Raw genomic sequence first — 121896 nt, 5'->3', positions numbered from 1 at the left:
GAGTGTGTTTGGGAATAGCATTAAGTGAAGAGAGCTTGATATGGCCACCTGTTTATAGCTGTACATTATTCATGAGACATTTCCTGTGTGCTTCAAGAGCTGCTGCAGCAGAGATGCCCAGAAGACCACGGCTCACTGTGCTGGGTTTGACGATAGTGGAATCTGTGTGCATTGGAAGGATCCTGTGTGTGTGTTTCCTACAGAACGCCATGTGAGAACACAGCAATGTATTTAATAATTTAAAGTTCAGGAGAAAAGCATACATCTTAGAGATTAATCTTCATCATTTTTTATGATGTAAAAGAAAAATAAACAACACATTTCCTTAATCAAGCTGATGTTATTATTGTCCTTTATAAATATATCAGTGCTGCACCTTGATCTAAAGAAGTTTCACTCAGTTGAGAAAACAAATACTTTTCTTGACAAGAAATATCAAGCATGATTGACAGGAAAATTAAAGAGAAACATTTATTCAGCAAACCAAGGCAGCTCTTTCACATACTGAAAGAAGGTAATGTATCCAATTATCAAAAAGTCAGTCCTGCTCTACATTGCACTGTGTTATAGGTTCATGACAATTTCCTTCCAGTTAAGCTGTTATTTAAGAGTCTTGGGGGGATTTATTCAAACCAAAAAGTAAAACTCAATGTAGGATTAAAAAAGACTGTCTATAGTACCCACATGGCTAATAAACAGTCAAGTATAATGGGATATTATATAGACATCTATGGTATCTATTAATGCCATAAAAAAAAAACATCAGATTTAGGCTCTAGAGAATACAGTACTACAATAATGATGTGGATTTTTTTTTTTTTTTAAGGATTTGGTCTTTTACCTGGAAACTCTGAAAAGAGATTCGGTAAATCACTTCAGTGTCACTCAGAAGTTCTTATTCATCTTGGCAGTTAAAGACAAAATGTGATCTGATTATTTTCTGCTACTTTATGATTGTCTAAACCAGGCTCTCTGGCTTACTGCTTATCATTAACTTACTATTGGCCTAACTTGTTCATAATAGATGGCTCTCCACCTCATCCATGTTCCAATCAGTGAAAAGAAGTTCAAACAGATAGAATTTAGTTCAGTGATTAGATTTAACTGAAAAAAAAAAAAAGTTGTAAAAGGTAGTATTTATTTCAGAAGTCTATGTGGCTGGGTAAGAATCAGGAATGCTATTACCAAAGAATTGGGAGAATAAATTTTTGAAAACCATTAGACAATTGTACCATACTTGGAGTCTTCTTAATGAAGATACCTAATTACAAATAAAGTCTTATCCTATCTAAAGCTTGCATTAATTAAAACCAATTGATTGAATAGTTTTAACTTCTGTCTTGAATTGTTTTGCAGTTTTGCTCCTCAAAGTGACAGGGTGTGGCACCCATTTGGAAAGGAGGCTGTCTCTGTTTCTGCTTGATAGATTAGAAGCTTAGAGAGCCTTAAGACTCAATATCCTTGATAATGGATTTTCAAATGTTCAGGCCGAGCTATGGCAGCAGAGAGATGATTTTCTGAACAGAGAATTCAGATAATTGGAAGTTGAAGCAAATAAGAACAAAGAATTGGGCTGAAACTTGTAAAAATATTGTTTCACCTTAATCGTGTGCGTATTGTCAGTGTGTAGTCAAAGACAAAATCAAGTCTGTGGTGATATGAATTTAGCCCATGTATCTCTATTTCCATTAATAATTTGCACTGATATATTTTTACGTCATTTTGTTCATACACCATGAAATACCACCTAGCCAAGAAGAAGGATGACTTAATGCATTTTGCAACAGTTTGGATGGAACTGGAGACCATTATCCTAAGTGAAGTACCTAAAGAATGGAAAAACAAACACCACATGTACTCACTGTTAAATTGGAACTAACCAATGAGCAAACATGTGCATCAAGGGAAATAAAACTCAACAGAAATCAAGCAGCGGGGAGAGGGGAGGAGGGGATGGGTTAAAACTTACTTAACCGGTATAATGAACACTATATGGGTGACAGGCACAATTATAACCATGACTCAAGTATTATAAAAGCGATCCATGTAACCAAAAATATTTGTACCCCTGAAATACTTTCAAATAAAAAAATACATAGAACTGAATAAAAACAAAAATACAATATATCAAAATATGTAGGATGCAATTAAAATAATGTCCAGGAGAAAATTTAAAATCTTGAAGGATATTTTAGATTTGAAGAAAGTAAATTCCCTAATTTCCTAATTAAAGAAACCAGAAAACAACAATATAAATGCAAAGCATGCAGAAAGAAGGAAATAATAAATATTATAACAGAAATCAATAAAATTAAAAAAGGAAACAATAAGAAAAATCAATGAAACAAAAAGCTGTTCTTTTAAAGAGTCAATAAAAGTGATAAACCTCTAGATAAAAGTAAAATACATCCCATGTTAATGAATCAAAAGACTTAATATTGTTGATATGGCAATAATCTCCAAATGATCTTCAGATTCAATATCAAAATCCCAGTTTACATTTTTGCAGAAATTGATACAGCAGTTCCTCAAAAGATTAAACATAATGTCACCAGTTTCACTTCTAGGTAAATAGTAACAAGAATTGAAAGCATATGTCTAGACAAAACTTGTACACTAATGTTTATAGCAGCATTATTCATAATAGCCCAGATGCAGGAACAACTCAAATGACCATCACATGATGAATGGATACACTATATATGATATATCCACATAGTAGAATGTTATTCAGCAATGAAAAGGAATGAAGTACTAATACCTGCTGCGACATGGATTAATTTTGAAACATTATGCTAAATGAAAGAAGCCAGTCACAAAAGGTTACATATTGTATGATTTCAGTAATATGAACTGTCTGAAACAGGCAAATCTATAGAGACAGGAAGTAAATTGGGGGTTTTCTAGGTGTGGGGTGGTGGAACTTAAAGTGGTTATCAACAGAGATATTAGGTTGGTGCGAAAGTAATTGTGGATTTAGCACTGTTGAAATTTGCCATTTGATATTGAAATATATTCTTAAATGTGGTCATGTTATACATCATTTTAATGTGCATTTCCCATTTTATGTTTTTTTGCTAATGACTTATTACTTGCTGTTTTATATTTATTTTAGACTATGGAAATGATGTTAGACAAAAGGTAAATTCGAGCGATTTTCTTTTTCAAGTTCCAAATGGGTCGTAAAGCAGTGGAGATAACTCACAACATGAACAACGCATTTGGCCCCAGAACTACTAACGAATGTACAGTGCACTGGTGGTTCAAGAAGTTTTGCAAAGGAGACAAGAGCCTTGAAGATGAAGAGCACAGTGGCCAGCCGTCAGAAGTCTACAACGACCAATTGAGAGCAATCATCGAAGCTGATCCTCTTACAACTACACGAGAAGTTGCCGAAGAAGTCAACATTGACCATTCTATGGTCATTCGGCATTTGAAGCAAATTGGAAAGGTGAACAAGCTCGATAAGTGGGTACCTCATGAGCTGACCGAAAATCAAAAAAATCATTTTGAAGTGTCATCTTCTCTTCTTGTATGCAACAACAAACCATTTCTTGATCAGATTGTGATGTGTGACCAAAAGTGGATTTTTATACAACAATCAGCAAGCTCCAAAGCACTTCCCAAAGCCAACCTTGCACCAAAAAAAGGTCATGGCCACTGTTTGGTGGTCTGATCCACTACAGCTTTCTGAATCCCAGAGAAACCATTATCTCTGAGAAGTATGGTCAGCAAATCAATGAGATGCACCAAAAGCTGCAACACCAGTAGCCAGCACTGGTCAACAGAAAGGGCCCAATTCTTCTCCGTGACAACTCCCCACCACGTGCCCCACAAGCAAAGCTTCAAAAGTTGAATGAAGTGGGCTATGAGGTTTTGCCTCACTGACCATATTCACCTGACCTCTTGCCAACCAATTACCACTTCTTCAAGCATCTCAACAACTTTTTGCAGGGAAAAGACTTCCACAACCAGCAGGATGCAGAAAATGCTTTCCAAGAGTTCGTCAAATCCCGAAGCATAGATTTTTATGCTATAAGAATAAACAAACTTATTTCTTGTTGGCAAAAATGTGTTGATTGTAATGGTTCCTATTTTGATTAATAAAGATGTGTTTGAGCCTAGTTATAAAGATTTAAAATTCAGGGTCCAAAACCACAATTACTTTTGCACCAACCTAATAAAAGTGTTCTATTTTTAGGAGTGATGCTTGCACAACTCTGTTAATATACTAAAAATACTCAGTTGTACATGTAACAAGGAGAATTTCATGGTATGTGAATTATATTGCAATAATGATATAAAAAAATGAATGGTTAATACTGAATGTGAGCAATCCAACATGTATGATGGGTTTTTGTTGGTAGGTGAGAGAACCAACTATAAGTTTTCTTTTGGGGTCATCTCAACCTTTAACCCTCTTGAGTTGTCATCTCTCTTTTCCTCATACGAAATCTACTCTACCAATGATTTCCCTTTTCTGAATGCTTTTTGCATGAACACATAAGAACAGAGACTCAGAGTTTATGGACTCTATTTTTCATACTTCCATATTTGCTGTTACTTCAACTTGGGATGTCATTCCTTGTCTTCATCATGCCCCCCAACAAAATCCCATTTACTAGAAAACTTAATTCAAGATCCAGCTTTTCTGTGAAGTTCAGTAAGACTTTCCACTAGCCCCTAGTGAGGGTCTCCATTATAAGAATGGAGTAAATAAACATAGTTCTGTGATGTTTTTTTACCCATCACACAGGGCCTTTTAAGGATAAGGGTAATCTTGCTAAATTGCTTTGCCTAATACATACGAGGTGTTCAATGGATTTTTATGAAATGTTAGAAGAGAGGGAGAAAATAAGACAAGATGGTGATGAAATTTTATATGAATAGGGACTCAGAAGTTATGGATTATTTGAAGGTGTAGACTTTTATATAAGTAGCCTACACCAGAATCCAGGGTTATAAGCGTGTTGTTCCACCTGGATGGTAATAGAACCTAGGAGTGGAATTGAGAAAATATATCCTTGGAGTCAGTATGTGATTTTTAAATCAATGAAGATAGAGGTTTACATACAGATGAAGAGCTGAGTGAGTGACTCTGAAAGTTTTAATTCACTCAACATAAAGATGAAAATCCCCACCTGTGGAGTGAAGACTCCGTCATTCACCAGAGTTCTTTGTTGACTGTTACAGCTGAGAGTGCAGACCCTAGAGTTCATGGAAAGGAATATAAGGGAAAAGAAAGTTCAAAAATCAAAGGGAAAAATAAAGCATGTCTGGGAAGGGATTCAGGGTATCCAGAGTAATTCTGCTCAAATTTTCTAGCTAATCTCTGCCGTGGAAGTTCTCCTTAATTCATCTCTTTATCCTGCAGCCTGAAGAACTATAAGCTGGAATCCTAGGCCTAGGATTCTCCATGATGGACTCTTCTTAAAAGTGCCTCTGTGTTGAATAAAGCTAACTTCTCTAATTGATAAAAACCTCCTTTTCCTACAAGGTCCCACTTTATTCTCTTCACCTCTAATATGTAACAGAGAACCCATTATTCCTTCCTCTAGATGTATTATAATTTACACCAATGGTATAAAAGTTACCATATATTATAATCAGATGCATGGTTATATTTACCCCCACCAGTAAGCTCTTCGGCCTCAGATTTATCTTTATACGTGAATAGGCTCTGAGTTTACCTCTAGTACCTAGCATTCAATAAATGTTGAAAAAAATACTTCTATAGTTTTATCTCTTATGCCTTCTCTTTTTTCCAGGACTTATGTTCACTTTTTAGATTTCTTCCACCAAGCGGGAGGGGGCAAAGGGGAAAAAGAGAGAGAGAGATAAAGAGAGAGGAAGAGGGAGAGAGAGAAAGAAAGACAATCAAGGCATTAAAGCTCTGGAACCAGTACTGGTTTAGAGTCCTGGCCTTGTCTCTTATAAGTTCTGTGCCATATAAAAGCCTTTAAAACCTTTTTAAGCCTAATATTTTTCACCTATGAACTGAAAGTGATTATTGCTTCATGCATGATAAATACTTAGCACAATGCTGGACATAATAGTCTGCTCAATAAATGATAGCTATTACCATTACCTTTAAAATAATTTCAAATGTATTATATTTATTAGTGAAACAGAAAAAAATTTTGAAGCAGAAATTGATAAATAGTAGTGTACCAATAAATTTAATTTCAGTATTATATTTCATAAAGCAAATTCTAACAATAATGAAATATATCTAGTAAAATTAAAATTTTGATAAGAAGAGTGCTTTGTACAGTCTGTCAATGTATAGGGGTCTCTGGTAAACTTACTAACATTCATCTTACAAAATTAAATGATATAATGTAAGCACAAGTATTTCTAGTTTTGATTTTTCAGCATAAATGAATAAGCTTTAATGTAAAGCTTATTTTTAAAAATTCTACTATACAAAGTTATCAGCCTGATTTACCAAATTGAAAAAAGAAAACAAACAAAGCTTTTTGTGGTTAACAGATTGTATTTATTATTTTCTATAGTACCTAAAAAGTAAGATATACTGTAAGACTTTGTTAAAAATAAGTCTTTGTACAGCTTTTGGAAGGTAATTGGCAAACACGATTTGTAAATAAAAGCTATAATTTTCAAACTAAAATCAGTTTGTTGTCTTTATGGAATTTACATAAGCAAGTTATGATTCAGTTTAAGTATCTGAAGCAGTTTCTACATTAAAGCATTCCCAACAAATGGAAAACTGAGAAGCTTAGATAAAGCACCAGCTGCCACATTGTCACCAAATTAACACTGATTCCTCACTGGTCCCCATCACGTGATGGAGAACAGGATGAGAAAGGGAAGGAACACTTATAGAAAAAACAGAACCCTGAAATTACATTTAATTAGGGGATCCCCCAAAGGCATCTCGGTAAGATTATTACATTTCTGAGGAGCAGAAAAAGATTATAATATTTAAGGCTCAAGATCATGCATTCATAATAAAATACAATTACTGATATGTAAATGAATTGAATGTCACAACATATTTAAAGGATGTCATTTAAGTCAATAATATACAGATTTTCTTTTTGAATCTTTTAGGACTTTGGAGGCACATTGAAATCAATCTTCATACAGATGGAATAAAGATTAGGATCTCAAACTACATGGATGCAAATGCACTTTTACAAATAAGTCAAAAAACAATTATTTGTGCCTATCCTTTAAATATAATTTCAATAGTGAAAACTAATGTTCAAGATTTTAAAGTTCTTTGAACATAAAGAATTTTTCAGAGTAATGATGTATGTGATGAGGTAAAAACTTAAAAAAACTTGGAATAATAAATGTGTAAGTGAAAACTAACTTGTATACATTAATGTAAAACAACAACAAACTTAACACTTTTATCTCCTAATTAATAGTCCTTATAGTTTGGGTGATCATTTTCTGTCTCTGAATTAGAAAGCAGCATAAAGAACAGTGAAAAGTACTTTAAAGTGGCCACAGTTTCCCAAATAAAAGACACTGTGAAAATTAAATTCCTAGATATACGGTAGCTCTTGACAACTCTGGTTCATATTATGCCATGCATTGCCAGATCTTACCCACTCAGCATTACATTAGAGATAAATGGTAAAAAAATACATCACTTTTATGATAAGGCAAAGATTGAGTCTATTAACATATTATCTAGTACATCATTTTAGTAATGCATACTTTTAAAAAAGTGTAAATGAGATGAAAATGTAGACCATAACTGTCAGTTTCCCTTATGTTTCTTATTTTATGAATTTATCCTGTTGAAGAGCCAGAGCTTAGGTGGAACTAGCCAAAGAGATGAGAAACCAGGAACCTGAGAACAATGAAACAACATTAATTCCTAGAACCAAAAAGAAAAGAAAACAAGAACAAATAAAAATGAAAATAGAGCTTCAACCAATCTTTTTCAATGTGGTTTTAACCAGCTGAACAATCTTTGTGATTGATCTCAAAGGCACTTTCTAAGGAACGGCCCTCTCCCTTCCCCTAATTGGTATTTGTCTAGGCAAGTTTATGATTTAATGGCCTGTAGCACTTCACCATCCCATATTAAGAAAGTATTTGTTTGTTTTTAACTAAGTCCTAATAGGGGTGAGACTTGAAGCCCATAAAATTAGATGTAAAATATACAAGGAAGCCTCCTTTGTTGCTAATCTCTATCACCACCATCCCCTATCCTCTAGAAGAGGTACACACCATATAAGTCATATAGAGAAAACAGACATTGGATTGTCCAATGGCAACTTTAACCCACTTTAAATCACTGCAGCAATATTAAGGAGTTGTCTTTCCTGATTGGTTAGACTGAACATACAGTGCTAAAAAAGTGAATTTGGCATGGAGTCTTGTGAATACATCTTCACTTCCACGGCTTGTAAACAGTTGATTATTATCTCTGCTTTCTCTGATCTTTGCTTTTATTTCTGATTTACACTTTTAACATTTTTGTTCTATATGAAGAAGGTAAAGAGGTCGTAAGTGGGATTAGATCTGGCTTTGAATAGTCGACTTTTCCTTAGCTTTGTCAAAGTAGACATCTTCTTTAGCAGCTTGAACATCTTTATCACCATCTATCACATGAATATCTGATGTATTTTGGTCATTTCGTCTTAAGCGGTAATTTTTATAAGCACGCTGAATGATGGTTGCCGAAACTGCCTCTTGTTTTCGTTTCAGAGTAGTTGTGATTGGCTCATATGTGATCTTAAAAGGATTGGCTAACAAAAACCCTGATTCTATCTCTGAAAGGACTTTCTCCATCCTTACATCATTGCCCATAACTCTCTTTGTAAAAGCAAGTAAAATGTCAAGGCAATGAATTCTGTCTCCAACAGCCATGGGAAGATCCAAAGCAATGAGCTGGCCCTTGTTTGGTTTTGCCATGGAAAGAGGAGGATCAAGAGAAGCTGCAAAGTCTGAAAGCTTGCTAGAGTCTATGTACTGGGTCCTATCAGGATCAAACTGTTTCCATACCTGAAAGAATTTCCTAAAATCATCTTCACTCAAGGTCTTGACTTTTTTCTTAGAAGCAATATTTAAAAACTCCATGACAACAACAATATACATATTGACAATGATCAGCCATGCAATGAGGATGTAACTGACAAAGTAAAAAATCCCAACAGAGGGGCTACCACAGTCTCCTCTAACCTGAGTCCCAGGGTTAATTTTATCAGGATCACAGTCAGACCATTCACTGTTGAAAATTGCATTGAGCATGCCATCCCAACCAGCAAATACTGTAACTTGAAAAAGACAGAGCATACTGCTGCCAAATGTTTCAAAATTGGACACATCATTAATTCCAGCTTCCTTTTTAACATAGGCAAAGTTGTACATTCCAAAGATGGCATAGACAAACATGACCAGGAAGAGGAGAAGACCAATGTTCAGCAATGCTGGGAGGGACAGCATGAAGGGAACCATCAAATTATGGAACACCTTTGGTCCTTTTCCAAGGCGCAGGATGTGAATGATCCGTGAGAGAAGTATTAGTTGCACGAGCGAAGGAGGCACAAGGTAGTAACCTACCGTCATAGGTAGAAATAGTCCTTGGAGTGGGAAAAGATAAAGCAGGCAACAAAATTATTCAAATACAATTGCATTTAGAATAATATAAATTATTTTTAACTTAATTTTTAATATATTTTGTTGATATCTTATTAATTCCTCCTGTTTAACTATTAATATATTGAAAGTTTGCGTTAACCATATATTAATTGTGTCAATGCTCAGAGTATGTAGCTAAATTGGAAGAGAATTCTCTTCATCTCTTGACAGTATTATAGATCAAGTACTTCTGGAATCACAGATGACCTGATTCCATAATACAGGACAATAGTCGTAATTTTTTCTGATTGCTGTTGGACCAAAAACTTTAGATCAATGTAACCTTTACTGAATGCCTAATAAACACATTATGCAAATATGCAGAGATGAATAATATGATTTGTCTTCAAAGACATAATTTAGGAACCAGCAATAATAGACATTTGGAACAATTATAATGCAAAGCAGAAAGACCTAACTGATAAATACAATTACAAAATTGTCTGGTATTCAGTGATTCATAGATTAGAATTTAATGTACTTATTTCATAATTAGTATTTGGGCCCCAGGCACTTTAAATGTAAATAGAATAAATTCATTTTTGCTTAGAACTTTTTGTAGTTGTAGTAGGCAAATGAGGGAAGTATGGGAGTAAGTAAGGGAAGAAATATAAAGGTAAAATTATAATTTCTATAAAAGGCATAAGGAATCTTCTCTGGAAGTACTGGAGAGAAGTGTGGGTCATTTTGAGTTGAGAAGGTGGTGAAGGGGAGAACCCCATGAGGCTTTTAAATGAAATAGTATGTTTGCTGAATCTGGAAGGATTATGCTTCTTGTTTCTGTTAAATTTAGGGCACTGTTAAGATGACAATCTCTCCAATCAATGGCTCTATCCTATCAATACCCTTATCTCCATAGTGCTTTAGTGAATCTTCTAGTTTGACCCAAAGGCTCATTTCTCTTCAATCTTCCAGCTCTTCCATTATGCAGGAATTATCACCAGTTAATTGGAGACAAATTTCTCTACATCCTCATCACCAGTTTTTTTTTAACCTTCTTTCTTATCTAAAGCCTGACTCTATCTTGAGGATACTATTTCCCTGGCAACCCTTTTAAGTGCAGGCAGCTCATTCTTCCCCACTCCATGTTCCTCAGAGTAGATGGACAAAATAAGAATCTTTCTTTCTTTCTAATGTGATTTCTGGATACTTCTACTTCCCATAATTTTTGTAAAGGAAAAATGAAAGAAATTTTTGGATCATGCAATTCAACTACACCATTCCTACCATTCGTTGGCTCTGTGATGTATTTATTACTCATCTGTCTTCCCTGGAGATTTCAATAATCAGCCCAGTGTCTCCTATTCCACCTCAGTGCCCACCATCAATCCAGTCAAAGTCCAGCCTCTCAGTCTTTGGCCTTCTGAAGTTTCATAATCCATCACTTTACTTCAGTCATCCACATCTGTGACCACATATTCTGTGTCCACATATTCTGGATCCAGACTGCCTTACTTTATGAAACCTCAAATTCAAACAGCTTTCTCTCTGACTGCAATTTCTTTTCCTTCCAGCTCCCTGAGTTAAGCAACTTCCACTTCAATCTCATAGGACTCTTAATTCCATAAATCCTATTTTCTTCCTATCAGCCTCCTCCTGACTTCATGTACATTTCTATCAAGATTCTTGTATTTTTCCCTCAATAGTTAGTTGCATTGCTTCAACTATCAACTGAATGAGTGAATTTTCCAGAAGCACAACTGGGAAAATAATTTACCTACATTTCCCACTGCTGAATACATAGAATAGTGCTTGACACAATAAACTATTGTGTCAACATTGTCCCTACTCTCTTGGAGCTTACAATCTGATATGTGTGTATGGTCAAGCAGACAATAAACTTCTTTCTACTTGAAATTTCTATTGATTCTAAATTCTTTGCTTGTGTATCTCCTTATCCAGTAGGTCTCTATTTAGATTTTGCTTCCTCCACAGAGTTTTCTCTGACTTCTACTTACTGATTAGGTGCCTTCCTTCTGTTACACTGCTCCAGCACCCTGTGCTTCCCCCACCATAACCTTAACAGCACAGTATTAAAATGTACTGTTTAATTATCTATATCCTTTAATAGACTATAAACTATGTGTATACACGGATTATGCCTCTCTTGTTTACTACTGAATTATTTTCACATAGCGCAATATCTGCTCACAAAGAGGATAATCAAATGTATTTGCTAAACAAAAGAGTGAGATCCACAAAGTAAAAGAAAACTAGTGAAAAATTTATCAAAGCCTAAAACTTCAGTTATAAAAGTTGTAAATGGTTTTAGAGATTAGAGGAAAAGAAATAACAATGATCTTAAAAGCTTACATCATTCTAAGACATAAAGATCCTTCTACTGTCATCCTGGAAAACTAATGTATGTTATATACTGAAGGAGTAACTAAGCATTTACCTGGTGGCTTATGATATAAAGACTATGCTATTAGTTCAAGAAATATTTTTGAATACCTTATATCTGCAAGGCATGTGCACATGTATGAATACAAAAATATGAGGCATTCCTCTGGGGAATAAAAAGGATCCCTAACTGTTTTGCTTATTATGAGACTACATCTCAAGAGACATTTACTGTAAAAGCTTGCCTGAATATTATTACAAGTGAAAATTTCACTAAACAAAATCTTACCTGTAATGGAGAAAATGACCACCATAAAATCAAAAATGTTCCATCCCATGGTGAAATAGTAACAATGGAAAGAGATGAGCTTCAGTATACATTCTATAGTATATAGCATAACAAAAATTGAGTCAATCCAGAAGAAAGCAGTTTCCATTTGTGGACTCTGTTCATCACTTTGAATTATAAGGAGTATCGCTTGGAGACAGATATGAACCATAATGATGACATTAAAGACAGGATTTGTTACCAAGTCAAAAATAAATCCTTGGAACTTGTTCTGTGTGCAAAAAAAAACAGGTGTAATAGTCTTATTAATAGTATATATGCACATAGAAATGTATACACACACACACATACACACACAGTCTTTAGATTCTACACCTTTCCTCCCAGAATAAATAGGAGAATAAGTGGGCTTAAATTTTTACCAATAGCATATAGTCAAAACAAATAAACAAAAAAATGACAATTAAAAGATTTTACAAGAAACATATTTTATAAATTTTGTCAAAAGCATTTGTTAATTTCTTCTTCTTCTTCTCCTTTTTTTTTTTTTTTTGAGAGACAGGGTCTTGCAATGTTGCCCAAGCTGGCTTCCAACTCCTGAGCTCAAGGTATCTTCCTGCCTCAGCCTCCTAAATAGCTGGGACTATAGGCATACACCACCACTACTGGCTATTAAAACTTTTAACAACATACTTTTATTTTTAAAAGAGAATGTATTAATATAAATAAAACGTTTTTTGAAGCTTCAGAAATATCTAGACATTTTCTTACTCCTGGGCGAGGTACTGGTCTTTGAGAGTCCTCATGCATCAGCTTCTTCAGCCCACGGTACTGTTTCTTCTGCTTTACTGTTATAAAGATATTTGAGCCTCCCTGGTAAATAAATGAAAGAAAAAGATATTAAAATCACATTTAATCTAAATTTTCCCTTATATAATACTAATATGTGTTTTTAAAAACTTGGTAATTATTGATTTAATCCTTTTACAAGGGCTTAACTGTGATGAACTAAATTATGTTGGAACATGTCTGACTTTCTGTACAAAAATCCATATAAAACACATGTAGAATACATGCTGATAATGGCAATATTCGATAATCTTTTGGTGCACTTTCCTGTGGGAGGCTAACCCTATTTTCACTTTTTATGCTACTGAGGGCTGCCCCTTGTTAGAAAGGGACAAAAGAGAAACAGCAGGGGACATCCAGAAAGGTTTACTAACACAGGTTGAATTCAATAAAGGTAAAGTAGATTTATGCCTTTTAATAAGTAAGAGTAAATAAAATAGGTCATATATGTATTTTATATGGTTATATATTGCTTTATTTTTCAAATAATATCAGAAGATATTTGTCACAATTGTTCCAAAAGTATTTTGTGCTTACCTCCTCATAGCTCGTTTTAGGGTTTATTTTTCTAGTTCTCATTTCATCACTTAAAGTAAATAATGTCATGTTAATCTAGGAATTAGGAATTGTTACTGCCCTAAATCAGGACCAGATTGCTTAAAATTGATAGAGGTCGCCAATCTAAAGCCCAGAAGCAAATCCTAAGGTGTTATCTTGTTGGGTTGAAGTCCCTAGGAAGCTGAAGTATCCAATGAAAGCCATATTTAATCAGTGAACCTTCTACCTCCACCTGATTAGTGGCGACAGAGTGGGCTACAGTAGTGCCCCATTATCTGAAGTTTCACTTTCCACAGTTTCAGTTACCCAAGGTCAACTATGGTCCCAAAATGTTAAGTAGACAATTCTATAAATAAATAATTCATAAGTTTTAAATTGCATGCCATTCTGAGTAGCATGATGAACACTCTGTTCTGCTCAGGGTGTGAATTCTTCCTTTTGTCCAGTATCTTTGCTCTATCTACACTCCCTACCCGTTAGTCACTTAGTAGTCAGCTAAGTTGTCAGATCCAGTGTCATGGTATCCCAGTACTTTTGTTCAAGGAACCCCTATTTTACTTAATCATGACTGCAAAACACAAGAGTAGTGATGCTGGTAATTTGGATATGCAAAGAAAAGCTGTAGAGTGCTTTTTGAAAGTAAAAAGGTGAAAATTTTCAACTTAATAAGGAAAGGAAAAAAATTATATGCTGAAGTTGCTAAGATATTAATACATGGTAAAGATGAATCTTCTATCCATGAAATTATTAAGAAGGAAAAAGAAATTTGTGCTAGTTTTCCTGTCGTACCTCAAACTGCAAAAGTTACAGTCACAGTGTGTGATAAGTGCTTAGTTAAGATGGAAAAAGGCATCTTAACATGAATGGAAATGTGTTCTGATTGATAGCAATTGGGTTAGCTCTATCCACACTTGTTTCAGGCAACGACTGGGGGCCTTGAAATGTATCCCCCATGGATAACGGGGGACTACTGTACCAGGATTTGCACATGGCTGAAGATGGAAATTCAAAATTAAACTATTCTTTTTGAAGGCTTTCCTATACCTTATAGAGGGTAGGTATCTATGGTTAAAGTAGGTGGACTTAGATGTCTTTTGAAACCTTCTCATTTGTGCAGGCCCTGAAAGGGAGTCTTTGTGTAGAAATAGCACCAAACAGTGGTTGTTCAAATCTGCCTTTGAATTCTCTCTTATCAGATTCAAGCCCTCCTATTTAGGCCATCTAATTAGGATTTATGACTCTCTCTATTTCTAGCAGAAAGAGTTACTCTAACTTAAAAAGATGTCCATGCTGATTATGGCTCTGAAGGCTTTGAATATAACAGAGTGTAAACTAGTATTTTTTCTTGAGCTCTTCACATATTTGTGAAGATACACAATATTACTTAATTATTTATTTTTCAGCACATCATCATTTACAATATATGTACAGAAATGTGTAACTTTTAACTTTTAAACTTGTCTGTGTATATTTTGAATATAGAAAGCAATGTGAGGATGAACATTTCAGCAATGTTCATCAGTGTACAGGAACATTAATCATTGTTTTATTAGATATGTATTAAATAAAAACATTAAGCTGAATCTAAAACCACTTATTTGAATCAATATGTTTTTATAAATGTTTTATTTTCTCAGATGTTGATGAACAAATAAAGAATATACTTATCTTTATTTTATGCTTGTTGAAATTAGCAATAATAACAGCAATCAGCATACTCAAAGGGAGAAATAATCCAAATATAATAAAGTTGATAAAGTAATAATACATGTAGATGTTGACTTCAAAATTAGGCTGCATATTTACCTAGAATTTAATTTTAAAAATAAGCAAATTATTGATATTGACTTTTAAAATCAAGATTTACAAAACAATGTATGACAAGAAAACCTAACAATGCTTCTTGAAGTACTGTTTTCTTTTTCCTTTTTGGTAAAAGGATATCATTGCTTTGTTTATTTGGATTTTAAAGTTTATTTCAGTAGTTTAATCACTGTTACAAAGTTGGGTAATCCTTCAAAATGAGCCTACTGGACCTCAATCACTGTATAAAACACTGGATTTCACTGCCCATGAAATACTCAATCTAAAATGTATTTAATTTCTATTAATTATTGCTGATATCCCATGCTTGAATTGCAAAAATGACTTTGCTTGAAACTTAACAAAGGTTTTAAAATTATATTGTACTTACTCCAACAGAATCAATTGCTGAATTCATAATAGTAATCCACCCATTGAATGTTGCCTGTAAAAAAATATGTATTTAATTATTATGGAAATTTAAGATTCATGGCAAATAAAAAGTAAAAACTCAATCTGATATTAATACACTGAAACATTTGATAGTAGGCTTGTCATACTTCAGTATATTGTGTAATTGAGATCTTTAATATTTTCATTATTATACTGTCTGTTGACAACTGTTTTAAATATTTAGTTTATTTGTAGTTAATAAAATATTTTAGGATAGTATAAATAGAGAGAGCTAGAGGGAGATCAATAGCTGAATGCTAAATAAACACGTGTCATGGCTTTGGTTACTTGTAGCTGTTATAAATGTGCTTTTCTGTGGGGGAGATATGAGGAATAGCCCATCTCTTCACATCGCTAGATAGTGGGTCACTGAGTGACAAAATTGATAAAGAAAAGTCAAACGTGTACTTACTACTTGAAGCAGAGAAAGGAAACCATTTCCAATATTATCAAAGTTCAGTTTTGCATTCTCCCATGGCATGGATTCATTAAACACAAGGCTTTCACATTGACTTTGATTCATGACTTCAGATGCAAGAAACCTTTCTCCACTTGTTGGGTCAATACATTCATAGAACTTGCCAGCAAATAAGTGTACTCCCATGATACTAAAAATCAGCCAGATCATAAGGCAGACCAGAAACACATTCAAAGTGGGAAAAGTTGTTTTTATCAAAGCTCTCGCAACCACCTGGAATATAAAAAAAAAACATGTAAATTTCAGATAAGAAATGTAAAATTATTTTAATTTCTGATAAAATTGGAAATATTAATTAATATAACATCATACTGAAAAAATAAAAAATGCCATATCTAAAGATTTAATAGTCCACATGCTGGTATTAGAATAACCTAAATAGCAATTCAATTTTGATCAGAATACATAAAAAAATCTGGATATTCTCAAAATCTTTGTACTTAAACATCACTAAATGACAACAGAGCTGATTAGTACAGATATTAGAATAATTTTTCACTGACTTAATACATGTTTATTGATTCTCTCTATTGTGCCAGAAATGATAATTCAAAATAATTGAACCATATGTATGTATGCAGTTATCTAGAAAACATATAAAATGAGAGGGAATGAGACTAGAACTGTCTTGATTCTAACTTTAGGGAGAATGAGCCTGCAGAGACAGTGAAGGCGTAGGGGAAATCAGAAGGCCAAGAGATTGCACTGTCAATGAGGCCAAGGGAAGAGCCTATTTCAGGAAACACTGAATGGGCTGCAATACTTCCCAAAGCCTCAATCTCCTCATTGAACCATTCTGTGTCACTCACTGATGAGTCACTCCAGAGTAGGAAGTTTGTGAGATGAATCCACTACCTAAACTTGAACACCAGCAACAGTCTGTAATCACTGTCTTCATTCACTCAACACCCTTTACTCTTTAACATTAAAATCAGAAGTTTGTTCTTAATACCACTCCACTGAAGCTGTTATGGCAAATGTAAACCAGTTGCTATATCCCATAGAATATTTTCAATATTTATGCTATTTCTCTCCCTTTATCTTAGCTTTTATACTTTTGATTTCCCTCCCCTGAACTTCCTTCTTTCATTTTTTTTTCTGAAGCACCATTGATTCTCTTTTCTACCATTCTAACCTTCCTTTCCATCAACCATTATTAGATATTATACTCATCCTTGTGCCAGAATTTCTTGCTATATTCTATAGTCATCTATCCTTGAATTAATATATTGACTTTTAACTGTACCTTCAATAACACGTTATTTTATTTCTACAATGAGGTCAAAGATCCTTTGTTAATACTTTGGTCATTTTGAGAGGTCCACTGATGCTGCTGCTGAAAAAATGCCAGGTCTATTAGAAAATCCACATACATGAGAATAAAAACACTGGATATGGTTAACACAAATATTTGAGTAGTTGAGCACCTAAGACTTTAAGCTTATTAAATACATAAAACATTAATTTTGTAAACATGTAGCTCCCTAATATCCTCAATAATATATCTTCAGGAATAATTTAACTACAGAACTTCCAGAGGTTGAGATGAGGCTTCAAGTCTGGACTTGACCTTGACATAACTATGGCTACTATTTTCCTGACCTTGAATTGTCCAGGGTCACTATCTCATTGCCATTGTAATAACTGTATGACATCAAATGGCACAGTACTTAATTTCTGACAGAGTCATTTTCCCTGGCAAATCTCTTCATGCATTTCTCTAAAATGAGGCAGACAATTTGCTTGTTTTAACACTTTGTTTTTCTCCTGTGTATTTAAATTTATAAGAAAAGAAAAATTGGTATTATCCCATAGTGTTTTTACAAAAAAGAAGAGTTTATTTTAGTTACAGTCACTTAGATTGTATATGTCTATGTATATGTGTTTGTCTTCATTTGTAAGTGTTGAATCAATAGACCATTTTTAATTTGTAGTCCTAGAATAGAGAAAAAAATATTTATCTTTTACTAAGTGGAAAGACTTTAAGTGTTATGGCTTCTTAATGAATGGCAGTTCACATGTAACATAAAATGTATAAACTATAGCGATAATGCAGCTGAAACATAAATAATTTTCTCATTAGATCCTATCATACATTGAATATGTGATATTAGGTACTATGAATCAAATAGGCAGGCTAATATTATTTAATTTATGTAAACAATGTAAAAATCCTACAAATGTATGATTATGAAATAAAAGGTACAATTGAACTTTTCTGTCATTTCTGCATACAATTGATCATTGTATATCTACATACTTATATTACCTGTGGAGGTCATAGTCTCCATTTTTTTCTCTAAGGTTTAATCATATGAGATTCCCATTATTGGCACAAAAGATTGAACAATGGCCATTTTATGTTATTCAATCTATTAGTTTTCTTTACATTATTCAGAAGAGCCTTTAATTTAACATGGGAATGAGGGAAAGAAGGCAAGCAAGAATTCATAGTTTGTGATGTGTGAATTTTAAAAAGTACATTTATTTTAAAACCCAAACTTTTCTTTCATTCAGTGAGTAATGACTTAGTGTATACAATGTTCTTATACTATTTAAAATTCTTTTTATTTTATTTATTTGTTTTATTTCAGAATATTATGGAGTACACACGTTTAGTTACATAATTTGCTTTTATACAGTTTGAGTCAAAGTTATAAGTTTTCCTGGCACTCAGATAGCTGCATTGTATCTGTCGGATGTGAATTTCCCAGCCCTCCTCCCCACCCCACCTATTTGATTTCTATTGAGTTTTACTTCCATATGTGCAAATAAATGTTGATAGATTAGTTCCAATTTATTATTAACTACCTGTGGTGTTTTTTTTCCATTCTCGCTATACTTCACTTAGAAGAATGGTCTCCAGTTCCATTCAGGTTGTACGAAAGATACTAGGTCACCATCTTTTATGGCTGAATAGTAGTCCATGGTACAGAAATGCCACATTTTATTAATCCATTCATGTATTGATGGGTACTTGGGTTGTTTCCACATCTTTGCAATTTTTTTTTTTTTTTGTGAATTGTGTTGCTATAAACATTCGAGTGCAGGTGTCTTTTTCATAAAATGTCTTTTTTTTCTTTTGGATAAATACATAGTATTGGGATTCCTAGATCAAATGGTAAGTCTACTTTTAGTTCTTTGAGGAATCTCCATACTACTTTCCATAGAGGTTGTACTAGTTTGCAATCCCACCAACAGTGTATAAATGTTCCTTCCTCTCGGAATCCATGCCATCTGTTTTTTGGGACTTTTTGATAAGATCCATTCTCATTGGAGTTAGGTGATATCTCATTGTAGTTTTGATTTACATTTCCTTGATGATTAGAGACATTAAGCATTTTTTCATGTGTTTATTGGCAGTTAGTCTATCATAATTTGAAAAGTTTCTGTTCATGTCTTCTGCCCACTTTTTAATGTGTTCCTATAATTTTAAAAAGTTTGTTAACCAGAGTTTCATTTTCTGAGAGTTATATTTTCAATTGAGTTATTTTCATTATTATTCATCTTTATGTCAGTTAGATATTTTTGAAAGTATACTTTCTCTCTCAACTATTAGTTTCTTTTTATTTTGCTTATCTTTATTAGGTTTTATATCTTATGAGCAACAAGGACCTAAAATCTTAATAAGCATAAGTAACATACTCTAAAACATCCTCTGTATTTTTGAGCAGTAGAATATAAGGTTTTTTTGTATTAATATTGTTAAAGTTATAAATGAGAAGACAACAAAGCTTGTTAATTTTTAGAAATTTAGTAATTTCAAACAAAAATCTATAGATTAGAAACTTTTCTCTTACCTTCATGCTTTCAAATTGAGATAGAACTCTGAGTGCCCGAAGGAATTTGATGGAAGTAAGTGGCTTCAGTTCTTCTCTAGATTTTCCTATTAAGCTAAGACAAAATACCTAGACATATATTAAAAAAATGAATAGGATTCCATTTTAATCAAAATAATATGTAAAACAAACCTTGCATTTATTATAAGAGAGATATACAATCAAAGATTACAAATAAATCTGTGGAAAATTTCAATATATATGTAAAATATCTTAGTAATAGCTTACAGAAAATTATAAGAAAATCATTTTGTGTTAAAATCACTTAACAAAGATAAAACCAGTATTTTCTGCTAAGAAGAAGCATGTCATCAAGATGAAGAAAAATTTGTATATTTTACATTCTTTATGATCAAATGTTAATATTCATATCTTTCTTCAGTTTGAAATTAGATTAAGAATCAGTTCCATTATTATTTGAAATATAGTATGAAATATATTAATTAAAACAAAATTTGGAATGTATTTACAAATGCATATATATATATATGAATATGGTTAAGACAATACAGAAAAAATGATTTTAGAGGACAGGAATCAACAAGGATATGAACATTATAAAGTCAAAAGTACAAACTACAAAAAAGTGTAACCAGATATGAAAAGTAATTTTAAAAAATAAATATAGATATGTATAAAAATGATTCATAGTTAATAAATATTGAGTATGGTGGTAGAGTTATGATTAACTTTTATTGTATATTCACATCTTTCTATATTTTCCAGTCAAATATATGAAATATTTATTCTTCTGGCCCTATACTACAGAGATGATCTTGAAGTAGGCTTTGAAGTAAGGGCTCATTTACATAAGCATGGATGAATATGGAAACATAAGAGCAATGACTAAGAAATAGGAAGGTGAGTTGCAGGTATAGTGTGGTTTGACCAGAGTAGAAGGCTAATTTGGAAGAATTAATTTAGAAGAAAGAGGTCAGCTATTGTAAGTCATTAATTATAGATTGTGGAGCTTCCATCATTGTTCATAGAATAGGAAGCCATTCATTCATTCAACAAAAATTATTGATCACCTATTATATGACAGTAAATGTCCTAGGCACAAGAGATAAAAGAGAAAAGAAAACTGAGAAAAAATTCTGCTCTAATGGAACCTATCTTTTAGTGGGAGAAAACTGTCAATAAGCCAAATAAATGAACAAATTATATAATATTAATGGGGGCTATGTATATGAAGAAAGCAGAGAAAGGGAAAAGGAATATTGGAGTGATTATAGTTTTAAATAGGGTAATAAGGAAAGACCTAACTTCAAGAGTTTCATTTCAGCTAATATATAAATGCTAGAAAAAGTTCCAGGTGGAGTGAAATATGGTGCAAAGGCATTAAAATGTAAATAATCTTGGCATGTTTGAGAAGCTTCAAGAAGTCCAGTGCTGGTGCATCAGTATATAGACTTGGACAAGGGAAAAGCTGAGTAGAAGATAAGATTGGAACACATACAGACTTTCAGGCCACTGATTGCAAAGACCATGGCTTTTGCTCTGAGTGAGATGGGGTGCTATTAGTGGATTCTAAAAAGAGAAGTGATGTGAGCTGACTCCCATTTTACAACAGTCACTCTGGTTTCTGTGCGGAGAACAGAATGAAGGTGGGCAGGGAAGACAGAAGCAGGGATGCCAATTTGGAATCTACCATAGTGATCTAAATGAGAAATTTTGGTAGCTTAGATCAGCATGGTATTGGTGAAGGTCATGGTAAGTAGTCTCATTGTGGATATATCATTTAAAAGTCAAGCCAACAGAATTTACAGGTGCTGATATTTTCAAGATATTGCATAATAAATTTATTTGGTTAGCAGGGGGTTCATAACTGATTATTACAATAAAATAGGAGTGAAGTGCTGAACTTATTAGAATGAGAAGAAAAAGACAGATGTTAAACATTGCAAATTGGGATGTTGGAGACTAAAAATGTACAGAGAAAGGAAAAAGTAAGATATAAGTAAGTGGAGGGGAAATGAAAGAGTAAGAGTAAAGAAGAAAAAGTAAATCAAATAGCCTTTTAAATTTTCTTTAAAATACGTACAATAACAACCATGAAGTCCAGCTTGTACCACCCATTAGTGAAATAGGCTTTAAAACCATATGCCATCCACTTTAGAAGCATTTCCAAAATAAAGATGTAAGTGAAGATCATGTCAGCATATTCTAATAAAATTTTAATAGTCTTTCTCTGATCGATATATATATCTTCAAAAGCCTGTGGGTTAAAAATGTAAGGATTAGGTGTACATGTAATTTCTAAAAACTCATTTGACATAGAAGGGAATGAAATCCTATCTCTAAAAGCATATGGCAAGCATTGTTATAGGTTGTAGTCACAAGGGCTGGTTCATTTTGCTTGTATTTATTGACATAATCCATAAGTATTATTCTTTGATTCCATGCCTATAGGAGACATCATTAATTGATCCCAGAAATTCTTATATAAACTTGGCTTCATAATTGTTTTAATAGCCCCTCTCAAATCAGTTAATAAAACTTAACATAAGAGACAAAACCTTTAGTTACATCTGATAGAAATCTTATGTGTAATTCCAGGTAGGCAACTCACAGATATATGGCACTTGCTCAAAGAGAAACACAGACTTTTAAAAATGTTTTTAGAAATCTATGTGGCTACTAGAAGAAAGTCACGAAGGTTGTTCTGCTGCAGAAATAATAAGACAAACCAGTGGAAACACATAAATATGAATCAAAACTATAATTGTTTCTCCAAAGTTTCTCCATTTTGATAGGTCAAACTTAATTTTTATGTGGAATATGTAAAGTCTGATAATGTCATTCAAAGCAATTTCACAGTTTTTATAGCACTGAAAACGGGCAATAAGGACCAATAACTTCAGGCAGACTCTCACTATCAAAGTGCATCCAAGGATGGAAAGTAAACAAGGATTAAAATAATCTTATGTAAAGAATGATGTGATTATTAAAACTCACTGTTAATAGAAGTAAATACAAAATAACAATAGATTTGATGACTTTTAATTGAACTAATTATGGAGTAAAAGTGTCTATAAAGCAGATTATAAATATCACAAAAAGTAATTTGAAAATTTTTTATTTTGTTACATATATTTATATTTCAATTATCCAGGTACCTAATGCAAAATACAATAAAAAGATGTACAGAAACCTCTACTTCAATTAGCATGGATGGAATAATTTTTACCAGGCCAATGATCCTGCTGAGAACAACTAGAAAAGCTATATAAAGTTTAAAAAGCATCTCTTTTTAAAGGTATCACAGAATTGCTGCATCAATAAAGAGCAGATGAACCCTAATTGTAGAAAGGAAAAGGTTAGAGTATATGTAGGATGAAAAGATTTATCATGTGATTTTAATAAAAATAAAGCTAATATCAAATGAGACAAGACATATAACTTAGGGATATTTCATAATGATAGAGGGGCCAATACCACAGGTATAAATATGTATGCATAAAATAACAGGTCATCAAAATATATAAAGAAAAATTAACAGCACTAAAAGAAGATTGTTAAAAACACAACAGTCATGGTGGGATGATTTAACACATTCTTTCCACAGCTAACAAAAGACAAAAAAAAAATCCTTATAGTAAGGATATAATAGATGGGAACAACAGAAATAACAAACCCATAATTGCACCCAACAGCATCATACAACACACACTTTTCACATACATATTGAACATTGTGGTAGATACCAGAGATGCCCATCAAGAGCACTTTTACTGGCAAACCTACCTACTCAACAGCAACTCTTAGTGTTGCTTCATAAGACACAAATGAAGCCCTCTCTGGAGAACTGCTCCTACTAAACAAGAGCCACCTCACCCAAGGAGCAATGTTTCCACTCCTAGTGGGACACACCTAAGTCAACGGCTAAATGACAGAGATATAAATGCCATTTGATTCACTCAAGGTGGAACTCTGTGGTGCAGTTTGGGCTCCAATAACATTAAACTGAACCTAGCTTTGCTTGAGGACCATGAAGAAGCCTCCGATGAGGTCGGTGTCTTAATAAAATCCTCTTTAAAATCTACCTCTACCTTCCCTCCTGGCTACCAAATGTATACATAAGGTCAAATCTCTAAGTACTGAGATTGCTAAGGAAGAAGGATTTACATGCCAGAGGACCTGGCCCATATGCAGGATCTAATAACATGTACTAGCAGGAAATGGGAGCGTATTCCTGGGAGTGATCCTGAGAAAACTGTGTATTAGCTTCCTATTATAGCTGTAAGAAATTACAACAAATTTAGTGGCTTAAAACAACACAAACCTATAATCTTGTAATTCTTGGGGTTACAAATAAGGTATCGAGAGGGCTGATTCTTTTTGGAGGCTGTGACAGCTCTCATTTTCTTTCTTTGCAGTTCTAGTGGCTGCCTATATACTTTGGCTTGTGATGCCTTGTTCTGTCTTCAAAGCACAACAGTCCGATCTTTGCTTTCATCCTCACATCACCTCCTTTTCTGACTTCAACTCCTCCTGCATTTCTTTTGTAGGACCATTGTGATTACATTAGGCTCATCTAGATAATCCAGGATAATCTCCCCATCTCAAGATCTTTAACTTAGTCACATCTGCAAAGACCCTTTTGCCATATAAATTAACATTTAAAGGTTTTGGGGATTATGATATGGCCTCATAGGGAGGCCACTAATTAGCCTACTCAGGCTGGATCAATGCAGTGCAGTCTGGTTCATAACCATGACTCCATCCTCTCTGTTCAGTGCATCTCACAGTTAAGTAGTTTTTGTGTATCCTATTCTGTTCTTTTTTAATCAAATGAAAACAAATATCAATATATTTTATTCTTCCTTTCCTACATAAAATGCAGAAGGCCATACAATTTATTCTAGACCATTCTTTTTTCACTTATTATCATATCTTAGAGAATTATAATATCAGTATGCAGACAGCTCTGTATTTCTAAAATAGCTACATAGTATTCCATTGAATGATTGTACCATAGTATAAGCAGTCACCTATTATAGACTCTTTTTTCCCCAATCCTTTGCTATTACAAAAAATTCTTAAGCCAATAACTCTGTAAATGCATTTAATACATGTGAAGATACTTGTAGGACAATTTTCCATAATTATTATTATTGTTAAAGGGTAAATACATTTCTAGTTTGAAGGTCCTTAAAAGTATATGCAATCTTCACTTTGCTTATTAAAAGTACAAACACAATACAGCAGTTTTGGATGTCCACATTATTAAACTGTTTGACAAACAAAACTTCATTAAAGTCAGAAGAATCAAATATCTATTAACATTTCCTTTTCCCACTATCTCTCATATATTTTGAATTATATTATTTATTTAATTTTATATTTCAATTTAAGAGCAATATTAAATTTAACATCGAATGATATACATACAGACTTTCTAAGAAAGTGTAACATTTAGTTTTTAAAGCTAAAATCACAGAATATGAAATTTGGTGCTATAGTAAGTATTCTGGGGAAAGTTATCTGTCTGGTGACTTTCTGAATTAACAGAATTATGAAACATTTGTTCCCATAAAAGCATCACACAGCCTGGCTGCTCACTTACCAGAGTGCCTGTGCTGAGCAGAGTGACAAGGCCAATAAAACACTTAAACCAACTGTTCTCTACTATTTTGAAGCAGGTTTTCCTTATGTTCTGCCAAATCTTTCCTTTCTTGAACTCTCTACTGATTTGACCAGGTGAAGATCTCCGTCCATAACCTGCCAAGAAAGAAACTGTTAAGAACAAAAGTGTGGAAAACTCATAAAAAAGTACACATCTCAAACATCCTACCAGATGCTTTAGCAGTTATTTATTTACATATTCTGATACAGGTAGTCTCTTATTTATAAGCAGGTGATTTTTACTCATGTTGTAGTGACCACTGCAATCATCGAGGAGAAAAAGAAACAACTTGTGTAGTAATTGGAGGAAAGAAGTCGTGAAAGGCAGGAATAACTTAGAGCATCCTCTCACTGCAGAACAGTCTGAGAATAGAATTTATTCCCCATCCCTACAAAAATAAACAAATACACACATCTTCTAAATGTTACATTGTAGTATAATGCCTGAAAATTCATCCTCTAAAGATTCACATAGAATAACATGTGTTCACATTTAAAAACACAAACACATACAAGATGTTAAGAGGCATAATATTAGTTAAATCAATTAAATTGCTTTGATTTCAGTTCTTAAGTTGCATGGAAATTGGAATTTTGATTGAAACTATTTAAGGAGGTATCGTGGCTAATGACGTACTTTGTGGGTAGAGTACATGAATATGGGGCTGAACAAGAGTGTTAACAGAAGAAAAACCTGAGGCTTGAGAAGAGATTGATAAATAGATGAGAAAATGAAGAAATGGAAGTTTAAAGTGGAGTTTAAAGTCAAAATACTTCATTTTAAAATTTTTGTCTAGTGTTAAATTACACATTTCTGGTCAAAAAATATGACACATAGCACTCTGGGAGGCCAAGTTAGGAGGATTGCTCGAGGTCAGGAGTTTGAGATCAGCCTCAGCAAGAGTGAGACCCCATCTCTACTAAAAATAGAAAGAAGTTAGCTGGACAACTAAAAATATATAGAAAAAATTAGCCGGAAATGGTGGCACATACCTGTAGTCCCAGCTTGGGAGGCTGAGACAGAAGGATTGCTTAAGCCCAGGAGTTTGAGGTTGCTGTGAGCTAGGCTGATGCCACAGCACTCTAGCCCGGGCAACAAAATGAGACTGTCCCCCCAAAAAATATATGAGACACATTTCCTTCCTTGTCTTAGATGATCTAAGTCTTAGAATTCACGCTACTGAGAACAGATTCTTATTTTAAAGATAGAAATTTGAGCTTTTAGAAGTTACCATTTTGATGACTTTCCAGTGATTTCAAATGTCCGAACGTTAGTAATTACTTAATTTTTTTAGGAAACTAATTTGAATTATAAGACATCAAATGTGTATATTATATGTCTACATGAATCCTTATACATTCTTAATATTCAGGTTAAATATATAAATGTTACTATTAGAATCTGTTTTCTCATGAGAGTTACAGGATATTTTCATATAAGTATTTTAAATGTTGACCCCATTTCATGAAGTCTGAGAAGATTTTATTCCACTTCAACACATACATGTGTATGTATGGATGTGTGTGCACATATATATGTGTGTGTGTATATATATATATAAAATACATATATCTACTTTTCAGGACTGCTTTAATTATAATGATTTTATGTTTTACTACAAAATCATGCTCTGCTCTAATGTACAGTTACATAGTTACCAGTAAAAATTAAATATTAATATTATATGATTTTACCCAATATTACTTATAACATGAAAAATATGTTTTGGAATCAACATTATCAATAACATTCCATTTACATAACACTACTCGTTCTATTCTGCATTAACTGTATCAATTAATATCTCTGTAAACTGAAATAATGAAGTATGATGAAGATGTTGATATTATTATTGAGTGCTGCGTCTTTGGGGGCAAGGTTCTCTTTCTCTTCTAAGATTATACACACACACATACACGCATATATGTACACTAATTTGATCTTTTTAACAATCCCATAAGATAAATGTTATTATTATCCTCATTTTTACAGATTAGGAAACTGAAACAGAAAGAAGGTAAGTAAATGGTGGACTTGGTTTTAAAATCAGGCTGCCTGATTTCAAAGTCAACCCTCTTAACTACTCCACTAAACTTTAGGAAATAGGGCCTTTCCCTCTTTTCCCAATGTTGACATTTTTTGACATTTATTGTAAGAGTCTATCAGGATACATATATGCACATACCTGTGTGTGTGTATCCCTTAGCCAAATTAATAAACTCATTTGTAATTTTTTTATTTCAGAATATTATGGGGGGCACAAACATTTTAGTTACGTAAATTGCTATTGTACCATTTGAATCAAAGTTATAAGTGTGCCTCTTTAAAATTAAAAGTATATCAAATACTATTACTTAGGTTAAGAGAAATTTAATCTAATTTCAATAAAATTACCAAAGAAATTTTTTTCTTACCATTTTTAAGATGCTTCAGCCTTTCATGTTCGCAGACCATTTCTTCCTCTTCAGAGATAGCTATATCAACTGTACTGCATTCAGATGAGCTAGATTGCTTTATTTTCTAAAAAGTAAAGTCCCACCAAAACAACTGTGATTGGAGCTTCATTTACTCACTGTAGCTAAAATTTATTTCATTTTCAGAAGTAAGAATAATCATATATGGAAAGAATATTATCAAGTTTAAAAAATTTTCGGCCAATATCATGACTGATATTAAAATGCACCCAATGCATCCACATTGGTATAAGTTGAAGTTTTAAAAAATATTTTAGAATACTTAATTTAAGCTATAATAATTTTTAGATTAAAATTAACATTTAGTTAATAACACTTTGCTTCTAAAAGACATATAAGCTACCTTCAATTTATAAAAGGATTTGGGTTCCAAAGTTTTCTTGAAGTTACTCACAAGGTTCCCATATATGCTCTTTCAAACAGATCAGTAGCTCAAAACAAATATTTCCTTGATGCTAAAGATGGGTAGATACTAATGCACTTACTTTGTATTGTAAAATCCAATCCAGACATTCTTGTGCATGGCCTCATAGGATGGGATTGATGTGAGTTTGTCATGAGGTGACATAAAGGAAAGGCATAAGGAAGGGACAAGACAGGCCTGGGAATGTGGCACAAGCCCTATGGAAAGAACCTAGATGCAGAGACTGACTTTCTTTCCCTCTCTAGTCTCGATTAAAGTTCAAGGCTGGTTAGGACAAGGTGGTCATTGCTTTGCAGAGGTAATAATGCAAATAACTTGGTTTGCCTTTACTTGAAATTATTTTCTTATAATGCTTCTTTTAAAAATGAGTATACAATATATCATCCTTTAAAATAACCAAGATCTTAAGGTTGATAGTATATAAATAATATTTTCTAATTAAAGTAAATCAGGCATGTTTAATCATTTGAAATAAAACTAGAATTATTTCTTAAAAATTAAGAAAATATCTTGGTAAAGTAGCAAGCAAAAAGAAGAGGAAATTATAAATATTTTGTCTACCTCTTGGTCTTATGCACAATAAGCGTAAAGGAAATATAATTATAAAGTCTTGTTTTCTTTAGTCCTTACAGGGTCAATTGTGAATAAGTCAGTATAGTATTCAATTAAAAAAATAAAATATCCAGGAGAATATTACTCTTAAATAAAGTGATCTCTTTTTATCATTTCAATTTCCTTTACATTTTTAAAATTTATTTCTAATGAAATAAAGGCTATAACAATGTATTTATTTGAGCATAAACAATGAGTAAAGGAATATAATATTTGGAACAATAATTAAAATTATATGCTTTACATTTATATTTTTAAAGAGTTTTTTAAACCCTGGCACAAACTATTTGATGTGATTTTTCCACAAACCCCATGAGTAGGAATTATTCTAATTTTATAAGTAAATCAATTAGCAGTCAAAATTATAAATCATTTATTTTGATAGAAGATTATTTAATGGCATTAGAAAGTGACCATGATATATTACTACATTATAAAAAACACATTATAAAACATGATGTAAAGTTTGATGTTTTTTACAATATGTACATATATGTATATTTGTAATAAAAAAAAGTCTGTAAGCGCATATACCAAAGGAACAAGTATCTCTGAATTATCAGTGATTTTTATGTTTTATTATTTTGGCTTTTGGTAGATCAACATCCTAAGTACTCATAGGCTACATAATCTAGAAAGTGCCTGACTAATTAAATTAAATGTATAACTAAATATATAAATAAATGAATATATCTTTTGTGACTAGTTAACCAACCAAGACCAAATAATTATGCAGCATACATGACAATTTCTAAAATTTCAACATTTACAGTTATTTCAAATTACAGATTTCCTATGTATTTTCATACTCCAGACTTTCCAAAAAGATGAGAAAGAAGTTTCTGGGAATATTTCAACATGACAGTGCTGTGGTAAATAGCAATTTTACCCAGAAATATATGGTAGTCAAAGTCTTCAGTGAAGATAAAGAAGTGTGCTGGGTAGGAATTTTCCCCTCTTTTCTAATAATCGTATTAATTAAAGTTAAATGAACTGTGTGTGTGGAGTGCAAATGTTTCTCTAACTAAAACTAAGATGCCTTCAGCAGATGCTGGAAGGACCTTGAATAATTGAAACTGAACTCCTATTAGAAGACTGATTTGAAAAGTTAATGAAGGCAGTATCTGCAAAACTCTCTACAGAGGTAAGGGAAACAAGATGGTGCCAGAGATGTTGGGGACCTGGAAAGAGATATTCCATGACCCTCCCATGCCCGTGAATGATCTGAAATGATCCCCCAGTGGGGTCCTAAGCAAAAAGCCCATAATGCAGATGTGATCTCTGTAGGTGTAGCTTTCTACTAAATTACACCTCCTATTAAGACATTATGCTGCTTGCAAATAGAGACAATAAGACTGTTTCCAGCAAGGTGTACATTATAGAAGGTAAATGGATAACAATATCTATCCTTCTTTGAATATGACCCTGACTTTTTTTTTTTTAAGCCAGGAGTTTATAAAACTACCAACTGTTTACAATTCCAACTGGTGGGATTTTTTTTATTCTTTTTTTCCAACTTAATTAAATATGTTATAATACATGTTGCAGAAATGAACTAACAGAATCATAGAATTTTAGCAAGCAAGCAAAAATCTTAGCACTCTTCTAATTCAATTTTCATTTTAAAGATAATAAAGCCCAGGGAAATTTAATATGATTTCTTCAATCATACATCTTGATTAAAAAAAAAACAACTTTTGTTTCCTCAGTATGCTTTTCATATCCCCAAACTGCCTGTTTATTAATTAAAAATTTTCATAATAGTATTATCTAATGTTTCCTAAGTGCTTACTATATAGTAGACATTGTTCTATGTACTATTAAACTATTTTTCTTAGTTCTTCTACTCCCCCTAAGAAGTATGTACAATTTTATCCTCATTTGCAGGTGAGGAAACTGAAGCTTACAAAGTTTAAGTAATTTGATCAGGAGCATAAAATCAGGAGCTGGGAGTGCTAGAGCTAAGATTGAGAGAGTAGTCTGACTGTGGCATTATTGCAATGATTTACTTCCTTATCAACAATGCCACAAATCAGTAAGCAATCAGGATATTAAAACATCTTACCTCTTTGCTGCCTTCATCACCTGACTTGCTCTGAATCTCTTTATTATCCAGATTTTCGATATCAGATTCTCCTGAAGCAATTGGCACAGTTTCTGAGACACTAGGACTGGGGATAAGTGATTGACTCTCATTTTCGGTCATTGTGTTTTTCTCTGTGGCACTGCTTTTTTCCTTATCCTTGAGGAAATCTTGGGTGTTGCTCAATTCAGAAAGGGTATGGTCTGAAATATCCTCTTTAACATATACATCATTTACATGGTCCATTTTCTCCTTTGGGATATTTTGTTTTTTGCATAAGATTTTAAGAAACACATAGTTTATTCCTTTTTTAATCCTCACCATTGCAAGCTGGAGATTTTTTGCTTCATTGTTCTCTTCAGTTGTTGCAGCGTTGTATGAACTAAATGAGCTCACCAATGCCAGAAACAGGTAAAGTATCTAAATGAGGAAGTAAAATGATGCTAAATTGTATCTCACTGTTTTCTTTTAAATTTTTTTAAACAATAAAAAATTCTTTTAAAAAAAGCTGATTTGAAAACACTTAATATCTGCTCTCTTAGCATTTTCAGAAATACAATATATTGTCATTAACTACAGTCACCAAGTTGTACAATAGATTTCATGAACTTATTCCTCTTATGTAACTGTAGTTATGCATCCTTTGACCAACATCTCCCCAATATCCCTATTAACCACCCCAGCCTTTAGTAACCACCATTCTACTCTCTACTTCTAGAGTATGGATATTAAATGTTCTCGCCACAAAAATGATTACTATGTGAAATAAGGCATTTGTTAATTAGCCATTGATAGATTTAATCATTCCACAATTTATATATACTTCAAAACATTGTTGTACATAATAAATACTTACAAATTTATAGTCAATCTAAAATGTAAATAAATTTGAAAAAAAAATGACCTGAGATTTGAAAACTGAGCATATGAACTAAAATGATGCTCAGTTCTTAATCATCTACAATGTGTCAGGTGCCATACTAGGGGTTTGTATACCTAGAACTCATGTTAAGCTCACAACATCTTATGCAATATGATTTGTTTCTCTTTTACAGATGAAAAAGGCAAAACTAACAGATGTCAAATATCAAAGGTCACACAGATTAGATTCAAGTTTGTATTATTCCAGATCTTATCTTCTTACTGAGCCACTGTCTCACCCAAGGTGAGAAAATGAATTATTACTCCAGGCAACTCACTTCACTTCAGCTCTATCCCATGAAGACATGTAATGATTCTGCAAATCCAGGAGGAATTGTGGGGAGAGAGCTAACCATGGTCCTGAAAGCCACATCTAATGGTTCTTGAGTCATGCAACACAGATGCTGTGTAGTTTAGTTGATTCTCTGTTGTAATAAATTTGGTCAAGCAACAAACAAATGAGAAAAGGCAGAATCATTCCTAATACTTGTAATTTATTCTGAACTCAAGGATAGTGTATATTTTGGCTTTTACTGTCACTGAGAAATATGATTAAGTACTGTTAAGTTTCCAGAGAATCAGATTTGAATCTTGTTTGTAATTGTAGGACATAGATTATATTTTTGGATAATTATGCCATTTATGGGTACATAAAATAAGTATGTGAATATCTCCAAACACACATATTTTACAACTTCTTTCAAAAATTTTGGAACTATGTGAGGAGATGAGGTTCTCAAACACTCTGATAATTACGCTTTTCCTTATGGACATACACTCCTGAGATATTATGAACTGCCCCTCAAATAGCATTCAATCCTAATGGATTACTGTTACTTCTTCTACATACATCTTCAGATCTCTTTGGAATAAAGATAAAATAAGACTCATATGAAAAAATAAAAATATTATTGCAGATAATAAAGTCATTAAATGGATAATATAAATCTCAACAATAGTTTTGGCATAGCAACAAAAATTTAGGTTACAAGATAGCTCAATATGGGAAATTTCTTACAGGTAAGATCATCTGGACAGCTGATAGATATTTTCTATAATCCACAACAACAGAATCTCAGAGGAGAGAAAATAAAATCAGAAAAGACAATGATCAAAAGCCAATACCTTCAGAGATTAGTTCAACTGTTCTCTGACTTGTGTCTCATTTGGCAATGAAGTTTACTTACAGATAATCTGTGCAGGGGCTCAATGGCCCTCTTAGGAACCACACTATTAACATCTCTATCATTCTTAAAGGACAGAGTTTCCTGACATAAGAAGGTGAGATCTAACATAATTTAAGATAGGTGGTTGGTGTTTTTTTTTTGTTTGTTTTTTTCTCCTTCAATTAAGCATTAGGCACAGTGGGAAATGTGGAAAGGGTGTTAGGTAAGAGTTTTATGACTGTAAGCTTCATATGAGCATGGACCAGATTTTATGGTAATTAGACAACCAGCACACTGCTGGGCACAAAGTAGGTGATAAGTAAATATTTGTTGAAAAAATTGATTAATTATAGAGTGAATAAAAGAATAGATTTTGAGCCACAATTTGGACAAGGAAAAATGATGCCATACCAATTACATTTTTAAGAGATTACAATCTAAGATTTCTTATATCTTAGACACACATTCACAGATATGTGCACACACATACATATATAGTGAGAATGTTAAAATGCTGAAAATGAAGTTAATATAAAAACTCAAAATGTTCTGAAACTGTGGTATGAGGAAAGAACTTTATAACACTGCAAAATGCTACTACTTTGCTCAGAGGTGCTCTGAACTAAAAATAGCCTGGTCTCTTAAAGGATTAAAAAGGAAGAACAGGCTGTGCAAATGGCCAAAGCTATGGAGGATTCATTACTTTTTCTAATCTGAACATTAATAAAGAAGAGAGGGAGAAAAAGAGGATGGTATTATATGAATTTAGAGTAACTTATATTATCTGAATTATACTTTATAAATTTAGAGTAACATTCTTCTACTTATAGAATCTATAACCAAATTCAAAACACATATTGTTTTGTGTTAAGAAAAAAGAGAGAAAAAATGAAATAATGTATATAAAACAAAACATTTAAAAGTTTCCCTGAAATTTGTTCTCTTCCTCCTCAAAAGATATTTACCTATTGGGTGAGATTTGAGCAATTCATATAAAAATCAAGTAGTATGAAAGAGAAAGAAAATTCAACATTTACCTAAGTAATTTTTTTTCCGATTAGCAGTCAACAAATAAACATGTATTAAGGATTTTAACATGTATGGAGACTGTTATTTTAATATTGTTCTCATTAAAACTTAATATATTTAATTTGGGTATATATAAACATATATGGCACGTTATACATATTTATGCTTATTTTAATTTTTAAAAAGCAACCATCATAAATTTTGTATTAGCTTTTCTATTTTTCTTTCATGTTTCTATTCCTCATTGTTTAGTTTATGTAACCAAAACCAGATACTATATTTCATCTAGTGGCAACTATCTAAATTATAGGTAAAACAACTGGAAGAAAATAGCACCTCTCAGGTATGCCTAACTGAAACTTCTAAATAATATTAAATAATTAATAAAAAATTGATGCAGATGTAGGGGTTAACATTTTCTAGGATGTGAAGAAATGAAAACAAACATTTACAAATTACTTACAGGGTGGTAGATAATTTTATTTAAATTATAATAACCCTATAAGGCATGAATTGTTGTTATGTTCATTCTCCCATTACATGAGTCAGATTTAAAGAGGCCTGTGTAACACCAACAAGGACATTTAATTAGTAAGTGATAGAACTGAAATTTGAACCTATGCTCCTTTAGATCTGAACTCTGTACTTTTTCTACAATTGGACCACCACATGTAAAAGCTACTTTAAATGCTTGCTTTTGTGTATTATGATTTTTTAAACACTTTCACTTAAGGCTCAGAATCACTGTTGGAATTTTATTAAAGGAATAAGACAAAATTAAATTTTAAAAATGTGAATTACAGGCCAAGCGTGGTGGCTCACGCCTGTAATCCTAGCACTCTGGGAGGCCGAGGAGGGTGGATCGCTCGAGGTCAGGAGTTCGAGACCAGCCTGAGCAAGAGTGAGACCCCGTCTCTACTAAAAATAGAAAGAAATTATCTGGCCAACTAAAAATATATGTAGAAAAAATTATCTGGGCATGATAGCACATGCCTGTAGTCCCAGCTACTCGGGAGACTGAGGCAGAAGGATTGCTTGAGCCCAGGAGTTTGAGGTTGCTGTGAGCTAGGCTGACACCACAGCACTCTAGCCCCAGCAACAGAGCAAGACTCTGCTCAAAAAAATAATAAAATAAAATAAAATAAAATAAAAATGTGAATTGCCTTCCTCTTACACCATTGCATGTTGGAAGCATGGAAGGTAAAAAGATCAACAACCTCACAAATTCTCTCCTTGCATTTTTTCCCCTTTTACTTATTCTAGTGTTGTTTTCATGATGTCCCACAGCTGGATGACTACCAAGGAGAATAAATCTTAAAGAATTTAGTGAGCCAAGAAATATGATGCCCAACCAATTAGAAATAGGGGTTCATTTAATTTCATTTTATCCTGAAATCTCCCTGCATAGTGACTTGAAGATTCTCATCACTAGGTAAGAAAAATAGAAATAGAATGGAATTCAAAGTCAAGGAAGCAGAAATGCTGAGGGATTATATTATATATATTATTTACATTTATATATTATAAATAACATATAAATGTCTTATATATATATGTGTGTGTGTGTATATATATATATATATATTTGCCTCAGTATTTCTGTTTCCTTGCTTCTGAACTCTGTGTGTGGTGGTGTTGCTTTTCTCAACAGCCACGGCGCTTCCTTTTGGAAACAGAAACAAATACTTAATTTGGCCAAATTGCCCTTATCCCATTATTAGTCATGTGATTTGGGTTTGAACTGGTGTCATCTCCAGCTCTAAGGGAGAGTTATAAATGGTTTAATATAATAAGTGTATTTCGTACCCTAGGCAATAGAAAGTAATTAAAAAATGGGCATGTGACTTAGAGCTAATGAGATAATAGGAAAAGTTTACTGTGGCCTCTAGGAAAGAAATTCTCTCTTCTATTAGACTTGATATAATATGACGATGTGAAGTTGTAGACTGCAGAAGACATCTTGACAAAACAGGGGATACCAGCCAGCAAAGAGCATAGGAGAAAGACAGAACTGAGATCTACAAAGACCTGCCTTTAATGATCCCATTTGAACATATGTGCCATACCACAACTGAAGCAAGATCTCCTCTCTCCCTTTCTCTGGTATTTTGCATTATGCATGCTGACTTACATGATAATTTTTTCAGTCAGTTAGAATAGTGTTTTATATCACCAGGAATTGAAAGTGTACTAGTAATAGCTACAAAGAACAGAGGGTATTAAAGTATTTTTATATGTTGGACACTATTCTAGGCTTTATGATATAGAGAAGAGTTATAGTTCCTTCCCTCATGGAGCTTACAGTTTAGTAAGGAAAGTAGACAAGTACATTGACAATTAAACAATGCCAGTGTGATAAGTGTATGACAAGGGTATTTCCAAGGTGAAACAGAAGCAATGAGAAAGGGCACAGATAAAATTGAGTCTAATTTGTGATTTTTTTTTTTTTAGTCTTTTGGGAAATGTACTTGATCTTTATGACATATGAGTAAAATGCAAATACTGAGTCTTTTTTTTTTTTCCGGTAAGGACCATTTCATTTTATAAGCCATACCTTTTTCTTAGAAGCAGTGAAAGCTACTTTTTCAATTCATGTAATGCCACTTCAATTATTAGGAAATTTAAAAGTGAAAGCTTTCTCCCTTAGTTAATGCATAACAGTTTTATAGAACAGTTTCAACCTTTGCTGCACAATTTAATCAACTGAGGATTGAAAAAAATACTGATGATCAGACCATGTCCATATATCAATAAAATCAGAATCTCTGGGAACTGATCCAAGGCATCAGTGTGTTTTTTATTAATTCCCCAGGTAATTGCAATGCACAAGCAAATTTGACAGCCAGTGTTAGATTTAAGTGCTTCTTAAAATTTAATGTGAACTCAAATCACCAGGGGCATTGTTCTAATGTAGATTATGCTTCCATAGGTCTGGGATGGGATCTGAGAGTCTGCATTTCTAACCATCTCCCACATGATGTCAATGATACTTTGAGTAGCAAGGTTATAAACCAGTACCATCCAGTAGACATATAATGCAAGTCACATATGCAATTTTAAATTTCCAGGAGCCACATAAAAATCATAAACAAAAACAGGTGAGATCAATCTTACTAATGCATTTAATTTAACTAAATATATTTAGTTAAATATAAACATAGTAACCCACCTTATCCTTAGAAGACATATTCCAAGACTCGCAGTGGATGCCTGAAACCACGGATAGTACTGAACGCTAAGTATACTATGTTTTTTCAATCCAATAGCCCAGGTGGCTACCAAGGTACAGGCAGGTAGCATATACAGTGTGGATATGCTGGACAAAGAGATGATTCATGTCCAGGGCAGGACAGAGTAGGATGGTGGGGGATTTCATCGTGTTACTCAGAATGGCAGGCAATTTAAAACTCACAAATTGCTTATTTCTGGGATTTTCCTTTGGATATTTTTGGACCATGGTTGACCATGGTTAACTGAAACCTAAGAAAATGAAACTGCAGATGGGGGACTACTTACTATATTATCATTTTCAAATGCATCCAATATAAAAATTATTAATGAAATAATTTACATTCTTTTTTTGAGTAAGACTTCAAATCCAGTGTATATTTTACATTCACAGCACATTTCAAATTGGACCAGTCATAGTTCAGCTGCTAATAGCCGCATATGCTAGTGGTCACCAAATTGGATAACACCGTTATAGACCATTGGATCCCATCAATCCACATCATGAAAATGTCAGAATATCTTGTACCAGTTTTTAAAAGAAAAATAAAAACATGGACTACTTACCAATAAGTTTCCAATTAAAATGACCATCATGTAAAAAGAAATACACCAGGATTGGCCTGCTACCTCCATGCAGTCCCATAAGGTTTCTACCCACTCTCCACAGAGAATTCGAAACACATTCAGGTAGGAGTGGAAGAAGTCATACATATGCCAGCGTGGGAGTTGACAGTCTTTGTCTATGTGACAGACACATTCTTTGTAACTCCGACCAAACAGCTTCATGCCCAATACAGCAGAAAAGAAGACGAATGTGAACAATAGCAGAACCAAGTCTTTCAAGGCCACCCATGAATGACTAAGAGTCACCATCAGATTCTCAAATGTTGGCCAATATTTCCCCAACTTGAAAACGCGCAACTAATAGAGCAATGTAAAAAACAAGAACAAAATACAAAAAACAAAAAACCTGGTCAGTATATATTACAATGTAGATTTAATTTTTTAACAGCATTATGCACGTACATATATATAGCCTTTAAAGTTTTAACCATTATTAATATTTATCCCTGAATACCCATTTCATGTATAATGCAATGCATATTACATATTCTATAATTTTGTACACTGTATCTATAACACATCCTCTTCTATTGATGTATTTGTCAATTCCTATTCAATATTATACTATTATAATTATTCTAGTTTTATGTATAATATCTCATAGGCAAGTACTCATTCTTTCTTTTTGCTTTTCACAATACATAGGTTATTTTGACGTACAGATGATAGTCTGTGAGGATCCATTGATCCATTGAAAGTCTGTGAGGATCCATTGAATTCCACTGAAGGTCCTTTTGAGTATTTCCCTTTTAAAGGAATATATCAAAGACCAAACACAACATTCCAGGTTTAGTGTGAATATTCCCCTTTTTCACTAGATTTTTTATTTCTATTCATATAACATAGGATTAGCTTAACACTTTTGTCACTATATCACAGTGAATTTATAGTCATCTAAAATCCATACATTACTTTTATATGTGCTATACCTTCCTTTTTCTAGTGTATATTTGGCTTTCTGGACTCAAGAGTAAAACTTTACATTTATCCATGTAAAATTTGATCATCTTAAATTCAGTCCAATATTAGCCTTTAAGATATTTGGTATCTTTTGGCACATTTTCTGCATTTTGCCAGTTTTGTTTCATCCATAAATGTGATGAGTACATTCTGTATATATTTATCTCATTCATTAGAAAAGTTTTTGAATGAGGATTTAAGGCAAGGTTCTGAAGAAGCTGCCCTCTAGGAAGTAATCATTAGGATAAGTCAAAATCAACTTACTTATTCTTAATTGCTGCTACATTCCTTCAATCTGTTGCCAGAATGTGACAATACATTACTTATCAAATGCTTAACGTTTCCATAGATATCATTCTAATTATATTATTTCTGTGATTTTCAGAGTCTCACTACCACCCTACATTGTAGACATATTATGATTCTGACCTAATAATTTTCATAATAACATTTTACTGGTCTGACTGGTCTTCCTACCCTACATTTTGAAATTCTCACCTGATTTCAGTTACTTGATCACATAATGGCATTCCACATTTGGGACTTTTCATTAGCTTGTTTTTTAAAACTTACCCAGTTACCCTTACCCTGCTTCCTAGAACTGTATCTCAAATTTGCTGCATATATGGCCCTCTTTCTTTTAATGCTTTAGTCAGATAACAGCACTGGAGACTGCTTAATCTTTGTTGGGGCACTAAGCTCTTTCATATGAATTAATTCATTTAATATAATACTTCCAAAATCCCATGGGATAGGTATTACCATCATCTCTTTTTATGTCTGATGAAACTGAGATACACTTTGATAAAATAAAAATTAGGTCTTGGATTCTACTTACTATCTTGAATGATCGAAAAGAACTCAATCCATGAATATTTGTTAGATATAGTTCTGCTAAACCAAGGAACACAATTATACTATCAAAAATGTTCCAGCCTACTTGGAAATACCCATATGGATGCATGGCGATTATTTTTAAAATCATTTCTGCTGTAAATATTCCAATAAAAACCTAAAACAAAACAAAACACATGGGTGAGAATAGAATTTCAATAGCTGTATCAGAGTCTTCATACATAGAAATCTTAACCCACACACGGTGTTAGCTTGTCGCCGTTGCATTCTTCATAGTTCCCCTCAAACTCTGGTTAGTTTTGGAGTCTGCGTTACAAAGACAGACTCATATATTTTATTTAACAATCTAATGTCTAACAATGTATATAGACTCTTTGATTATTTTAATAAAAAGCCATCCTTAAAGAAAACAAAAGAATATTCAAAGGTAAAAAGCTTTCCATTTATAATATTTCTTTTTGAGACATGGAATACATATTAAGATATTTAATTTTTCAACTTGTGAAAGAATAAAAATGGTACATAGTGGTTCAGAAAAAAAAAAAAAACATTATAGAGGTCTTTCCCCTCTTTGGTTATATTCCTAGGTATTTTAGTTTCTTTGTTGCTATTGTGAAAGGTATTGCGCCTTGGATTTGATTCTCAGCTTGACTGCTGTTGGTGTATAGGAATGCTACTGATTTGTATACATTCATTTTGTAAACGGAGGCTTTGCTGAATTTATTTATCAATTCCAGGAGTCACTTGGCAGAATCTTTGGGGTTTTCTAGATATAAAATCATATCGTCAGCAAAGAGCAATAATTTGACTTCTTCTTTCCCCATTTGGATACCTTCGATTTCCTTCTCTTGCCTGATTCCTCTGGCTAGGACTTCTAGCACTGTTCATCTCATTTGTATTTTCTTGATTTTTAGTAAGTTGAAAATATTTTTTGTACATTTACCATCCTTTTTTTCTTCTTCTTCTGTGAATTACCTGTTCATGTCCTTTTCCTACTTTTTTTTCTTATTGAAGGTAGTTCTTTAAATATTCTGGATGCTAATCTTTTGTTAATTACATACATTGCATATATACTTTCAAAGTCTGTGGCTTGTCTTTATCCTTTGTTTATACAGTCTTTCAATGTATAGAAACTTTAAATTTTCACTTTATCAAAAAAAAAAAAAAAAACACCTAGAGTACGGTGTTTGGAAATTGTCTATGGAAATTGTCTTTTAAAATCTATACTAGCAGAAATAACTAAACTGCCATTTTGATATCAAGTAAATGTATAATTTGAAACTGGTAGCAGTTTGGCTGTTTGTATTAGTACCAAGCAACTAAACAATAAGAATAATAAAAGCAAAGAAATTTAAACAATATGCATTTGCTTGAACGTGACTTACTTTTAAACTCACAGAAATCTATTTTGTCTTTTGCAATGTATGTGAAAAAGGACAGGTGAATCTCAAAAATATGAAATATGTGGCTAAGATGATAGACTCCAATCTAAGGCAAAGACAGACTGGTTAGAACAGGCAGGGCCAAGTGCTATTGTGGTCTGGATTTCAGAATTCAGGTGTCAGTGAAACACTTACATGTGTTTTTTATTTCACCTCTGCCCTACTCTGATCCATGGGGCAATAGGACCAAGAGACTATATTTGGGAAGGGGGGGTGAATAAATAATTTCCACTTAACTTGACTGCCAAGCAGCTGGCTAGAAATTCCAGATTTAAATGGCAGAATTTTAAATAAAGCATGCTGGGAAAATTGGATAGCCACATGTAGAAGACTGAAACAGGATCCATACCTCTCACCTCTCACAAAAATCAACTCTTGATGGATAGATAACAGACTTAAACCTAAAATGTGAAACCATAAGAATTCTAGAAGAAAATGTTGGAAAAACTATTATAGACATCGGCCAAGACAAATAATCTGTGAAGAAGATCCCAAAGGCAATCACAGCAACAACAAAAATAAATAAATCAGACCTGATCAAATTAGAAAGTTTCTGCACAGCCAAGGAAACTATCATCAGAACGAATAAACAACCTACAGAATGGGAGAAAATATTTGCATGCTACACATCTGAGAAAGGGTTGATAACTAGACTCTATATAGAACTCAAGAAAATCAACAAGAAAAAAACAAATAACCCCATTAAAAAGTGGGCAAAGGACATGAACAGAAACTTTTCAAAAGGATACAGACTAATGACCAACAAACATATGAAAAAAATGCTCAACATCTCTAATCATCAGGGAAACGCAAATCAAAACCACAATGAGACATCACTTAACTCCAGTGAGAATGGCTTTTATCAAAAAGTCCCAAAACAACAAATGTTGGCATGGATGCAGAGAGATGGAAACACTCTTACAGTGTTGGTGGGACTGAAAACTAGTACAACCGCTATGGAAATTAATACGGAGATATCTCAAAGAACTCAAAGTAGAGCTACCATTTGATCCAGCAATTACACTACTGCCTATTTACCCAAAAGAAAAAAAGACATTCTATAGTAAAAACATCTGCACTTGAATGTTTATAGCAGCACAATGCACAATTGCAAAGATATGGAAACAACCCAAGTGCCCATTAATACATGAGTGGATTAATAAAATGTGATACATGCATACCATGGAGTCCTACTCAGCCATAAAAAACAATGGTGAATTAATACCTCTTGTACTAGCCTGGATGGAGCTGGAGCCCATTCTTTGAAGTGAAGTATCACAGAATAGAAAAACAAGCACCACATGTACTCACCATTAATTTGGTACTAACTGATCAACACTTATGTGCACATATGGAAATAATGTTCATCAGTGTCAGGCAGGTGGGAGGGGGTGGAGGGGATGGGTAACTGCACACATAATGGGTGTGGTGCGCACTGTTTGGGGGATGGGCATGCTTGTAGCTCTGATTTGGGCTGTGCAAAGGCAATATATGTAACCACAGTGTTTGTACCCCTGTAATATTCTGAAATTAAAAATAAATATTTTAAAATGGTAGAATTTTAAATTCCAGCTGTAAAACTGTTCAACGACAGGAACATTTACAAAGCAGGGGGTAGGAGGGCACAGAGCATGAACACAATACTTCTTTCAATAGTAAAACATACTGTAACGTATTGGAATTATAAAATAAAGTAATGGTGATAATGATGAATAAAGAAACATTGACACTGCAAATGAAAGTAACATACAATGAGATTCTTACCAGGTTTCCAATGCTGAGAAGATTGTTGATTTGTGCACTCATTGGATAATGTTCCAAGGCCAAAAAACATACATTTAAAATTATGCATATGATAAGGAAAAGATCAGTAAATGGGTCCATTATAATCCTATGGACAAAGTCTTTCAATTTTAACCAGCATGGAGAACAATTCCATATCAAGAAAAGTTTTGCAAACCTATACCAACAAAATGGACATTTCTTCCTGGATGTTTTAAGTTCTGAAATGAAAGAATAAAAAAGTTAGACATTAACAAATTGTTTATTTAAGTTCTAAGTAATAGATGATTTTGACTTTTACATGCAAATGGAGATTTGAAACTAAACTTCTGACTTGGAATTTGAAAATAGAAGTTCTATACTAATAAAAAACAGGGAAGTTACATTTTCTATATTCTGTTCATGCTTGTTGAATTACACAAATGAAAATGCAGCAAACTGTGTAGTAGAAGGAAGATGTAGGAGTCTCTCTCAAGAAAACAAATATATGGAATATTGTTGAGAACATTATGATTTATAATTTCTAGATATGTATGCTTTACACACTTATGCTTTTTAATATTGCCCAAGATAAAAAATTATTGGTTACATATAAAAAATGTAGAGACTAGAAAGGACATTGAAATATTAATGTTATATACTCCAATCTCCATATTTAGTCACAAATTTATATTTCAATATCTTTTACTGTTAAAGAAAATTTCTTGTTGTTCTTTGGTCACCCTTTCCAATGTTTAAAACACCATGCTTCTTAAATGTCTATGTATTGTTCATCCTAATATTCTCATGTTATTATTTAAATATTGGTTTTTACCATCTAAGATCCTGAAGAAATTGCTGGATTTCTTTAAAAGTCAGTCTTATGTACCTTCCATCGTGAGTGTCTACATATTTGTTACTTTACCTTCTTTATATCTGAGAGTAGCATCTTCCAACATATCCAAAGATATATTTGTGGAAGTTGGTGACCTTTTCTTCATTTCTATTTGTGTGGTTGTGGTCTGGAAAGAAATTTGATGGGTGTAATATCGGCTTTAACCCTTTTGAAGGTCTAAGACCATAAGTATAAGAAGGTGTGTAACCTTGCTAAAAATGCTGATTCTTACCTCCAGGAGACTCAATTTACTTTTTTTTTTTAATTGCTGCATAATAGTTGTACATATTTGGGGGGTATATATGCTATTTGGGTACATGCATATATGGTGCAGTGATCAAATCATGGTAATTTGGATATCCAACACCTCAAACATTTATCATTTATCTTTTCTTTATGTTGGGAACATTCCAATTCCTCTTTTCTAGCTATTTTGAAATATATTATGAATTATTATTAACTGTAGATACCCTCCTGTACTATCAAACACAAGATCTAATTATTTCTTTCTAACTGTATTTTTGTACCCATTAACTAAGCTCTCTTTATACCCCTCTCCCTTTCCTAGCCTCTGGTAAGCACTATTCAACTCTCTACCTCCCTGAGATCCACTTTTTTAGCTCCCACATATGAGTGAGAACATGTAATATTGGTCTTTCTGTGCCTGGCTTATTTTACTTAACACAATGACCTCCAGTTCCATCCATGTTGCTGCAAATGACAGGATTTCATCCTTTTAGTGGCTGAATAATTTTCCATTGTGTATACATACCACACTTTCTTTATCCATTTATCCATTGATGAACACTTATGGTGATTCCATATCTTGGCTATTGTGACTAGCACTACAATAGACATGGGATTGCAGAAATCTCTTTGAAATGCTGGTTTCCTTTCTTTTGGATATACATCCAGAAATGGTGTTGCTGGGTCATACGGTATTCCTATTTTTAGTCGTTTCCACAGTGGCTTTACTAATTTACATTCCCACCAACAGTGTTCCAGAAGCCTCTCTGTGTTCCATCATTGCCACTCTTGATACTACAGGTAGTACTAAACTGATTTAGGACTATTTGGAAAGCAAATGTGTACAACTTGAAACTCAATGAAATTTTATACTATGAATAAACTATAAAAAGAGTAAAGACCAGGGAATCTTAGATATCATACACATTTGACAAAGAATTCAACATATAGTTTGGATTTTTGTGAAATATCCAGTCAGCAAACACACTACTATTGAGCACAGAGTATTTTCCTAACACCTTAAAATTTTTCCTTAAGGATATGTTAACTTTATAATTTTGTAAATTCTCTTGATCAAATCAAAATAATTTGGTTTTGTGATGATGAAATAAACCTTAAAGAATATCAGGTAATAAAATAGATTTAAAAGGGTTCCCTTAAATAGAACACATATGCTACTTAAATGAGTAAGACAGGCATACTTCCATAAGGGAATCACTTTTGTTCTGTTTCTCATGTCTCCTGAGTAATGGTTTTAAGAGATCTTCCACTTTGCTGGCCTTGCTTTGGAAAGGCACTTAAAGCTCCTAGGATTTGATGTGGATATTACAAGTTCTATATATTCAAACTATGATAAGTATAGCTACAGATGTTTCTACTGATCATATTTAAAATAGTATTTGAATTTAAACTCTAAGTGACAATGGGTGAATGATATTACACTGTAGTGATTTTCATTCTTTGGCACACACAAAGAATGATAATATTTGTTTATTTGTGAACTTGGGGTAAATAGGTGAGACTACTCTTGAATACAGTTTAATGACATCGGAGCTCTTGCTGCCCTAACGCTGAGGGAATTAGTGGTTGAAGCTGGCAGATAACCCAACCCAACACTCAGGTTGGCAAGTTCTGCTGTGGTATATCTGAAGTGGCATAGTAGATAGCAAGGGAATCATCATATTCATCTTACTCAACATCAGTCAAGTGCCCTCTAATTTCATAAATACTAGAGCTAGAGGAGGTTAAAACCAATTGTACTGCATACTGAGTTTCATCAGTAAAATGACAGATTCTGCAGGTCTACAGAGCTCTGTTCCCTCACTTTTTTTTTAATTGAAAAAGTAAGCTAAAAGCTCAGGATGTGAGGTTGGTTTATTTATTTAAGCCATGCTTATTCCAGAAAGTATTTTTTTTGCTGAATTACAGGGCTATATAAAATGTAAATTATAATGTATGCAATTTCAAATTTTCATGAGCTAAAAACCAACAGAAGTAATTTTTTTTCTATTAAGATCTGACAGGGATTAGATGTGTATCTTCCTAAAGATTATACTTTGTAATAGAGTAAATAATATCAACCATATCCTTAACATAGAGAAATTACTGCTTACAGAGCTGTTTTGGATAATGACAATGTTCGTTGGAATCACACCAAACATAAATACAATTGGGGGTGAGGGGACAAAGAGGAGGTAGTAATAATGTTGATATAATTTATACTAAATTCTCTGTTAATTAGGCTTGAACTATGGATATATTTTAGAACATAAAATGAATGAACCACCTATCTATCAGTAATATATTTATCTTGATTGAGCTTCTCATACATATTGAATGAATGTCACACATTGGCCAAGTACTAAGGATATAGCTATTTCACAATGAAAACTGAGAGGATGATAATTCAACAACTCTACTCCTTTGGAAATTTAAGTGCTAATAAGGGCATATTTTGACTCCCTGACATTAAAATTAAACTGGAAAAAGGGTCTAGAATTCCCCTTTTCAAAACTAGTTTACATTTTTTTTGATGAGTAAGGAGGAACTCAGCCACAATTCTTGCATTTACCTATAAATATCTGACATGTTCCTCTTGGATTTGGAGATACTTTCTCTACTGCAGCAATACTGGATGCCTTAACCCTCTGACTCACCTTGTCCCCTCCCTCTATTTAAATGGGACACATGCTTCAGCACAAGTGTCAGTTCCTCATGAGACCTTTTCTGACTCAGAGAAATATTTTATTAAAGGCTCTCAAAGCACAATGTCTCTGCTTTATTGCACTTGCCCCTGATTCTTTTAATTTATTAAATTAGAGAATACAGTGAACCACCAAGTACCCAATATCCAGCCTCAACAATTAATAACATTCTTCTTTCCTTTTTTTCACTTATTCCTCACCCTACTTGTTTTATGGAATATTTTAAATCGAATTTCAGACATCATATATTTTTTTAGATAAAGCTTTTTAAAAAACAAAAAATCACAATGCTATTATCACAACCAGCTAAATTATTAATTCCTTAATGTTATCCAATGCCCAAATTATACTCAATTTTATTTCATTGCTCCAAAACATTCTGTCGTATTTAATTTTTTTTCCAATCAAAATACAGACAAGGTCCATGCATTGTATTTAGTCGGCAGGGCCATCTTGTAATTTTATTATTTATTTATTTATTTTTAATTTCAGCGTATTACAGGGGTACGATGTGGAAGCAACCCCCGTGCCCATCAATATTTTGTAATTCTAAATGATTTTTTTTTCCTACACGATTTATTTGTTAAAGATACTGGGTTGCTTGTACTATAGAATTTTCCACATTCTTGATTTGGCAGATTGTGTCCTTTCGGTGTAATTTACTGTGTTCCTCTCTCGCCTATAGTCTCTGGAAGAAAGCAATTAGATTAAGAGGCATATCAGACTTAGCTAAGATTCTGGGAAGAATATATTGTACATAGTGCTTTGGGTTTCCTATTTCATAACACTGGGAAACACATAATTTCTTGTCCTAGAGATATAATTTTGGGTTTATGATAATTTTATATTCTATCTCCCCATTAGACCACTAGCTTCAATATAGACACTGTATTTGTACTTATCAAAAGTATTTACCTTCAGTGCTTAGTACAATTGTCAATAATGTTGTAATTAATTAGATGAGCTATAAGAATGTTAATTTAAATGTGGGAAATAGTTTTTAAAAAATTTGTATTTCTACAATTTTGTATAGCTGATTCTCTTCCTGAGGTTTTGCCAGTAGCTGGCAACTCATAGGAAAGTTTCACCAGCAAACTGTATAGTTGATGGAATGATATTGTTTCAGCCCTGAGTCTCCAGAACAAGAAAGTAAAGTGGTGAATAATGAGTTCTCTTCCTCAGTGTTGAAAAATCAAGATACGAGTGAATATAGATCCAACATTGCAGCTGGAACTCTTCAATGAGGATTAAACTTGAGAATTCATGAGACACATTATATGTCTGGTGCATAGCTGCTATTCAGTAAACATTATATACTGCTGCTATTGTTCTTATAATTATTTTAATTATCCCCAAAAATAGTCAAAGACTTATGAATTTTATGCTGATAGGTTTTTCTCTATTGGGACAGTTGTACCTTCTTGTGTTCCCCATAATTAGCTATTGACTTTTTATAATATATATCACATGTAAATTAAATATTATAGGGTACAACTATAAGAAAGTTTAATATCTAGTTAAATATTTTGGCTAGTGCTACATTTCCTACTTTGGAGACTAAATGTCAATTTCTCATGTAAGATATTGTCATAAGGATAATGTAATAAATAATGTATGTAGTACATTTAGCATTGAATCTGGCACATAGTAAGTAAGCAATAAATATCACATAATATTAATATTATTATATTGTAATGAGATAATTTGCTTCTAAAGCATGAGTTTATTCAAAGACAGATTTCCTTTCCACAAAAATCAATCAGTCTTATGTGGATTGCTGAGTATGATAGCTTGGGTAAAAGCTGTCTTTAATATGATGTATAATATTGATATATTATAATAATTTTCATTAATATTTTTCATAACTTTTTTAGTTATTTAGTATAGTCTAAATACGGCTTAGTGCTTTACATGCATTTATTTCATTTAGGCCTCACAACAACCTGTAGGACAGGTACTATAATTATATACATTTTACAGATTAAAGAAGCTGAAGTTTAGAAAGGTTAACAGAATTCACAAATATCGTACATCTGTTAAGTGGCTAAAATGCACCGAAAACTATACTTATCTGGCTGTAGACCTGTGCTTTTAACCAAGATGATCTACTGCTTTCCTATAATGTGAGAATAGAAAGCATCTAAGTAATCTCCCTGTAATACCAGTGTTGGAATTGGAATCTGAGTGACATTAAATCAGATCAGTCATCTAAAGTGTCCTCATTATGTTCCACTTTAAATTCTTTTCTCTCCAGTGTCTTTTTTTTTATTTGTAAATAAAAAAAGAAAGAGAAAATGAATCTTGTAAAAATGGTTTATACTCTTACTTCTGAGAAAACTCTGTATGACAAAATGTTCTAGGACTCTTCCAGGAAAAGTAATTCTTTATAATTGAAAATTTTTAATTAAAACCAGAAAGGCTTTCTGTGATCCAGAGCAGAAAAATGAATGGAGATATTGGGAAATTGGGAAATATCCAAGTTCTTCATAAGCAGAGTTAGTAGAGCATTTCATCTTAGGATAAGAGAAGTATTGTTATGCTCTTGGATATATATGAGTGTATCCATAAGACCTTAAGATTCTGAAATGCCACTTCAGAACAAATTACACATTCAACATATCACTCAGACCCTAATCATTCAATCTGAAGGACCCTATTCATTTCTTAGAGAGAGAAAGATGTTGAAATTTGTTTTTCTGTGACTTACTCATGAGTAATATAATGGCAATACTCAATAGCCTCTTTTTATACATGTTTTCTTCACACAGCCCATAATTGCTTCTTGTTCAATGGTATGCATGTCAGCATGCATCAAGTCATTCAGTATGATTCTACATCATGTTATTCAGGCCACACTTTTTGAGACAATGGCTATCTAAAGCTTCTTCACTGAAGATGATTTAATGAAAAGGTTACATATAAATATAGGGGAGTTAACATTTTCCCCTTTTTGACTTAGACGGGACCTTTGGTATCAATGAACTTAGGCAGCTTTACTGCCCATTCCACTTAGTGCCACAGTATGTGTTGGTCCTTTATTTTCCTCATCTCTTTTTATCCTCTTTATATGGGAGGGTTCTGGGTATGGCTCCTCTCTATCTCGTGTCCTCAATCCAGACCCTTATCCCATTTACCAGGAAGGTAGTTTGAAGACGAAGTGAGAGATAGCCAGGTCCCGCAGAATATAAGAAAGCTTCTTCTGGTTGCTTTCCTCAGTCCTGTTCTTTCTTTTAGCACACTTATGGCACAGTTTACATCTTTAAAGATGACTTTCCCTAACTTCCTTAACGCTACTTCTGCCAACACTTTCAGATTCGTAGAACAAATTTTTGGCTATGAGGCTAAAAATATGAAAAAATTATTCAAATGCAACATTACAGTAATAGAAAATTACAGTAAAACATTATTAAGTTTAACTAATCATGGAATTAATGATTCATGGATAAAATAATTCCCATATCATGATGCACAGTGCATTTCCTCTTGAAAGAATCAGACAGCCAAGAAAGTACATTTTTTATCTTTTTAAAGCTTGAGTCCATTATTTCAGTGCTTCATAATTTCTAAATTATGGAAGGCACTATCAGTTTTGAGTTAAACACCGACATTTTCCAAAGTTAATTCTAATGTGCTATCTGAAGTAGCTTTGAATTAATAAACTACACCTGTATTAAGAGAAGTCAAATTCTAAAAACATATATATCTACAGTTTATCAGCTGTAATAATACATATTTTGGAAAAAAAATGTATAAATTAAAGAAATCTTTAAAGATGCTGGTTACTCTTACTACAGGGCATTAAGGAGGGTAATGTCACGTAGCAAGAGTGGGCTCTCTTATTGAAATCATTTTGGATCTTCCGATCATGTAGCACACACCAATATGAGCATCTCCCAGAAAGTAATATACTAGAAGACTTTGAGAAAATATCTCTAGCATCGTGACTCTAAGAAGCATTAAAAAATATTATACCTGGGCTGCTTCATTTCCTTCTTGAAGCTCTTTTATAGTCTGTTGAAATTTTGTTTCAATCTTCTTAGTTTTTTCAGCAGCTGTCTGCTTTTCTTCTTCATAGGCCATAGCGAGTATGCCCAAGAATAAACTTGCCATGTAAAAGGCAAACCAAAAACTTACCACAACAAAAAATATCATGTAGATCTTCCCAGAAGCATAAAGGATCTATGGTAGGATGTAAGACACAAGAAGGAAATGTTATTTATCTTGCTGTATTTGCCCATATTAAGATTAAAAATGATATTTTGTTATAAAAATTATTTAGCCATAAGTGAAATGAAATCACAGGACAGATTAAGCACTGGTTCTACCTGAAGAAGTAAACAAAAAGCTCCTTAGCTTTAGACATGTGTGCAAGGTTTATAAAACCAAGGGAAAAATTTAGTAATTACGTTAATTAGGGTGAATATTTGACTTTTTATGTTTTCTTACCCATTTCATGTTGAGATATATAAATATGTAAGAAAACTGTAAAGAAATACATTAAGATAGAAAAAAATCCAAATTAATATTAGTGATTTCCCCTGGGTCAGAAGGAAGCTGATATAATCAGAAAAAACTTCCAGAGAGCCTCAACTGTCTAGATAATGCTTTATTTCTTAATATGAGTATATGGAAGTGTGTTATAGCATTTTTGTAAGTTTTGTATACAAAATATTTCATAATAGAAAAACAAAAAAAATAGAAAAAACACCCTGAAAGGAAAATTATCATCTCTCAATAAAGAAGCTGAACAGTCTTGATATGGTTATTTTCTTTACAGTAGAATCTTTAAATACATGAAGTTTAATAAAGTCAGAGAATGTTTGGAGATTACTTTCTTCTGAACATTATGCAAAAATCACAGCAAAGTGCAAAATCATGTCTATACAAGGGGTGGGAAGCAGAAATATCTGTATGGATGTCAGAGTACCTGCTTTGGTGAAGAACCTTTTGACAAGCCATATGAGAAAGTCATATAATTGATTTATATAAAGTCATTGCAGTGGGTGATATTTATGGATAGAAAAATATAAAAATTTATATTTCCAAACTGAGCACTGACTAGCTTTTATTTCATAATAATTGCCTGAGATAGACTAGATAATTTAAAGATTAAAAAAATTATAAGTAGAACATTAAAGATGCAAAATTGTTTGTTGATTTATCCTCATTGATTAAAAGTACATAAACAATTCATGAAAACAAATGGGAATAGTCTAATTAATACCTGCACCCATGGTACACCAACGAGTACTTGAATCAAATAAATATTTTTTGAATTCTTGGAAAATAATAATCTCCAAAACTGTTCTCTGTGGGAATAATTGCTAAATTTCCACAGCCATAATTAGTTCAGTCTAGGGCAATGCTCAAGAGTACAAATTCAGGCCAAATCAATGCAAACTCTATCCACACTAGTCAATAAAACTTGGAGTGCAATAATGAAGGTTCTCAGGACTCCAACACCAGGACATTCCCAGACTGGTTTCCCATTTCACTGGTAGAGGGAAAGGATTGCATTTAAACCAGTGCCAACAAGAAAATTAGCTAACATATTTTTGGGGCTATAAACAGAAAACAAGACCTTTATTAATATATAAAGTGATATAGCGCATAAATATTCACTTGTATTTTTTATTTATTAAAATTTCATTAATCATTTCTATGTGTTAGGTGCTGAGAACACAAAAGTTAAAATAAGAAAAAATATTTCTTCTCTGGTAGTTTATCTCTTAGTGGGGGAAATAGCTGGACAAGCAACTAAAATACCACTATCCAAGGAAATTACAGTGGACTGCAGGACTCCAGTGTAGAATATGCCTTACTCTAAATGGAAAACTTGGGGAAAAGTTCAAACAAGAAATCCTGCCTTTGAGGTATGAATTTCAGGCATGAGACTGAAGGCAGATAGAAGGAAACCTGGATTTAGGCAGAGGGTACACCATACATGGCAATAAGGAATTATGAGAAAAGCTCATTCAGGAAATAGCAAGCCTTTTTCATACTGAAGTAAGGCAGAGAGTACATATTGGGATATTGTTAGGAAGGAAATCTGGAAAAGTGTGCAGAGACTAGCTCTTAAAGGGCACAGTGTATCATGCGTATGGACTTTGAACTTCATCCCATAGAAATCTGGAAATCACTGAAGGATTTTCAGAAGGATAACATGATAAGATTATTTTAGAAATAAGCTTCCAGTGTTATGGAGGAAACACTGATATTTGTTAAAAAGATTGGGAAATAACAATATAAATACTAATCTAACAAAATTAGAAAAATATGGTTTGTACAAAAATATAACTTGTAATATTTTTGTGTATTTCTTTTATTAATACCAATAATACAATTATACTACATGTATGTTTCATTCACTTGTTTTCCATTTAACAACAGATTATGAACCTTTGTCTATGCCCAAAATACATCAGATTATCCTATCACTATTAATGACCAGTATACACACATACATGCCCCATAATTTATTAAGCCAATCAAAACAAATATTGTGTTTATGTGCATTTAATAAAAGAATATTCTACCTCAATTTTAAATACCTTTGGAATTTATCACTAACAGCTTTTTATCTAATATCTCTTATACTATGCTGCTTTGATAATAACATTGTATAGTCTACTGCAATGAAACTTCTCTTCAAATAAAAACTGAATGCCCATTTTAATGAATATTATGCCTTTCTGAGAAACTATGGCACCCACATAATTAGTTATAAAGACAGATTCTCAGAATTTGAATTTCAAGTCTCATTACAGCAAGCCTTCTGTTATCATAATTGGAGCATGACTCAACAGTAAAATGGAATGAGAAGAAATAGAAGAATAAAGAGAATTGGAACATTCTACATATACAATAAACAATTGTTTAATACATGGTAACCTCATAAATTCAAAGAGTTTTAACTGAAGAATTAGTACCTAGAAATGCTCTTTACTTAGTTAATATCAAATGTATAATATCACAGGCTTTGGAGTGGGACAATAATCTGAGCTCTCACTTGTTCACCTGTTGTAAATTTTGGGCAGCTACCCAACCTCATCGAATTTCAGTGTCTTCATGTAAAAAGCAAGTATAGACATAGACACACATGCACACACACACACACAAACCGACTGTGTTGAATTATTGCAAAGATTAAATAAGATATCACACACAAAAGCACAAACCTGGCACAGCAGCCAACATATAGTTTGACATTCAGTAACTCTGGTTCTCTTTTCTTTTGTCCTCAAACTCTTCTCCACATAAAAGTTTAATAAAAAAGAAAATTACATTTGACCATTACTTTAGAAGGGCGGGCATGGTGCCATTCTTAAGTGCAGGGCAGATTCTCTCTGTTCTCACCTGGTGATAAAGTGCTTCGGGGTAATCCTGGGTCATTAACCGAAATAGGGCAAATAAGGCCCAGCCAAAATGGTCAAAATTGGTGAAGCCATGATCAGGATTTATGCCAGCTTTTACACACACATATCCTTCAGGACACTGACTAAAGAAGAGAAAGAAAAGAAACACTGCTTACTGTTAGGTGATTTTCGGGTTATGATCAATTTATAAACATAGAACATCTGTCCATGAATAATAGAGGGCTCCCTCTTCCACAGGAAGTAATTAGTCTTCTCCCAATTTCCAGTCAAAATGCCACAAATCAGTTTGATTTTAAGTTGATGTAAGTGAGCAGTGTTAATTAAGCTAAAATAAGGCTTCACAAGTGGTTTTTGCCAAGCCTTTTTTTGTATTTCTTTTTTCACTGAAAATTAAAATTTTATAATTTTAATTTAATTGTATATATTTGTTGTGTACAACAGGATGTTTTGAAATATGTATACATTGTGGAATGGCTAAATTGAGCTAATTAACATATGCATTATCTCACATACTTATTTTTTGTCGTGAGAATATTTAAAACCTACTGTCTTAGAAAATTTCAAGAATGCAATGCATTGTATTAACTATCGTCTTACTACTCATTATCAAAGGGGGAGTATCTGAACGTCACAGTGAAAGTATAACTGGTGGAAAATAGTACTGATAAAAATAAAACTGCAGTAATAGAGCTTTAATTTCAAATGATCTCATCTCAAACCTTTGGAGCCCATTATTTAAGGGTGAGAAAATATTTATCACATCAATAATTTATACGCAGTATGCACTTGGGGAGATAGAACAGATTAAATATTTATTTCATTTCCTTTCAGGGCATCCTCATAACTTTTATGTACTGAGGGGCTTTGGTGCTGTGGTCACTTATTACAGTAGTGGCCCAATAAATCATGCTTCCCTCTCTCTAAGCCCTTGTGCAGTTCCCTCCCACGTTATTCTGGGTTGGGTCATGTGACTTGTTTTAGACATGTGTTAATGGAACAAGAAGAGTTTTAAAAGCACTGGTGCACTGGGGCTTGCTAAATTGCTGACCTATAGAGTCTGAGTAGATGAAGTTTTGTTGCTGTCCTAAGCCACAAAGTTTTGGAGGAGTTTACCATGCAGCAAGGTATGATCGCCACAGGTGAAACACTGCATGACTTTCTCTTTTTGACTTGAAATACATCACGGCTTTCTGAATATCCATGACCCAGTACCTTCAAAATGCATTTTAGGTCATAGTTGAGTTTGGAATGTACATAAAAAGATTAGCTGATACAAGATGGGACAAAAGAGATGGGTTCACAATTTGGATTTGAGAAGAGAAAGTAAGTGCAACAGAAACTGGGCAAAAAAAAAAAAAGTGCTGAGCATGTGATAAAATGTCTAAATCACTTGAATTTAACTAAACTATATAACTCGTGCTCCTCTCCCCCATGTGCCTAATGTCAATCTGGGCCCCAGAGCCTAAGAAAGAGCTGAGCCTCTGGGTGGCTGCCCAGTCATCCCAGCTGACCAAAGCAACAGAAGGAAATTACATGAGTCACTGCTGAAAAAGGCCCCATTTCTACCTTCTTCTGGATTATAATTTTCATCTGAAATTATAGGACACTAAGACATGAGAGTTTGTCATTTCGCTGAAAAAATATTTATACACACTGTTTTTAAGAACAAGTGTTTTTATTAATGTAAATTATAGCCATAAAAGGTATGTAGGACATGAAATAAGTGAAATAGCAGCATATCTTTAACATTTCTTTTCTCTGAAAGCTTCTGGACAAAGAATAGATTCACATTGTATATGTTGGTAATTCTCACTGGTTCTGAGGCACAATAAAAACAGAAGATCAAATCCTTAAGTCTTAGCTCTGCCATTTGCTAGCTTCTTGACCTTGAATAAATTATTTTGCTAGTCTGCCTATTGCTTTTTCTATAAAATTTGATTAATAGTATTCCATATTGCATACTTCTGCTATGATTTGAATGTCTGTGTACCCTCAACATTTGTATGTTGAAATTCTAACCCCCAAGGTTAGAGAGGTGATTAGGTCACGGGGGTGAAGCCCCCATGAATGTGACGAGTGCCTTTAGACAAGAGGCCCATGAGAAACCCCTTGACCCTTCTGCTATGTGAGGGCACAGCAAAAAGACACCATCTATCTCTAAGCCAGAAGTGGACCCTCACCAGACACCAAATTTGCTGGCACCTTCACCTGGACTTAGCCTCCCAGACTGTGAGAAATAAATTGCTGTTGATTTTAAACTACTCATCCTATGGCATTTTGTTATGGCAGCCCGAAAGCACTAAGACAACTTCTTCACATGGTTTTGATGATAAAATGAGATAATGTAATCAGATGGGAACTGACAGTAAAACCAATAATCATTCAATAAGTAGTACTGACAGGTGATACTGGCCTGATAGAAGAAAACAATACCACTTACCCAGCATCTGTTCTATTGCCACAAAGGAGAGCATATCTTTCTCCTTCCAAATAATAAAAGTTTTCTGTTTCTGAAAAATAGGCAAAAAATGATAGTCTGCATCAAATCTTGAGTTAGCAGCATATCTGAAGTCCACTTGATCTCCAAAGAAGATAAACATCTCTCTTTCCAGATGAGAAGAAAGGAGCAAATATCCTGGCCTTTTTTATTGAGCATCTGATGCAAAGGCCTAAAAGCCTTTGAAGTCCAGCAAAACGTTGAGTGTTCAACATTTCTGGGAAGACTGCTCTGCCTTTAAGAAAAGTTTTACTTTTTGACTTAGATGGCAAGTGATTCTTACCTCGAATGTAATATGGATTTCCGGTTCTGTTGTGCAGAGTTTCATTTTCGTTTTCTTGGGGCCATCGCAGGCATTTATGCTTCAGGTTGCCCATGAAGAGCCCCATTCCAATTAGAGAAAATATGCTCAGGAAAAATAGAGTTAAGATAATGACACCAGTGAGTTTCTTCAAGCAACGCATCAGGATCCCTACAAGGGACTGCAGACCTGAAAAGAGAAAGAGGGTTTTCTTTTTTTGGTAAAATAAAACATCTTAGTAAAGCAGCATTTGCAAACTTCTTCCATGGCAATGTATGCTCCATTGAAACCAACAGCTTTGTGTCTTATAATCTAATTCTCATTATTTAGATCTAATAAATAATCAACGAAACCTTGAGGTTTCTATACTATTGCTAATTTATAACATCTGATGAAATAATTCGAACACAATATTTCAAATTAGTTGTTTGTTTCTTTTTACTATATAAAGAACAACAGCCTTTCTGTCTTGGTTACTACTTCTTATACCATCCACCCATGTTATAAGCTCAATAATGAATGTAAATATATTAGCTCTGTGATGTTGAACAAGTTATTAATACCAGCATTTCTATGCCTCAGGTTTATCATCTTGAAAACGGGAATAATAATACCTAATTCGTATATTATTGTGAGAATTGAATATCTGTTTTTTAAATGACCTCAGCTGATTAGATTTCTTGAGTGAAATAGGATAGGATGGAAATAAAGTCATTCTGTGGCAAAAGAAATGTGAAAATCTAGATTAAATATATAATTTTTCTGGACATTACACTGAAATATGTGTTTATAGCCTGCTTGTAGCACTTGAGATTATACCATTATGTTTTTTTTTTAACTATCAGCAAGTCTTTTGAAGTATTATATTAGAAATATAATAGAATTTCTGTGTCGAATATACAACCATGTTTAAGTGTTGATACATATGTTCAAATTGTTTTTAAGAGATTTTGAACCAGGTGTAAATCAGGCTATAAGCTTTCACTAAAACTGGGGCATTTAAAAAAACATTGTTGCCAATATAGGATCACTTTAAAGTAATTTCTGTGGTTACCATCATAAACTTTAAAAGTATGTATATTTCCATTGTGTACTTATTTGGTAACTGTAATGAGTCCTCTGTATACTTGTATTCTGAAATTTATTTCATATTTTTTGTTAGAATTATTTTTAAGAAGAGTATTTCTTAAATAAGACTATAAAATACGTATACATATATGGATATATACACACACACATATATATGTCCACAGTATACTCAGTTTCTTGTGGAGCTTTAATTTTAGTAGCAACATTTTGTTTGAAGATAAAAACTGTCACCATCAAATTTTTACAGAATTAAATTTATTAATAATTTTCATTATTATCTATCATTCATATTATTGTTAGAAATGTCCAGGTCACATGCCAATCTTGATTTTAATTTTCTGGTATAACTTCCTCTTTCTTTTTAACTTATCATTGTGTTTAGTTATGTATCTTAGAGTTTAATTTTATATCTGATTTGATATTAAAGTTTCTGCCCCCTTGACAGAAAATATTTAACCCAATTGCATTTATTTTTGAAAATGAGCTTTACTTTTGGATATACCTTTACCATTTTATTATTTGATTTCTATATTTTCCTTATGATTTACTGTTTCCTAGCCTTTCTAAACTAATTTTTTCTTTACTATTTTAGAAAAAATACATCTGTTTTGAAAACTTTTATAAAATTAAAGTTCCTATTTTGAATCACATGCAAATCTATACTTCAGAAATAAGGCTGTATCTACTCTAGTCCCACTATATAAGAAAATAACCATATTTACTTTCTCACTTTTCTGTATTCCCATTTCTCAGTTGTTAATGTCATTTAGGACTTGTGTCCTAGTTATACTTGTTGAATTATTATTTTTTTACATTATATATTGTCTTTCATGATTTAGAGGAAGGGTAACATTCAAATCCTTACAAAGGCTTGACAGGAAGCATAAATTCATGCAAATAGGGAGTTGAGGGGATTTGAATGAATACGCCTAATTTCAAAGGGCAGCTGCTCCCCAGCTACAGCAGGTGGTTTCCATTCAGAGGCACAGGTGAATGCATGCTGACAATTCATCCAAGTTAACTTAGATAAAATGACCAGAATTTTTATAATGTTGGTAACTATTTTAAAGTTTTCTAAAACACAAACAAAATATATCCCTAGTTCAAGAATAACCTGCAGATGTCCATGTTGTAACTTCTGATTTATAATATTTTCATCCTATTTTGCAACCCACTAACAGAAGTAATTTGTAATCCATTCTCTGTTGAAATGATTTCAGAGCTCATTGCAATGAATTTTGAAATGAAATCTAATATTATATTTTCATACATTTTTCAGCAGATATCTGGGAAAGACACACGTGTACAATTTCAGGACTTTTGCGTGGCTGAGGATATCTTTCTGTTGACTTCACATATAAAAGACAGACAGATATAGAATTCCATGTTTCAACCTCCCTGCCTACACTCCCCCCACTGAAACTCCACTGCCTTCTCAAGTTTAATAGTGCCAAGAGGTCTAAGGATAACTTTTCCATTAAACCTGCTTCTCTGATTTTTTGTTTGTAGGGTTTTATAATACTTTTATTCTTCAATGTTTTAAATTTATGAAAGTTTATAATATGTAAATGTATTTTCTAGTTATTTTTTAATCTAGTACAAGATGGGTATACTCCAGTTCATTTGTAAAGTCTTTCTCCAGTTAATAAATCTAGATTTTTTTCTACTGTATTTTTGAATAATTTGCCTTTTACATTTATTCTGGCCTTTTTTCAGAATCACCAGTTATCCATAAGATGGAATCAAGTTTTCTCTCCTACATTAATCCATCCCATTTTTTATTCTACTGTATTAATACAGAACATCCCTAGTCTTTCATTACACAATTATGCTTGTTTCATACACTAATTTTTTACTGTTTCTATTACCATTTAATATTCACTAGAGTATTATAACTTTTATCATATTTTTGTCTTAAAGTTATTTGTGTTTGCCTATTTTATCGTCACATTTTCATCTTCTTGGGAGAGTCAAAGTTTTCTTCTATTGAGACTACAAAATAGATGTTTTCTATGCCTTAAGCTTAAGATGCTTCTATGCCTTAAGCACAATATTTTTTTTAAAGAAAGACGATTAGTTTCTTTATATTAAATAGTATGCTTGTTTTTCTCTATTGCAAAATATTTTCATACACTCCATATTGCTGGTATGTGCCTTGTACAGTATCCCTTGAAAACACAGCGGTAAGTCCCTACTGGCCTCTGAACTCCAACACTACTGAAAGAATTCTTCAAGTATTAACTTAAATTCACCTGATTTCTGTTATAATCCTTACCTCTGATCCTAAGATGAAAATGCAGGTGATGCAGTCTTTCATTCTAGTAACTATTTGTAAGTACTAGGGGAGCCAAAGTTCTGGAAATTCCTACCAGGGTCAATCTCACTACTTGTTTCCTTCACTAGATGTGGTAAAGCTGCCGCCACAGACCATTTTTTAAAAATAGCTTTATTTACTAGCACTCTGGGAGGCCGAGGCTCAAGGTCAGGAGTTCGAGACCAGCCTGAGCAAGAGCGAGACCCCTGTCTCTACTAAAAATAGAAACAAATTATCTGGACAACTAAAATATATATAGAAAAAATTAGCCGGGCATGGTGGCACATGCCTGTAGTCCCAGCTACTCGGGAGGCTGAGGCAGGAGGATCGCTTAAGCCCAGGAGTTTGAGGTTGCTGTGAGCTAGGCTGACGCCACAGCACTCACTCTAGCCCGGGCAAAAGAGCGAGACTCTGTCTCAAAAAAAAAAAAAAAATAGCTTTATTGAGATGTAATTCACACACCCTACAATTCACCAGTTTAATGTGTACGAGTCAATGTTTTAATATATTCACAGGTTATGAATCCATCACCACATCCTCCAATCTGCTTGTCTGTTTTGTTCATCCTCATCTTCAAGTCACAGCATACATCTGTCTGGCCTTGATCCTAGAGTTCCGGTCCAAAAAAGTTACCTATAGACCTTATTTTTGGTTTTGTTACATCTGTTTCTTGATACAACTATTTCCTAATACTTCTGACTCACAGTAGCCAAGAGATTCTGAGTGGAGTCGTTCTTATCTGATTGTTTTTATTCATTCAGAGCAATGCATTAGGTGGTATTGCTGGGTTCCCTCTAGGATATCTTCAGAAATGGGAGCTGTAAATTAGTCTTCAGTATCTTCCATCAAAGTAGTCACAGCTCTAGCGGATGTACCAGAACCTCCCTGAATTTTGTGGCACGTGAAGTGCACACTATCCAAGCACTCAGAGCAAAGGGTACTTATTTTATATTTATTTTATTGTATATTACTTTGTTCATTTCAACTGGTTTCTTGATGTGATGAGGAAAAGAAGGAGGCAGATTAGACATCTGTCTAGACTGCTATTTACCTCAGAATTCTATGGACAATTTTATAAGTTCATACTTAAGATATAAGAATTAAAAATTAAAAATATATTTGATTGATGTCTATAGGTTAAGTATTGAACAACAGTCAAATATATTTTTTTCCTTGCCTTTCTTGGAGTGACAAATAAACTGAACAATCAGATAACTTATTAAATCCCAAGTGGAAACATTATTCAATTTTACATTGTCTCTGAACAACAACAGGGGAGTTCAAATGAATATATGACAGTACATAAAACAAAATGAGGAAAAGGAATTCAATGCCATTTCTTACCTGGGCTTAAAGGAATAATTTTCAAAATTCTCAAAGTTCTTGCAGTTTGAAGCATTAGAATGAAGTTCAGAGGTGAATATCTTGTTATAAGCCTGTGGAATTAAAGTATTTAGAGGTCATACTGAGTCTATGCTACTTATCTTTGGCTTTTTATACTTTTTGAAACATACTTTTAAAATCCTATATTCATACAATTCCTTTGCTCACATTATTCCACTTTTGCATATAGTTTTATCATTGACTGGAAGACAAAGATTACCACAGTGCAAGTTGGCCAGGTTAAATATAAACCTACAAACTTACATTATGAGAATTTACAAAAGCTTGACACTGTGAATACTCTTAATTTCATATCAAATATTTTATATTATATCCACAAATATTTTTTAATATGATTACTGAAAAAAAGTTAAAATAAGAAAAATTAATAGCTGGCATTTTTAAGGAATGAAATTCCTTTTAAGTATTTAAACTTATGATTATGACAGAGATGATATGAAGATGATGATGATAGTGATGATGGTGACGATGATGATGGTGATGATGGAGCATGATGATGATGGTAGAAGGCAAACTGTGTATTGGTTAAAGGCACAGACTCTGGAGCCCAGTTGCCTGTGTAGAAATCTAGGCTTCACCATTCACTAGCTGTGCGACATGGAAAAATTACTTCAATCTTTCTTGCCTTAGTTTCCTCAATTGTAAGGTGGAGTTAATAATACTTCCTGATTCAGAGGCTTTTTGTGGGGATTTAATGAGTTAACATATGTAAAGTGCATAGAGGAGCACCTGGCATATAGTAAGGGCTTGCTAAGCATTAGCTAACAGCAACAGCAAAAGTAGCAGAAATAAATGGTAATAACAGTAAAAGTAGTAATGGTAATAATTACAATGATATGAGGTATTATTTTAGATTGAGTTCAACATGGAGGACACTATTTATGCTCTTTATAAAGGTTATTTTAAAATTGACCAAAACCCTATAAATAGAATATCATTTTAAATTGTTTTTAATAGAGGTTTGATGCCCTGATCCTATCCATAGCTATAAAACAGAATACACTAAATAGAAGTTTGAAAAAATAAATAGACACAAAATCATTAAAATTGTATGTAACACTAAAGAAAAGTGTTTGGGGTGGAGTGGATGTTTAAGATACATTTATTCTGATATCTAGCATATCTACTGGTCTACTGGCAATGTGGGGATTGAGAATGGAATATGTTAGGATCCTCTCCTAATTATTCGGGGAATTCTCTGCTCACTGCTCAGTGAAAAAAATAACATAAAATGTACAAATTCAGTCTCTAGCATTCTTGCTCCAGGTAGAAAACAGAAAATATCCCATTCTTTTCATTTTCATTGCATCTTCTGAGTACTCACTCAGAGACAACTGCCTGAGAGAACTCATTATGACTATGACTTTGAAATAGTCTTCACTTGCAATATATTTGCAGGAGAAATGTTTGTAGACCCCGATTATTTTTTATGAAGCATTTGCTTAGTACAACATTAAGATGTGTGTAATTTAAAGAAATACTTACTCCAACAAAGTTATGCTGAAATCGAGCCAGTTCCATGGATCACCAAGGAAAGAAAAAGATCCTGCCCAGACACCTCTTGCAAAGAGTTTTACAATTATTTCAAATGTGTAAATTCCAAGCAAAGTATTCCTGCAGAAAAATTTTGATATAAATATTAAAGGTGAGAATGACACATTGGTACATCTGAAATACTATAATATGTCTATGATAACCATCTAGTATTTGAGAATAAGTTATCAGAAAGTTGAGACCAGGTCTCCTTGGCAGGCCAAAACCAACTAACCACCAGTCAATTAGACAACAATCAACAAGTGTTCCTTGAACCTTAGCCCAAGTCTTACGGCATTAGCCATGAAATTTGACTATTAAATTTTTTCAGTAAGTCCAAGTTCATAGGTGATTCTCTTTATATATTATCTAAGTAAATGATGAAAACAGCAAATATCTAATTTGCTGCCTATAGGGATTGTATAATAATTAACTTAATGATAATTAAAGAAATTTGCAAGATATAATTTTATTATACACATATACAAGGATTTTTTATGTTGAATCAGTATTGTAGCTACTTTCCAAAGTCAATTAGTTTTAAGAACAGAGTTAAAGCTTAAGAGGTAACTTTAAGAAAGGCCTTTTTCCCTGAGAAAATTTAATGAGCCTTTCCATCATTATAGTCTAATGCAAGTTAGACTTCCATCCCTTAGGAAAGAGCAGAAAAGTAGAACAGAAAGGAAGAGAAAGTAATAGTTTTCTTAATAAATTGAAAGAAATAAGATTTATTTGAGTCAGAAGCAAATCAGGGGTAGAGTTGCAATTGCAAAAAGGCCTGAGGCATTGAAATATTATATTAAACATTAGTAAATGTTAAATTACATAATGTTAGAAAATATAGTATATCACATAATTTAATGTTTATCAAATTAAAATCTTAAGTGTTAAAAATAAAATATAATTATACATCATATTATATATAATAAAATTACATAACTTACTCTACTATTGGTCCCCATTTTGGCAAATTGGTCATGGACATAAATACGCAATCAGTCAGGACACTGATTAAAATTAATAGTCGGAAAAAGGTAGGTTATGGTTAAGGAATAATAAATAATACTGGAAAAGATACTTTCCTGTAATCTGTTTATATTTATACGCCCAAGATAAAATATTCTTTGTGTGTGTTATAAAAGTTTTATCAGTCATTCACTCTATCACTAATACTCTTTGTAATGCATGACCTTCTGAACTGGAATGGTTCTTACCAGGGTTTTTTTTTTTTTTTACCCCCTTAATATTTTAAAAGAAAAAAGAAAAAAATTCTTAATAACTTAATCATATTGAACAACAATGGGGATTGGTACTTGCTAATATTTACTGATGTGTGTACTAGAAAATATATTTTATATGTATTTTCAAATGTGGAACACGAAATGAAGTATAATCCAGATTTCAATATGACCTAACATGACATATAATTTCAAAAGATAAAAATGCTGCATCAAAATTTGAATAATAGTATAGTTGCATTTGGTGTTAGTACAGTTTAAACCATAGTCAACAAGCCAATAGAAAAGGATATGGATGCACCAAAACCTTGATAGTTGTTCCTCTAATAGAACTGAAAGGAGACAATGTACATAATATGGAAGCAGCATTGAATCTGAAGATTGTTCTGTTTTTATTTAATACTATGAAAGTCTGTAAGAAAAAAAAATCAAGTGAAATTAGAACTCAGAACTACAATCTCATCAATTATGCAATGTGTTAATGATTATTACAGTTTTGAATTCTAATAGTTATACTTTTCTTCCTTTTGATATTCTTTTATAGACTAAGTCAAATGGAAAAACATTTAACTGTTTTTATTAATGCTTAGGCATACCCGCTTATCTGTGATTTTTGTTTTGTTTTCCTAGTGTTATACTCAAGAAAGTTGTTTGCCATACACCACATCCCCAGGTTTCTCCACGGAACTAATGCAATAGGAAGAACACTATATCCCTATGGCTTGCAGAGACGCATTTAAAAGTATCAGAGGTGGTTTATCTCATGATTTAATGAATGTAAAAAAAAGTTAGATTTTATGTCAGAGCAAAGCAAATGTGGGAGTATAGTAGTAAAGAAGATCTAATGCATTGAAACAGTACATGAATCATTAACAATATTCTATAAAATAGGGAAGGGGAGAAGATGGTTGACTAGAAACATCACTTGTCAGACCATCCCAGAGAAAAGATAGAAATTCTGACAAAGGAAAGTGGAGAAGAGGCACACAGTGGATGTGGATCATAGATACAGGTGTCAGAGCCTGCCAGGGATCTCATGGAGGAAAACTGCAAAGCAGAAAAAGTAGAAGATAAAGGGAAAAATCATCAGGGAAATGCAAATTAAAACCACAATGAGATATCACCTTACCCCAGTCAGAATGGCCTTTATTAGAAAGTCCAAAAACAATAGATGCTGGTGTGGATGCAGATAGAAATGAACACTTATACACTGTTGGTGGGACTGCAAATTAGTACAACCTCTTTGGAAAACAGTACAGAGATTCCTCAAAGAATTAAAAGTCAACCTACTGTTTGATCCAGCAATCCCACTACTGGGTATTTACCCAAAGGAAAGGAAGTCATTTTATCAAAAAGACACCTGCACTCGAATTTTTATTGCAGCACAATTTGCAGTTGCGAACATGTGGAATCAACTCAATGTCCATCAGTTCATGAGTGGATTAACAAAATGTGGTATATATACACCATGGAATATTACTTAGCTATAAAGAAGGATGACTTAATGCCTTTTGCAATTTGGATGGAACTGGAGACCACTACCCTAAGTGAAGTATCTAAAGAATGGAAAAACATTAAATTATATTTAATATTATATTAAATATTAATATATTATATTTAATATTTTATGTTATATTCAATATTTTATATTAAATTAAATTATATTAAATACTAATATGATAATATTTAAAAATATTAAATTGTAGCTAACCCATGAGCACAAATGTGCATAGAGGAAACTAAAACTCAGTGGAAATCAACCAGGGGGACGTGGGTAGAGGGGATGGGTGAAAACCTACCTAATCGGTACAATGAACAATGTCTGAGTAATGGGCCGTCTTAGAACCATAACTCAAGCATTATAATAGTAATCCAGGTAACCAAAATTATTTGTACCTCCTAATACTTTGAAACAGAAAGAAACATATTCTATAAAACGAAGCCCAATTTGTTTGATAGATAATTTAGATGCATCTAAACCAGAAATTTATATCATATAAACCTAACATATTGGAATATTAAAGCATTAAATTCTTCATTGTAAAGAGATGACTAATTCCAGATATAATAATTTTCAAATTTTAAAAGATGAAATTATTTTATTTGTTTCATGTCCTCTTTAACAGAATAAACTGAATATAACTTAAAAGTTTAAATAGACTGGCATCATTGATAATAGCACTTTTTATACTAAGCTATCCTTGCTGTTTTTGCCCCAGGTGTTTCATAAAAACTAGACCATGAATAACTCCACGCCTTGCTTTATTTTTCAAAATTCTTAGTTTTATCTTCAATAACAAACACTGTTTTGCTTACCATGCCTGTGTACACCACAGGGTACTCCCAACTCTGCTACATTGCAGCTACTCCTAAAGTTACTGTGCCATATCAATTATTATGATGTAAGCAGAGCAAAAACTGAATCCAGAGATGATTGGGATGAGTGAGGACTTAACTTACACTTTCACTAAAATGTTCTCAAGATTATGCAAGTGTTTCCTAGCTAATGTTACATATTGCACATGTCTTTTTTAGTGTGCATATATATATATATATGTATATGTATATATATACACACACACACACACACACACGGACACACACACACACACACACACACACACACTTCTACTATAAAATGTCAATACTCTTCCACCACAAAAAGTATTCCAAAAGGTTGTAGTTATAAAAAAATCACTTTGTCCTCTGTGAGAGACTTCGGTTCAATTCCATGTCGCGCATTTGATATTATAATATCATTGAATGTTCCACAAGAATATCGAATAACATTTGCCCACTGTGGGGCTAATCCTCACCTTCTACAAATTTGATCTTTTCTATAGTTATTTCCTTTTGTCAATGTCACCACCATTTTTCCAAACTAAAAACCTTGGCTTTTTAAATTAGTCAAATCCTGCTGTTTCTTCTCAAGTGTGTTCTCTCTCTCCTCTGCTACTATAATCCAGGTCTCTGGACATCAAGTCTGGATTACTCTCTCTCTTGTTTCACCTTTCTGACCCTATCTCTTCCGTGCAATAGTAATTCCAAAATCTGCCAGATTAAATTTACTTAAACTTTGCATTAATCATATCAGTCCCTTTGATCACCATATTAAATTCACGTTGATATCTCCATTACCTAATCTTACATCCTACAACTTGCAACATAGCTAAGTTTCCAGTTAGAGCATCATTCTGTCCTTTCCCCATTCCAGAATCAATCTTTGTTCTTTCCTGCTCACAGAGTCTTCCCTTTGCCTTATTAAAATGTGAAGTGTTCTTCAAACTATTTACACAAATTCTACTTCCTTAATGACTATTCCAAGTTCATTGATTCACAAAGAGCTCTACTTTTTTAAAACATAATTATTCATATTTATCATTTAGCATTTTGTACTTGTTCTGGGATTGTACATATGTAAATAGGTGCCTCAAATCACTCTAAACATAAGATAAGGTTTGAATGTATGCATGTATGAATGAATAAAAATTGTAAATAAGACACAGGTTGGATTTACTTTCCTAATTTCTGAGTAAGTTCATTAAGTTGAACATTTTAAATTGTTTTGCATATTTTAGACATTTTATAGTTACTTTAAAATTGATAACCGTAAATAGTCAATCATCATGTTTCCTTAAAACAAGTCATTTACATTAAGGCATATCGGTACCTATATTAAGAAGTAAAGTCACCCAAAATAAACTACTCAACCAGGTAAGACATCAGTTTTGATAAAAATCTGAAATATGTGTGTGCCCCAAATGAAATATCTTGTGCAGTTCTGTACAATTTAAAATTAGCTCTTCCCTGTTCTTCATTCTATTTTTATACCCTGTCTCAATTACATTTTTTGTATGTATGGAAATAAAATAAAAATGTAGTCAGAATAATTTCAATTAATTCTCACATTTTTTTTCTTGTAGTAGTATGGGTCCACATCTTCCAAGGGCTCTGACACCATTCCTCGAGAAAGGTTTCCATAAATAAATGGAAGCTCTTTGCCAACTTCCAAATCACTGTTTGCCTTTAAATCTTCTTCTTCATGTTCCTCACTGTGTTGTTTAGCAATACGTTGCTTTATAAGTTCAAAAGACTCTCTAGTGAAGGGAACAAGGCCCTTAGGTTCCGGTGAAGCCAACATTTCCAATTTTGTACCTGTAATAAATTAATTTTCTTTAATTCTATATAAAAGTGGGCATATTAAGAAAAACTGAAAATTAAAAAGGTTGGGATATGAAAACTAGAGATCAGCAAAGTGAATACATGAACTCATTTAATGAACACATTCCTGAGTTTTGTAGAAATCTAAGTTGTTCTGAGTATTACTGTACTTAATATCAGAATTAATTTGTAATTTCATGAATAACGCGATTGCTTCATTTACTCATCTTCTGAACACTCTTTTTTATTTTTTTACTGAAATCTGCTTTTAACTTCTCCACTCTAATAAAAGAATTCAAAGGTTGCTAGAGATCTTTCTTTTTTTTTTCAGAGACAAATGCAATTATTTCCCTGTGAGCTGTATTTAACGATTGACTCTACTTTCTTTGCCTAAACTTAGTCTTCTCAGATCTGGGGCCCACTCTTCTGTATCTCCTTTTATATCTCTGATTACTTCCCTTGTCTCATTTTTAACACAGGTCAAATTTTAACCCAAATTTTAACTCTCATACCCCTTAACATTCTGCCTTCCTCCCCTATTATAGCCATGATTCTGATGAATGCATGGACAAACACAAAGTTTCAATTACTATATTCAAATGACTATTGACCAAGTACATTTTTCAAAACCTTTTCTTCTTCCAGCTGCCTATGTGGTAATTTCGCCAATGGTAAGCAGCTTAACAGGTAAAACTAAAATTCATTGTCTTTGTACTTGATTAGAATCACTCTTTAACATCTGAGCTATTGTAGAAATAAAAACTCAAATTCAATACCTTGAAAATTACTTGTGACGTTTTTCTCTCTGTCATCAACCTCTCTACACAAAATAATTTTCTTTCAGCAATTTTCCATTATGAATCGTGAATACTATTAATATCTATTTATATACCTACTGGAAGATAGTCATCTTTGTAATTCTATATTTGAGATGCTCTAGTAGTCTTCACATATTTCAAGTCTAGTCTTAACCTATTCAAGTCATCCCACAGGCCATTCAAAATTGTGTTCATCAAATATAATTACTTGAATTCCTATTCATGAACCTTTTTATTTTTCACGAATACAAATATGTCCTTTGCTGATTTGCTCCAGTCTAATTCCTATTAAAATTTACTCTTCAAGTGATCAATGTTGAATGATTTATTTTTCTTTATTTGTTTGCCTAAACCTTCTTTGTAATTTTATTATTGTAATTAAGGGTAAGAAATTTTGTACTTGATATTGTGGCATTTTGTATCTGTATATTTTCTCTTGCAGTGCTGGTACTAGTTGAATTCCTTCTATAAGATTTTTCTAAGACAGAAATCAACCACACATGTATGCACATACATATGTTCTACTCCAGAATTTCCCACTGTTGTGAAAAACTGAGTTATTTAATACTTTAATAAATTACTTACCTATTCATTAAAAGTGATAAAGAGATAAGGTAGTTAATATTAATGGGACACCACTCATTGCAAGAATCAGACTTCCATTGCTAGCTTCAGTAAATGGTGAGTGGGAGATATTTTAAATATTATTCAAGAAAAATACACATAGTATATTTCTGTGTCATAAATGTGCTATGAGAAATAAAAACAGAAATAAAATACTGGGACGATTACATATGCCTTTCATGGGATCACACATTTTCTGGGCTTTGCTTTTCATGCTTCTCCATTCTACCTCCAAAATGGCTTCCTTCTGAGAATGTGTGTAGACCAAAATATTACAACAGCCTTAACTTTATTTGATTTTTCAGTTTAAGTTCCCACTGTATACCTATAATCTATGTTTCAATAAAAAGGTAAATAGATACATACTCTGATTAGCCCAGATTAACCTATAAATTCATTTCCCCTTGTTTCAGTCATTTATGACCAGCGGGAGGGGCATTTTTGCACCAGCAATGTCTGCTTATACCCAAGTCCTTCAACAGATGTTTCAGGGATAGGGTACAAGGCAATTTTAAAGAGAGGAATATGGACTCAGAAGACCAGCATATCTCTACTTTGAACTCTCTTCCCAAACTAATGGTATAAAAACTCAAAATTGCTCACCTTAAAATTTACTTATTTCCAAATATCTCACTCAATATCATGCACAAAACTGAGATTTACTAAAAGTTTTCTAAGAATTATTCATATATACAATATGCACACACATATAAACATGCTTATGGTAGCACTTCATATGTTAAACTTTATCGAGGGAAGACAAGATGCTTTGAATAAGTACAGTTTATAAGCCTAACCTACATACAACTAAAGTTTTCTCTTAACATACAAAATCTTTTTTTTTCTAAAATATTTAGTGAGCCTTCCAAAGTTATATTCCTTACACAGAAATCCTTGAATATATGTTAAATAATATTTTCATAACTCATAGTTGTTAAACATTAATTACTATATTATACTATAGTGATGCTCCCACAGGCAATAACTGAATGATTCTGTTATGCTTTTAGAGTCCTACTGTTTCCTGCTTTAGCAATCAACTGAGGCTTGATATTGCATTGCTATTTCTAATCTGTTCCTTCTATTGTCAAAAGTGAAGAACTGAATTTTCTGGGTGAATATTGTTTAACCTTTTTAAAAAATACATGGGCTTTATGGCAATTACTGGTTGCTTAGGATATGTTTCTTTGTACATAACCCTGCCCTATTCATGTTTTATTTTCTCACCACAAGTCTTGATTATTTCACAAGTAAAATGAAGTAAAATATATATATTTGGACTTTAGTGAGTCAATTTATAAAATGTCTCATAACATGATATGTGATAGATAGTATTATAATCAGGCAGATTAATAAAGGCTTGGAATCTTTGTCTAAAGTCTGCTGACCAATGGACATTACACACTTAAGTCCTCTTTATTCTATTTGGCTTATTCAACACATCAACAGTTTCAGCCATAGTGGAGAAATAGCCTAGAAGAAACAAATAAATAAAACTAGGAAGTTTGAGCTTAGATAGATCTATGTTCAAATCCTAAACTCTGTTACTAATGTTCTAAGAGACCTCAGTCAAAACACTTAATACTTTTGAACTTGTTTTCTCAGTCATAAAATTAGGATTCCTCCTTGGGTTAAATAAGGATAAAATAAAATAATACGAGTGAAAATTCCTAGTACAGTGATTGGCACATATTAATAATAGGTGGGCAATAAATATTTTTATTTGTGATATATTCAATAAATAAATAAAATTTGTGAATTTTTAATTGTGATAAAATTTAACATTTTAGAATGGTGTACCAAATTTAACAGAATAATATAATGTAAGACTGAAATTTGGACTAAACCCATCTCCGCAAGTACAGTCAAGGATAGATGTGCTTTTGTAGCAGAAAAAACTGTCAAGGATTTTACTTACCAGTCATTGCTGTATAAATCTATACTAATCTGTTTCTGCTAATATAACCTTTTTATACTGAAGGAAGATGGAGGAGGCAGTCCTTCTCTACTGTGCTGTAATCCAAGAACACACCCAAAAGACATGTACAGAAACTGGAGTGTCTTTAAATGGCACCAGAATGTTAATTAAAATGAAGTGACACCATACACAGATAAGTTAAAATAATGGAGGATATATAGTTGGGGCAGAAATGACTCTAGTGGAATCTTACTATTTCCAAGTATCTGAATTATTCTCATGTGGAAGAGAAATTAGACTTTTGCATTATTCAAAAAGGATGAACTAGGATCAATGAGTTGAAACCAAAATAGATTTGGCTCAGGATAATAAAGAGCTTTCTAAAAAGCTGTCAAAAATAAAATGGGTTAATTTGGGCATTAGACCTTCCCCTTGACTAGCAATGTGGAAGCACAGACTTGTTGACAGTTGGGTGGGATGATTTAAATAGATCCAGATATTGATTGATAATGTCAGTACCTTGTAATTTTGGAACAATTCTAATGTTAAGATCCTTTGACTGAATTTGTTGCAGATTATCACATGATATAAAAGTCTGGCCTAATATATTAGCTAAACGAAACGTATGCAGTATTGAATTAACAAAATCAATATGTCTTTTTTGATCACAATAAAAGTAATTCTTATATTTGATATTTTTAGGGATACATTCTGATTGCTAACAACCACTATTAAACTTATTTTTGTTATATATATTGTCCTTAAAAGTATACACAAAGGGAGGTTGCAAACTTTTTGCTAAGCTGCTATCATTAATGAAAATAGTTTAAACACCTGTTACTGAAAACTCAGGATACAATTTGCCAGCCTGTCTTCTTATTGCATAGTCTAAGTATAGTCTCCCTTTCCTTCTGCTGTTACCACTCCATAGTAAATTCATCTTTACTCCTGATTTTGCCACACACCAGATGTGAGACCTCAGTAACATCCCCTGATTCTTACTTTCCTCATATGTAAAATTTGGAGTCCCTCATATAACTCACAAGGTCATACAGATTAAATCAGACAATACAGAAATTCTGGACCGCAGTACTGTCTTCATCAGTACTAATTCTCTCTCCCAACCCAGTCACTTATCCCAGAAGATTCTTTTAGTGATAACTCTGGTGCTGAATGAAAATACCCTGGATTGTTGACTAGATGAATGAATGGATGGTGGGTGCTGTTCTCTATGGTATTGCAAAGAAATGCAAGCACTTATCAAATGGAACTGGCATGCATCCGACTTCTCGATGGTTGAGTGCAGACTATAAATTATTAATCATTAAATCATATTTCAGTAAAATCATTTCTGTGGGGAATTTATATAATATGGTCCAGGCACTAGGCTTTCCAGTGAGCTATCTTAATACAACACTAAAGCCTGAAAAATATAGAAAGATTAATAGTTAATCCATCCATTAGACTGCCTTTCTGAAAAATTGAATAGCTAAAGCAAGCTTTTGGCAATAATTGTATCAAAGTCAATTCAGACTTAGACTCTAAAAAATTCCAGTTGTACCAACATTTTATGTATCTTTGATTGAAATGGAAGCCATTTCTCTTGGGTATCTGTTGAAAGTTGCAGAAGTAGCAAAAGTGTGGGAAAATGAGTGAATTCTTATAGAAAAAAATATTCTCCTTCAAACAAATTTCAAATTTGAGTATGAGCCAATATTTACCAAAACTTTTGTGGTGATTATAATTATGGCCATGCTTATTGAGTGACTACCATTTTTGAGGCACTGCGCTAGATGTTTCTAATTACATTATCTCATTTTCTTGTACATCATTCTTGTGATTACCATTTTACAGAAGAAGAGACTGAGCGTGATCAGTTTCATGACTTCATCATTGTAAAGCTAGTTAGATGGTGGAGATAAATGTTAATCCAGGTGTGCTGAAATCTAAATTTTGATACCTTTAAACTACACCACAAAAAATGCTTACAAGCTGTAAACATTTTAGGCAAGTGTAAACAATGATACTTCAGTATAGCTACGTTAGAAATGTCCACAAATCAGTGCACCCACTGGGATAACTTAACCACCACTTGCTTCACTGAGTAGACTGATGTCAGTTGGGACTGTCTAGAAATGTTTTTAATGTAAATGTTGGCAAAGTAAAATATTTTCTGTTTTGTAAAATTGAAAGTGAACAAGCATAGTGGACATTAATTTAGAGCATGGTAAACCACTGTCTAGATTTAGGGAATTTGTTATTGTATTAATATGAATGATGGTTGGAGACCTACTGCAATAGAAGTGAAAGAAAGGGTCAAAAGATACAAAAAATAACTTTTCTAGCCTTTCTTGGATCCAAGAAGTGACTACATGACTTCAGACAAGCCAATTGAGTGCGCCAAATCAAGATTTTGACTTTAGATCTAAAGACACAAAGTAAGAAGGGCAGTGGATAATCCATTTCTGTAAAAGACACAGAAGCTTCAGCAGCAACTTTCCGAAATTTGGGGAGCAATCATAGTAATGAAGCCAGCGGCAGTATTTACCGCTGTACTTTTTTGGTGGTTTGAGGTTGAGTTATTATTAATGCCTGCTGGACTGGTTTTGCCATTTGATACTGCTTATAGTCTTGGGTGCAACTCAGTGCTCCAGCAGACTTAAGACTATTAAGTGTTGGGTTTTGATCTATCACATGGTTTCATTTCACCCATGTTGGTTCTGTTACCGTCATTAAGCATACTTAAAGCATTAGCATAACGTAGAATCCACGTAAAAATTGAGTGGTTTGTTTCAAATCAGAGTGGAAAAATAGGGAATATTCAATAACTGATACAAGGAAGTTTGTGGAAAATGCTTTTCCCTTAGGATTTTCACACTTAGGTTGGCATTCTTTTTCTGTCCATCACTTTAAATCAGGTTTAGTCCCTGCCAGTCACTTTTCCTCTTCTCCATACCCCGATTTTAATAAAGGCTTTGGAGTATAAGATATTGCTCACATAGTTTTTTGTTTACTTTTCTTTTATAGGCATTTGGAAATTTGAGCATTCTCTGCCCTCTAGTTATGCTGAGGGATGGGGAACCTGCGGCCTCAAGGCCACATGTGGCCCTCCAGATCCCCAGGTCGGCCCCTCGAAAAGGGACCACATTTGAGGATCCAGAAGGCCACATGTGGCCCCAAGGCTGGGGTTTTGTGTAGGTTTATTATATTTATTTGTGTAGTTTTGGGTATGATTATGTTGTATTTAGTGTTTTTTTTTTTTCTTTTTTGTTTGTAGAACATCTATGGGAAGATTCAGAATTGGGTAGTTCTCATTCATTATCCTTGGCCCCATATACTTGTTGCATCCAAGTAAATTCTAGGTCATTCAACTATTTACATTCAAAATAAAATTAAAATTTTAAAAACCAAACAATAAAACTTATAAAAGGAAAAATAAGTTAATTTATTTATAATAATTTAAAATGGAAATCCTAGTTTAATGAAGCAAAGTGTTGGCTAGGATATGCGAAAACACTTAAATAAACCTTTTTTGATAGTGTAAATTGCTATAACTGTTCTAGACACAAATCTGGCACTAACTCTCTAAATGAAAACATGTACACTTTACCCTAGCAATTTGAGCCTACCCCTTAGGTACACATGTCAAAACAATTTACATATACAAGATTGTTCACAGCAGTTTAATTTTTATAGATAAGAAGAGAAACAGGCAATAGATATCTCAAGTGCAGCCACTAAAACAATTATAGTGCATCCTTATAAGGGACCACTATTAATATTTTATTCTTCTGTTAACTATATCAATTTTTTAAAGTATATGCAAGTGTAATTATTTAAAAATAGAAACAACTTTTAACTAGAAAATGCTGTGCTTCTTAATATCTATATATATATTTTAAAACACTTTAATAATTGATTCCTAACCATGTACATAGATTATGGGTTCTGACAGTGAAGTCTATAAGATCTGGCTTATATGACTATCATACAGAGAATATAGACTATGGTAGAAGTAATAGTTTAGAGATTAGGAAAAGATAAATGTTTTTCATTTTCGGGGGTTTGAGATACATCTGAAACATCCAAAAGTAAAAATTCAGGGATTAATTGGAAGTATGGATCTGGAAATGAATACAGATAATTAAGGATTATGTGTGTGCACATGTTTTATATACACATAGATATGTACACATATATGTAAATATAAGTGTACATGTGTGTGTATATATATATATATAGTATATTGTTATATAGTTATATGGATGTACAAATAGCCAAAACCAAGCAATAAAAGATTATATGTATCTGCAAAATGTGCAAAATTCTTTATAGAATGATTTCAGAGATAGTGCGTTAAAAAGCACATACCTATTATTTAACATTTGTGATGAAAAAAACTAATTTAGGAAGCAAAATATTTTATACATCACCACTAATATACGTTTTAAGTCCCATGGGTCAAATATTAGTAAGGTATATCATAGTCAAAATCTTGAAAGTAATAAAAGGAAAATGACACATTATATATTAGGAAATAATGATAAGCATGATCCCTGGCTTCTCATTATAAAAAATGAAAACCAGAAGGGAGTATAATAATATCTTTAAAGTGTTGACAGAAAAAAGAAATGTAAAACTAGAATCCTACATACAGCAAAAATACTCTTCAAGAATGAAGACAAAATAAAGATATTTTCAGGTGTTTCAGATGGAAATTTAGATCTTTAAGAAGAAATAAAGAGAATGAGAAATGATAAACATATGGGAAATTATAAATAAAAGGCATAATTACTCAAAACTGGAAACAGAGGAGAATCAATTTTTAAAAATAAAACCTGTGGTATATTTATACAATAGAATATAATTCAGCGATAAAAATGAATGAATTAATACACATAACAATGAATAAGTTCAAAAACATTGTGCTGGGTGAAAGAAGTTTTGCACCACAGATTAAATACCACATGATCCAATCCATATGAAGTGCTAGAAGAGACAAAGCTAATCTCTGGGAGTAGGGGAGGAATTGCCTGGGATGGTATAATGGACCTTCCTATGGTGAATGCAATGCTCAACATTCTGTTAGAGATTTGGAGCACACAGGTGTATATATTTGGCAAAACCGGTAGAACGGTGCCCTTAGATGTATGCATTTTACTTTGTTTTACCTTTATAAAAATCATAAGCAAATATTAATTTTAGTTAATTATATGAATGACAAAGTGTTTATTGGTGAGATTTACTACTGCTTGCAACTTATTTTGAAAGGCATCAGAAAAGAAGAATTGATGCATGGTTTCAGGGATGCATACTTGGGGAGATAGGTGATAAAATAAATACAAAATGATAATTGAAGATTCTAGATGTTGATTATATAGGTGTTCATTGTACAGTTCTTTCAAGTTTTCTATGTGTTTGGAATATTTTATCATACATATTTGGGGGAAAAGTCTAATTCTGGAGCTAGATTGTTTAAATTCAAATCTGGGCTTTATCACTCTCTAACTATATCCTTAGGCAAGGCATTTAAACTCTCCATGCCTCAGTTTCCTCAACTACAAAATGGGAATAATAAGAGAAAGTACCCTATAGGGTAATATGAGTATTGAATGAATTAAGAAATACAAAGCACTTAGAACAGTACCTCTCAGGTACTACACGCTCAATAAATATTAGCTATTAATATTTTTAATCCTTTAAAAGATGGTATTTTTATGTTTAACCATCTTTTTAATTGAAATAATTGCCTTAATTACTGGAAATTATAAAGAGAATATTCATAATGCAATTTATCTTTTCACTGATAACTCAAAGTAATAATAATAAATTATAATGATCATCTGCAATATTTTGACATTTAAAAATAATTTTTAAAACTCCAAGGGCTCCATTTTTGTACTTTCTTCTGCTTGATATATTTGTATTTTTATCATGAAACTTTTAGATTTTATTCTTGCTATTTTCAATCTGCTTGCTCCTATCTGCTTCCTCTTCTAACAGTTGTCTCTAACTCATTATGTGTAAGCACCATAATAATAGACTGTGAATGGCAGCCCAAGATGTTCAATGGAAAAAAAAAAATCAACCATCCTGTGAAACTTTTGGCTGTTCATAAACTTTCTCCCTCCTATCTGCACCGCCCCCGCCACCTGATGCCCCATTATTTTCTCATCCTGGGCTACAGCTTTAAGGATTGAGATTGATGAATGATGGCTCCTGGAAAAAAACATGGCATAGCACATTTCTCTCTAGATTCCCAGAGGCCAGTGAGGTTTAGAAGAAACTGATGATATTTATTTTTATCAGAAGTGTAATCCAAAACATGTCATAATTATTACTTAATTAGAAGAGTTCCCAAGGGCAGAACCATTTCTATGGGGGAAGACTGAGAGGCAGCCGGCTGCACAGACCTAACAACTGATAGAAGATCATCCTGCACTCCTGTGAGTGCATGAGCTCTAACCTCCAACACTGGCTCAGGCTTCACTCCATTTGTTGCATAACCAATTTATACTTTTGGATTCTTATTGTATTTATATCTCTTTACTGTAGTGTGGCTATTATCTTCTTTATTTCATCCTTTTTCTTGCTCCTGAGATTGTTTCACACTTTCCGAACTTATATGACTTCTGATTTATGGTTCTTTCCTTTAAATTCTCTGCAATTGTGTTCTGCCCACCATTCAGCCAGTTTAGGCTAAGGCTTCTCAATACATCTGCACTACCTAAGATTGGCCTACTATGGGTCCCACTTCTAGGCTTTTTGCTGGCTCCTGATTTACAGACTGTGTAACTCTAACCTTCCTTACATGCCTGGCCTAACCCCTCTTAGATCCCTTTAAGCATATCATTGGAACGTGCTATCTTCCAGAAAGAATTTGTAAACAGGCAAGACTTTTCATAATATAATCATATTCACTTATTTTTATAATTATATATTTTAACATATTTATTTCAGATATATTAAAGTGAGCTCCAATTTTTCTTTAAGAGATTGTTCTTGCAGTTTGATATGTCATAGATGGTGATAAAGCTAACCATGGTGTTATGATTTTGGCATTCATTTATTTAGCAATCATTTGTGGAACATACACTTAGTAAGTGACAAGTGTGGTACCAGGCAACAGCACTAGAAATGTTAATAAAATATATTCACTAAATTTAAGGACAATGGGATAAAGACTTGTAAACAAATAAGAACCATGTCTTACCTTGTTCATCTCTGAAACTAATTAAAGTTTCAAGAGGAACAGGGACTGAAATTAAAATAATTGTAAACACTGGTGGACCTGGATTCTATGGATTATACATCAAATTGTCCAATACTCTGAGAATAATTAATGTCTCTGTTTCTGAGGAATGACAAGGGCAACAGATACAATAGGATTAGGAATCCACAAACAGTGCCAAATAACCAAACCAAATCCCCCTATCTGCACCTGATTGCAAATTTACTAAGAGCAGTGAGCATCAGGAGAGCTTAGCGGTAGTTGAACACCAGGAAGGGATGCAAATCAGGGGAGATAAAATCCTCTTGAAGGTCTCTTGCTGCACTAAGACATACCACTATGACAGTGATAAGGGCAACAGAAAGTGTGGTTTCCAGGAATACAAAGTAAAGCTGGTTCTGCCTTAAATATTCCTGCTTGAATCTTCCAAGACAACAAAGGCCTTTGATTCCCTCCCAGTGACCCTGGGAAAGTGATCTAACCCAACATTCTATAATAAACCACTCAATGTCCCCAATTTCTCCAGATGTTCTCAAAACTTCCACTGCTTTATGAAATCAGTCTCTAGAATTTCTGAATTATCCCTTGTTAGCCCGCCAAAATGAGCAAGTTGTAAAAGAGCCAGGATTGTCTTAGAATTCTATTTCTGGTAGACCCAGTCTGTCAGATCTTTGATCAAAAATTTCTGGGCAATGATCACATTAGGGCTCAACAAATAAAAGTATCCTTTTCTGCTCTCTAAAGGAATACAAAGGAGGCTCTTTCGTGCTACCAGACTAACTTGCACTCCATCCTGAAGTCCGTGATACAACTGGTTCCCCAGAGGAGCAAGACTTGATCTCAATTTCCGTTTAAAAAGTTCCAGAGCTGGAACTATCCTTAGAGCTCTTGGGATCTTCTCTGAACTAGCTGACCTCCCTGAGCATCCTCTTAACCTGTGGTTAGACTGTTGGATTTTCTTGAGCCTTCATTGTTGCCCAGCTTCTCAGCAGTGGGACTAAGCCCGTAGGTCCACAAACCACACCCTAAATCTGTGACCAGACAGAAGAGTTCTGACCCACTTGTCAAATAGGCCAACCACAAACCTCTAGCATCTAGTCTGGCTCTGTGTTAGCTTGAGATGGACACAAAAGCTTCAACAATGTACCAACTCCTGGAAGACTAACTAGCTGTGACAATGCCAGATCTACAGGTCACAAATCCTGGAGCCTCTAGGAGGACAAGAAGGTGAGAGTATGGTGACCTCTGTTCAACACCCTGGTACTGAGAGCTGTAAAGAAAGACAATCTCCTCATTATAGCTGATTTGAATCACACAAGCTCTGGATTACACATTAGAAATCTCCTGGGGCTAGTACTAAAAATCTAGGAGCCAGCAGCCCAAGACAGACAGTCTATTTCAGAACATCTTGTGTTACGGCCCCCTTGAGATAAATCTAATGCAGCCTGCCAGGCAGAAAGATCCCTTTGGCTGATAGCCAAGCCTCACCCAACCACCTTTCTAAAGCAAGCAGGCACATCATTACATTTTCTTTGGTTGTTTTTTTCTCATTCAGTATTCCAAACATGAGAGATGAAGCACATACTGGAGTTGCTGAAGCAAATACCTGCTCAGTAACATCCCTTCCCTAGAAGATCCATATTCTTTTCACCTCTTTGGGCACCTGCTTTCCCTCAGCTCTCCAAGGGCCTGTTTGGCGATGACCTTACCATTGGCATTCGGGCAACAGAAGTTCTGATGCAAAACAGCTTTAAAGTTTAAAATCAGAGTAAAACACCTGAGACATTCACTTTATCCTGCAGCTCCCACTTGCCTCCAGGATAACAACTCTAACATTTTCCTTCCACTCTCTACTCCCCTTTCCAACCTATTCAATCTCATCTTTAAGTAGTGTAACCAGATGTCCCAGGTTACTGGGGACAGTTTGGGTTTATGCCTGTTGTCGAAGACTAACTATTAATGATACCCTCTTTGCTTTTAGGAAGCATTCTGAGTTTCATGATGAGTTACATGGCTATCCAATCAGTGAGCCAATGCTAGGCCTCTGTGTAGTTCAGTTCCCAGCAAGGAGGCTGTGTTAATAGCATTTTGTATCAGCAACCACAGCTGCATCTTCTTAGAGATAGATAATTGAGGGCAGGAAAGAAAGGGAATGCCAGAAGTCAATGTTTTTCCCCTTTCCTTTGCTCACTCCCAATTGTTACGCTGTCCCTCAGTTTGATTCCCAGAGTAGAGCTTGCCAGTAATGCAATCAGGATACGGAGACACATTCTCCACCTGCAGGAGATGCCTGATGGCTGCCCAGGGCAATTGCAATCTCTTCAATCCTATTTATTCCAATCTTAGGAAATTCAGGCTACAGCATCTAAATAATCAATCAGTATGCTTTTTGGGAAACTGAAGTTGTTCCTAGGGAAGGGAAAACAAATGTTAGATTAGCTTTGCCAAATAGAATTGTGAAATGTTCCACTCTTTACCAGATGTATGTGTGTGTGTGTGTGTGTGTGTGTGTGTGTGTGTGTGTGTGATGCATTTCTGAAAGGATTTTGGTTTGCACACAAGAATGTAGACCATAGAGCAATATAACATAAATTAGGAAAAATGAAACAAAAAAATTTAGGACAGTGGATCAATAGAGTAAAGATATCTCAAATGCCAACTTTACTCTGACATGCAACAGGAAATTAGGATAAAATGACTTCCCGGTAGTTTTCAAAATATTTTGAAACAATTATGCTCTATAACAGACCTGGACAATGCATCATGTCAATTGCACCAATGACATTCAGATAATTGTAAAAAAAGAGTAATGATAATACTAAGGCTGATAAGCTAAGCTGGGACTAGAGTTGATGAGATCATTATATAGACTCTATATTGTTGAGAACATAGGAATCATAACTGCTGACCAATTTAGCAATTTAGTGAGCAATTTAGATTGAATTTTTGTTGGTTTGGACTGCTTGACTGCACTTAATAGACATATTATGGCTTATATTTCATCTTTTCCACATTCCACAATGACTCACAGTTAAATGCTCTGATGCGGAGCTATTTCCCTTAGAGCTCTCTGACTAGAATCTGTCCCCATCCACCAGGGTTTAGAACTCAAATGATATTAGATGCACTGCTTTTTACAATTTTTTATGGGAAGCTACGAACATTTTGTCATTGACTTCTAGGAAGCAGAACCCTATGAGGAAAGAAGATTGAAGCTAATGAAATTCTAAAGGGTATGCATAAAATTAACAAAATAATTTTAATAGTAAAATGCTCTTAGAGACATAATCAAGACTCATTTCAATGAATGCACCCTTTTATAGGCTGTGATATGGAGGCAATGGGCACCCTCACATAGTTCAAGTGAGAATGTAAATTGGTGCAGTTTTTCTTAAGGTCAACTTGTCAATAGTTTCTCAAATAAAGTTTTATGTATTCTGTGGCCCAGAAATTAAGCTGCCTTATGAAAATTCTTGCTGAAGTTTGAGAAGTCATATTTGCAAAGATGTTTATCACAATATGCTTTTAATTTCAAAGACCAGAAACAAAGTGTCTACTCTAAGGGCTGGTATAATAAATTCTAGTATGTTGCTACTATGGAATACTAGTCAGTAATAAAGAGAAATGAGATGGTTATATCTGTGCTCATATGGAAAGTTTCACTCAGTCAAGCGGAAGTGAAAAATATAAAGATGAGAACAACTTGCATTGTTCACTTTTGAATGAAATGTTTTATAATGATAACATATGCAGAATTATACATGCTAGTGTGCACATAATGTTTCTACCTCTGGAAGTAAGTAAACTATTTTATTTATAGAAAGGGACTAAAAAGGTGCCAGAGGATTCTGTTGCTTTCCAGTTAATATATCCTTATCACTTGCATGTAGCTCACCATGTTATTACTATAGCCTAGAATTGAAAGTTTGCACACTCAAGTTTGAGGAATAAAGTGCAGCTTGACTGAAATGGCACCAACCCACAGGAATTTTTCAGCCATATGTGTAAATAGATGTTCTTTAAATGCCCCTTGACTTCAACCCACTTGATTTTCTGCTTTTGAACTATTTTCCACTCTGGTTGGTTACTTCCAGTTTGGCTTTGATTATCTGACACCTACTGTTTTACTTGTCTCTGGCATAGAGTTTACCTAGCCTGCCTTAATTGACTTTTGCCACTTTGTTCCTGGACCTGGATTCTGCCTGCAGCTGTTTTCTGCTCTCAGGTCAACCCATATTGGCTTCAGGTTCTACTCTTGAATATATCCACTTAATTCTGAACTCAACTCCCTCACTCTGACAATTTCAGCCAATACATTCCTAGAATATGTTATCTTGCGGAAGAAAATTATAAATAAGCAACTTTCTCAAAAGCGTAAGTATGCATTGTCATTTTAAAAAGTTTTATTGTATCTTTAATTGATAATAATTGTATGTATTTATGGGGTACAATGTGAGGTTATGATAGATGTATATATTGTGGAATGATTAAATAAACTAATTAGCATATTAATTAACCCACATAATTCTTTGTGCTGAGAACATTTAACATCCACTCTATTAGCATTTTGAAATATGCAATGCATAATTAAGCTATGATCACCATGCTGTGCAACAGATCCCTGATACTTATTTCTCCTGTCTAACTGAAACTTTGTACACTTTTACCAGCATCTCCCCTTTCCCCATCCAATCCCTCACTCCCAGCCTTTAGTAACCACCATTCTACTCTGTACTTCTATGAGTTTAATTTTTTTAGATTCCACATACATTTGAAATCAAGCAGTATTTGTCTTTCTGTGCCTGGCATATTTCACTTAGTATAACATCCTCCAGGTTTATCCATGTTGTCACAAATGGTATATATCCAAGGGAATTGAAGTGACTATGCCAAAGAAATATCTGCACTCCCATGTTCATGGCAGCATTATTTATAATACAATAGCCAAGATACAGAAGCAACCTAAGTGTCCATCAACAGATGAATGCATAAAGAAAATATGATATATATATATAAATAATACAATGCTATTCAGACCTATAAAGGAAATTCTGTCATTTGCACTGCCATTTTGTTTTGATTATAATTCTTAAAAATTATAATCTAAGCATTCCTCAGAATTAAAAAGCAGAAACACAGCCTAGTAAACAAATGAGCACCAGCATAAATCCAAAAGAACATATCCTTTTGTTCATGTGAGCTAAACTCCCCTTGAAGTCTGGTGAACTTAGATTCTAGTGATGGTTCCTTAAAATAATCAGGAGCTGCGGTCTTTTCAGGTATCTACTCTTCAGGAAGAAGGAATGTAGGTCACATACATTCAGAGTGGCACAATCAGCTTACACTGGAAGAGTAGACATATGACAATGTCTTGAGATTAACACCTAATCTCAAATTCGCTTGCTAGAATGAATCCAAGGAAAGCTCAGTGGAAGTTTAAATGCCTGGAGAGGATGCAGGAGACAGTTAGTCCCTGTGGAAGATGGAGATTCACCAGGGTGAGCCCTTGCGAATGGCCAGGCAATGGAGGCAGGGAAGGGTTGCAGGAACATGAAGGAAAGCTGCCTCTGTTTTAAATACGCCCACTTGAGCTTCTCTATGACAACCTTATGGTTCACTAGCAGGGTCCCTTGTTTCTATGGATACGATAAAACTTTCCATGCTGTGTGTGTCCAGCCCACCAAAACAAGCATGTTTGGGGAAAGCCAGAGTCTCTCCAGAACTCACTGTCCTTATGACCCTAGTCAGTCAGACCCTTGACCAGAGGAATCCTGCCAGAGGCCATTTAAGAGCTCAAAAGGGAAGAATACATTCTTGCCCCTGCTAGAGTAATACACGACAGATCCTGTTATGAACGTAACTTATACACTCCCCAGTAACCCTGAAACCTTTTGGTCTACGGTCTTAGATGCTACTGGAGCTATGAAATACTTTTTTTTGTTTTTTTTTGTTTGTTTTTTGTTTTTAATTCCAGAACTGGCACATTCACTGGAATCCTGGAGGCTTCTTATAACTGGCTATTTACCTCCATCTAACTCTATCTTCTGATAACTCTGAAAAAGTCTATCTGCTTTTCCAGGATTTAGTCCCTTCCACCCCCAAAAGCTACTCTAACTTCTCAAATGTGACACCAAACATACAGATACCCATCCCCTTCTCAAACTGGAGAGCAACTAGAGAGGAGCCTTGAGACACATTAGGATGGGCATGGTTTTTGTCTCACTCTGAGGAGTTGTCTCACTCTGAGTTGGGCAAAGAATGTCCAACATAGTGCCCCAGGGCCAACTGAGGAGAGCAGACATCGACCAGAGCCAAATTTATAGCCTGTATTCAAGTGCTTAGACCCTGTAACCTCTGGGAGAACTCAGGGAGTGAGAGACTGATGAACGGGAAGACTCATGCTAGCATTTAAAGCAGAACAGATGTAATATTCCACTCAACACAATTATTTTCAACAAGTGTCTATGGCCCCCATATCAGCATCATCTGCTGCTCTAGCCTAAAACCAAATGCCCCATCCTAATCCCAGACCTTTCAATCAGAATCGCCATGAGTGGGAGCCCAGTTTCAGCATTTCCATCAAGCTCTTTCATGCAGACACAGGCTGCCACCTGACTCTCCCCACCATCAGAGCTGTCCACAGAGCTAGTTATGCTCAGCCAGCACCAGGCCAAGTCAATCCAGTTAGAAATATTGCATAAACATCTGGGATATCTGTTTGCTAGCAATACCAGGATGGACTATAACAAGATAAAGCCTAGTTTATAAACAGCAATGATTGAACAAATGTATGGAAATCATGATCTTAGCTGGGTCACAAGATATGCACCACTGAAAAATATCACTAGGAGCCCTCAGAAGAAGTCATTCCCTTTAACCTCAAAGGTTTCCTCTTCCAATATTGCATAGATGAGACCTCATTTACCCAGCATTGGTTTGCCCACACTAACATAGGAGAAGGGGACCAACACAGGCAAAAATAAGATCAGTTTGTATAAGTTAGTCCTATGTGATGATAGGTGACTGTGCATTGCTGATAGCTTGTGGGGGTGGACAGATTTCCCTCTAGCTACTGATCAATATGATACTGGCTACTGGAAATAACAGGCTCAGACTCCCAGAAATGAGGAATGTTCCTTTTACATTAGTGTCTCCACCATAAGCTTTCAAGGAAGAGTCTAAGGTAGTACATAGAGAATTGTTGGTCAGTCTCCAGTTATAGATCTTAAGCCACTGAGATCAAGGGCTACGGTGTATTATGAGTCTTCTTTCCTAAGTAAGGGATTGGGCAAAATATTGTTGTTTCCATTTCTAGTATGCTTTGGACGTGTATTCATCCTACTTGGGCAAAATCAGTAAGAATGTATATCAACTACCAAACCCTCTACTACGTGAGGCTATGGAGACAAGATGCCCAGTTCCTAAGTGCTTGGCTGTACCTCCAGTTCTCCAGTTGAGACTGATATGCAGCAGCAGGCCTAGGGGCCTGGCTATGCCATGTGGGATCCATTGGCCCCCATTCCTGAGCTTATGTCCAGGTTAGGTCTTTCTCCTCTCACTTTAAACATAATCACAGGAAAGAAGGGACTCACAGTACCTCTTTCCCAAGTGCAAGATTTTAACAAATCTCTACAGTCATGAGTGAAATATTTATGCCTCACCTTTGATTTCTCCTATATTAATTAATAGATCAAATAAATTCACCAATATCCAATATACTGATTGTTTCATCCCCAGGAAGGAGGACTACACACCTAAAACAAAATTTAAGACTAAAAAGAGAAGCAGGGTGCAGCATATCTGCAGAATATTAAAAGGTGTTTAAATATGAGTAGCTTGCCGAAGCATACACTTTTGTGAAGATAGAGGCTTACAGGTTAGAATATACTTTAAGCTGTACAGGTGGCAAATGATGGATTTGAATTCCACTTCTTCTAGTGCATTCTAGAGAGGCCTGTCAAAGCCCTCTTTATTCTTATATTGAACTAGACTTAGAATGAGATCTAGAATAGTGAAGTAGATAAAACAGAATAATTCCTTATACAAGCAACAGTTACACAGATTATTATAGTTTCATAAAAGCCTTCATGTAATCTCTGTCAATTAGTCATTAGTAGGAGTTTTTGATGTGTCACTTATAAATAAGAAAAATAAAGCTTAATTAAGTTAAACAGTTGGCTTCATTTGTACAAAAATGGAAATCAAGTTTCATAATTCTAAATCCCAAAGACTTCTTCATTGGACCTCCTGCTCAATCACTGATTAGCCAGGTATCTCCAGAGAATTACTCCTATGGGCCTTATCTTCCTTACCTGTAAAAATAGGAGCTGGATTATACAATCTTTAATTAGAGTTAGTCATAGGAGATACAGTGCCCAGGAATCTGTTTGCTATGGGACCCAGTTTCCTTCTACTTTGCCATAAACTATGCTCCTGAACAGTAACGGGAGAAAAATGCCACAAATAGCACCACCCAAACTCCTTCCATTTTAAGGTATTTTTCTGGCCAGTATCCAAACTTGACAACATCTTTCCCACTAGTGAAGGGGGCCCATCAGCATGTCATTCCACCTGGATTCATCATTTGTCTTGCTTTGACCCATGTTTTGAAGGTATCATAACCAGAGTCACGTCATCACTTCTGAAAGAAAACATCCAGAAGATATGCATTTCACAGAGCTAAACAATACTAAAACAAAAACCCTGTCGATCCAAACAATACCAAGATGCCCAGCTGTTTAAACTGAACACACCATTTCCAATTCCATCAAATTGAGGCCTCTATTTTATACTGACAATTCTTATATGAAAAGCATCAATCTTGAAATCATGAAGTTGCTTAGAATTACAGACAGGATTCCTAGAAGTGTAGACCAACCTGCACAACCTTTCATTCCTTTCATACCGTCAGTGTGTCATGTAATATAAATCATCGCCATATAGGGTTTCTAGATATCTTACACTAACAGAGCATCTTGGTTTCAGAAGCTTACCTGGTGGGACGAGACAACAGACGACACAAACCACAAACCGGGCAAACATCCACAGATCACTGCTGTTCTTGAAGTAGCTCTCTTAATGCACGTCCAGAATCTTAATCTCCGTCCTGCTGGGGACCCTAAGGGTGTGTGTGGGATGGGGCAGGTGGGAGTGGGTGGGAGAGGCCGGCAACAGATGATAGCTGTCACCATTCTAGGACTGGACACAACAGCAAGAAAAAGGCACTTACTTGCTACCGAGAGACAGGTCTCCACCAGCACCTGCGGGAACCCTCAGAAGCAGGGCTCCTTGGAGCCCCTTCCTCCTCCTGGGCTGCTCTTTCTTCCCGGATTGGGTTTTCTGAGCTCTGGTTGCATAGGAGGTGCTGTTAGGCTGGCGTCTGTCCTCGTCAGCTGTGGCTCAGCGGTAAAGGGGCTCCCCTGAATTGCAGGTTAGAATGCGAGTCACTGGGGCGGCTCCCCAGCCACTGACCCAGAGACCCTTCCTGCCCAAATGGCCAGTGGAGCGGCGCCCGCTGCTTGGAAGCTGTTTTTGTCTCCTTCCCACTCCTCCCTCCCCTCCCCCAGACACACCACTCTCTCCCCCGCCCTCGTCTCCAGGCCAGTGCGCGACTTCAGCATCCAGATCGGGCGTGGGCGGCTGATATTGGCAGAGACCGGCTGCAGAGGCAGTAACGGCGGCAGCTGTGGCTGCTCCACCACCAGCTGCCAGGGAAGGGAGGGAGCAGGAGGAGAGGGCATCGGTGAGGACAGAAAGTGGGGAAAGGACTGGGGGGCGTGAAGGAATGGAGGGGCTAGGGAACAGCCAGGCAGGGGAGGAAGAGCAGCGGCAGCTAAGTTGTGGGGGTGGGAGGAGTGAACACGAGGGCCAGCAGGAGACAGGTAGAGAGGAGGACAGCAAACTCAGTTTCTTTACCTCCAGTTGTTTTCTCGCTCCCCTTGCCTAGCTGGCCCAGCGGAGCTTGCAGGGGCAATTGTCAGCCTCCAGCATCCGAATCTGGACGTTGCTGCAGATGAGAGAGTGTGGTGCTGCTCTTGTGTGTAGGTGTGTAGCTGTTTAGGACGGAATGGGCTGGAGCTGCTACAGCCTTCTTGCTCTAGATCTCTTTCCCACTCTGGTGATTTGAAACACGGGGGATAGAGGAAAAATTATGTCTATTTTAGAAAACTGGGGCATTACAGTGTAGTTTGGGGGTGAAGTAAAGAGGTGTGGGGCCTTCTTTCCCAAAGGGAGTTTGGAAAATTTTGCCACACCTTAAACATTCATTTGGTAACCCCGTCTTGTCCAGACATCACATCATTTTATCCAAAAATACATCAACAGATGCCTTTGAATGATAAGAACTTCTTAAAAATTTAACCTAATACAATTATCACACCTAAAAATTAACAGTAATTATATTGTAGGATGAAACATGATTTCTTTGTAACAGAAAATTTATGGAACAGAAGCTTCGCTTCTCCACACTGTGTGGTGACAATGCAAGTAAAATTTCTAGTGCATAGAACTTTCCTTGGCACAATCCGATTCACGCATCCTTTTTCATCAGTAAAATTCTACATATCTTTCACTACATTCAAACATAGTATCAACTTAACAAAGCTAATAATACCAAATGGTTACGAACTTAAATATTTGAAATGAATAAAAAGAAGTACTGCTTTGGATAATGTATAATGAGCAGGTGATAGATCCCAAGACATTGAGCAAAGTCACAATATAAAACGAGGCCAATATTTTGGATGGGATTGGATTTATATTCTGAATTGGACAATCGCTTTTTTGTTGTTGTTCTGGAACAAATATTTTGCCACCACTGTTTGATAGCACTGTTCAATTGATCAATGGATCAAAAGAAAAATTGGCAATTATTATGATCCTAATAATGAGTTGAGGAACCTCTCACCCTCGCTGAGCTTCTCCGCAGAGGGAAGGGTGCAATGGGTGAGGCTGTTTTCCACACTTCTCTTAAGAATCTTATAATCTTCTCTTCTAAGCTATGTTTCCTGGGTATGTATTCAGAAAGTGGAATCTCTAGACCCACATACTCTGCCTAGTGGAGAGAAAAACCTGCTCTATCACACTGCACTTGAACCAGAACCAGATAAGCCCCTGGGGACATCACTTTCCTTTCAGCCTGTTTAAATGAGGGCTGTTTATTCTAACCTCAAAGATATCAGTGTCAGGATCACAGATGGGCTTGGTGTTTTTATTGGTGGCCCACATTGTCACATCCAGGGTTGACAAAACTTTGTGTTAAAAAGACAAGCAAACAATTTTCTTAAAACATAAACAAATCAAAACTCTTTCTTTGGAAATATGTCCTCCAGTTATACCTTCCTTTTCTTCTTCTTGTAGCAATCCTTCTCTGACTTTATGGACACTCTTACTTATTAAGAATTTATTTTGTGGTTGACAGTCTTTCCCTTCATCTGAACTCTTGCTTTCATTCTTAACAAATTTCACATCCATTTGGATGCCAACAGGCATTTGGAAGAAACATCCAACAGCCTAACTTGTGATTTCCTCCCTTGTAGATTATCTTTTTCTCCATATCACCTCAGCTATTAATTCCTACACTCATATTTTGAACCTTTCCATAGTTAGCAATTGCTTTGTTTTTCTCCACATCACTTATCTGTCATGCTAAATATCTATTGCTTATTTGTTTATTTTCTGTCGTGTTCCACTAGAATGCATGTTGAATGACAGCTGGGACTTAGTCATTCTCTATTATACAATAGTGCTTAGAACAGAGGTTGTAATATAGTACATACCCAGTAAATTCACTAAAGGAATGAGAACCAAACATGACCTAATCCACTATGTGCTTCCTGGAAAAATGTGGTGATTCACCAAAGGAATAGACCACAGAGCCCATGGAATATAAAGAACATGAGAATTGTTTGTTGATCTGTTTCCATCCTTCCTAATCTCTGGTATTTATATACTTTGATGCTTCTGTAATATATAGATATGATAATTTCCCCTGACTACAGAATCTTGATACAAAAAAGCATAGGCCTGCCTCAAAACAAATGGTAAAACTAAGAAGGTCCAATTTTGTCTATGGGGAATGCCAAGGGACTTAGAGAAATGAAGCAATCAGAGTCAAAAAGAAGTTATGCTTTTGATAGTAGCCATTCTAACAGGTATGAGGTGATAACTCATTTTGGTATTGCCAAAAACAAGAATGATAAGTGTTGGTGAGGAGGATGTGGAGAAAAGAGAACTCTTGTACACTGTTCATGGGGATGTATATTAGTACAGCTATTTTGGAAAATAGTATGTAGGTTCCTCAAAAAACTAAATATAGGATTGTCATATGATTTAGCAATCCCACTTCTGGATGTATATCCAAAAGAATTGAAATAAGTATGTCGAAGGGATACCTGCAATCCCATGTTCATTTCAGCATTATTCACAGTAGCCAAGATGTAGAAGCAACCTAAGTGTTCAATAATAAATGAATGGATAAAGAAAACGTGGTATTTATACACAGTTTTATACTGTACATCCTTTAAAATAAAGGAAATCTGTCATTCATGACAAAATGGATGAAACTAGAACACATTATGCTAAATGAAACAAGTCAGGCACAGGGAGATAAATACCATATGATCTCACTTAGGGGTAGAATCTAAAAATGTCAATCTCCTTGAAACAGAAAATAGAAAGGTGGTTACTAGAGGCTTGAAGGTGGGAGTGGGGGAAAGGGAAGATGTTGATTAAAGGGTACAAAGTATCAGACTGTGTCAAATGCTTGAGGTGAGGGATACCCCAATTACCCATATTTGATCAATTCACATTATGCCTGTATCAAAATATCACATGTACCCTATAAAAATATACAGCTATTATGTATCCATAATAATTTTTAAAAGTCTCATACTGGAGGACTAAATTTTAACATTGCATGGTAACCATAGTTAATAATAACATATGGTATATTTAAAAATTGCTAAAAGAATAGATTTTTAATGTTTTCACCACAAAAAAATGATAAGTTGGTGAGGTGATAGATATGTTAATTACCTTAATTAACTCTTTCTACAATGTATATAAATGAAAGCATCACATTGTATCCCATAAATGTACACAATTATTATTTGTCAATTAAAAATAAATAAAATAAAATGCAAAAAAAGTTGTGTTTCGTAATATATATTCAGAAGGTGGAAGTTCTAGAGCCACATTCTCTGCTTTGTCAAGAGGGAAACCTGCTGTATCACACTGCACTTGAACCAAATAGGTCCCTGGGGGCATTACTTTCCTTTCAGCTTGTTTAAATCGGGGCTGTTTGTTCTAATCTCAAAGATGTCCATGTCAGGAATGTGGATGGACACTTCCCTTACACTTATAATAGAATAGTAAGAAATAGATACAAGTTTTAGATTGCTGTCAAAATCCAAGTCTAGATTTTTTAAAGATGAATGTAATATAAATCATTGTAGAATCATGTCTCTCTGTATCATTTAAATTTTATGATTCTTTAGAGTTCCTATTTTCTTTTGCAAATGCCAATTAACTTTCCAAGTGTCATGTGCAGTATCACTGGCATATACCTACAGTATAATTATACAAACACGCTGTTGCAACACGAGTCATTTCTTTAACATGATTTTTATGGGTATAGCATTGTACTTATGATTCTGATTATCTATGTGCTCGAGTTCCTTGGAATTGCTCCAAGAAATCCTTGCCACAGTCTTCAACTCTGTCCTAAGTTTCAGAACCAGAATTTGGACCTGATCAGTGAATAAAACTGTAAAGAGCTGTTTGATAATAGCAGAGAACAAAATAAATAGCTTGTGAAAGAATAGGTGATAGAAGGTAAGAGCCAACTTGGGCTCCTCTACAAAAAATAGGTAAAAAAACTCTTTTAGAGCATTAATTATTAGCTGATAAATTTCTAAACTGGTTCCAATTTCTCAGATCCCCTGGGGTCTATACATAAACACATTGCTCAGTTTGACTTTTTGAACTGTACTTATCTTCTAAAGATAGGTATAGTTAGTAAAGAATATCAGAAAAAAACTCAAATTTAATATTGGAAATCAGCAGAGAAAATATGTCAAACATTTCACTAGGAAAAGTCACATTCATATAATATAAGTGGGACTATTTTATGTCTATACATACTTAATAATATTTCTTTGATCCCAAGAATCAGATTACAAAATTCACAGGCATATTTGGAATTAGCATTCAAAATATTCCTGATCATAATACATTGAAATACATTTGCAACATCATGTCTAACAATACCCTATCAAGTAATTCTCAGCCAGCCTTGGCAAAAGCCCAGGATACTACATTTTCAAATGAAAAAGTAAAATAGAAAACTCAGATAATTACAAAGTTGCAACTTGCCATATATTTGGAAGTCCTATTGCCATTTGTGTGCATATATGTGAAATAGTTGAATATGTGCATGCCATGTGTAACAGTCAGATTTGACTGCTATAATAGAAACCTAAAATAACAGTGGCTTAAACACGACAAAAGTTTATTTCTCTCAAAGCTAGTATTGTAGGTATAAGCATTTTAGGCTTCAAAATACCAAGGAGTCAGATTCTTTCAACCTTATTGATTTGTCATTTCTAGTGCACTATCCTCATTTGCATTATTCAGGATTGTTTTCTGACACATTTATATTCTAGACAGTGGCAAAATGAAGTAGAGGAAACCAGAAATTTTAATTTACATATTCTTGAGTTCATATCATGTTGGCTAGAGTTTAAACTCATAGACACAGCTGGTTACAGGAAAGGATGGTGAATGTCATATTCATTTCGGTGCCTATTCAGTGGGCTAAAAATTGAGGTTTCTACTAATATAGATAAAGGTAACAACAAATATTTGGGGATGACTAGCAACTTTTGCCATACCATGTCTCAGTCTGCAGCTGGCATTTTATTTCAACTGGATACCCCTGACAAATTAGGAAAAATGTTGTGACTTTCAAAGATTTAAGAACTTACAAAAGCATAATCAAATTTACCAATAAGTATTTCTCTCCATCTAAATTAGAATGATCAGGCAAGGAATTCATATTGAAGAACAACCAACTGAACAGTATAGTAATAGATTATAGTTTGTTTCCTCAAATTCATTAGGTTTCACAGTCTTATATTTCTTTCATTTCCATCATTTTGTTTTTGGTTTGATAACAAGATGCCAGCTCAAAAAGTTTTCTCACACATTTTCCTCTCCTAAATTTTTCAAGACAAGGAATACAAAACCCAGAAATTCTTAACTACATTTTCAGTGAAACTATGAAACATCTGTGAAATCAAAGCACACTATATGAAGTAGAATGTAGATGGAAAAATAATAAATTATTTAGTAAAGTGAAGCAAAGTAAGTCTAATTTAATTGTCTATAGAAAGTGATATTGGTGAGAATCAAGCTAATTCTCTCTGCAGACAGCTAGAATATCTCAGTTGTTAAAGATACCTGGTTATCTTGCAACTGGACAAGGTTGGATGCTGAGAACAGAAAGTTGTTTGAAAATCTTTAGGCCACCAAAAGTCCAGCTACAGCCCGCCCTATGAATTACTCTCTTCCTCAGCCTAAGGTTAGAAGTGTGAATCATAGAGTCATTTGCATCATAGAGTCTTAAAATCTGAAATATTAAACACAGAGAAGGATGAAGAGAAGTACTGTATGGAAAATAGGAACATTTTTGAAAGTTTGTATTCTAAATGATGAGACTCTTCCCCTCAGTCCAGATTCTTTCCCTTACTTAACAATCAGAAATCCAGTGATCAGCTGAAATAAAAAGGAAAAAAAATCCAGTGATCACACTTTATATTTCAGAAGGGAGATTCTAAAATCTTCCTCTGAAAAACTTGACCTGCCCCACAGGGTAGCTCTACTGATACTGGCATTTTGGTGGCCTCAGCAAAAAAATTAACTGAATACTGGACCATCCTAGAATAAAACCTTTTAGTCCACAAGATTTACTTCCTCAACTCCCAAACATATGCATAAATGTAAAGAGTATACAGTTGGTTTCTTAGTTATTACTAAATGAGAATCCTGGATATTTGAAGAATGCCTTCAGCATGACTGAAAGGAATCAAAACCAAACAACTGAAAGAAGTCATTCAGTAGAGGTAGAGAAAGAAGGGCACAGAAGAAAATTTAAAGGTAATATAATTAATGTGAGAAATAAGAGTGATATATCCATGGAACAAGAAAAATATGCTCATTTTAAAGGAACAGAATAGACAAATACTATATGATTTCACTTATATGTGGAATCTAAAAAAGTTTACCTTATAGAAGCAGAGAGTAAAACTGTGGTTGCCAAGGGCTGGGGCATAGGAGAAATGGGAAGAGGAGATGTTGGTCAAAGGGTACAAAGTTTCAGTTATAAGATGAATAAATTCTGAGGATCTGATGTACAGAATGGTAACTATAATTGATAATGTTTTGTTGTTTAATTGAAATTTGCTAAGAGAGTAGGTCTTAAATGTCCTCACCCCCCCACACACACGCATACACAAAGGGTGAGGGATTTATTTATTAATTTGATAGTGGTAATCATTGTAGAATATATACATACAGCAAATTGTTACATTGTGTACCTTGAATATATACAACTTTTATTTGTAATTATAGCTCAATAAAGTTAAAAAGAATTAAAGAAACAGTATATGAAATAACTCTTGGAAAATTAATCTATGATAGCTTATTATTGTTATGATAATTATTAAAGGCTTTGAATAATGAAATTGTAGAAATTGTCAAGAATGTATGGGTTAAAAGGACAAAGAGTGAACAGTTAACTTTACAGTGAAGAAATGTGACAAACCCCACATCTGCCAGGTGATCCAGGTCAGTATCAACAATCATAAATCGTGTGACATGATGAAAATGACAATTTACCTCTGTGGTCTATAAGAGTTTTTCCAACATTTTATTCTAGAATTCTTATAGTTTCATGCCTTAAGTTTAAGTCCATTATCCATCGTGAGTTGATTTTGTGAGCGGTGAGAGGTGCAGATCCTGTTTCAGTCTTCTATATGTGGTTATCCAATTTTCCCATTTATTGAATAGGAATTCTTTTACCCAGTGTATGTTTTTGTATGCTTTGTCAAAGATCATATGGCAGTATGAGGATGGTTTTATATCTGAGTTCTCTGTTCTGATTCATAAGTCTATTTCTCTGTTCTTGTGCCAGTATCATGCTGTTTTGATTACTATAGCCTTGTGGTAGATAGAGCTTGAAGTCTGATAAATGGATGCCTCCCAATATGTTATTTTGGCTTCAGGTTGCTTTGGCTATACTGAGTCTTCTCTGGTTCCATATAAAACATAGAATTATTTATTTCTAGATCTTTGAAAAATGATGTTGGTATTTTAATAGGTATTGCTTTAAGTCTGTAGATCACTTTGGGCAATATAGACATTTTAGCAGCATTGATTCTGCTGATCCATGAGCATGAGCATGATCCATGGGCATCCGTTTATGACCTCTGCTATTTCCTTCCTCAGTGTTTCGTAGTTCTCCCTTGTAAAGGTCTTTCACCTCCTTAGGTAAACATATTCCTAGGTCTTTTATTTTCTTTGTTTCTGTTGTGGAAGGTATTGGGTCTTTGATTTGGTTCTCAGCTTGACTGTTGTTGGCCTATATGAATGCTACTGATTTGTGTACATTCATTTTGTAACCTGAAACTTTGCTAAATTGATTTATCAATTCCAGGAGCCCCTTGGCGGAATCTTTGGGGTTTTCTAGATATGAGATAATATCGTCGACAAAGAGTGATAGTTTGACCTCTTCTTTCCCCAATTTGGATACCCTTGATTTCCTTCTCTTGCCTGATTGCTCTGGCTAGGACTTCCAGCACTATGTTGAATAGAAGTGGTGATAGTGGGCAACCTTGTCTGGTTCCAGTTCTAAGCGGGAATGCTTTCAGTTTTCCCCAGTTTATTACAATGTTGGCTGTGGGTAATATTCTGAAATAAAATATATACATATATACACATATATAAAATAAAAATTAAAAAGTAAAATGACTATTTACCTCTGCGATCTTCCTCCTAAAACCCATATCCCAAGACTAATTGTGAGAAAAACATCATGCAAATTCCAATAGAGTAACAACCTACCACATACCTGTCCAATACTCCTCAAAACTGTTAAGAACATTAAAACAAGGAGAGTCTAAGAAACTGTCACATCCAAAAGAAGTATATGACAACTAAATGTAATATTGTAATCAAGATAGGATCCTGGAATGAAAAAAGACATTAGGTAAAAGCTGAAGAAATCCAAAATAATTATGGACTATAGTTAATAATTATCCATCAATATTGTTTCATTAATTGTAACAAATGTATACTAATATAAGATGTTAGTAATAAGGGAAGCTGTGGGGGGGGGTGTGGGAGAGGGTGATATATGGGAGGGGATATGTGGTAATTCTGCATTATTGTCTCAATTTTTTTGTAAATCTAATATTTCTCTAAAAAATAAAGTATTACTTAAAATTGAAAAAATACAAATCAGTATAGTGAAGACTCATTGATAGATGTTAAAATTAGCAGGCGAATGTATAATAAGCAACACAATATTTTCAGTCTCAAAAAATCTAGCTACAGGATAGGTATTAATTACAAAGGGAAAAATAGCAAGTTTACAGTGGCATATCCTGGAAGGGGCCAACTTGATGAAATGATCCAAGTTAACTTCACCAGTAATAAGACCTGCATATGTTATATTCCTCCTGATATAGAGCACTGAAAAGATAACAATACCACTTCTGTGGTATTTTGCCAAATGTGCATAAACTCAATCTAATCAGACAACCCATCAGACAAACCACAAAATAACCAGTCAGTACTCTTCAAATCTGTCAAGATCATGAAAGGCAAAGAAAGACCAAGGAATAGTCATAGATGATAGGAGACTAAGGAGATTTGACAATTCTGTATAATGTGGAACTCTGGATGAATATTGAACCAGAAAAATGACATTAGTGGGAACTAGTGAAATTCTAATAAATTCTGTAGGTTAATAACAGCAAGAACAAGGGATTTTACTATAAATGATATTGGTTTTATCAATAGCAACACTGGAATCTAGAAAACAGTGGAATGGTATATGAAATTTTCCATAGAAAAATTATCACCAATCTAGTATTCTACACACAGCCAAGCCATCAATAAATATGAATAATAATTTTCAGACATGGAGGTTCTAAAAAATTTATTTTCCAGGCACTTTTTCATATCCTATGTAATCTTGCTTAAGATGTTACTGGAAAATGTAACGTATCCAAAAAGGGAGCCATACAAAAAAGTTCCTGTGATCCAATAAATAGAGTTTCAACACATGAGAAATGCACAGAGCCATTTCCTAATGATGTGAATGGATTTGCCAGAAGAGAGATGCACAGTGGCCTCAAGAGCACCCAGTTTAGATTGAAGGTGGAGGGACACGTGGTATTTGATAGAAAAATTGAAGGTAGCAGACTACTTAGCCAAAGGTTAAAAAGAATTAAGAAATGTAAAAAGTTATCCAAATATTAACTCTATGAATAACAAAATATATATATCTAAAGAAGCATGATTACAGTACTATCCTTGACTTTGCAGAATCATAATTATGACAATAACCAATGTAGGTTTAACCAGTGTCATATTGCCACGGTGGCAGGATGTTTGCATGGAAAGGTAATGAAAGAGAGATATGTTCATTTTCCATAGTAGAAATGTTATAGATAATGTCTAAAATTGATGAATTAGAAGAGCATATAAACATCTATTATTTGTAAATTTGGTGGAAAATTACAGCTAAAATGATTTAAAGGGTTAGCTATTGGGAACAGAATTCAGAAAGATGAGAGACCTTTGACATGTTTTTTAGGACTATTTAGCTTTTAAAACTATGTTTATGTTTTACCTTAATAAACATAAAAACAAATTGAAAATAAAGTTAATGTATAATTTTCTAGGCACTAATCAGGCCAATATGAAGATAGAAAAAATGTCCAACTTTTCACTCTGAATACTGCTTTCTCTCTTTAATCTACATGAAGAAAAAATGAACTTGGGGCCATATATATCACAAAACAACTATTCAAGAAATGACTCTGCAAAGAGATGATGTCCCCATCTTTTCATCACGTAAGTATGAAAGAAATTTCCAGAAAAGCCACCAGATCTTTAATTGGCTCTTCTGTTGTTAAGGGAATATTGCACTTATAGCTATAGCCTAAGACATTCCCTTCCATCATTCTTCCAAACTCCACTCCCACATGCAGTGAAACCCTCCAGACAGGCCATAGACCCCACCTTGTCACTTCCCCTCCATTGGCAGCTCTCTCTCAGAAGTAATTGCACTCCTTGCAGAAAGAGAATAGAATTATTTTTCAGGATCCCACCCTCAACATTACAGCTCATGGAGGGAACAAATCCTGAGTGAGTCAACAGTCAACTCTGAATGAATTGCTCCAGTAGGAGCAACTGCATCTCAGTTTCACAAGTATCAGCTGGGGTAAAAAGTTGATCATCTAAATCCATCATTCAGAAATGTTTATAAACAGAAAAGAAATTGAATTTTTCCCTCAGCATATTATACAAAAGCAGAAGGAATTATTACTTAATTATGAGTCAGGTACTTCCCAAATAGTATCTCAAGCCATCTTGCCTTTTGCTTCATAACTTCAAATCTTTATCCTTCATTTTTTAAATCCTTAGAGAATCCTTTGCTGCCTCCTAAGGGATCCAATTAGCTAGCCCAGCTATGAGCTTTGATATTACTTATTGTAATTAAGTTTCTAATCATGTCATTATTTGTTTAATTTATATCTTCTTCCCAGAATGTAAAACCCTAGGAGTCACAGAATATATCTCTTTCTTATCACTACATCTTAGTGTTTTAGACACTCAGATGTATGTATGCTGGTTTGGTTGGTTGGTTGCTTAGTTTTGACTAATAGATTATAGGAGTGAACAGTTAAAATTATGAGCTTTGGAGACTAAAGAATTGTTGCATATGTTAAGCCACCTGTAAAACAAGATAATAATGTACAGTACCTAAGACTAAAGTCATTGGGAAGATTAAATGGTGCAGTTACAGTAAGACTCTTTAACATGGTAATTACTTAATCAATGTTACATTTTATTACAGATTAATCCAGAACAATCAGACCAATAATAGAATAATAAAGCAATTTCCAAACATCTAACTTTAGTTAAAATAAATATGGAATGTTTAAAAAAAATAGTGCCACGTTGTCATTAGATAGGCTTCCTAGGAACTGTGACTGGTTATTGTAAAGTATAACAAAGATTTTGGACATGCTGGAGAAAGATGGAAAATAAACAATAAATCATGAAGAGCAAAGAAATGTAAGATTCCCAAATGTATTAAATGTTTTAAAATCATTAAAGTTATATGCATATATCTCTTTACATCGTTCTGGTCTTATTACAAATAGACATGTAAGAATATTAAAACAGTACTGATCATAGTCAGGTTATATTAAGTGTTTAATTATTATTTGATGATAAATTAGTTTATAATCATTTATTGATTATACAGTCTACAAAATGTAATATATTTTACAGATATACACAGTGGGCATTCAGTAAAGGTGGCTGATTGAAAACTATTTCAAATTAAGTTTTTCCTTACAGGAAGAATTTACAGGCACTATATTTTAAATAAGAACATATCCTGCTGCCCCCTGGTGTTCAAATTCAGCCTAGTATGCTACACAGTCAACCTCTTCCCTATCCCACACTTCCCCAAATAAGCTTTTTCCTATTGGAGGTATGCACTTATTATGCATAATTTTGGTTCAAAAATCAGCTATATTTTAACTCCAGCTGTAACTTTGGTGAGGTTTGTAATTACACTTGATATGTTTGAGTTTATTCAATTGGTGCATTTAAAATAATTCCTAGGCCGGGCGCGGTGGCTCACGGCTGTAATCCTAGCACTCTGGGAGGCCGAGGGGGGTGGATAGCTCGAGGTCATGAGTTCGAGACCAGCCTGAGCAAGAGCGAGACCCCATCTCTACTAAAAATAGAAACAAATTATCTGGCCAACTAAAATATATATAGAAAAAATTAGCCGGGCATGGTGTTACATGCCTGTAGTCCCAGCTACTCGGGAGGCTGAGGCAGTAGGATCGCTTAAGCCCAGGAGTTTGAAGTTGCTGTGAGCTAGGCTGATGCCACAGCACTCACTCTAGCCAGGGCAACAAAGTGACACTCTGTCTCAAAAAAAAAAAAAAAAATAATAATAATAATTCCTGTATAAAATCTGAAATTCAGTCTGTCTGCTCTCTTTTTCTCACCTTCCTTCCCTCCTTTGTTCTTTTCATCTTCTAGTCCCCTCATTAATTACTTGATGTATTAGTTTGGCATATCCAGAATATATATGTATATATATATATACACACAATTTATTTTTTTCTATCTATCTGTCTGTCTATCTATCTATGTAGCAATTGACTCATGTTATTATGGAATCTAAGAAGTCCCAAGATATGCAGGCAGTAAGCTAGAGAACAAGGAGAACTCAAGATATAGTTCTAGTGTGAGTCTGAGTTCGAAGGCAAGAGAAGAAAATGTCCCAGCTAGAAGACAATCAGGCAGATAGAGAAAGAATTCTTTCTTACTCAGCCTTCAACAGATTGAATGAGGCCCACCAACATTAAGGAGAGCAACCAGCTTTACCCAGTCTACTAATTCAAATGCTAATCTGATCCAGACACAGCATTGCAGACATACCCAAAATGACATTGAACCAAATATCTGGGCACCTCATGGCCCCACCATGTTGACACATAAAATTAACCATCATGTTCAATATGGCTCATGTCTAACCATTTTGTAAATATGCATTTACAAAAATTATAATTATTTAATTTGCCATTTGCCCCTCCTGTTCAAAATAACTAGAAAGAACAGCAGAAACAAGATATTATTAGAAATTCAGAGCTGATAACGATCTCCAGACTGCATCTAATTCAACTCTCTCATTGTATAATTTAATATATATTTTATAAGGGGCATTTAGTATAACAGAATGCCAATGATAGAATTGTTATGTGTCCTGTTTATCATTCAGGATTTTTCCTTCTTAATCTCCAATGGCAAGCAGAATGGCGGTTGTCATTATTTATTTTATATTATACAAAAATATTTGTTAAGTACATGCTCTATGCCATATATCATTCTAGGTACAAGGCAGACACTTTCTATGGTCTAATAGAGGATACAGATAAATAAGTAGAATGCTAAGCACAATGTGATAAATGCATTAAAAGATCAAACAGAAGGACTATGAAGGATAAAGAAGAATTGTTCTGAATCTAGATGACAGAAATTAAAAAGAAACTTCTCATCAGTAGTGATGGCTAAGCTTTGACCAATGCAGCATTTTTAGCAACAAACCCATAACAGTTGGCTTGGTCATGAGCTCTAAGGGCTTATATTTCTAGAGATCATATTTGTTTGGGAATAGGAATGGTTGTGTAAAGAAAAAACAAGAAGAAACTTGGAACTCATTCTCTTCCTGATTAAACCCCTAATTCAGTTCTAGGGAAAGGTAAAGAAAGAAGGGAGATAAATAAATGGTAGGAAGGATATTAGAAGGTTTAAAATCACTTCAGTAAAAAAATAGTAGCACTAAAATGCTTGAGGGAAAGAATCACATTTGAAATTCTAGGCAGATCATGGCAATTTATATAAAATCAATGCTCAAATTTTACTTTAATAAGATAATTTATTTAGAGAACTGAGAATGCAAGGAAATCTTTGCTACACTTTGCAGGAGGTAGTTGAACAAAAGTCCATTTATATGGGAATCTAGGGGAAAAATCATACTGGAAGTCAGAATTAAGCATAAGTTCCAGATCTTGTTTTAAGTAAACACTTGCTTTAAAAATTATATTTTGTGTTTCACTGATAATTGAGAATTTATCATCTGATATATCTACAGCTACAGATTTTTAAATTTTTACAAATGCTGTAATTGAGACTAAAAGAACTTTCTGCATATAATCGATTGCAATTGCTTTCTGGCATCCATGCTCAAAGTCATTAAGAATAAATGTCAGTATTTATAATGGTACAAAAATTAGTCTTGCTGCAATGGTAATGATTTTCAATAGTTCAAGAGCAGAGAAGAAAAACTGAAAATGCACTTAGATAGTGAAGATTATGTAGGAAATATATCACTGCTCTTGCAGTTTCTTTGAGTCTTGGGGACCTTGAGACCAAGAAGATTGTGATTGTCTTACTGAAATCTCACAATCATCTCTGAAGCACGAGGGCTTTTTTTTTTTTTTTTTTTTACCTAAAATCGATTGTTTAAAGATATTATTTATAGTTTTACATTTTTATTGATAACATTATATACAATATGAGTGGTATTCGTTTTATGGAGGGTTAATTACTTATTGAAGTCAGAGGTATAATGGATATGTGAGTAATGTAGTATATTGTGCTCTCGAATAATTTGCTTGAAAATAGCCTAGATTCTCCTTTCAGTGGGGCTCCTCACTCCTGATCTAGTCCTTTCATTCCTCGTCCATCTGAAATTTATTCTTCACTTATTTTAAAACTTCAAAGAATCCTAAATTTCTTACCTATGCCCCAGTTCTTTGGGGGCAACTCAGTCTATGTTCCTCTGACATTGAACACACTGAACAAAGATGCTTCTACTTAAAGAAGCTTTCCCGTGTGTGGGGAGGTAAGGAGACATAATGAAGAGATTCTTGACCTCTAAAAAACTGTACAATGCTTAATTTTTTCAACTAAAAACATCCCCAATCCTGCAGGGGTTTTGTGTGGGTGTGCAGGTTTCAAATCCAGTTAAAATGCATATTCAGAGAATTCTTAAAGGGGAAATAAATTTATTAAAAGGCAGCACACAAGGAGCAAAGGCATTGAAAATGTGGAACTTTGGTTTGATAACTGTCATTAAAGTCAACATTCATTAAGCACCTTTTATGATGTTAAGCTAAAGGCTCATAAGGGAAATAAGATTATCATCCCAATGTAAGTACTAAGTCCATGCTCTTAATCCTAGAGGATAACCTCTTAACTTTTAGATTCTGAGCCAACCATAGTCCCTAAACTTCAGTTTCGATTAAATAGCTTGAAGAACTTGTTGAAAATCTAGTAAATATGGAGTGGGATTCAGGGATCTACATTTTAACTACATCCCAGATCACAGGTTTAGACACACTGAAGTACTGTGATACACTAGTTTGGGAAGGATCATGAATAAAACAATGGAGTAATTTTGTGCTCTGAGCCTAAGGTATTTGCTTACCAGCAGTTACAGGAGCCAGCCTTCTCACTCATAGCCCCCTCCTCCACGAGCTGCCTCTCTGCACGACTGTCCAGCCCCAGCCAAGCGCCTTCCTAAGGACTGCTCCTAGGGACACGTATTCTTCCAAATATTCACTTTTTGTAATGCAACTTCTTTGGCTGAGCATTGACAATCTTCTTAGAATGTTATGCCAAGAGTCAGAAGAACATAATACTCCTCTCAGGCCCACTGGGACTGCTGAGTGGTGAGTTGAAAAGCAATTCCTTCCAAGCTTTACTAAAAGCCATGAGTGGCAAGTTAAATTGGAATCCATTTTCTGAACACGATTAAATGGAAATACTGAAAGGAAGTAGCCACCTCTCATGGCAATAACACAATTTCCAGTATTGCAGCTTGAAAATAAAGTGTTAGACAACTTGTAAAACCAATTAGCATATTGCTCATTTTTATTCCTTATTTCTAACCATCTACTCTCCACTTTTACTGATTTTCTAAATTTATTTTACAGTGAATATTATTTATAAACATCTAAATGGGATCCAGTTTTAGTCAACACATCAAGTTTTATAATGTCTGAGAAGTGCATAGTACACTTAAGAAATGTTAACAGAATTAATCAGTATACTATAAACACAATAAAAATATGAAAAATGTGGGTAAAATCATTGGTTTTGATAAAGTTTGGCATTAGCACTAGTCTTATTAATATATTCACAATTTAAATTTATAATTTATTTTCTGAAAGCTAAAATACTTGGGGATCCTAACCTGGTTCGTCCGTTCTGCTAGGATGGCTGAAAGTTTGCCCCAGATATTGAAAATGTAGTAGTATGCAATTTGCAAAAAAAAAAAAAAAAAAAGTCAGGGAGTCAATCTAATAGTGTTCTTAAGTACCAAATGCAAAACCAGCAAATAATTTTATTCATTAGAAAGGCAACACTGTAGAAGCGTGGGATACATTTCTAGGGTTTCACAGGCAAACTTGGGCTATATGGGTATATCTGGTATCTCTAATGGCCTCCTGGAATGTTCTCTAACTCATCTGTTTTTCCTTGATCAATTCTATGGTCCTAGTTGTTGTCAATCTACCAACTTTATGTAAACTTTGTCCTAACTGTTGCAGCATCACCTAATGCCAAATTCTGTGACCCTTGGTCCTCCCACCACCACCACCAATCCGGAGAAAGTTCCCCATAGCAGTTGGAAGGATTTGGCTTTACTGATGAACTAAAACAGGTGAGACACCTGGAAGTGAAAGAAAGTTGATCTTCTGTGGGGAAAACTTTGATCAATGAGGGCTAGGAGTCCAGAGATAATGAGATTAAATTGCCTCTTTATATCCTCCTGGCTTGGACTATTTGAGATGCAGTAGTCCCACTCTGCTTTTATGAAAATATCCAGTGAGACAAAGCAAAAGCTCACCTTTGCTGCAAAGCTGTGGCCACTTCAGTAATGCACTCCCCTAAATCTTTTCTTCATTTATTTATAGAAATCAGAACCTGAAGCAGAAGCTTATTTGCCTGTGCTTTCCTGGTGATTGTAATCCCTCAGACTTGTTCCCATGGGGTTACAATCACCAATAAAAATCAGGCATATAAGCTTTTACTTCAGGTTCTATTCTCCATGTAATTCTACCTAAGACAATGTGGCTGGCTGTGTGTAATGTAATAACATAATTTCAGTCCTAATGCAAGTTTCACTGTGTGTGTGTGAGTTTGTTCAGCTCCTACTGGAGGAGGTATGGAAAGCTGTACAGAAATATATTTTAACAGAGAAACTGGAGTTAGGAAGCTCAGAAACTGGTCCAATAGGAAGAGTTTAATGCCCACATTGTTTACTCAAAGCTACCTGAGTACTGTTAGAGGGAGATTTGGAATTGTGGTTGATAGGTACTCCAATTTGAGACTAGGAAAACTTTCAAAAGGCAAGGGAAGGAAAACACAATAATATAAAAAGTGAAGTTGAGAAAATCAAGAAGCAAAAGAGGCAAATAGTTGAGAATTCAGCTGAGAGACTGGCCTGGGAAAGGGAGTCTAGCATAAATTGCTTTACCAATGTCACACCATCTTTGCATTCTTGCAAATACACCAATTTGGTCATGGTCTGTTATCCTTTTTATATGTTGGATTTGATATACTAACATTTTGCTTAGTGTTTTTGCATCCATGATCATAAGAGACATTTGCATGTGATTTATCTTTCTTATAATATCCTTGTCAGACACTTAATTCATCTTTATGCTAACTGCATAAAAAGAATTTGAGTAGTTTGTCTGTTTTCTAAAACAATTAATGTATATGTTAAAAAATTCACATGTGAATTCATCTGGACCTTGTGTTTTCTTTGGGGTAATGGTTTAATATCCTATTTAATTTCTTAAATAGGTATAGAACTATTCACATTTTCCATTTTCTCCCATGCCAAATTTTGAAAATTACCTTTTTAAGAAATTTTCTCATTTTATCAAAATGTTTAACTTATTGGAATAAAGTTGCCGATTATACCCTCTCTTTACCATCTTATATCTCTAGAATATGTAGTGATGTCCCATTTTCAAATTCTTGCTTTGATAATTTCCCTTCTTTTTTTCTTGATCAGTTTTATTAGTTCTCTTTTTTAATTTTCTCTAAGAACTAAATTTTATTGTGTTCAGTCTTCCATTTATTTTCTATTTCATTATTTGTGAATTTTTTCTTTATTTTCTTCTATTTGTGCTTGATTTGCTGATATTTTCCTAGATTTTTGAGATTGATTTTTAAATTATTAATGTTCAGACTTTCTTCTTTTCCACAATATACATTTAACCCTATAAATTTCACTAAGCACTGCTTTAGCTGTATTATATAGGTCTTGTATTTTCATTTTCATTTAGCTGAAAATATTCTTATTTCCTTGACAATTTGTTTGTTCCATGGCCTACTTAGAAGTGCATTCTATAATTGCTAAACAGTTGGAGATTTCCTATTTGTTGTTGTTATTGTTAATTACAACTAGCTTAATTTCATTGCAGTCAGAGAAATATTCTGTCTGATTTTCAAAGCTTGGACTTTGTGATCCAAGACATGGTCTATTTTGTTAAATGTTTCATGGACCTTGGGAAAAAAGGCGTATTCTATTATTGTTGGGTAGAATGTTCTTTATGTCAGTGAGGTCATTTTTGTTAATGGTGTTGTTTAAATATTTTATGCTTTCTGTTTTTTTGTCTCTTTTTTAATGAGTTCAGCAGAAAGGGTTATGACAAAACATCCTAATATGATTGTGGATTTGTGCATTTGTCATTTAATTTTGTCAATATTGGCTCTGTATATTTTGAAGCTATATTTTGAGTATGCAAAGATACAATATTGTGGTATCTTCTCATTATGTTTAACCTTTTATCATTATGAAATGCCATTTTTATTTCAAGTGATGCTTCTTGCTTTAGTCTTTTTGTATGATTTCAGTATAGTTACACTTGTTTTTTTTTTTTGGTTAAGTTGCATGGCACATCACTTTGTCTTTTTCTTTCCATCCTTCCTTGTATTTAAAGTATGGTTATTGTAATCAGCAAAGAATTGTTTTCATCTAAACTGAAAATCTTCACCTTTTAATGTTATCAGTGGTATATTTGGGTCTAGCTTAGTCTCTTATCTACCTTTCCCTTTTGTTCCTGTTTTTGTCTTTTTTTTACTTATTATAAATTAATCAAATATATTTTTTAATATTTCTACATTCCCCTATATTAACTTATTAACTATAGGTTGTGTTATTATGAGGGAGGAATGAAATTCCTAGAGTTTACAAAATGAATTTTTGATTTATTAATTCTATTTTAAATTAGAACTTTACTCGTGAGTAGAGCAGATTTCTTATAGCACTTTAACTCTGTTTACTGTATTCCCAACTTTTGAACTAGCTTCATCATGTATTTTATTTGTAAATGTTATTATTGTTTTAAATAATCAATATTTACTTAGATTTAGTAATATACTTACAGAACATAATTAGATTTATCTATATATTTACACTTTCCAAAAATTTTGCCATTCAGTAAATACATGAGAACTAGAAGGAAATTATAACTTTAATGTTATTTGTTGGTTAGAAAGAAATTCAATTTAAGAAATTAATAGAAGGTTATAACAACCCCAATCATGTAGTATGAAGAGATTAATACTAATAAAGTATAAACTAATGATAAAATTTAAAACAAAAATTTAAAAACATTATAAACTTAATGAATTAGACTAAATGAAAATCCAGATAAAATAAAAGAAGCATCTGTAAGCCTAAAATGAAGAAAGAGAAAGTACAACAAAACTGGAATAAGAATGAGTTATATTTTCAGTTGCAAAATGTATTAGAAAGTATGAAGTAAGTAGTATAAAGTCTAGAACAATAAATTTAAAATTACAGATGAATTAAACCAAGAAAAGATAGAAAATTTGAATAGGCCAATAATTACAGAAGGAATTAAAAAAATTAAATATTTAACACTAATAATGAAGCCAGCCCAGAAGATTTTGTTGGAGACTTCAAATATGTCTTCAGAGAACAAATAATTCTTCTGCTATGTATATTGAAAGAAGAATAGATAAAGGAGAATGTATTCCCGATTAATTCTATAATAAAGCACTTAAATAGAATAATATGTGATGCACATAATGATCATGCCAGGAATTCAGATGAGGTAACATTAGGAAAAATATGAATATAACCCTCTATTAATTAAAATTTTAGGAGAAAAATGTGATTATTTGCATGTCACTCAATATAATTCAAAATTTATTTTGTTTAAAAATTTAAAATATTACAAGATTGTTATTTCATATTATTTACTAAGTGAATATTTAGCAGTCATACACTAGTAATGTATTTTCAACTTAATACAAATCAAAGATATAGCATCTCACCACTATAATAATGTTTTGAGATTTACTAGCCAATTATAACTAAACAAAGGAGGGAAATTTTTTTAAAATAATTAAAATTAATATTATTCTCTTTACTGTGATTTTATATCAGGAATACTTCATAAAATAAAGAACTATTACAAAGAATAAGATGATATGATGGAGTGACTGGTTGAGTATTAATTTATAAAAATTAGAAGCTTTTCTATAGGTAAGAAACAATCAACTGGAAAAACATAGTGAAAAAAACAACCCATGGTAAAAGTAACAAAAATAACTATAAAGAAAAACTTCAACAAAAATGTGGATGGATGGTTATATAAAAATAATATGATAATATAAATAATATATTATTAGGTCATTAAATATGAAATGTCTGATTTCAATTAAAAAATGTAGTTTATTATATCTTAAACAAGAAGCAGTACAATTAATCAAAGTATGTGCCTTAACAACTGACACAGTTTTGCCATCTTAATGGTACCTTGTTTATGTCAGCAGCGAAGAAGCCTGGAGAGTAAGTGGTGATGAAATCTTTAAAGGTGTTTTTCACAGCTTGTTGAGAATTGAATATTTTTCCTTGCAAGAAGTGGTTCAAAGCCTGGAAGAAGTGGTAGTCAGTTGGTGCAAGGTTTGGTGAATACGGTGCATGACGGAGAGTTTCCAAGTCCAGCCTCTGTAGTTTGAGCAGCATTATTTGTGCCACATGCAGTCGAGCGTTGTCTTGTAAGAGGATTGGCCTGTCTCTAATGACCAATCTCGGCTGCTTAATTGCAAGCATCCTCATCATTTCACCCAAATGATTGCAGTAGACACCTGCTGTAATTGATTGACCAGGTTTCATGCAGCTGTAGTGGATAATACCAGCACTGGACCACCAAATAGACACCATTAGCTTTTTGATGAATTGATGAATATTTGGTTTTGGATGTGTTTTGGCACTTCATCTTTATCCAACCCTTGTGCTGAACTCTTGTAATTATGAAAAAGAATCCATTTTTCATCACATGTAACAATATGGTATAGAAATGATTCACATTTATATTGTGACAGCAAAAAAAGGCAAGCTTCCAGATGATTTCTCTTCTGATGCTCGTTTAATTCATGTGGAACCCATCTATCCAGCTTCTTTACCTCACCTATTTGTTTCAAATGGTCCAATATTGTTGGAATAGTAAAGTCAAACCTTGCTGCTAATTCACCCGTAGGTTGAGATGGATTCGCTTCCACTACAGCTTTCAGCTCATCATTATCCACCTTGGTCTCAGGTTGCCCATGTCGCTTATTTTCAAAATTAAAATCACCAGAATGAAACTTCTCAAATCATTGACTTCCTGTGCGTTCATTAGCCAAATCCTTCCCAAACACTTCTTGATATTTCGAGCTATCTGCACTGCATTGGTTCCACAATGGAACTATTATTTGAAAATAATATGAATTTTTTCCTTATCCATGGTTTCTCAAAAATTGCTTTAAAAAATATTTGAAAGATAATCACAAGCCAAAATGTGCATTTGAAAGACTGAGGATGTACCTTCACAATAAAAATAAAAAATAAAGACGTTTCAAAGTGAACTGTCAGAGATATCAACTGTCAAACTTAGTACTTAAGGAAATTAGATATTTCATAATTAATAACCTAATAGTAAATTTTATTAATCTTTTTATATAAAAACTCAATATTGTAAAAATATTATAAATATGCCTACACTTTTAAAAACAATATATAAGTGTAATACTATTCCAGTAACATTTCCAACATGATTTTTAAAATCAATTTTTTCCCTATTGAATGGTCAGGGTACATAATCCTTCTAATATGATACTGAATTGTTTGCTAATATTTTGTCGAGGATTTTACATGAATTTTCATAAGGGATGTTTGTACTTTTCTTTTCTTGCAATGTACTCATCTGGCTTTGGTATCAGGGTAATGCTGGCCTCAAAGAATGATTAAGCAAGGATTCTCTCCTCTTTAATGTTTTGGAAAAGTTTGAGAAAGACTAATGTTAGTTCCTCTTTAAACATTTGGCAGAATTCACTAGTAAAGCCATCAGGTGCAGGGCATTTCTTTGAGGATTTTTTATTACTGATTCAATCTCCTTACTTGCTGTAGGTCTATTCATATTTTCTATTTCTTCGTGATTTAGTCTTGGTAGGTTTTATCTTTCTAGGAATTTGTTTATTTCATCTAGGTTATCCAATTTGTTCATGTACAATTGTTCATAGCACTTTCTTATTATCCATTTTTATTTCTGTAGAATTGGTATTAATGTCTCCCATTTTATGTCTGATTTTAGTAATTTTAGTCTTTCCCTCCTTTTTTTAGTCCATCTAACTAAAGGTTTACTGATTTTCTTGATCTTTTCTAACAACCAACTTTTCCTTCATTGATTTTTCTCTATTTTTATGTTTGCTATTTCATTTTTTTCTCTGCTCTAATTTTTATTATTTCCTTCCTTCTGCTAGCTTTGTGTTTAGTTTGTTCTTACTTTTCTAGTTCCTTAAGTTATAAAGTCAGGTTGTTGATTTGATATCATCTTTGTTTCTAATGTAAGTGTAAAGCTTCTGCATTTTAAATATATCAGTTTTCTCCAAATGGATGAAATCTCTACACATCATTATTTTTTAATTGATGAGTTGATTTTGAAATTCATGTGGCAAGGTAAATAGCCAAGAATAGTGGACATAATTAATAATCTTGAAAAGAAAACATATGATGAGAGAATTTTTGTTATCAGACATAAAGAATTATTAGAAAGCTACAATAATTAAGGCAGTGTGGTATTGGCATAGAGGTAGACAAATCAAACAATAGAAATCCCCAACATATATAGATACAGGTTGATTCATAAAAATTTACAATGAAGCTGATACAAAAATTCTGTGACTAGAAAAGAAATATTCTTCCATGATTTAGTTTAGCTTATATCAATCTTTCAAAATACCAGCTCCTTGACTTGTGACTCAGTGTAGAAGTTTCTTTTCACTAAACCTACAGGCAGGTTTCTACTCTTCTTGTTTAAAGAAGTTGTTATAAATTTTGCATATGAATCCAAGCTACTGCACTACCTTTGGTGTATTGAGAGCATCCTTTGATGAAACATTAACAGTGCCTAACCCTGCAGACCTTCATAGAAGTGGCAGCATTTTTATGTTTTTTCAATAGTTTCCATCTCTTTTCTATAACAAGGGCTTGTTATTCTCTTAACCCAAATTTCTCGTATTCTTTTCTTTGCACAGAATTAACTATGAGTTTCTTCAGTCTCTAGTGGAAAGCAGCCTTTACTATATTCAAATTCCATACCAGCTACCGGCAGTGTTCAGAGATCCAGCCTCAGATGGCAGGGTAGCAAGATGGTTTTAAATCCATCCAGGTATGTTTAATACTGACCTCTTTCCAGCCAAGAAAAGGTCCTACTACTTTAGAAATTAGGCTTTCAAGCAGATTGAAAATATTGTTTAGTTTGCAATTTTACAGAGAAGTTTCCCTGGCCTTCTCTACGTAATAAAAACAAAAAACAAATAAAAAAGAAAAAGTGTACAGAATGTTTTATGTCTTTTAGCTTGATAAACAACATTTCCCCCCAAATTACAAGTCAAGTCTGGTCAGTTTGCATGCTTTTCAGCAGTAAATCTTAGTATCGTATGTTCATAGTTATCTTACCTCTAGGGTGATGATTTTAATCCCAGATAAAATCTGCTTTCATTTTGAAAACAAATTTGTCATAGAGTCAAAAATAAATCCAAAGCCAATTTCTAGTCCCTGCAGTCTTCCCAGGAATCTTCCCAGGAATCCAGCTGCTATCTAACCAACTAGTTACTAGAGTTAGAAACCTAAGAGTCATTGCCCTTTCCTCTCCTTGGTCCTCACGTCTATTCCATCATTACTAATGGAACCTATTGATTTCACCGTTAATAGCTTTCAAGTGCGTATAATCATCCACATTTGCAACATCACTACGCTACTCCACGCTATTATCAGCTTTCACCTTTACTAATGCAACGGTCTCCTACTGGTCCATCCACATATCCTCCTCTGTTACAAGCAGTCTTAGCTTGAGGAAAAATCTTTTCACAATACATATAAACCCATTTCTCATAAATATAAAGACCAAAATTCTTAATGCAATTTGCCTGGCTCTCATGATCTGACCTTTCTACTCCTCTAAATTCTCCTTTTACTCCATGACCCACCTTACTGGATGCATCCTAGCCATTTCCCTTTCTGTGGTTCCTGGAACAATCTGTGCTGTATCCCTAACTCATCCTTCAGAGCCCAGGAAAAGCTTTGTTGACCATCCTGAGAGATCAAACTCCCCTAGGTTTTCAACTATAGCAGTTGCCATATTAATAGTTTAACCTAGATACGGCTGATTGTTCAATCAATGTTTGTCGTTCTCCCTGAACAAAAACTAAATACAGTCAGTTTATTCCTCATGACCATCTCAAGCACTTACCACAGAATACGACTTATGGTTTTAGCTCATTAACAATTTGATGAATGAATGAATAAGTGAAAAAATAGTTATCAGGCTACTTTAAAATAAACAAAAGAAATTTTAATCTTTTTACTACATTCCCTTAAAAATTCTAAAGGCTAAATAGCTTAATAAGGCATTTCCTTAAAATATATTTCTCTGCTTTTTCTCACTTTCAATGTTTCTTACACCTTTCCATTATCTCCATTTTTTCTTTCTTTCCTTTATTCTCTCCCAAGAGAAGCTGCGCTCTAGCCAAAGCTAATTCTATAAAGTAAATCTTTCTTCTTCTCCAGCTTCCCCTTCCACTCACTTATTTGTTAGGGTAAATATGAAGATTTCTGGCTAGGAGATAATCCCTACAGAAGTAAGTGTGGACTGGGAAATAACAATGGTCAACATCTACTGAGGGCTTCTTATGTGCCAGGCACTGCTTTAGGTACTTTACATGGGTTGACTTATTTAAACTTCAAAACAACTCATTAGGTAAAAGTTAAAACAATTCCCATTTTATTGAGGAAAACTGTTGAAGCGCAATGGGGTTAGTAATTTGTCAAAATCTCAAAAATGATAACTGATGGAGCCCTGTGTGAACCTAGAAAGTCAGAGTCTGCTGTCAAGGAATCTCCATCAGTCAGCAACACCCCAGCATCTCCCTGGAGCAACAAAATACTTCTCAGTGGGGGTAAGCATGGAAAAGGTTGTCTGAAGGATAGATTATAGGGGCAGCCTTGAAAAACACTAGTAACTAGACACATAATAATTTACATATGATGTCGAGGGGCTTAGACTAGAATATAATCATGAAACTGGATAGAGAGATACCTTTTACAAAATGTATTACATGTGAAGTTTTTTACTATTTTTTCTTGACTCCCATTTGCATATCTATAGAAGGACAGATAAGGCAGTTAATGGGAAGGGGAAGACAATTTACATCTATAAATTGTTTAAATATCTCACGGTGCAGATTAAAAAGTTACTGTCTAGAGGAAGGCTGGCTTTTCTGTCTTAACAGAACTTATTTCCCACTTATCATTTCATAGGAATTATAGTAACCTATTTCAGTGTAGTTTAATGATAAAGACAAAATTTAAATTGTTTCCAAAAGGGTCTTTCTCCTTTTTCATCCATCTCACTTTATTTCTCTTTGCTAGACAGCATTACATTTACACTCAAGTTTCCAACTGCTACTGTGGTAGATAGAATGATGACAGCCCACCAGATGTCTACTCCCAAGTCCTCAGAAACTGTCAATATGTTCCTTTGTCTGGAAAAATGGACTTTGCAGATGTGACTGAATTAAAGTTCTTGACACGGGGAAATTATTCTGATTATCTGGGTTGGCCCAATATAATCACAAGGTACCCTATGAGAGGAAGGCAATGGTGTCAGAGTCAGAGAGAGAGTTTTGAAGATGCCATGCTGTTGTCTTTGCAGATGTAGTAAGGGGCCATGAACCAAAGAATGCAGGGGGTCCCTAGTAGCTGGAAAAAGCAAGGAAATAGATTCTTCACTGGAGTCTCCAAAAGGATGCCGTTCTGTGGACCACCTTGGCCTCCAAAAGTGTAAGATAATAAATTTGTGTCATTTTAAGGAGCTACATTTGTGGTAATTTGGTACAGCAGCAATAGGAATCTAATACCTCTATGGTATATCTACAATTTATTTTTTTTTTTGTTTTAAGGTTGGCAAAGGAGCAAAGAACTAGTATTGACTCATCTCAAAGGGTCGATTATTTTTCTGGTGCTGAAGCAAAAGACAATTAAAGCAATTCCTGGACCATTCTAAGGTTAAAGAAATCCAGTTTTTTTCCCCAGAGATACTTTGTTTTCAATATATCTTAGTTTTTCAAAACTCTATTAGCCCTGGAGGGGTAATAGATTGATAGTGGGAGTAGGAGGAGGAGGCAAATATAGATGTAAATATATGTAGACTTATTGATTTAGATATATGCTTAATTTATAAAGTACTAATTCATAAATTACTATTTTTCTTATTCTGTTGTCTAAGATTATCAGAAGAAATAAGACAATAGCCCCAGAAAGTTAACAATATGTAAAAGTATATATCAGTTTAATGTATAAACCTTACTACATAAAAGTCATCCTGGAATCAAATCATTCAAACTGAACTTTTCTAGTACATTAGAAGCAATGTTTACATTTTCCTCTATGTTAATTAGTCCCTTTTATGCATATTCTAAAGTAGGATATGCACTTAAAATTATTTTCCATCAATACCTAGTTGTAATCTAAATATTTAATTTTTTTGTATCCAATTGATAAATGTTTATCTTTTCTCATTTTTAAAAAATTATTATTATTATTTATTTAGACAGGGTCTCATTCTGTTGCCCAGGCTGGAGTGCACAATCACAGCTTGCTGTAACCTGAAACTCCAATCTCAGCCCCCAAGTAGTTGGACTACAGGCATGTGCCAGCACACCAACTAACTTTTAAAGTTTTTTGTAGATATGGAGTCTCATTATATTTCTCAGGCTGGTCTCAAACTTCTGGCCTCAAGCAATCCTCCTGCCTTGGCCTCCTAAAGTGATGAGATTACAGGCATGAGCCACCTCATTCAGTTGTTTTTTTATTTTCTCATTTTTTTCTCTTTTTTTTTTTTGGCATAACTAATCTCTTTATCTACTGTAGGCCAAAACCTTTCCAAGGCAATTGGATATATATTTAAATAATAGTGGAAAGGATTTATGTCTTTGTATAATCTATATCTAAATACAACAGACTGGAAAAACCTCCTATATTCTTCTTGCATTATTATTGATGCTATGTAAATAAACTGAGAATAATTCCAAAGTAGCTTCTGACTGTACTTGTTAAATGATGTGTAATTAGCAAATTTAATACTCAAAGTAATTTAAGAAAGAACCTTCTATCTGCCAGATATCTATCTCACCTCGGTTACACTTACTCAGGGAGAATTCTCACAACTCAAAGTTTCACTTTCCCAGAAGCTGCAGAGTGCAAACTGACGGGCGTGATCTCACTAGATGATGCCAAGAGAATCTGTTATTCCCACCTGATTACTGGAAGGCACAGGCCTTACAAGTGTCTTCAGTAATATTTAAGCAAGACTTCTAGAATCCAGAATCTAAAAGTAAGAGCAGGCATCCATTTAAAATGTCTGAGACAAATGAGAGTTTTTTCCTAGTCTCAGCCACCTATTGCAGCTATTCTTTCAGTATCTTTGTGCTTGAGTTAAATTCTTCTCGAGTATAGGTGAACATTTGCACTGCATAAAAATAGGAGAATTGGTAATTATGCTTCCTATTATGTACTTGGTCTTGCATCAGCCATCACTTTGTACTTGGCCTTCCTTATGTCAAACCATCTCTTGAAGCGGTGACTACCACTGACCCACTTGTAATTTATTCCACCATCCTTTGCAATATCCCATTGTCTCATTAGGTTCATTCAGTTCCAGCCTGTTTCATGGTCAGACTGTAATTTGTTAGTCTTTCATTCACTTCATTATAAGCAATCATTTAAGAAGCCCTCTTAAAGAGTTGTCAACTAGAGGGGAATCCAGCATGTTTTAGAGTTACTCAGCTTTTGGGTATACTCTAGGTAGATGACAACATTCCAGAAACAATCTGGACTTGCTTTCAAGTAGCATCAGGCACTCATTACAATTTCTATGGTTCCTATAATCAGAAGGTTTGGTTGAGTTTAATTCATCACTCTTTCTGTCTTTAGGAGTTTAACCAATTGAAGTCTGACAAAGAGCCAATAAGTATTACAATAGTCTCAGAATTATTTCGAATAAAGCTGTATTGAAGATTATGACAGGGTCTTGATACATTTATTTTCAGCTTAGAACTTGACACCATCACATCTCTAAGCTGTCCTCCTGCTCTCCTTTTTTTTTTTTTTTTTTTTTACTTTGTCAACAAATTGGTACTGAAAGACAGCCGTGCTTATTTGTTAACATATTGTCTATAGCTGCTTTTGAGAATAAGTGGCAGAGTTGAGTAGTTGGGACACACACCAGATACTGAGTGGCTCACAAAGCCTAAGATATTTACTCTGGGGCCCTGAATAGAAAAAGTTAGGAATTCCTCCTAATCTCTGTGCATGTAGGGGAGACATCAAAATGGCCCAGCTTGGGTGGTAAGAAACACATATGCAGCTCAAAATCAAATGGAGTATCAACACACTTTGAAAAAGGTAATGATGAAAATTCCCACTGATTTGGGTTTATGAGGCAGTCAGACTTTGGGAACATTGCTGGGATGACTTTGAAATAATGTGGTGTTTGGAGCCTCCAAATAAACACAGGTAGGATTTTGTTTTCTACTATTGTTTCTTAATAAAATGTTTTAAGCAAATGAGTCTCCTTTCATTTTTACAATTCTTTTTCCTCATTTCTTTGAGTTTGTCATTATTGTTTAGGAGCATAAGATAAATACCAATTCCTTTATGTTTCACCTCTCTTCTTTAATAATAAAGTCATTTAACAGTACAAGTTTTTCTTAATCCTGCTTTTTCTGTATTTCATAGGTTTTGTTATAAATTATTCTCCTTTCCATTGTTTTTTAGTGTGTAATTTTATTTTATATTTTTGTTTTTGATGTTGGTTTTGATTCGAGATTTATTTAAGACTGTGATTCTTAATTTCCAAATAATTACAATGCATTTTTACTCTTTTGTTTAATTCTACTATATTTTTAGAATGTGATGCACATACAGACACTTTACTTTTTGAATTTAAAATACTCATTTTAAGTGCATGTTTAACTTGTGTAAACGTTCCATAGAAATACAATAAAGTTTATTCTCTATTTGGTGAATTTAATGCTCTCTCTCTCTCAATATATAGCCATAGTTATGTTATGTTGTCAAATATGTTGATTGCATTTTCATAGCATCTATGTCTTTGTTTTTTGTCTACTATCTCAATTTCAAATACAGGTATTAAAATCTTACACTTGAGCTAAAAAAAAAAAAGCACACTATGATCTCATTCATACGTATGCAAATTGTCCTTAGATGTGTGTGACCCTTTCTTATTCCTAGGTATTATCACCATTATATCATCATCACATTTTTATTTCCTCCAAATTAAAGTCGCTATCATTTCAAACCTTCTTATTTTTAAAGCTGATATATGAATGAGCACTTCTATTGACCGACCCTGTAAATACTTGACTAATTTCTTAGATCTAAGAAAAGGTTTTCTTGCATAGCTGTTGACAAAAACACAGCGATATCTCTTTGACTGTACCTGCTTTGTCAGTGCCCAGCCTTATGTTCTGAGTCTTGGCCATGATAGGAGAGTTTTCACTTCCAAGACGTTATTCCATTAGAGGACACTAGATGGAGTTGAAATCTCACTTAATGCTTTTCATAAGGGACGCCGATCTGGGTTTTCCCCCAAATCAACGTCAAACTCTAATTTATGTTGTTTTTTTCTGTGCCATTTTCTTGAGCCTCATATACAGATCACACCCCACAGTGATTTTTAATCCACTGAAAGTCTCATGCTGCAAAAACCTGTGTATGCCTCAGGAAAAGAAGGAAGTTGAAACCGGGGAAATACCCAGCTTATTTGCCCACGCTGCTTAGGTGTAACTGAGGCCAGGAATCTGAACTCTACGGAGTATAAATTAACTTCGGATGGGGTTTGGAATTTTCTTATTAGTCTCCAAATATCTACATCCAGAATGGTTTAGAAATTTTCAGAAATAAGATATGATTTCTTTCTGGGTAAAACGTCATTTGATTCTTTCAGAATTAGTTATTCAAATTTCAGAACAGTCAATTGGTACTTGTTCATTGCTATCTAGTCAGTGCAAAAACTCAGCATTACTCACATTTTTGGAGGGACTCTGGCTTAAAAAGTATTTTCCCCATGTGAAATCATAAATACATTCTGCTATGATTTCCTTAAAAATTTAAAGTTCCTTTTTTTCGTAAATAAGTCTTTAAACTGAAATGCATTTTTTTAAGTCTGATGAAAAAAAAAAAGAACTTGCTGATGGAAGAGGCTGTGGAAAGGATTGGGGACCACAGGAAAATAGAATGTATTAAGTGTCTATCCTGTCTTGCAGGAAGACAGATATTGGCAAAATTTTTTAAAAAATAAAATTGAAGGAAGAGGTAGCAACCAGAAAAGACTTGAAAAGAATGTATGAATTTAAAATCATCAAAGGAGATTTGATTTGTAAATTGCACGACAGGAAAGAAAAAAATGAAAAATAGAAGTTAGTATAAATAAAAAATGCAAAGTAACTTGGAAAAATATTTGTTTTAATCAAATTGGGCTGTTACAACAAAATACCATTGACTGGATGGCTTAAACAACTGGAATTTATTTCTCAAAGTTCTGTAGGCTGGGAAGTCCAAGATCAATGTGCCTGTCAATTTGGTTCCCTGGTGAGGGCCTTCTTTCTGGCTTGCAGATTTTCTCTCAATTATCTTACAAATTTAACATAGTCTTAAAACATTATGTTGGATATGTGGCATAACAGCCAAAATTTTCATTCAAAAATTTATATTAAAGGCTAAAAACTTACAGATTGCTAGGTTCACTTTAAGAAAATAAATGACAACACTGACCAGATATGAAGACATTCATAAAAACTATAATTATAAACCAATATGATCTTTATGTATGAAGAGTCAAGTAGACAAAGGAAGTAGGATAGAAGCTTTAGAAATAAATGCATGCATCTATGAGAACTTGGTATATTATAAAGATGGCACAACAAATCAATGGTTAGAAGATATTAGGAAAACTTACTCTCTAAAGAAGAAAAATAAGGCTAGCTTTGGCCTTTCTTAGACCCAATACAAAAGCAGATTCCGAATATGTTATAAACAAAGCATATGACATTTACACATAAGAAAAGGAAGAAAATTAGGAAAGCTTTGTGGACTATGGATAGGAAAAGACTTCTTATACAACACCAAAGCACACATTATAATATGAAGAAGCCAATTGTTATGATGTTATCAATTGTAAGATTTTCTGTTCACTGAAAGATACCATTGATAAATGGGGAACTTATTGGCTGAATTTAAAACTAATGAGTGACTGTTCTGTGGAATAAAAATAATTTCTGTTAATCAAGGAAAAGACAAACTCAAATGGGGAAAAAAGAAACAATGAAAGATATAACTATCATAGATTAGACTTTTCCATAGCTAAACAGTGCACAAAGATACTTCATACTCATAATCATAGAAATGCAAATTAAGACAGTGAGACATTACTCTTATCATAGAGACTATAATTAAAGATAAAAATATGAAGTGTTAGTGAATGTGTATGGAGTGCTTTCACTCATTTGCATTGAAAAGTATTCTGAAAAGTATTTGTTCTAAATTAAATATTAATATAGCTATGATTCTAGGGACCATATATATACATCGTACAGAAAGAAGTTCTCAGAAAC

The 121896-nt window shown here is 33.8% G+C and overlaps 1 protein-coding gene across 1 annotated transcript; it reads right to left on the bottom strand.

Annotated features, from left to right (window-relative positions):
* Nucleotides 1-6476: 6476 nt before the first annotated feature.
* Nucleotides 6477-89262, bottom strand: SCN7A (sodium voltage-gated channel alpha subunit 7). The gene is made up of 25 exons (XM_045559277.1): nucleotides 89027-89262; nucleotides 68953-69200; nucleotides 65339-65457; nucleotides 64752-64841; nucleotides 63760-63888; nucleotides 62215-62306; nucleotides 57450-57656; nucleotides 57110-57179; nucleotides 54650-54791; nucleotides 51266-51472; nucleotides 44373-44469; nucleotides 43451-43689; nucleotides 40228-40401; nucleotides 38370-38726; nucleotides 31441-31878; nucleotides 28280-28385; nucleotides 25806-25960; nucleotides 22281-22454; nucleotides 20198-20305; nucleotides 16332-16610; nucleotides 15858-15911; nucleotides 15332-15469; nucleotides 13028-13132; nucleotides 12257-12527; nucleotides 6477-9566 (listed from the first exon to the last, which is right to left on the bottom strand). The coding sequence occupies exons 2-25, from the start codon at nucleotides 69184-69186 to the stop codon at nucleotides 8500-8502; spliced, it is 5052 nt and encodes a 1683-aa protein (XP_045415233.1). The 5' UTR covers nucleotides 69187-69200; nucleotides 89027-89262; the 3' UTR covers nucleotides 6477-8499.
* Nucleotides 89263-121896: the final 32634 nt, after the last annotated feature.

This window comes from Lemur catta, chromosome 8 (genome assembly GCF_020740605.2).
Source record: "Lemur catta isolate mLemCat1 chromosome 8, mLemCat1.pri, whole genome shotgun sequence".
NCBI lineage: Eukaryota > Metazoa > Chordata > Mammalia > Primates > Lemuridae > Lemur > Lemur catta.
This window is presented reverse-complemented; position numbering and strand designations above follow the sequence as displayed.

Bases quoted from the DNA above. Each gene is read 5' to 3' on its own strand.
- SCN7A (XM_045559277.1), bottom strand. From the start codon at position 69,186: ATGTTGGCTTCACCGGAACCTAAGGGCCTTGTTCCCTTCACTAGAGAG. The intron at 62,307-63,759 runs GTAAGTATTTCT...TTAATTCCACAG, and splicing joins TTCAGCATAACTTTGTTGGA to GCTTATAACAAGATATTCAC. The intron at 9,567-12,256 runs GTAAGATTTTGT...TCCCACTCCAAG, and splicing joins GGTCATTTTCTCCATTACAG to GACTATTTCTACCTATGACG.